Raw genomic sequence first — 135,937 nt, forward strand, 5'->3', positions numbered from 1 at the left:
AGCCACAACCTTGGCTGTAATCTTTTGGTCAATATTGCAACGCAGTAGGACATAGTCCAAATGCTATTTAAGTTCTGCTGTTGAAGTTAAATCTATCAGTGACGTAAAAAATATTGCTGAACATTGCTGAAAGCATATTGCTGCACACATCGGTGTTTTTCATCCACGTTACAGTACATTGTCTTTTTTTCGTTCGACATCAGGCAAATAAACACTTTGTTTTCTTCATATGCGGGAAACCACTTTCATATGGGCAAACAGTGACATCAGCAAAACCAAATGAGACAGCCTGCGTGACTAGAATGTGGCACATTATGCAGTAATATTGAAATTTTCTACACAGTAGCTCTCACTTCAGAATGAGAGAGTCTGTTTTCCCCTGCTATTCCAACTGAATATTGTATTTCTGTGTTTGTCTTTGGAAGCACTGATATTGTTGCCATGGGAAACTGCGCTATCCTGAGCAGCTCTCTGGTGCCTCTGTATAGAGAGGTTTTTGGTTAGTTAATCTCCTCTGGGTGGAAATAAAACTGCATCTGGGAAACAGCCCACCCGCTATGATCCTTCTGCTGTTTTACTGTTTACCTGTTAAACAGCAAAACATCAGGATTTTAAAAGAGCTACTTCTTGATCATCAGCTTGGAACACAGCGGTAAATCATATAGACAATACAGACCATGTGGTAACTACATATCCAGCAGTTCACAAAAAAAAACAAACCATCTGTGTCTTTATTATTATTTCATTGTTATTCTGTGTTTTCCCAAGGCCTGAACTGCTCCACAGTGCTCTATGTAAAACATGAACTTACCCTGTGGGCAACTATTCTTGGTTTCTCCCACATCTCATTGTGCTACTTGCTGCTTTCACGCTAAAAGCTCTGAAGGACAGAGCAAAGTAAATGGATGCCTGAGACCTCATCCACGAGCCAGCCATTCTAAACTGAATGACAGATCTTTCAGTCTTTGTGTACTCTGCTGAACATTTAGGCTAATCAATTTGTGTCCAGACCAGTGATTTCCTGTGCAAAAAGTTTGCAGACAAAACATGCCAAAGAAGGGGTCACATAATAGATTTTTGTAAAAAAAAAAACCAACAAAAAAACACGCAGCCAGGGGTGAAATCATGCAGTCCAACTAAATCTGCTTTAACTGTTTTACCATATTATTCGTGTTGTGGAAAAATCTCGCCAACACCAGAAAACCAAATCCACTCACCCATTTAATGACTGCATCTATCCGTTATATAAGGTGACTAAAAATAGTTGTATCTTCATACAACAACAAATAATCTGGGTGTTTCTTTAATGCATGCAATGCAAGTTTGCCCCGCAATCACCTACATACACAAATTTTAGAAACCCTATTGAGTCAGGCAATCACAGTGATTGAGTGATAATTGACACTTTCTATGTGACGTTCGTGTTCATTATCTCCACAGTGCTGCTGTCGTTGAACCATTTCAAACACCCACGTTGTGTATTAAAACTGTAACAGCACTAGATTATAAGTAAGTATTAAGGGGTGTATGATGTTTTACAAGGATAGATCAAAACAGCAGTTTAACTACTTTGGTCATGTGGCTCAGACTCGCTTTTTAAGACATAGAATGACACAGTGTGAGAGTTCCCCTTCAATAAAAGAACATCAAACTTGTGGAAATGTTTGCTACATTTAAACACAACTAAGAAAGAAGAAAAATAAAAGCAAGAGCATGCTTCTGTTCCTGACAGCAGACACATCTGGGGGCGTTGCGAAGCAGGAGGAAGAGACAATGAGGGGGAAACGTTCCCTTTCTTGTAGATCTCAAAATACATACAGTGGCTTTCTCTGTAAAATGTTCTATCAGCCTTAACAAAACAGCATCCTGCTGACTTAAATTCTTGCTGGCAGCTGAGCGGGAGACAACAAAACAGTAAGAAAAAAAAGCAGTGGTAACTCATAATCAGGGATAGCACTGTGTGGCATTATTAACAGTGACAGGATGCAGTGATGTCGCTGGTCCACTGGGAGCCGCATCACAAATGCTGCCAGGCTGAGGGATGCTAACTGGAAAACAACGGTCCTATCATCATGTGAAATCTCTGCTACCTGCCTGCTTTCCTGTAGGAATGTTAAAAAAAGAGAAAAGAAAAAGAAACTGTGATTTGCACACAGACAAAAGCAGATACTGGGCTGCAGTATTATACCTCAACACCACAGTAAATTGGTGTAATTTTTTCCTCTAACATAATTATTCTATCCACTAAAAAAAACGAATGGTGGAAAAAAAAAATGCCAGCGCAGTCTGTCGATGACTCATAGGAGACATGAAATGCGCTGAATAGTTATTCTTTATTATGATCATTCACATTTAGGATCAGCTGTTCCCACCACTAGTGGTCTGAAGTGTTTCCGATGGAGCCAAATCCCCTAGGAGGATTACCGTCCACTGGGGCAGATCAACTCAATCTAGTAGACCCATGGGTGTATAAAGTGAGGTGTCAGCCATGACATTGTATGAATTCTTCGTTACTGTTGCTACTCTTCACATATCACACACACGCCATCACTTCACGTAAAACAAGCAAACCCTGTTTTCTATTCTGTCCCAAAATGAAATCTAACAAATCAAAGAATTAAAAAATAGGAATATGAATTTTATTATAAAACAGCTGGGATTCAACTTCTCTACATCATCTAGAAGTGTTCATCCTCCTGTTCTGGAGATATGTGTGAACTTGACCACTCAAACGGTATTAAATGACCACTTATATTTAATTATTCTAAAGGCCAAAGACAGATGACAGTCATTTATTGATATATATTTTAAAAAAGACATGTTTATATTACACTGCCAAAAAAGGACTTACAACTCTGCTGTGAAATCGCATTTCTTATTTCTGGCCCTTTAACTGAAGTGATTTAAAATCTGAAACAAATGAGGCTGATTTTCCAGAACATGCATGTTTTCATGACATCACAAAACCCATAAAGCAACAAGCCACAAGCACAGTCTGCAGTATGAGAAATTCACCAACTTAGATATGGACACTTGAGCCGCATCAGCTTCTGCATCCACCCCCACTCCCATCTATCCTCACTTGCTCATTCATTTCACATCATACATGACTGCACAACTTGCTCTCCTGAGCAAACAATAACTCAGCGTTTTTAATCACACCGGTCTCGTGTCACTGACAGAATCGTGCCTATACGAACGTACTTAAAGCCACCGATTAGAGAACAAACAGGCACATACACATGCAGGCAGTATCCGCTGGACTCACCCTGACAGCTTTGGCATCTTCACAAAGCTGAACACATCCATGTGTGCTGCAGACTGCAGTCAAGGCTACAAATTTGCCACCTACTTCACTCCGGGTCCATTGCCCCACACTATTCTTTGGCAGCGAGGAATAAATAATTCAGGAAAAAAAAAAAAAAGTGGAGCTTCCACAAGTCAGGTAGAGAGATTAGTCCTGTTGTCTGGGCTTCTGCATGGCTGAGTGATTGCTGTGTCCTCGCCTCGGCAGCGCAAATCCACAGCCCATGGAAAAGGATCTGGCAGGGCAGCTTCCCTCGGTTACATCCTTCAAAGCATGCCTCTGTTAGCTGCGTTAAGCCACCTTCATTTAATTTCCATCGTGGTGGAATGATGTGCGGGAGCCGCACAGTAACAACAGCTTTGGAGAGAGGCAACGAGAGAGCCAGAGCCAGGGGCAGAGGGAGAGAGAGAGAGGGAGGGACAGAGTGGCGGCAGCAGTGGTGATGGGAGATGAGAGTGGAAGACAGAGGAAAGAGGAATGTGAGAGGGTGCTGTGTGTCTGTAAGGACCACAACAATCAGCTTCCAAGAATTCCCCAAAGGCTAGCCTCAGCAGACCCCGGCCATGTGGAGCATTTGCAGAAAGCATGGACAGGTTGAAAAGAATAAAAGAGATGAAATGACAGGGACACGCATGCCTTAAGTGCACAACATCATGCGAGTGCGAACGATGGAGGAGCAGCAAGAGCAGCTGGAGAGACAGGAGGACCTAATGTGTCACCCCCCCCAGCTGAGGTCTCTGCCTCACAGCTGCACATTAGGATGCCCATACTGTACACTGCATTTGTTCTGACCTTTCAAAACAGTTCAGCTGCTAAATGTTTAGTCTCAATGAGGCCATTCACAGGCCTCCAAACATTTTAGCAATTCGCCCAACACAAACAAACACAGAGCCGATGCAACTCAAAAGAAGATAAGGATTGTTAGATCACCACATGTATAACAGGAGTCCATTGTTGAGAATAAGAACTGGGATTGTGTGATTAATCAAAGCACAGAGTGGAGAAGTTGACGGCTATTGTGATTTTCAGTGCTTCAAACAGTTGGCTGCAGACTAACGGATGCTTCAAGTATCTAGCTTTCTCTGTGATACTTCTTTAGATCGAAATACATCTCCATAAGTTTTCATATCTCGTACCATCTAGTTCAAGACGCTGGGAAATTTCAGTGCCTTTGGGTCTCTCTAGTCTGTCTTTGTGTGTTGGCCCTGAGATTAACTGGCGACCAGTCCAGGGTGTACCCTGCCTCTCGCCCGTAGTCAGCTGGGATAGGCTCCAGTTCCCCCGCGACCCTGACGGATAAACGGTATAGAAAACGGATGGATGGATGGGTCTCTCTATTTCATATCGGGTCCATATGGTGCTGAGGCTTGACATTTTAAAACCAGATATAATTCAGCAAAGGATCATCATGTTTCAGTCCCGTCTCAAGATGAAGAATCACCAACCTGTCTATTTTCCCGACAGGAAGACTCGCCCTTCATGAATCAAACAGCACAGATGAAGCACTTCTGTGGAAGCATTCATGCCACAGTAATGTCAAAATTAACTTTAAGGGTAAAAAAGGAGACATTTTCCTGCCTAATTACATTTATTGAGAATCTCTGTTGGGAGCTTGAAGGAATAATAAACACTGTAATCCATAAAACATCAGGTAGTAATGGATAAATAAATACAAATACAATACACAATAGAAACTGAGGAATTTCAAGCTACGATTTGTAACTGCTTCCACGGTCAAGTAGGAGCCATCCTGTATTAAAATGCCACAACTTGTAAGGCTCTGCAGGGTGAGTCAGTGTGCCTTTGCTGAGAGTGATACATGCAATAAAGAATGTTGTCACTTCCACTCAGGCTCAGACTTGTTTGTCGCCATGTAAAAGATGCAACTGGATGGATAAAAATGGTGAACCTGCAGATTGTCTCAGACAGATCAGAATTTTTCCCTAAAACCTCTAAAAAGAGATGACGTGTTCCTTTTTTTTTAAAAAAAGGTCTATCATTTTTGTTAATCCCAACATTGTTGAAACACAAAAGTTTAGTTGATGATACATGTCTGAAAGAAAAACGGCAGATTATGTTGTGTTTGTTTTTATTCGTCGAGTACACAAGAGACATCAAGGATGCACTGATGGGCGGGGAGAACATATCTGACTCTTTGCTTCAAAGGCAACCACGGCGTCCTGTGGCGGGAGGATTAAGAGACTCAGCGTATTCTGGACAGTCATGTTTGTCCATGGGCTCGCTGCCCAGAGGACAACATGAGTGGCAGAGGATATTAGGGTCAGACAGAAGCGTGATCTAAGAAGACTATAGCTGAAGCTTTGACCGCTAAAACCCCACTGCCCTGCTGATCCCTCACTCTCCCGCTCTCCGAGTCCCTTTTAAAACAGCTGATTTCAGTCACTCTAGCTACGTTTGGCCATTTAAAACCCAGCAGTGCTAAAATTTTGCAAGTCCTGCCTTTGGATCAAGTTGCTTTGCCCTTAAAAAGCTAAAATAAGCAGAGCGTAACCACTTTGCATAAATTGTTAACCATGCGAGATAACAAACGCATAAACATATTCTCAATGACAAAAAAGCAAACTAACACTAGATTTGATGAGGAAATGCAGGACAAAATTGTGATTTCATATGAAGTGTCGTACTGCAGATTGAACAACATTATAGATTACAGTGTGCCGTACAGTGATGTGACTTTGTAGCTTTTACTGCCCTCTGATAATTTGATCCAAACTACGCATTAGTGGACCTTTGACCTCAACCAGATGTGTGTCCTCGACCACACCAGCAATCTGCCCTAACCCTAACCCCCCTTAACCACCTCACCTGCAAAGTTTTGTTTGTTAGTGTGTGCTTCTCAATATGCATCTGCATACGAGCCACCTCAGTGCCCCAACTTTTCTCAATCTGTTAGTGTGACGCAAATTATGCCTGTGCCACGGCTGATTTATTCAGCGAATTAAACAGCTTTTAGGAGGGAATTTAAAGATCTGAATGCTGTTTGGCCGTGAATATTCAGTGGTGTGACTAATTGGGATAAGAAGTGAAGTGTTACCTGGCTGAGTTATGCTATGCTTTGAAAAAGATTATGGATTTGCTTTGCCAGTTTCACTACACCTGCTGATAGAGTTCAAAGTAATACTGGGAGGCTTTTGCCTATTCTGTGCGGAGTTAATAAAACACCATAATGGGGATGCTACCAAGAAAAGTGACACCAAGTACATGTACTGTGTGTCTAGTTAATATGCAGGCTATAAAACATGTGAGTCATTGGCAGGCCAAATTTGGTACATCCATCCATACATTTATATTCCACATGTGCTTACCCTCAGGATCACTATGGGTTGAAACCTCTCCCAGCATGCACTGGGCGCATGGTCTATTACACTGTGGACAATCAAATGCACATCCGCAAACTGTTCTTATTTTGTTAAAATACTGATGAACAGTATTCATCTTACTATTAACTTGGAAAATGTTGAGATAATCTACATCACAAACTCTATTTTCCATTAAAGTACCCAAGTGAATCAAAGCCAGTGAGCGAGCACCAACAATAATTGGATCCTTGAATTAACACATCTAAATTGTATGCAGCCATCGACCGATTACAGTTATTAATTACAGATGTGTCCTACTGTGAAAATGTGGCTGTGAAAAAGGTCTATTAAACCAAGTGGAAACTCTAAAGTTATAGATGTCTCATCCTATTAGGCATCCTCAGTATAGCCTGATGTTTTAGTGGAAGACTCTTTATAACCACACATTGGTTTTAACACTGTCACTCAGGTGCAAATGTATAAAAGGAAAGAGTTCTTGAGAAAGCTGAAATACACCAATTATTTTCAAGGAGGGCTGTGGATCTCAAGGGAAAGCCTTGGCAATCGCACAGGAACATACAATACATCATTACTGCGATGCGGTGGAAAAGAATCAGTTGGGTAAGCCACAACCTTCAGGCAGCAATCTGCATCACAACAAGAGACAAAATCAAAAAGCATTGAGTCTATTGTTAGTTCTCGTCAAAATGACCCATAAGAGCTGAAGTCAAAAGCTAAATCTATTACCCTTCCGATGCATATATGGTCTTAACAGTTAAAACTCTTTGTACATGAACCACCACCAGTGCACTAATCCTTAGAGATATGACTGTTGTGAGTAATCAGATCTGACTGAATTATAAAGTCAGTGCCGAACACCATCCCACAGCACACTACTACTCACTGAATGACAGTAAAGATGCCGAGTTCATTGTCGTCTGTGTCCATTGCTGATGACAACTCTTTAATGCAGTACTTGTTTTGGTTTTTCCTGTCCGGGCCTTTCAAGCTTCCTTCACTGATGTGTGCTCCCGTCCTAGCTTCTGACTCCAAAGTTTCTCCCTGCTTTATTTGGACTTTCCATAGCCAACTGAGCCTGTCTGACTAAGCCATTCAGTTATGATTGCATACAGTGCCCCGGTCCAAGTGAGTGGCCGGTGCCCTGGGGGCGGAGACCGAGCTTGTCGCTTCTGCCTCAGTAATGAAATAACATCACATTCCGGGCCAGTGCGTCAGAAAACACAAAGGGATCAATGCTGAACAGCTGGACTCCAATGAGTCGCTGCGCTGGTTGAGGCTGCATCAGTGAACAAGGCTGGAAAACTTGTTCTGTTTTGGTGAAATTCACCTGCTGTGTGTTCTTACTTCAACTCGATTCTACTGGTCATAGCAGGAGAGCTAAAACATATTTGAGTGTTTCCATCAGCTGAGATAAACATCTTGGTGTTTTATCTCGATGGTATTATTTACAACATTTCAGCACACAACCAAACTGCAGTATCTGAAATATTAATCCGATCCCTGTATGAGGCATTTGGAAATGGCATGTGTTTTATCATCCATGAGAGCTTAAAAATTAAGCTTTAACCGTAATCCAAACTCTATCACTATCTGCCTGCCACCTGTCACCCTTAACAGAGCCAAACCTAAATCCTATATAAACCACAGAATTAGATCTTAACCTATATGTTATGCGGCAGCACCAGGTATTACTTTATTATTCATATTTTCAATGTCTTTTACACATCTATTGTCAAGCTTATCATATTGTATTTTTAATCCAATAAAAACAATATAATACAATATTTTTCTCAAGTCCATGTTTTTGGATTTTTAGGGCATTCTCCCATAAAGCCATGGCATTTTAACGTCATGACAATTCACGCTGGATTATGCCTTGCAGACTCTCTCATGCATGAATGGCATACACAGTCTTCCATTAGTTATGAACTGAGGCACGTGTCTTTGCCTCTGCAAGCAAATAGAACTGCTTGCATAAGACATCCCATGCCATGTACGCACAGCAGTCTGTGAAAACTGAAAGTTCAGCTTCCTGTATAACAACAAGACAATGTAACAGAAAGCCTGACCACACTTTTCATGAAAACATTTCTTGCCATATGTGTGCAGTTTAAGCAATTTGTGCACTTTGCAAATTGCACACAGTTTCACTTGATGTGTATAGAGAAGCTGTGCACGACCGTATGGGCACGATGTAGTGCTGTGTGAGGTTAAAGCAGACCTTTCTGTGAGGTAAATGCTGCACATGAATCCCTCCTATCATGCGGCCTGACACCCACCCCTGGGCCACAGCGTGCTGCATCAGTGGCCTGTTTTCTCTGTGACACACAGGCCGCACCACTTAGAGTGTGGACAGGGAATGTTCCATGCGCAATAACCCAGCACAGTACACACAACTGAGAATCACATTTAGCATGATGTCTTGGGGTCACAACAGTGATGAGTTCAGATGGTAATGACTGGCAGCCGTGTTCCGGGACTCATCTGGTTTAATTGTCTGTTCACTGTGCATGGGCTGATGGCTCATTTGTTTCTTCAGAACAATGTGAAGCTTCATGTTACTTTTCTAATTGCTCTGACAACACACAGCTCCTAATTTCTGATTAATATGTAAATTTCACTTAAGGGCATGTGAAACAAAAACATCCAAATGCTCTCAAATGTTTGATGCTAAAGCAAAAAGCAAATCTGCAGTGCAGTTGCAGAAGATGCAAGTTCATTTCCAGTCCATCAAAGCAGATTTCTGACTCACATAGTAAAAGCAAGGAAATGACTTTTTCATTAGTTTATGGAGCAGAACAAACAGAAGATGCTGTCATTTGCATAAAATGATGAGAGTCGCTTCATGCAGAACAGGAAAACTCATATTAATATAATAAGAGCTACTGCTTGGCCCTCACTAAAGGTTACAGATGTATTTATAAAAGCCGCAGACCCCATTCATTTCAATAATGTGATTTACACTATTTGGCTACAACTCTGAATTTGGATAATTATCTTTTTTGCCATCACGGAAGAATGCCAAATAGGTCATTAATCATAATTAATTAAACAAGTTGGAAACCCATTAACGGAGTTGAACAAAGCTGCGGCTCTCATTAAAGTCTGAACAGCGCGCTTGTTGTTTAAATCAAACATTAAAACGAAAGAGTACTATTTAATGAAAGTGTTTTCTCTGAGTATTGTTAACAATTTTATTTTCTTAAGCACAATTAACTGTCAGAAAAACAGAACCCCAGCAGTCATAAAAGCAGCCATCCAGATAAGCTGTTAAAGAAGCTCATACCATAGACAGGAAGTACACAGAAGTCAATCGCAGTCAATGAGATACCAGGATATCATATTCCTCACATCAGATAGCCACTCTCGTGTCAACACACTACTGAAGCTCCTCCCTGCTGGCCGGGGAGGATAGGATTCACAGCATGCAGCAATTATCTGTAATGTGGGAGAAAAATCAATGTGCCCATGGAAAGCTGCTAAGGTCACCACGGCGACGTTGTCACTTGAATCAGAAGCACTGCGACTCTGCAGGCTGGGCTCCAAGCCTATCAGCCAGCATCTGTGAGAGCACTCACATCATTTATTATCCCGTGGATCACAATAATTATTAGCCTGATGATATGGAAGATAATTGGTTTTTGCATGTGATCACGGCAGAATGGGAATCATTGCTCAGTCATCTGTTAGTACAAATGAAAACTTTTGAACAGAAATCACTTTACAGAACTTTTTATTACTTTTTATACATCAGTCCTGAAAATAATCTTTTAAACTGTATTATCTATAGTTATATAGTTAGGATTTGATTTTAGTTTATGTCTGAGTCTTAAACAAATATATATTCAGTTGCTTTTTAATAGCTGCAATGACACATAACATTTTTGAATTCACAGTACACAATCTATAATGATGCCGTTACACATTAGATCTGTTCCTGTACTCAACATGTTGTCAATCATTTTGAAATTTCTGGGGAGCAAAACAAAAAAAAAATAAAAGAAGTGAAACAGCCTCAGACTCACCTCCGCTGCTCTTGGTTTATCTCCAAATTGCTTTCAACACAAATTTCATTTAGGCCCGTTTTGTCAGTTTCCATGTCTTCTCTCTCAGGTAGAATCTCACAACTGGCGCTAATGGAGGGCAAGCTTCGACTGTGCCCTCTTCGAAGGGGGAGACGATCCCGGCAGTACTGTAAGGGGAGGGGAGGCCTCCTTGAAGCATTGACAGTCTGGTGTAAATTCTATTAACGGCAAGGAGATATTCAGAAGAATGAAAAATCAATACCTTGTGGCCAGTAATGTTTGAAGGATCAGGCTGAGTGGAAATGTGAGATGGCATGGCCTTGCCCTGATGCAGAGGCTGCCCCTGTAAGTGGTTAATCAAGTGTTTGTCTGACACCTAGATTGCGTTTTCCTCTCACCATTACTCCTATTTTTCCCCTTCACTGTGGAGAAGATGTGCTATCAAATGTAAGAGATGGTAATCGGAGTAATAATAGCAGTCACCATTCTGATGTAGCTGCGCTCTGCTAAAGGGTTTTGTCTTAACATCTCAGTTTTCAAAAGACAAATGAGGCGTTTTTCACTACTGCACCGAATGCATCTACACTTGGGTGGCACACACACGAGCCATACATATGTCTGATTCTCAGTCTGTGCAGTCTCTGGAAAATGATGTCTGTGATGACTCACTGAGTCAAAATGTTGCAACTCTGATGCCATTTTGCTGAGACCTTAAGTAAAGAATATGAGACATGAAGGGAAATAATGCAATCAAATGGTATCTCCCACCTACATAACAGCCATTTTTTTAAATGCCCCTATACACAACAACTACAACTTCAAACAGAACCAAGTTGTTTTTATTTTTTATTTTTTTATTTTTATTTTTTTGCTTACTGGGGTTGTTGTTTAATATCTGCACAGTAATGGATGAAACACAGATATCATCAACAGAATGGTAAGGGAAACATTTGCAGAGGTGCCATTTCACTCTCTTTTGGTGGCCTACTAGGACAAATTCTCTCTTTAATGTGTATAATTAAAGGTTCATAACAGTATGATGCCATGGGCTGCTTGCACTACATCTGTGCTTAACAGCACACCAGCACAGACAAGTGACAGAAATGATGCACTGCATTTGATCAGGGCTAAGTTAAGCCAGTATATGTTATGTCTGTTACATTTTCCCTGTAGCACATTATGTAGGGAGCTCGCCATACAAGAACTTTCAGCAAAACCTGTCAGTGACATGTTGTCTTGTAGCCATAACTGACTTAGAGCTCAAGAGACTATAGTGTACTAGTGTGTCTTCTGGTGGCATTTCAACATATTTCAAGTAGTATTTTAAATTTACAAACTCACAGTAAAATGTAATCAAATACAACATCTAAAACACCTTTGCATTGCTCATGCACTTGGGCTAGTTTTTGTGGCATTGTTGCATTAGACTTTATACTGTACAGGTACTTTTGCATTGTTTTTATCCTCAGAATAAAACAATGCTGCAAATTGGGATCTGAAATCCTCATCTGTCACAGAAAAATAACCTAAACACAAGATAATATAAACATCCCAAAGGTAGAATTTGCTGCTTTTGTATTGGATTGTAAAGCTATTGCTTTCATTGTGTCCAAATCCTGTAATGGAAAAGATCCACAGGACCCCAGACAGCAGGTTCACTCTGTGGCAATTGGTTTGCGGCATTATTATTAATTCTAATTTAGTTTGGGAATATGGGACTATCATGTGCACCACTAAAGCAGAAAATCCACTCACATGAGAAGAGCCTTAAGGTGAGTTATGTTATATTATCTGATTCTGAGGCCTTGTCTTCAAGGGGAGAGCTATGACAAATTATTATATATCATAATATATGTGCTTTCACAGGGCATTTTACTAATTTAATATGCATTTAATCAAATTACTGCACAGCAAACCTGGGAGGTGTAATATTCTTGCATAGAAATACTGCATATGGTGAGGAGGGTTGAACAGGAGGTTAACAGGAGCAGAGAAAACTGTTTTTGCTGCCAGGTCCCCAAGCAGCTTAAACTGGTCATGGCAACAACGCAGGTGAATTCTCCATATCAGTCATTAGCACAACACACACTGCCTTGACTCAGTTGATGCTGAAGAAGCAATAAGGATGTACTACTGCCATCTAGTGGCCTAATGTCTAGTTATCGGCTCTTCAAAGAGGAACCTTCAGCTCAAGCCTTGCTGACTCATACAATCACTGGCAGCCTGTCACCTACACACAAAATCAGTCACTCATTTCCATTGAATGTACTTCAGAAATCATTCATTTTTAATTGTACACAATTTTAAAAAATGATTTTAAATATGTTATCTTAAAATAATATTTTCACCTGATGCTGCTGTCAAACTGATCACAGGTCTTAGCCTCACATAAAGAAGTCTATAAAAGAGAATATGAATGCAACCGAGTCTGCTTTCATCTAATAATCAAATGGCGCTCGAGAACTGACCTAATAAATCACTAGGAAAAATGATCTCCCACGTAGATCCCCAGAAACCTGTATGGTTCCACTGAGGCAGCAATTTTAACAGCATCCCTGCCTGAAGCCTGCAAATTATACTCCTCATTATACATTATATAACTCTTCAATACATAGCAGAGTGCCTCTTGGAAAGCTGTTCAGCTGGTCAAGGGAGCAATCATGGTCTTTGATCCGAAATGTGAATTATATTTCACAAACAGTGTCTAAACCACATTTATGCGAACATCCTTTACAAGCTCAGTCAATGTAAGCTCCCAAAGCTGCACTTATCCCACTGAGAAATGACATAACGGGAAGTCTGATGAGAATCTGCTAAGAGTCTTACTCCAAACCTCGCCACCACCACCAAATAAGTGGATCAAACGCAAAGCCGCCCTCTTATCACCACTTCCCCTGTCTGTTTGGTGGACTCTGGTATCTGATGAATCCTTATCATGGCCATACAGTGCTGGTTCACATGTCATGTTATCACACAGGTCCCTTCCCCAGAGCTCCCACAGGAAGAGTTTGTCCCCAGGGCACTACATGCCAAGTATCTCAACAGCCTTATGGTGAGGTAAAAAATGCAGCGTGGTCAAGAGAGGACTGTGAATTTAGGTAAGGTCTGTCCAGTGTTTCAGTCACTATGAGGGTCTCATAAGACTCATCCAAGTCACATCCATATTCTGAAATTTGGGAGGGCAATTTTAATAGTTTTGTAGATTCTGGTCCTGAAAGGGCTCCACTAGAAATTCAGATGCTATAAATGTATTAAAACCCATAGTAGTTTCAAAAGTTTTGACATCAGTTTAACCTGCCCGGTAAACCTGAAACTGAAAGAGTCCTACTGTATAACAAATGACAAAATACAAACAAGATGCTTATGTTTGTGTATCATTTAATTACAGGGACAGGCATATATTTAGGATAAATCTAAAAATAATTGTTATTATTTAATTCAATTTAAATCATCATTATCTCGATCTAAAATCTAGTTTGTAATTTTTTTGTGTGTAAAAGGATGAGCGATTTGGGGTGGGTTGGGTTGCTATATTCAATACTTAAATAAATAAATAAATATTGTTGTAAACCAAACATGAACATTCTGTTTCTAGCGGGTAATTTCTTACAGTACGTACAGCATGTTTCTTTGCATATGAGTCATGATTGAAAAGCTTAATTAACTTTGTGTTTACACTGACTGCACAGCATACGAATTCACCAACATGACTAATGCCCCTATGCTTACTTTGCTTACTTGTTTTCTTTCTTTTTCTTTTCTTTTTCTTTTCTTTTTCTTTTTTCTTTTTCTTTCCTTTGATCGTTGTTTTTAATGGCTATTGAAACCATGAGAGGAGGAGGAGGAGGCACTGAGTCACAGTGTGAGGGAGTTGCAGGGGTTGACCGGGGATTTCACTCATTATGGTGACGCGCTGGGGACCCGCTGCAGCTCCTCCGCTCGGTTTGGACTTGTGGCAGCGATATGAATCCCTTTTTACACTTCTTTAGTCGCATGCTGACAAGAACCTGAATCGAAATATGTCCGCTCAAGGATTGTTAAGCACTGTTTTCTCCTGCTCGCTGAGCCCCAAAACTATTTCCAAGCGGAAACTGAGGCAGACCAGGAGCTTGGACACGGCGCTGATGGGACATTACGGCACCGAAGCTGAGGAGACATTATCTGAGGTCAGTGACCTGATATACCGGCCGGCTGTGGCTGCTGTCAGACAGCATCCAAAGAGCTGCCTGACCCTGCCTTCATATTAGTTATTATTAGTTATTGGTAGAGATATTGGCAGTGAAAATAAGAGTCAAGGACGTTATTAGTGCTGATGATGATGATGATGATGATGATGATGATGGTGATAGCTGTTATGGTGACAATACACTTTTTCATTTCTGAGGGGGTTTTAAGTGTCAAAAAAAAGGCTATATTATGTTTTATTTTGTCATTGCACTTTTAAGCTCAAGAGCGAGCAGAAGTTGTGTGCTCGCTTCAGCGCCGCACTAACAGCGCATCAAAACTCCGGAAGTAGCTGGAGTCCCCTCAAGGATGATCAAGCCAGCTACAGGACTGTTTGTCTGCTCCTTCGGTCTTAAACGAACACGTTTGGAAACTTTTCTGAAGCTGTTCATTTGGCACGTGCATTTACATTTGTTTTTCATCCTTTTCTGGGAAAGAAAACAACTGGAAATCGCTTTCTTCCACTATTGCAACATCGCCAAGCGTGTGAGAAACAGGACACAAATAAATCATCTGTGTGATGCACTTAAATTTTACATCTGCGTCACGGGGCACCAAAAATGATTCAGCTCATTCCCTTTGATGAACTGATGTCAGCAGAAGCGCTTGCTTGTGCTAACTTGCTTGAGAGAGGTGTGACTGGAAAACTTTGTTACACTTTGTATGTGTTCAGTTACACTCAGCTAATACAGACTTTAATAGGCTGCAGACTTGACGTCTCTGTGGAGTTCAGCTATGGAAGAGGCTGTGATGGGTGTCGATTTATTTATTTCCTGTGCAGTAAAGCCTCCTGCCTGATCATAGTTGACAAACATTGTAAAAAAAAAAAAATGAAGAAAGTATATATGAATTTGTGCATTGTGAGTCTGTGAATGGATCTTTGAATGGGAGTGTTGCTCTTAAATAACTCTTTGTTTTCCTCTTCAATTTAGTTATTCAATTTGATCCTTAGAAATGCAAAAAAGCCAAGAGATTCTGACTTAATGATGTATTTATAATATCCCCGGAGATGACCAACACACCACGTAAAGCAGCTGTAACAGTGCAGTAAATTCACAGTTAAAAGCACTGACATTTCTGTTATAGTAGCCATTCTACCAAGGGAAGCACATCACCCGAGTGCTTATTACGACACAGACACATGAAAACAGATTTCATATTCACAGGTGCTCTATTATGTCCTATAATTTACAGAAATGTCAGGGAAAATACATAAAGACATTTAAAATCAGTTACAGTGGTCCTTTGCATCTCTTCTTTTGTTACAAATAAATCTATTTTAGATATATAGTATTTAGCAGTGTCACATGTTCATCATTTGAGCCAATCTGTACTGCTGTGCTTAAGCTGGGGCTCATGGCAACACTGTTATTTAGGATAATGGAAATGTGTTGAAGAAATGACATTATAATAGGTTTGTAATGAATACCAGGTATCTGGTCTCTCTTACAGGCATCAGCAATAACTCAGATCCTACGGCCAGAGCTCTTAGAAATGTAATCACAGTAAATCTGAATGAAGCTGATTAATACTGGAGACAGCTCTATGTCAGAGAGGATATTTACCATGATTTATGACTTTGGGGAGTGCTTGCATGCTGCCAACACCATTATGCTCCAAGCTACGCTACATTCTAGTTTTTGCCAAGCATTGTAAAGTTGGAAAATGTTACCTCCACTGTGGATAGCAACCTCGGACACACTGTGAATATGTAGGTAGAAATACAGTTACAGATATTCTCATTAATCACTGATGATTGTTGCCGCTACCTTTTGGGGTATCTGTGGACAGTACCATTCTAGTACTGTATTTCTGAGAAGAACTCCAGTCAGTTGAGCTCAGGTCCGAGGTGTGAGATCCTTCCCAGACACACACATGACCATGCTGTCGGCTTAAACTGACAGTAAGTAAGTGCCTCGCTGAATGCAAACCTCACTCCAAGTCCATAATGAAAGTCACATTTTCTGGGTGTGCAAACCAGTGGTTCATCCAGGGACAATAGTATCTAAGATACCGTCGCAACAACATTAGTGAAGTCAGGCTGATGATGTTTCTCCCTTTGCACAAAACACTGCTGAACCTCCACCCAATAATAGTCCCAGCTATACAAAACTCTCCTTTTATGAGATGCACTACATGTCTTGTAAATCGGGCTGTCCAGGCCTTTTGTAAATATAAAGTTACTGTGTTTAGTTTCCTGAAAGCCAATCTGCATACACCCAATAAGAGTAATCACATAGCCAACTATAGGTTTGGCTATAATCAATGTAAAATCCATCATTGCAGTGTGTTTGGCCATAGTGTATCCTGTTGTCCAGCATAAGGTAGGCTCTGTTATATGTCAGTAATGCATATGATTCAAATGATCGCCAAGCATTGTAGCATGATCCTAGCATACACGCACATCCGTTCCTTGTTTGAAAAGGACTGTCAGAGTGGTATTTTTGATCTATGCTTTATATGACCTTGTATTTTCCATAGGTTGAACATCACCACGCTCTATTAGAGGTGTGCTCACTCAGGGTGTCAGTAGGCTGAGCTGTGATGGAAAGCAGAGACATCTGGTTTACATGAAGAAAGCCTCTCTAACTTTTATTTCTCACAGTACAGCAGCATGATCTGATCCTTGGCTACAGTCCCTCAGGCACATATTTCTTCCCACGGGAGACTGTCCGTTCACATGGCATGGAACTAAAGCTGCTGGCTTGAAAGTGCAGCACCGTAGCATCCAGTTTGTGCCTGACAAGAGAAAGATTAAGCAGCAGAGTTAGATAGTAAATCATGATTTCACATCAATTCAATCAAGTCTCACTTTCAAGAACCTTTGTATGGTTACATAAACACACACACACATTTGATGAGCTTCTTCTAAATGCGAGACACCTGCACTGAATAACCAAATTCAGTTCACAGCCTCTCTATAAGAATACATTACATGTCTCTAGTCAGTAATTGTTTGCATATCGTGGTGTTAAAAGTAGTTAGTCTGGCTCTAATTTTGAGTTTAATTATTTTATGGGCAAAGTGTCTGTCTTTAGTCTTCCCCAATTGTCCATGGTGTATCACAGTGAACTATGTAACTGAGGTATTTTCCTAGCAGCATGGAATACTTTTCTCTGCTTCCAAGTGTCCACCACATTGCACTAGTACTGATCTTTAAGGGTTTTGGATGCCCCACTGCTAGTTGATTACTGTTTCACTTGGCCATGGTGGATCCTTTCTCTGATCCTTGTAAGAGCTTAGCATTGGTTACAGTCATGTTTAGGATTCATTTAAACTTATTTTGCATTTCATTTTGGGCTGTTATTGGACTTGCTTCTGGATATGAAGCAAGATTCAGGATAAAAAGATATGGAAAATATTACCTTTTGGATAAATCCTTGTAAAAACCTAATTTATTAACTGTATTCAGTGTCTTTTTTTTCTGCTTCTGCGTTCTGATTTAATAATAACCGCATGAAATCTTGTCTGGGGAAGATGGTAATTTTGAAAGGACCCACAGGCACTGTGTGATGTAATCTTCATAATGCAAAAGCCTCTGGAGAAATACCTTTGTAAGACACTTTAAACAGATAGATCAGATATTCCACTAGGAAACACAGTATATCTCCATTCTCTCAAGTTTCTGTTAGAAAGCTAAGTGAATGGAGATATACTGTATTTCTCCAAAACTCAGATCTTCTGCATCAGAGTCAGGCCTAAACTCCTCACACTTAAGCCTATAGCTGCACACAGGATACACAGCTCCCACACTGAACATTTGATATTGCAACCATCCAATATGAATGTACAGCCCAGGATACTTCAGTAACCCTTCAGTACTACTGTAAACTGCAGAAACTTAGGAAGCCTTTAGAGGGAGCCATTCATCATTCGGTTGTAGTAATGGAGTGACCACATGAGGACATTGATCACTGGGACAAAGATTGAGGGTTGAGAATAGGTCGTATTCAAAGATCTGTGCGCTCATCTTGTCTCAGGTAAAATTCGGAAATTGAGAAAAGACATACATACACGCTGCTGTCATGACATTGCAGTTTTTTAACATTGTACGTCAGGTTTTGTTGTCTGCTAAGCAGGCTCTTGACCACATATTTCAAATGCCATTTTAATCTCATTCTCTCTTATTTCAGGTTGCAGCAGGCTGAAATTACAGTTGTGGGGCAGATGGACAGGTCATGGTGTATGTTTAACCTGCGGTATTACAGCTTTTCTCTGGGCATCAGAAACACTCCTAACCCCCCTGTGCACGGGTTAAAAGTGATTCCTTTGTTGTTTTTGAAAGTTTATTCCACACCATTAACAAAACATAGCTTTAAATTTCCATTCTAAATCCAAAATAAGAGCCAGCAAAGTTTAATTCTGACACATTTTCAGCTATTTCAAACTGAAAAACCATAATGTGTCATAACACACATCTGAGTGTCCCATGGCTCCTTCAACATGTTGGTGGAATTATTTGATGAAGCAGAGAAAGAAAAGTTTGAGAGTTGGAGTCTCTAGCTGTAATATCACCTGCATTCCCCTGAGCATCAGGAAGAAGAGATGGCCTAAAGGAGAGGAAGCTCAGGGGAAACGGAAAAATCTTCTTCGTAACAAAGAATCTTAAAAAAGGAATTCACTTTATTAAATGCAAGAAGAAATATATTTTAATTCAAACACAGTTTTTTTTTCCAGAAAATGTTACATTTGGAGGTTGACCAAATCTAGCAGTGCTCAGTGTTGTATCCTATCCTACTCTCAATAACAACAAAGCTGTAAAAGCTACAAAACTACAACAGTGGTGGACATAGGGCTCCAGTTAAAGTTTATGAAGTCAGATACTACAAATATTTTCTCTGAGGCACTGGAAACTATTTAGACCATTGTGAACAACTAAACCTTTGAATGAAACCCTCATCAAGTGAGCTTACTAAGAAAATTTAAGGTTCCTTCAGTTCCCCATAAATTGGACACATGGAATTTGATTGCTGTTTTGACTTCTTGTTTGAAGCAGTACATATTACGTGGGGCAGCCGTGGCCTAGAGGTTGGAGAAGCGCTGGTTCAATTCCCTGGCAGGGACTGGCAGGAAGAATTTGGGTGTGGTAGAGTGATTAATAAGAAAATGTGTGTGTGTGTGTTCACTGCATGTAATTTGCTGATCTTTTGTTGATTTACATTAGAAGAGTTTCACACTGTAGCTGAACAATAGCAGAATACTGATTTTAGGCCTGCTGATCTAATTAAGGATGGCAGAGAAGATAATCCCATCTGCAAGCTGATGCAGCTGTTATTCTGCTCACAATATGATACGATGCGATAATATGATATGAGGACCAAAGCTCAAAAAATACCTCTGAAAATTCAACAGCAATAATACACAGATCTTTTTTGCGAGCAGTTTCGAGTAGAAACAAGGAACAAAAGAAATGTCTGCAGACACATCTGCAGGAAGGGTGGAGATGAGCATGTATACAGTATTCTGTAAAGCACAAAAAATGGGTTGTTATGAATATTTATTCCACACAAGCATTTTGAAAATTACTGATAAAACATGACAAATAGTTGGTGTTCCTCTTAACTGGAGGAGTTGGTTATTTGTGGTCCACTGACTTGTGCTGAAAGGAAGACAACAGTACGGTAAAAAGGCCTTAACTGATTTGCTGAGGTACTTTATTATAATGTTACCTGTCTTTTGTTTTCCTGCAGCACAGTTTGCTTGACCGGGATTCACCTTCACGCTGTGCTCAGTCAGTCAGTCAGTCAGTCAACCTGTGTGCATCGGATTGCAGATATCACACTGCAGAAACAGACCACTATTCATTGATCTTCTCGGAAAGTTGCCATTATTACAAACAGAAGATGCAGATGCAACAAGGCTTGTTTGAATGGGAGAGGATAAGCCAGCGTTCACCTGTGAGCCCTGTAAATTTGCCTATACTGTTGGCAGTGTAGAAGTAGCTCTACTTTTTCTTGTGCGGTCATTTTCAACTTCACAAGGATTTGCATTGCCTCTTATAGGCTGCTCTCTTTCCCGCAAACAGGAAGCTTTTAGCAACACGTGCATTTCAGGCATCCCATCCTGCCCCTCTGTCTAGTAGTCTATGCAGGTATTTATGTTCTCATTTCAACATATATTTGAGCGATGTCTGCCACCTCGAAATAGGCGAGGATTAGCCTGTGTACAGAAGTCAGCAGATCGTTAGCTAGCTAAACGTTACGCAGCTCAGATCGACTGTGCCTCCTTGTGTGTTCACTTCTAATTTGTCGGCCAGTTGTGAGTGACTGTGGCGCAGTACTGCAGCGTGACGGTCCGGTACAAGTGACTGAGACTCATAAATATTATGTGTGGAGGGACTGACCGAAAAATGTGTAGTATTAATATGCGTTTAAACTACTTGACACTAAATAAACACTCATTCATATAACTGCACAACTACACTGTGCCAATTAGTGTCGACAAAAGATTTTTTTGCACGACTGGACTCTATTTACACAGATGTGACGCTGCCTAACTTAAGGCTTCTTTGTCTTTCCCTCATTTGTTGTGTTTCTCCTAATAACTTGTGACTTGACTTGACACTTGAGTATACTGACCCCTCCCAATCCATTCATCTGCGTCAAAGTTAGCTACTGCGCCTCTCAGCGTGATGTCAAACCACTCGCGTTAACTTGTTCCACTGATTGGTGTACGTTGTGCGAGACTTGGGACCAACCGTTGGCTCTGACCTTGTGCTGTATTCCTGTTTTGCGTCTCTCCTGGAGTTCAATGGCGTCGGTTTATTTGACACAAGGTGGTGGGCTTTACGTTTCAGCGCGGCGACCCCGGTCAGTCTTTGAAATGGGGCATCCCCTTGTAGAGGGAAGCATCACCCATCTTGTGAGTAGTTGCTGTTGCTGGTTTGACCTACTGCTTGACTCGGTGTCTAAGTTAAACACCTTGAACAATGAGTTTGTCGGCTTTCTGACGGTTCCTCTGTAGCGCTAATAGTTCATATATGTGGAGGAAATAACCAACGGCTGACATAAACGTAATGACGTAAATACGGGAAACGTAACTTTACGTTATGCTAGCCAGACTTGGGATGGAACTGAAACATCCTAAAAGATGTGGAATAATCAAAGGCTATGTCAGTTCATCCTGATAGTACTACTTTGTCTGAGCGATTCTGTGTTTCCAACTCATGCATCTCCACGTTTTCCCACTGCTCATGGTCAGCATTAGTAGCTATTGATCCAGCCCTCCAATGATCTTTTGATTAGAGATTTGCTGGATGTTGCATGACATTAACTTTACTTTTAAAGCATGGGGAAATATAGGTAGTAAGTATCTACTCTCACATTTCAAATGGTGTACCCTGTTGAGTACATTTATACATTAATTCATGAAAAACAGTGTGCGAGTAAATTAAATGGCTTATTGTGTTGGCACTGATCATTTTCATGCTTTAAAGAGCAAAGCAGTGTTCTTTTGGTTTGTCAGCAGTGTTAGGCTATACGTGTACTTTCACTGAGAATGAAACGTTTGACACTGAATGCAGTTTTCAAACAACTAAAAAAACAACATGGCCAGAGTGTAGGGATTCTTGTGGAAAACTCTTCCCACAATGGCCCATTTAATGGCTTCCTGAGCCCAGAGGAATATTCATCACCTCACTGTATCCACTCCAAGTGTGGTTGATTGTTGTAATCTGAGTTTCCAATCTGGCTATTTTGTATGAACTACCTTGAACATTTCCTCTCTTTGTATTTCCAGAGAGCGCTAACAAAAGCACTTGTGTTGCAGCAAGGCTTTGAATTCAAGTTGGGTGATGAACAGCAGAAAACTGCATCTTCACTGAAACAGAAGAGCGTTGAGACAGATCGAATCTGTGGATACTTGCTGTCCTAGTTGCATCAATATCGGACGAGATGAACAAAAATAGAGACATTTTTAGAGTCATTTGTAACAAAAAACCTTCTTTTTAGCATGTAGTTCAACAAGCATAACAAAAAGCTTTAAAGCAGCATTAGACTTCTTTCTCTCAAGTCAGATGGCACATGATGTTGTGGAGAGGCAGCCGGGACAAATCTGAAAGTTTCTCTTAAAGCAGAGGTTTCATCAGTGACCAGTATAATCATGAGGTCAGTGTTATGAGAAACAGTAACTTTATCCAACTTAAACAATGACTCCTTCTGTAACAACTTGGAAAAGCTGCTTGGGCCTGACTTTCTCCTCTTCCACTGTGATAAATTTGACAAATTATCAAGTGTTCAAAAGTGTTAGAAAAAAGGCAGCCAGGAGAGAGAAAAGATTGTTGTTAATCATTTCTACATAAAAGAGTTTATTCACACTCCCTTCTTCTTATAATTCAAATACGAAGAAATGGTCCATAAGTGAGTTTCAGTACTGCACCCAAGTAATTGCGCACTCAAACATCATGTCTTGACACGATATACTGAAACCTATGATTACAAAACGGCTAAAGGGGCATCGCATCAAGATGCTGTAGACAATACTTTGAATTCCAGAGTAATTAGCTTCGATCTGAGGACGTCACTCCACTGACCGAGAGAAACTGTGGGAACCTAGCTGACCCTCACATCAGATAGGGAGAATGTTCCCACTCCCATTACATAATCACGCAAGAGGAATATCTGAACAAAATCAGTAGTTAACAGAAATGGCTCTGCAGGACCGTATTTTACTGTTGCACATTTGTGTCTGATCATCTCATGCCATGCTTACAGGAAAGGGTAGCATAATACAAGACTGTACTGATATCTGTCACTATTCCACTTTATTATTCAGTAAGATAGTTGGCTTGCTTATTTGTTCGCCATTTGTCAAACTAGACTGTTTCCCAGTACCAGCTTTCCTCTCTGTTCATACTGTTGGTCTAACAAAATGAGCTGTTAGATGTCGTCATCTCGGGCCTCAGGAAAGTGTGTGTTTTCTGACATTTTGTGTGTGGAATGATTAATCTGTTCTTCAAGAAATTAGATTATTCTACGATTAACATAATTGTTAGTTGTTTTCTATACATATGTTCATTGTACTTTGTCATGTTTTATGTGTAATGGAGAACATGCTAGTATGCTACTGTAGCACCATCCTAATGCTCATTTAATGGGAGTGAGCCACTTTAGTGTAAGCCTTATCCTGATAATGAGTTACTAAGCCTCTTTGGAACATGGCTCATATGATTGGCTCGACCGTGCTGGATCAAAGCACTGTAATCTCCGGCATGGAGATGCTCAAAGGTTGAGGATTTCAGATCAGATTATTTTGCTCCATCATTAGTACAGTACTAAAAGTTCAGAAAGGTTAATCTCTAGCTGTGTTTGTATGAATTATTGTTTGGGAGTAAATGATTTTGATGATAGCTTATCGATGATAAGTTATGCATTATTGAGTGCAGAATGGTTAGAATTAAAATGAGTAATTTTACATTTATTAGAGATTATGGTGAAGTGTTTTTTCATTATTTAGTAGCACATTATGCCTCTTGTAAAATAAGTATTCTTGCTGTTTTATTCTTAAAAATAAACATCCTTTAAGTCACAGAAGTCCTGCCAGACAGTATTACTAATGCCACAAACTCACAATTCTCACTTCTGCTGTCAGAAAAAAACACATTTGTGTTAGATTATATGCATCTATATATATACATCTATTCCGCTTATCCGTGCAGGCTCACAGGGGGCTGGAGCGTATCCCAGCTGACACCCTGGACTGGTTGCCAGTCTGTTAGATTATATTAAAAGCACAAATGCTGCATGCTGGCATCAAGGAGTTAATAGATAATATTATTTCAATACCTCTGAAGACAAACGGTGCTCACAGTGTTAAATGTCATGGGAAACTGCACATGATTGATGTTAATGTTACAGTTGGCAAGTGAAGCAAAGATATCTGTCATGCGTGCTCATCAACTTATGATGGCAATGATAGATGAGTGTGTGTGTGTATGTGTGTGTCCGTCCATCTGTCCTCAGGGTGACTTCACCTGGAACAGCATGTCAGGACGTAGCGTTGGCCTGAAGCCCGTCCCCCTGCAAAGCCTATCAGAATTGGAAAGAGTTCGTCTCCAGGACGTGGCCTTTAGGCGACTGCTTCGAGATCATGACCTGGACTGCCAAATCACCATCCCTAAATGTATTAAAACGCACGCACGCACGCACATACACACAAACCAGTACTCACCTTCCCTATTCACAAAGCTTACTCTGTTCCCAGCAAAAGCCTGTCACAGCATGTCTTCTGAAACACATGCAGATGAACAATATGGCAAAAAAGTGTTTCTAGTGTTCAAGATTGATTACAATAAATTTGAACTGCTTAACTGATTTGCTTAAAAGCTCTGATGAACTGATTTGTCTTTTGCAACCTTGTGGTCTGCTCCCATTCTATATTTTGAGAATGGGTTGCAGATGTGAACAAAAGGAAAATAATGTGTGAAATATGTGTTGTCACATACCTCCACACCTTGACACGTTATGTGCAGTCTCTGAGTTTATTGAAGCTTGGTGGAGCAAGTGAAAGCAAATTAACTAGGGTTAATATTGAATCTATATCTATTTAACAGAGACCTCTGCCTCTTTTCAGATGGGCATAAGCACAAGAAGTCACTCAGACGGAAGTTGGATTCATTATCTAAAGAGAAGAGTAAAGACAAAGGTAATGTGGGTTTGGAATATGCTGGATATACTTCATGCTGTGTGTGTGTGTGTTTTTTTTTGGGGGGGGGGGGGGCACTTTAGGTAAATATGTTTAACACATTCAGTTACGTTGTTATTCTTTCCAAGCAAACAGTTGTTTTTTTATGTCTGTGGGAGAGCCACTAAGTCCTGTCAGTTTTTTATTCCCTCCTTGTTTCAAGCCAAGTAAGCCACTGACTGAAAAAAAAATAAGCTCTTTGATCCTTTTGACTGAAGCCCTATAGACTCACTGAGGCAGACATTTTTAGCTGTTTATATCCTTGGAGCACTGACTGATCAGAATCTGCAGTACAGTAAAGAAGTCTCAGAGGGAGCTGTGATCTTCGACTGCCGCGCCCGTTGCAACAATTTGGCAGGAAAGTGATGTTCTCTGTCAGACAGGCAGTCGAGGGAAATAACAAAAACAATCTTAAGTGGTGGCTCATTCATTACAGCCTACCCTCCGGCATGGCCAACCCCCCTCTTTCCTCTTTTACCCCCTTTTGTTTACAGAGGCACTTCAGAAAGTATGCGCTCCCTGACTGTGAATATTGAATGCGCACAGCAGAACACTGTTGGCATTTCTCTTGTCATATTTATTTAGAGCGGCATTTATTTAAAAGAACATAATAAATGAATGTAAAGCCTTAGACAGTTTGTGCAGGAGATACAGGATTCAGAGGGTAAGATGAATGATATGCAGACATGACTGACACATATTAACACTAATTGAACAGCTCCCCAATGACTTGGGGCCAAGAAGATGAACTTTAAGTCTCTCTCTCTCTCTCTCTCTCTCTCTCGCTTGCCCTTTTGCCTCACACAGAGAATACACCCCAGGCATTTGGCATACCGCTGTCGCAAGTCATATCCAATGACCGCACTCACAAGCAGCGACACGACCCCCCACGGGAGGGGCACAGTGACCCCACTGAATTGATGCTATCCTTCCTCCACCTCACTTCTAGCTTCAGAAGAGTCAACAAGGAACTCTCCAGCAGCAACTCCTCCCTTAGCTCCACCCCTGAGACCCCTAATGAATCACCTCTTCCCAGCACACCAGACACGGCCCGACGGGCACGCAGAAGGGTAGGCTTCTGTGACAGTAAACCTGACACGCTGTTGTAGACCAACAGGAAGTTTGTCTGATTACATATCCACGCTAGATTTTTCTGGGAATTTGTGAGCTTTTTTTTTTCTTTGAATGTTTGCTCAGTGGGTGGATGATGCAGCCACAGTTTATTACTTGCATCACTCAGTGTATAGTTGTCACCCATCTGCTTGACAGGGTGGAGTATCTGTGGATTGCATCACTGACCTTGATGACAACCAGTCTCGGCTCTTGGAGGCCCTCCAGCTGTCTCTGCCAGTAGAGGCAGCTGGCAACAGGAAGAAGCGCCATGACAAAAAGCTTAGCCTTAACCCCATTTACAGACAGGTGCCCAAGGTAGTGGATCTTTGCTGCCAGCACCTGGAAAGGCATGGTACGTATTGTCAGAGCTGAGAATTAACACTATGGTGCAAGAATGCAGTCTAAGAATGGTGCAAATAATGTATGGTAAATGTTCTAGAAATGTCAAGCATATCACTGTGGCTATTAACACCTGACATTAACATGCTTCTCTGCACGTGTCTCAAGTGACCACTTGTGATCAGATCTCACTTTCCAGCTTTTCTTGTAAATTTTCCAAATTTACAAGAAGGCTCAAATAATTAAAGGTTTGTTGTAGACAGCATTTCATTTTTACAAGAAAGAAACAACTTACTGTATTGCATCAGAATTTACAAGAAGTCACAACTGATTAATAATTCAAAGTTTCTCCTGTCTCAACATCTCTCAAAATTGATGAAAAGATTAAGTACTTATGTTCACAAGTGGCCAGATCACAAGATCACCTTGGTTGGATGTTAACAGGCTATATGATACAGCAGCAAATGCAACCTGGTCATGACCTTGTGAATCCTACAGGCTTAATGTGTTTGAGGCTGAATATTAGCCACAGTACTGGCACTGAGAGATTACCTTCTTTGCTTAGGCCTACAGACTGTTGGAATTTTCCGTGTTGGGAGTTCCAAGAAGAGAGTACGACAGGTACGTTTTTTTTGCCAGTTAGCTTTAACACATGTTAACGCTTAAATAAATTATATCAACTATGAATTGTCATTTCTTGCAGCTTCGCGAGGAGTTTGACCAGGGATGGGAAGTACATTTGGACGAGGAGTACAGTGTCCATGATGTAGCTGCTTTGCTGAAACAGTTCCTCAGAGACATGCCTGACCCGTTACTGACAAGAGAACTCTACACGGCTTTCATCAACACAATGTGTGAGGAGCACAAGCATACACACAAGCAAAACGTAACAAGCCAACATACTTGTGGTAACATTTTCAGCTGTGTGGTGTCTTTTTTTGATGTCAGTGTGCTGGCCTTTTTTTCTGCAGTGCTGGATTCTTCAGACCAAGAGAGCGCCCTTCAGCTCCTGATATTTTTGCTTCCTCCCTGTAACAGCGACACGCTGCAGCGCCTTCTCTCCTTGTTGTCCACAGTGGCTGCACATGCTGAAGACATCGTGGACAATGCGGGACAGGAGGTAAAGAAGCAGTTCATGCACTGTTGTCAGGGCAGCTTAAGAACAGGTGTAAGCATCTGCTATTTTGTGGCCTGTGACAAGATTTACACAAGCTGTCAGTATTTCAGTCAGAATTATCCGTGGAGCAGCTCTGATAGTGTGTCACACATTTTGACACTTGCTGATTACATGAGCAAGTACAAAATAATAATTACTGTAATAAGAAGAAGAAAATTAACAACCGTGACAGTATAATATTGCTTAAAACATGAGTAAACTGTTTACAAGTTCATTGTGGTTATGATGAATCCCAGCAACCATCAGAGAGCAGTAAGACAGATGTGTGTCACATCTGCAGGCTCTAATTCGAAGAAAGCGCTGTGCCAAAATGCAGTGAATTATGCATGACCATCCATTGTGGGTATCTTAATGGTATCTTAATTAAATCATGCGCAACCAACATGAATCACCCTCCAGCACAAAAACCACACAGACATCACGCTTCTACATACATCATTCAGTTTGGTCGTAGTACATTTCCCCAGTTTATTTGTTGTAAATAAGAAGAGGATGTTGTGACATCCTTACACCTCTGGGAAACAGTTTATTTCAACATTTGCATATTTACGCTGACAGATGATCAACTGACATTTTTTTCCCCCACTCCATTAAGCCATTAAGCCGGGGCCAATCAGCTGTGTCTGTGTGTCATTCCCCACTGTGACTGGAATACCGGGTGAAAAGATATGACATTGGTATAGAACTAGTTTAGCAGAAGCAGAATATTTTTAAGAGTTTCTTTAAGCACACATGAACTCATTCTCCTTGTGAACACATTATAGCACTTTGTGCTTTCTTGTATGATTTTCTGTTTGGCACAGGCCCAAAGTCCCTTTTGTAGCAATTTTTAACTTTTTACATTAATAATACTTGAATACTGCATACTTTGAATACTGCTAGGGACAATAGAGATTAATTGTTTCCCACAGATATAAAACCAGTTTCTTGTTGGCCTCAGTCTGAGGGCATACAAACCGTAACAGTGAACAAGAGTGAACAAAAGAAAGCAGAGCCAGCCTTATTGATGGTGGCAGGGCTGTTCACATTCCCAACATTTTCAGGGAGCCATGGAGGGTCAATCTACAACAAAAGACTCAGATTCTTAATACCATAATTACTTTATGCTCCTAAGAGTTTTCATTCTTGTGTGCAAGAACGGTGGGCAGATGAATAGAAAGTCAAGGGTTACTTACGACTCTACTGTAGCTGAAGGACCATAGTCCATCATAACTAAATATTCAGTTGAAGTGACTCAGTATATTTAGTAGATTTCCAGACAAATGAATTCTTTCTTCTGTTTTTTTTTTTTTTTATTTCAGATCACAGGAAACAAGATGACATCCCTCAATTTAGCTACCATCTTTGGACCAAACCTCTTACGAAAGCAAAAAAACACAGACAAAGAGTTTGCGGTCCAGAGTTTTGCCCGTGCAGAGGAGAGCACAACCATCATCAGCGTGGTCCAAAAGATGATCAATACATACGATGCATTATTTATGGTAAGCTATTCTTACTGCACACCTAAAGGCGTTTACAGTTCAAGACTGGGTTTAATCAAACAATCTTCACGTCTTAGTAATTCATCTTTGGCCGCAAAAAGTGTTTATGGGGACCTCTTACATTTAATAGAGTGGAGCCGCCTAATAAAATGTAAACGTTAGCTTTATAGGATTTGGCTGAGCTTTTATAGTCCCTTATAAAGCAAAGTAGTATCACAGTAAAACTCACAAATCCATGCAATTTGTTTTTGTGTCCTGAACCTTGTGAAATTCAGGTTAGTGAATACTTATTTTAGTTCATTACAAACGATAAGCCTCACTGGAGGGGTTAATAGGTGTCGACCGAGGCTTTGTTTTGTTTATGTACATTGATTAGAAGTTAGGTCAAGAGGCTCATCTGCATTATGTTTTCTGCTTTTCACTAGAAACTTAAGTGCAGATGTACTTAATTGCACTAAAAATGATCTGTTAATGAAGCCAGAGGGCAAAAAAAAAAAAACAAACTCATCAGACATTTGCTCTGCATCATTAATTCTGCTCTCTAAATGGCTGTTAATTATATTTGCCTTATAGCCTACAGACCACATGCTGTTTGTGTTGCATGTATTGTGTCGTAGACTGTATGTAAATAATATCAACATAAAATTGTTGGTATTCAAGATCAACTCACTGACTGTGATAAACGTTTCAACATTAGATATTTATATATCAAGCAGGCGCATATAATTCATGCCATTGTTTGGTTTAGTTCAAGTGTGGTTAATTATTAAGCCACAATGAAATGAAGGTAACACAGAATACAATTTTTACAAATATTGTTTTGATTCTCTCAGGTTCCTGCTGACCTGCAGAATGAGGTGCTGATGAGTTTAGTAGAAACTGATCCTGATATTGTGGATTACTTACTGCGGAGGAAGACTTCTCAGCACTCGTGAGTTTCCACCTTTCGTCATGTTGTGTGTGTGTGATCACAACAATGTATAGCATTTACAATATTTGTCATGTCTTTGTTTCTGCAGAGAACCAGACCTTCGTAGAGCAGAAGAGTCCTTTCCTCTGACTGAGAGATGCTTTTCAAGTGACTCCATCAAAGCATCTAGTGGAGACGTGTCTCCTTACGACAACAACTCCCCTGTCTTGTCAGATCGGCTGCTTTGCAAATACCCAGAGTGCAACAGTCCACTCTTTGACAGGATCCCCAGACTCTCCCCAGACTCTATGCAGCACAAACTCAGTTGTAAACATGGCTCTGGCAGCAGCTCACCTATACTTTCCACAGACAAAGGTGAACAAAGTGTATTGCATCATATACTTGGTATTATAAAGAATAGTTTGACATTTGGAGCGATTATGGTTATTTGCTTTCTTGCTGATGTTAAGTACCCCCCTTATGTCAGTAAGTATGATTGCAAGTGTGTAGCCAGCAGTCGGTGAGCTTAGCTTAGCATAAACACTGGAAACAATGGGAAGCACTTAGCCTCTAAGTCCAAGTGGAACAGAGATGTTTAGATTGCTTATGAATAACAGAGAAATTTCTTTTCTTCTAAACTGTTTCTTGAATCTCAGTGAGTAATTGTCTGAAGACAAAAACACATTTGGAAATGCAGTGCTTCTTGTACTCAGTATAATTGCATTTTAGGAATGATACGACTTATTATTTTGTTAGCTTTCAAAAACAGGAGCTCACTTTGCATTTGTATATATTAAAATGACAACATGTAACTGTTTTTCTCATCTTTCAGTAGTAGATTACAGTAGTAGTAGATAAATTGTCTTAGAATTGGCCTAAAAAATCCTCAGTATCATGGTTTAGCTAAGAAAGAGCTGAAAAAAAAATTATAGACCAAGGAAGTTAAAGAGATGTTTTGTTAAAAATTGAGAATAAATTATTTTATATTGATATAATGATCGATTAAACCAAAACAATTAATCCTCTTGACACTTTTCTTCCCTTTAGAGGCCTCAGTTGATCATTTCTGGGACACCTGGCATGAACTGCTCAGCAAGGATTTCACTGACCATCATATCACTGGTAATAAAATGCTCAAAACATGTACATGTTGCTGCAGGTGGTATTGAGATGGTTAATGAATCCAGGATGTTAATGAGCTTTTTCTCTCAGGCTCCCTTGGAGACATGTCGGAATGTGAGTCGTATGGATCATCAGAGGGGCTGAGCAGTCACCAAGGTAACAACAAGCAGCCTTTCAGACCAACACAAACCTCATTGGGCATGCAGGATATCAGGCCACACCTCCCAGTGACTCGTAGCAGCAGTGGTCCTGATGACCAGAGAGAACAGACAGAATCACAATCATCATTACAACAGAGACTGAGCGTCCAATCAGGAGCCCTCAGCTCGGACAATTTAGCAGGAATGACAGGACACGCTGCATGTCCGTTACTTAAGGTCAGGATGCATAGTCTGTCTCCCCTGAACTACGCTGGACGGCTGAGGGAGACTCATATTTCTCATTCCACACCTTCCCTCTTCATGTATCAGCCTGACTCCCAAACTGTTCAGCAGTCCCAGGAAAGCTCAGCCTCCCAGACTGTAGAGACTGCAGAAGCCTCAGGGCCTGGACAAGCAAAGGGCCCTGGTACACCCGACAGGCAGACAGAGAGGTGGCATATGTGGCGGATTTTGTCAAAAGAAAATGCAGAGGCCCTGCCTGAAACTCTGGTGTGATGTACCCTTTGACTTTGAACTATTCTGATAACTTTAAGAAAAAAAAAGGTCCTGCTTCACATCATCAGTTGTATTTGAAGTACTAGTTTTGTTTGTCATTGTGAACCACAAACTGTTTTGCGAATGTATAGATATATATAGCTATATATATATAAAATAATTGTAATTGTAATTGTAATTTGTACATATTTTTGTATTTTAAATGGTTGGGACCCCACAACCATGAAAAACTTTTATATTTAGACTTGAATGTCATAATTCCACTTGAATGATATTAATTAATTTTGAAATCATGAATGTGTTTTAATGCTGAATGTAAAAACATACTGCTTATGTATAATACCTAACATGTAATGTGCTGAAGGTGCTTTAATATTGGGTTCTGTTACAGGCTCAGATTACGATTGACTTTTGAAAATGGTTCAGACCATGTCCATATTATTACTTGTGTTTATTCATAGAAAACAAAACTGGAGGATATGTGGTAGAACACTATTCCACTGGTATTGCACTATAATAAGTATGGCTAGATTTTAATGAATTGTCTGTCACTCTTCAGTTATACACACTCCTGTTTTTGGGGGGTTTTTTTTGTTTGAAATGCAGGAATAATTGTTAATCAGTATTATTCACTGGGATATATTACTTGTAAATTTGCAGTTCTTTGTAATTTAATGAAACGCAATTACCCGTGCTTTTTTGAGTTGTCACTTAATAAACTGGTGTTAGTTTGATGGAGAGAAATGATAAAACAAATCTCAGCCTGTCCTGTGTGATGCATTAAAATTCAGCAGGCTGATTGTCATCAAGTGAGACGCAGCTGAAAATGTGAGAATTAGTAAACAGTAGGCAGATGGTAAGAGTAGGAAAACAGTGTTTGAATCAACACTGTGATGTGACACAGGACAAACATAAGAGAAGTATATTAAGTGTATAGTGACGTAAGTCGAACATTCAGTTATTAGTATCTAATGTTTAGTATCATAGATTTGCAGCTGTATTCTTTGAAGAAGCCAACCACATCTTAAAAATTAAGATATGTTACTTCTCAGTACATGTACATGTTGTCTGATGCCCGGTGACTCAATCCTTTCCCCAAGGCTCGCTAATCAGCTTGGAGTTAAGATCCACTGGTTACTTTATTCCGTTTGGAAGACAATGAAACAGTTACCTGAACTGGCCACAAGGGGGAAGCAAAAGACCAGGAAATGATTTTCTGGTTTCCTTCCTCCACTAAATCATTGAGCCCTTTGGATATAGAGTGGATTTAACAAGTCCTTACGTGTCAGCTGTTTCATTCTCATTGACACCATTATGGGGGGTGGTTGAGGGGGATTTCATATATTGGTCATAATGGCTCTTTTTTATATTGGTAAAGATCAAATTTTGCACTCTATCTTGTAGTGCTACCCTTGAATAGTACATTTTCTTTTATCTGCAGTAATCTTGCTTATTGTATATTTGTGTGTAAAAATAAGAGATCTGAGCTGAGACAATGACGCTTGTTACTCGATACAAAAAAGAAGTACTCACAATAAGTATCCAGTTCTGCAGGAAATGGAAAGCCTTGAACTCTGGTACAGATTAAACAGAGTTGATAAAAATCTGGGAATGCATATTTGAGGATAAAAATGATATCATTAGTTGCTTTAAAGTGATGGAAATTCTTGAGATTACTCAAATTGCATTATTTAATAGATTGCTTTATGAATGTGTGTCTTAAAGTAAATAATCTGGTTATGTTTTGACAATAAATGTCCTCGCCCTGATAATAAACTTCTCCCCTGTTAAACAAACCCAGGGGATTTCCTCAACACTAAGATTTGTGGTTAAACTCTCCAGGACATATCTGTCTCCACAGCTGTGTTAGCTGAGCTGTATTTGGCCAACACAGAGACCCACTCTGACAAGACCAGAGACAGAACAGGATGTCTGGATGTGTTTTACGCAGAATCACAACACTTTTGTATCTGCACCCCAAATGTAGCAGTCTGCCTTAAGACTACCCCATTTAATGTCTTAACCACTAACAGACCAAACTTTGGGAAAAGAAAAAATAAAAATAAATAAATAGCCTGGAAATGCTTTTCTCCACCTTCAATTGTGACCTGCCTCTCAAAAGCAAACAACCAAGATCCAATATTTAATTTCACATCTTATCTTTGCAGCACTGATGGATGTAAGTCGATCCTTTGGCAGAGAGCTGCAACTGTTCCCATCAGGGGGTCCATCCTGTCTGAGTTCGCTCACTGGCATCAGGAGCAGCTGCCGGGAGGACAGGGGAAGGTCACAACCGAAATGAGGCTGAATGTCCAGAAACAAGAGAGCCCTGGCCCTGGTGCTTCAAGGTCGAGACTGATATCCTCTACAGAGGAAAAAATAGAACTCAGTGGAACTCAATAATGTTGGTTATTGGACTAAGCATTTTGAAATCAAATGCTAAAATCCCTCAGTCCATTTTAGATACCAACAACTTTAATATTCTACTGTATACTCATTGCTTGTCAGTATATTTATGCTATGAGAAAATCATGAAGTACCTTAAAGTCAAATACAGCTCTTTTCCATCGATCTCCATTGCATCAGTGTCAAGTTAATATGCTACATTAGCATTTTTAAAAGTAGAGTCAAGAAGCTATGTTGTGTTGATTTATGATTTATCATCCATTTTAAGTGAAAATGTATTTCCGAAGGCTTGGATAGGGAAGGACAATAGCAAACACAATGTCCATCATTTCACTAATGGAAAAATGTGCAAAGTCATAGTCAGCAGACTGTTAATGAATGCAGCACAGGGCCCAAGTGTCAATATCAGTGACTTGTAGGAGTCATGGTCATGACTGAGTAATGAAGTTTATTTCAAGAAAAAAACAAATGTTCAAGATTAAAGGATTAGCAGTGATTGTATTAAGCCTCTCAGCTTGGTTCAGTTCAACAGTCTGTGGACAAAATGTGAAGTTTTAGATAGCAAGTGCTTCACTGATAAGACAAGCTGCAATTTGGTGCAATTTTCGACTGGATTTGGATTCTGAACATCTCTCTCGTCTTTTCTTTAGAGGGGTGAGGGTGGGGGGGTTGTTTCAAGTAGTGCTTTCTAGTTACATTTCTTTCAATTCTTAATATAATTTCAGGGCTTTCCAAATCAATTTATATATGTTTGGAGATTATCAGGCCAGTATACTGAGATACATTTTCTTCTCTCTCCCGTTTTCTTCTCAGTGAAGCAACACCAGGGTGGTGTTTATACAGCCCACAAAATCTAATTTCATTCACCCCATCTGCTCTGACTCATGCTCCAGTTGGGAGAAATTTGATAAATGTTTTTTTCATTTTGAAACCAAGTCCACGTTGGACCCATAAAAAAATAAAAGGCCTTGAATTTGTTCATTTTGATGTCTGCGTTCAAATGATCAGTGGACACGTCGGCTATGAAATACAGCATGTTAGCGGGCGCACATGTGCTCGTGCTGTCCCAGATATACACCGTGGATTTCAGCAAGCAGATTGCCAGCTATGTTTTCGTCCTCTCTCCACATGATACCCCACTGCAGTTCAGCTGGGATGCAGGCTGTGTATCGCGTGGGACAGGGGATCGAGTCAGGTCAGCCTCAATATGTCAGTTCTTTGGCAGACAGGCCAGTGAATGATTGGCTGTTTAAATTGTGTTAGCAGCACACTCCAGGACAGCCACCAAAAGGCAGTTTTCCACAGGCAGTTCTGTTCAGCCTTCAAACTTGCGCAACAAATAAAGAATCATGTGGTCTAAACAATGACTCCCATGCTGCACCGGGAATTAAAGCATCCAGATGTTTTCCCCCAGAGCTTGTTAATATCAAGCTAGTTTTACTGGATGTCTATGAGCACAGGGGGATTCTATCTGATTTCATATTATTATCATCTTTCTTATTTATTTTTTTATTGCTGACCATTTAGTTGAGCCTGTCAGCAAGTCTTTCAGCAGTCACTTAGCATAATTTCTGAGATGTCTTTGAATTGTGTGTTTTCTGGCACACAGGGATAAGGCTGTCAAGTTTAAATACATCCATCTGACGCACTGCACTATCATGTGGAAAGAGCTTCGCATTCAGGACACATCAGACAAAAGGTTGCAGGCTAATTGCATCAACATCAGCGCCTCTCTGTTGTATTCTATTGGTATATTTTGTAGCAAAGTACAAGTGATCATTAACAGGAAATATCAGGTTCTTGGAGAGGAGCTGACAGTTCTTAGCACGCTGGAGGCTGGGTTTGTTAAAATTCCACGTAATTCCCCTTTGTACACTGATTGCAACAGAAGCTGCTGCTCAGAGACTCCAGAAGACACGTAGCTTTAGATCAAGACTAAAACATATAATCATGCTTTTTATGCATGAAAAAAAAGTGCCAGCAGTTAATAATTAAGCAGAGGATCGACCTATGTAATTATCATAGAGTGACTTCAAAAATGAAACAGTGCTAAGAGTTACAATGCAAACACACAAACACCTTGGTAATATGGCAGTGTTCCCATGAATGCAGAAAGGCCTTAATCAGCACCCTTAAGATTTCGCACTGTTGTGCTGAAGACCACAGTGAGCCGCAGCATGTGAAATGACTGTGTCCTCCAATTTGCTGCTGGTTGATTTTTCCATCTAGCTGTTTTGATTTTGTCTTTATTCCCTTTGGTCCTAATATTCAGATATGTTTTCTTTATTCTCAGAAATTGATTGATTTGTCCTGTTGCCACACATTTTCCGCACTACTAAAGTGGAGAAATATGTTCATTATTCGGCAATGATCTGTTGTATAGTGTTTGTGAGAACACTGTAGCAACCAGCCTTAGCAGCAGCCAGTAATGTCCCAGCAACCACCGAGCAAAACTACCAACACTAGAAACCAGCTAGTCCAAACCATTTCAACTTTGTCACCACACTTACGTAAGTTTTAAGCCGGGTTTCTCAGAAGTTTGTGAGCTGCTCTCTAACCATCCATCTCCTTCACGTCAGCCCCGGAGAACGCACTGAAAATCAATAAAATGACATACGAACATACGTGCAGTAGTAACTAATATTGTCACTATATATGTGTCTTCAGTTGTAACATGAAAACTAATACCGAAACTACACTAAACTGAACGAAAAATATGCATTTTTAAACAAATCAGGTTAAACTGAAACAAGCAATACAAAATATAACTTGAGTTCTGATACAGAAGTCGACTGATTTCTCAGATGTGTGTAAGCCACTCTGTCCTCCCTTCTCCTTTATGTAAGACTCACAGTGAAAAAGACCAAACTAAGAGTGAGTAATGGTGTAATGTGTGTACAGTGTGTACTAATGCCTCTTAGTTTTTGAGACATTAGTAGCCTAAAGGTTAGAGAAGTCTGCTTTGATTCCACTTCCTGGCAGGATAAATCTGGGAATGGAAAGTGAAAAAGGTTTCTGGTGTGACAGAGAGGTGAGTTAAGACAACTTCTAAATAGAAACAGGTTTGGCCCGTTTTTACATAATAACAGAACACACCGTCAGGGGAATTGTATAATCAAACATCACTGACTGTTTTGATTTATTCATTTCATTATTATTTGAATTTTAATGAATATCATTATATGCTCTTCTGGCACCAAAAGCATGAAATTAGTTTATATCAGAACTCTAACCTTCAGATTGATAAGTGACTTGTGATTGGTGCTGTTGGCCCGCTGGGATCTTCTTGAAGTTGTCAAAGTGTCAACAGTCTCCAAAAGCTAATGATATGAACATCTTCCTCTGTTTTGTCAGTTCTGATAATATCTTGATAAAACAAAATGTCACACACCATTGTTATCATTGTTATCAATATCACTCCGATAATGTAAGGTAAAGTAGCGCGTCAAGTCTCTGCACACCCTAACATTCCAGTTAATCTGGCTCATCAGACTTCTGCTGAGGTTGATGTCGGGCCTTGGATTTGCTGTAAGTGTGCTGAAGTCATCAGACTCCATATACTCAAATGAATCATACTGCAAAGGTGTAATCATCTCAACTTTAAAAAGTCCCTCTAATCCCTACATTTTTTTCCCCTCCCAGGCTCCTCATATGTACACAGAGACACAAGAACATCCAAGATGCTGCGGTAAGACATGCGGTACCTCGGCCAACCCTGAGGTAATGCTGAATCCGACTATAGGACTGTTCACAGGTATGCTGTGTAGATGAACAGTGCTCAGCCTGGGATTCAGCCGTCCCGTGTGGTTACGTTGGCCAAAATTGCTACAGGCATGGTTGACTCTGCTCTGTCATCCATTTATCATTCACTTTATTTAAGCTCTGGTGTGATTTCTGCTTTCTCTGATCTAAACACAAACCTGTCCTACAGAATCCTAGATTTATGAGTGCTCCCTAAGGTGCTTTGTCATTTTCCAGGTCTTTCCAATCCGTTTTTCAATTTTGTTCTTGGTGGATGACCTGGCAATGGCTCGGTAGAACCCTGACCTCGGTAGCTTTAAATTTTGTGGCCCCAGCATGAATCTCCCTGTTTTAACCCTTGCAGTTTTTTTTTTGTGATGTGGTGACCATTACTGTTGTATCTGAGAAATTCCTCAAAGCAAGGCAGCTGGGTTTCACTGAAATCCTTTGTGACCTTGACTTTTTTCCTTCCCCACTTGAGGGATGCACACCCAATTCCTCAAATATGATCTCATTATTGCAAGCATGGAATTGTGTTTTTAGACTGATTCATCTATCTCGCTGGATGAATTCTCATTAGGGTGGAGAAAACCAATTCTCTCTTGCTTAATAGCACACCCCCTTTCTTCCTTTGCTGCTCTGTGCCTGGTGGCTGCTGTGGATCCTTAAGTCTGAGCCTGATTTTTCTCTGCTTGGAGCTGCCTGTGGTGATGAAGAAAAGCCCTTTATCCTTATTATCTGATGCTGAGTCACAGTATAGCAGAACATTGTCCAGCCTTCAGCACACATTTCACCCTTCTTTTTTTTCCCTCTTCACCTGCACAAAATGTGGAAAGCTACTCATTAAAGGTACCATTGCTCACACCAGTGATGCTGGCACAAGAAATGACTTTTATGGGAATGCGTGGATGTCTTCCTCAATTATTGCATTTATTGTAAGCTTGCGTAAGGGTTAAGTACTCCTCTCAGGATCTTTCCAAGCTCTTGTGTGAACCTGTAGAGCAGATGAGAGGCAGAGTGTGTGTCAGTGAGGTATGTGTGTGTGTGTGTGTATGTATGTGTGTACACACCCCAATGAAGGGGAGTGTACGTGCAGAAAGAAACACCTTCGACCTCCTGTCTCCTGTCTGTTTTACCTCAGGGGAAGTACCAGCTGCCTAACAGTCACACTCTGTATTAGCCGAGTGTTTATTCACCAGGAGAGAGACACAGACCAGCGCAGCCATGGGGAAGCAGGTAAGATCTGATAAAAAAAAAATCCAAAAACGTTCAGCATAAAGAGTTTAATTGGAACAGGGTTTTAAATTCTGTTTCAGAGCAACAATGCTAGTTAGCTCAGACTGAGCAGTGGGGGAGCAGCCGAGTGCACTGCTCGCACTTTTGTGTCGAGTCAGGAAAAAAAAGTGACTGTGAGGGCCTAAAAAAACTCATAAAACTTATAATAAACTTCCTACTTAAGTCTTCTTGAAATAGATTTTAATAATTTTATAGTATTGTACATTCTCACCCCTCTCATTTCTCCTACTACGATTACAGGCTGCACAGTCAGGAATATGTTAGAGACACACATGCATGGATGCCCAGGACTGAACAACCAGATTTATACAAGAAGCACTGCACTTTCTGTATAACACACACGTGTCTCAATAAGAATTTTTTATTTATTAGAGTGGAGCAGGATATGTTGTCTCAACAGGTTCAGCCTTGTTTGCACATGCATCTCACTTGCTGTTGAACACACTGATATCAGCTTCCTTATAAAACAACAGCTGGCAAATTTTATGAATTGGCAAAAATAAAACATTTCCTGTGTACAGAGAACAGCCTGTGTTGTCCAAGATTTTCAGTTTTGTGTTTTTGTGTCTTTAAGGTTTTTTTTGTTTTACAAGAAAACGATTTTCAACGAGTGATATTATTCTCCTCCCAACTTTTGTTTTGGTGAGAGCTAAAGCAATGCAGTGTTGTTCTAAGGGAGAACATAATGTGTTATTGTGCCAAATAACTGTGGATAGGGAACTTTCCCTCATGCAGGCATCTGGTTCTGTTAGTGCTCTGAAATGCTCTGCTTCCCTTTCCTGTTTGAAGAGATTAAAAGTGGAGAATTCTTGTTCATGTCAACCTTTTGTGCCTTTGGTATTGCACTGTATTTATTCAACCACCCTTTTTCATATTATAAAGTGGACAGGAAAGACAGTTAATTTGAGTGAATTTCCTTGGGAGATTTGAATGTGTGCTGATTTTTTCAATCTGTTTTTAAAATCTCACTCTTCCTTTCATTACATAGCTGTGTTTTCACCTATCTTCACTCCGGATGATAAACAAAACTGTCTCCATCGGCAGCTGCGAGTTCTTTGGGCCTGCTTGTTGTCACGGTGTGAGAGCAGATGCTGGTTCAGTCTCATTGTCATAGCCAATAACTGTGGATGGAAATGAGGGGCTTGTTTAAGTGTGTGTGTGTGTGTATGTGTGTGTGTGTGTGTGTGGATTCACCACACCAAAATGAGCAGCTGGAGGATACATATGTATGTATATACAGTATATATATATTTTTTTATCAGCGATACCTCGGCAGGAAAACTGAATGTTTAATCATTTTAAACTCTTGAGAATGCACTTCATGGGCCAAGATGGAGGAATGCGTCCGGCGCTTTCTTGAAGGAATGCTTTGTCGACATGTAAATGAAGTGAGGATATTTTTGTAGGGCCATGCTGAGCCAAAGTTCACAGCAAAGGCAGAAAACTGATCAGTTTGACTGCCTCCTAACCTTTAGAGCATTTGCAAAACAACTCGGCTCAGCATGCTTTCCACTCTGGAGGTTATCAGTGATAATGCTAACTGTAACAGTGACAACACTGTCAGAAGTGCCTCATCCTCAGCAGATAGTTTTGAAAACATCCCTCAGCCCGGATGCAGTCAACCCAGATCCCAACAGCTGGCCTTCTGCCTTTGGCTCTGATTTTGTCTCAATGGACACATGGAGACCCACACCACAACAGATGTTGAGACCTCCTCCAGCATTTCTTGGTGCAGGAGGTTCTGAGTGCAATGGGTGTTCACTCAGTTTCTCTGACTGCAGGATAGAATAACTGTATAGGTGTTGAACTAAAACTGTATTCGTCCTACAGCATAGGTAAGAGTTGTATTGTTGTAGTGTTGTAGAAAGCGTAAAATAAAATAAAAAACAGAGGCAAAAGATGTGGGAACACTTGAGAGCTTCACCAGCACCATCTCTGATAAGATAAGCTCAGTGTTGCTGAAAGATGTTGGAGATTCTTGATAAAGACGTGACATTAGTTTAGTAGATTTCTCAGAAGCTGGAAGCAATTACAGACTGCAGCAAAGAATGTAGCAGGCGTTCACCGCACCCTTTCTGAAAGATGCTTTTCTTTTTTTTTTTCTTTCAGGACAAAATAAAAGCCAAGATTTTCAGTCCACAGGGCTGTGGTGTGGACTGAACATAAAACATGACCTTACTTTCCCAAAAACTCACTGTTTCATTTCAATGAGAAAATGCCAGACAGTACAGTATTTCATTGCTTCCAACCACAAAGTATAACTGGTGAGGGATATTGAAGTATTTCTTTTGGCCTTCATTTCATTTTGATCTTTTGTCAAAGTTTTTATACTGAAACTTCATTTTAACCATCACATGAAAGCGGATAGCAAACTGCAGCTTTAGATGTACAGTATTTATCAGTCGACACACAAACCAAGCCTTGAAGCAGTTTCTTTCAACCATGTCATCCCCGAATCACCAATATCCTGTTTGTATGACTCTTTTATACAGAGTCACACCCCTTAAGATCACAACTTTTATTTGCTTTCTACACCATATTACACAGGCTAACTAGGTTGACAATTGATTCTGTTGTTGGTAAAACCATGAACACAGCACAAGTAAAGCTGCAGCCCACTCAGGGGAAAGGGATCAGTTCCAGGTCAGTGCTCACAGCAGTGCTATATGTTCTGCCAGCTAATCATAAAACACATTAAATGCATGTAGACACCGGCTAATGTGATGTGCACACAGCAAACATTTTACACACTTCAGTTTCTACCCAGCCTGCCTGATAACAAATGGCTTTAACTATTAAACAGGGGAGGTTTTCTCTGCGGGTCCACCTTCATTTGCACTGAATAACACGTGTGTTGAAAGTTAGAGATGAATTGAGTGTTAATTGGCTTGATGTTCATTTATTTGGTCCATGTTTGGGTTGGTTGTGTGTTGCTTAGTTATGGGCAGTACGCCTTGGGGATGAAAGCAATTAAAATCTTGAACCTCTGCCATTATGAGAGCAGACTAGGCTTTCATCTTATTGTTTATTGGCAAAAAGAAGAGTGGCTGTTTTGGACTGTCCTAGTTAGGAAAACAATCGTTGTTGCTTAGATCAGCGTTTGCACTCAAAAAGACAATCTTGGTTCCAAAGCATGTGCTAACTCCATCAGGCGTGTGCACACAAACTTTAATTACAGTAGTTTCTGTATGGAAAACATACAGTGACATTCTGCCTCATGTCGTCTTCTATTTGTGTTGTGTTGTCTATGATGTGATGAGTGCTATTTGCTGAGCAGCGCAATCACAACATTTATTGTGAGAATGTATAGAGCTGTGTATTAAATGCAACCATGCAGCACAGCCCTGGAGACTGATCCCATCTGTTCGGGGCCTGGTTGTGGAGTCAGAAACTCATCAAAATGTGGTCCCCGGGGTTCACGCAACCCCCCTTTTGTCTCTCCATTTGCTACATCTTTGTCTTATGGCTGAGAGGGTGGGGAGCCAGGGGCAAGAGCTCTACCCCACAGAGCAGGGGTGGGGGTTGATGGGCCACAGCATTAATGGAGACAGTATCCACGAAATGACCCAGTGGAAGTGACGCTTCCTGGGCATGTATTACGCTCGCATGAGCATACGGCTGGGGCTGTGGCAGGGTGGGGATCAAGGAGGGAGGGAGTGTGCACAGAGACTAGCCAGGATGCTACTGTATGTTTTGTTTAGTCTCTCATCCATGTGCTGCTGATGTGGAGTGGTGAGCCAGCAGTGGGAGTTGCATGTTCTTGTTGTGTTTCAGAGGATCGCACTGGACAATAGCATGTAAGTCAGGCTAACTGCCTTGTTTTGTTGGGTTTTTTTTTTTTGTGTGTGTGTGTGTGTGTGTGTGGGGGGGGGGGGGGGGGGGGGGGGGGGGATGTTATGTTTACTGGCTGCTGAAAAGTTGTGTTGATTTGCTTTAGTGACCAACTCCCAGAAGGACAATGTGACTCTAGTCCAGTATGAAAGTGGATTTGTATACCTTCTTGTCTGCATAATGCCGATTTGGACACCTTAGATTACATAGGGATTTCTTTGTTCAGTGCAACATTTGTTTGCATTTGTGCTGAGCACCAAGATGAATCACCTTGTAACATTGGCCACAAATGGCAACAAATGTCTGCTATCCAGCTCACCTGAGAGAAATCCTGTTTCTTTTTTACCCATCAAAGTTTGTTTAACATCAGGTTTCACAGCCTATTTAATTCCAACTTTTTATCTTCTCCTTCAGGAGAGCTTTACTGGCCCTTTTCAGTTCTTTTTCCAATTAATACAGCTTGATGTGCCAACCACCACCAAGAGAACTGCCTTAGGCGGCAAATGGCCTTATTTAGTGGGGATGAATATTCATTTGTTTTGAATAATTATTTCGACAGTGCTGTTACTTATTGATAAGAAAATATATGTACAGTATAATGAAGCATTTTTTCTGGAAGTAATTTTACAAGGATTACACCAAGAATGTCTTGATTGTCAATTACACAAATACTTGCAGTAAACAAAAAATATAATCATTATTGTCAGCATCCCAACCTCTGGACTAGATTAAATTGTGGCTGTCTATGATGAAACATTCAGTTTCTCTTTTGTTAAAGTCGATCCTTTATGACATAGTAGATGTCATATATTCTAATGTAAACAAACTTGCTCATTTAATTGCTATTAAGGCACAGGAATGCACAAAAATCAATGCTTTTCAGCCATTTTCAGGCTTGAAAGCCACAGAAACTTCAAGTGTTAGCCTGGATGAAGGACCAGGTTATGCGTTTCCAGTGGGTGAGGAGTGGGAACAGTTGCTAAAACCACAGCCCAGACAAGTTTTCTTTTTTGGAATGGTTAAAACAGACACAGACATTTTTTCCATTGATGGTTTATTACAGTTCAGAAAAGGGAGTGACTTTGGCTTGACCCTGGACTGACATTTTCACCTTTAAAAAGAACTGGCCTCAGATGTCAGAGTGGCTCTGCAGTCCATGTAAATGTCATGAGGTTTACAGCATTTCATCTCATGGAAATGAAATGAAGTAGCAATCTCATTATTTCACAGACAATTTATGTATGCGCAGCAATGTATGGCCGTGGGCAGAGGCAATAACACTGTCTTGTAGATTTTCATGTTGTTGTAAATTACTGGATAGATGGCATACATCTGAGAATAATTTACCACTCCTGTGTGTGTTTTACATAGGAAGTGGATGTGTGCTGTGCTGTTTACAAATCCATTAGAGGAGTCACAGTGGAAGTCACGCTTAATTTGTCTTTTGTCTCTCCTCACTTGTCAGCCTGAGAGTTTAGTAGTGGTCACTGGGAGCAAAGCGACCCATTTCAGGGTCTGTTTTATCCTGCTAACAGTGTCCTCACACATTTCTCTTCCTTACAAAATACAGCAGACTTCAGATTGGCATGAGATGTTGGAAGGAACTGGAGAATGACAGACAGCAGTAGGCTTGACTGAGAAACAAACAAGCTGTGAAGAGAGAGCTGTAGGTTTGCCAGTGAAAAGATTAGAGTGGCATTTGGCTCGAGAGCCAAGATGCATCATTGGTCCTGCCACACCGCCATGGCAACAGAAGCTTAATGCCTTCCTCCCATTCCCCTCTCTGGGTGACCAGTCTGCACCAAAGAGCCATTTAAAGATCTTGTGATTCTTCATGTTGACCCTAACTTTCAGCTCATCTGTCAGTTACCATGTAATTGACATTTTCATGAATTCAGCTGCGTTAAATAGACATTTGCTATGTCAACTCTGATTAGTCCCTCATTTCCACGGCTTTATCTTCTTCTGAATGACATGTAAATGAGTGAGCTGCATAAAAGTCTATTATAAGTGAGCACGTAACCTCAGCTGAGCATCTCCACAGGCCCATCCATCCCAGTGCTCCCATTTGTCATGCAGGACACCTCTGTTCCCCAGTGACCAATCAGGAGTGCCGCCTTGGTGGGTAAAAGCACCCCCCCTCACCACCTCATCATCAGTTGTGATTGACAGCCTCCCACAGGAAGGAGGGGGAGTATTTACCTCCTTATGTTCTCATGGGACTAAGTTAATGATCCCAGCCAAGAGAATAATACAAAGAGGGAAAAGCCTGAGAAGTCGGTGCCTGGTTGAACCATTTGGAGCAGTTTCGGCTTCCTTTAGAGAGGATTAGAGAAGAAGAGTCTGTGTGAGGAGAATTTTCAGAGATAGCGGTGAGACAGCCGAAGCAGCAGAGCCCAGACAGAGAGTAGGAGCTAAAGGGAGGCTTCTGAGGAAAGCCGGTGTTTTTAGAAACATCTCTTCTTGGGCTTTATTTCTGTATTCATCTGACACCCGGACTATGGACTGCCTGGTTGACTGACTAACAGACTCAGAGGTAAGAGATCATCTGTATTTCCAATGGATGACACTTTGAAAGTCCCCTTTAAGTCTCTTTCAGAATTTAAAGTTTGGCTTTGAGAAAGTTTTGCAGTACTAAAATAAATGCGCTTTGTAGTCTATGTGTCTGAAATTTCGCAAATTATTTTGGTATTTACAGAAAAATGAAGGTCACAACTAAAACAAAATATCAGTGATATTATTTCAGATATGGTCTGTTTTTTTGTTTTTTTTAATCAGTATTCATTTTCCATACAATTAATTTAGGCTTTCCACACTGCACGTTATGTACATAGTTGTAAACCACTGCATTTGCATGGGGTCTCATGCAATTACCAAGATGCTAATGTGTTTATGTTACTTCAAGTCATTATCTGCCCTCACGTACCCTCAAAAATGAGTTGTTTTCATTTTTCTCACATTTCTTTCCATACTTTATTGAACTCTGTGGGCTAAACTGAAACACGAGGAGTCCTGGCAGGAATTTCTGGATTGCTACTAATCCAAATCCACCCATGCTTTATGTGCTGTGGTTTTAGCGCATAACGTAAACATTTGCTTTAAACAGAGATAACACATGAAAAACACTGACTTGGTGTCTCTGATAAGGTCATCCGAGGTAATGGTCTCTAATCAAATACCTCAAACTCCGTAGTTAAACAGTGAACGTGGGTTGAAATCCAGAGCTGAGAAACTGATCAAACTTTATGTCATCAGCATCACTGTTTGGATGCCAACCGTGTTAGCCAGCACATGTTTGTGTTGGGATCATTTTCCACATAGCCAAAGAGTGGTGCCAACAATCTGAGACAACTCTCAGCACCCACTGTTGCAACCACAATGCATTCCTGTGTGTTTCCATTTCAGTTTGTTCACATGGAAAAACAAAGGGTTGTGATCACCCTGAAAATAAGGTTTCTGAATGTAAGTTCTCAATTAAATGTTGCCCATTTGATCGCCATCTGTGAGAGTATGGCAGCTGCCAGCTGAACGTGGTCGTCGTGTAGCACTAACAGACTGTTAATATATATCTTTGCTCCTGCGTTGAGGCGTTTGCACTGAGCACAAATGCATCAGTGTCCTCTGTGGAGAGTGTGCTCATCATTGATTACTGTGTTTGCTTATGCACTATTTCATTTAGATGTATTGAATTTCACCTTGAGCATGAAAAGTATTTCCAGCTGCAAACTGAGTTGACTGAGGATTTGTTTAGCAGCAAGTCAGATTTTGCCTGAATACAGTTAGTACTACTTATAATGTGCAAACCCCCCCCCCCCCCCCAAAAAAAAACAAAAACAAGAAAGACTGGGTTATGAATGTTGTTTATGTGATATGAGGCCCAGCTCCTTGGATGAAGTTTATTTTAGTATGACAAAACAAAGCTTTGTTGGGAGCTATGGCAACACTCCATGCTATGATAGCCCTGAGTGATAGACCAAACCAGCTGAAGTCCTGCCCCTTTTGTGCGATTGGCCAGTGTGACAATTTGCGGCCCACTGTCTGTGAACGGGATAGGTACAGTCCTCGGTGAGAGCAGAGAAAAGGGTGGAAAGTTTCGATCCTCCCACTAGTTTTCAGGAGGTTTAGAGAACAGGGTTAGAGGGTCAGAACTTCACAGGGAGCAGGAGAGACGACTCAAAAGTACAGAGCACTGCACTGGATCAGCTTGGCAGAGCCCAGATATCAACACCGATTTCCTCTAAAGGTGGCTTTTACCTCTCTTGCCTGTTTACGGATGTAATCATGTGGCAGGTAAGTCAGAAGGTCATTCTTGACTCAGTCTGTATTTTATGTTCCTGAGCCTGTGTGTTTTTCTCTACCAAAGCATTGAGTCATCATATGTTTCCAAGCCTCCAGGCAAGACTCTGTGCGAGTACCGAGGTTGTTTGGCCTTGTTGTGTTCTCAGATTCCTTCATGTTTTGAGCTGTAGGTAATACTTGAGAGATAAGATGACTAAGTGAGAAAGCTGAGGGGGGATTTTGTGATTAAAAAGCGTCAAAGAGAGTGGGAGCAGCCAAAGTAGGTTTCCAATGTCAAAGCAGCTATTCAGCGTGCATTTCATAGAATTTCCTAAAGTATATGCATCTAAATGGCTTTCCTATAAAACAATATGATACCATGTGTAAGAGCAACCACTGAAGTGTACCGCGCCACATTATTTCCGAGGGTTGGCTGTTCTTTTCTTCTTATCAGTGTCACCTTTTCTGAGTCATCCTAAAAGTTTTTTTTTTTTTTTATCACCTTCACTGAGGAAGATAAGCCCAGTCTTTCATCCACAATCTCTTGACCTACGAAATACCATTTACTCCACTGATAAGATAAAAGATATGGGCTCATCTCTCCTGGCAGTACTTCTAGACAAAGTTTGTGACAGGCCTACATGCATGTGTCATTTTACATGAATTTACGGTAATCAAGAGTCAGAGTGGGACATTGTAGTTGGGTCTGCGGTTTCCCTGATTAATTAGTAACTTAGCTCGTTCCTGGCTGTGAGGAGGAATGTTAGACATCTTCCCACCAGAGCTGTGTGTGATCACTGGTGTGACAAATAGATATCAAGCGATCACCATAGCAACACATGTGGAGGTCTTTATAAAGAAACGCAGCAACGGTTTTCAGTAAAGGATTATGGTGAGGTGGCAGATTTGCAAATGCTATTATTGTTGTTGCTGTTTTTTTCAATCAAGTTTGCTTGTAGAAGTCAGAGAAACACCTACAATTAGACCAGATTCATTTTTCAGTATTCTTTGAAATACAGTTAGTTTTTATTTTTTTAATTGTAAAATGTCTCCATTTAATTTTGGTGATATTTTTCTGGTAAGAAAGGTCTCCTCTTAATAAGGAAAGACAAGGATGCTTGCTGTATTTTACAAATCCACCAGACGGTGTCGCTCTTTCACTGTTTTTCCAACGTTTAGGGAACTTTTGTTTTTGTTATATGACATTTACAAATTGCTCTCAGACTCTCAAGTTAGAAGTGAAAAGCAGGACAAGAACTGGCTCGTGTACACGGTGATGCAGTTAACGAAAAACTTCACTTTTGGGTAGCAATCTGTTTACATCTATTTACACTGTAGTTGTTAGTCTCTAGTTTTAATACACACAGTCAACACAGTCTATCTATCTATCTATCTACTTCATCAAGATCATTTTGAGCAGTGAGACATGTCCTCTCTGAGCGGCAGCCGCATGATTGGAAAGTCACATTGCCTGAAGTTCCTGTGGTTGTGGAAAGGATGCAGCATGTGTGGGTTTTTTCCCGGTGTTGCCACCTGCCAAGCCGCTGAGAGGAAATGAGACCTTTGGTGCAAGTTCTGATGCTGGTCAGGACAGCACAGACAGTAAGCATACGGAGAAACGAAGCAACGACGTTTAAATCTTTTCCCCAGTTCCAAGTCTAGAAGAACCTTATTAGCTCCCAGCACTGTGTAGATTATTACATCCGGGCTTCTATTAAAAAGCATCCTGTTGACTCAAGAAGGAAGCTGGCGTCTGCTATTAAAGTCATCTTTGACTTTCATAACAATTTTTCTTGTCTGTGAACATCAGTTTGCCAGATGAGTCCAGCAGAAAGCAAGACAGATGAGTTCTTCATTCAGTAGCCTCACTGTTTAGATATGTAGTTAAATTGCCCTCCGCTATCTTTAAACAACACTAGTAATTCATGCTGGTCAGGGCCAGGGATCATGCAGCTAATCTCAGTAATGTGTGCAGCTGCAGATCAGGTAGATTTGTCAGCCTAATCAGCTGGCTTGCGCTGCTACAGCTGTAAATCACATTAGTCCTGAGTGGGCTGCTGCTGAGCTGGCTGCTTCAGGGAGCAGCAACAGGCCACACATTGGTCACAGCCACGCTGTAAAGACAGGATTACAGATAAATATGTTAGGTGTCTGCCCCAGGAAAGCGGACAAAGAGCAATCACAGTCTTTCAGTGGCTGAATACATGGTTAAGAGCAATCATTAAAGGTGATAAAAGACCATAACCAAAAGGATTAGAGAGTGCTTGAGCAGGTAATTGTCTTCCTATCTGAGACTTTGTAATTGTTTCATCTCTAAGTAATCCTAATTAAATAAAACCCCCATATGTTAAGTTGTTGCTCAAGTTCATCATCTGACAGTGTCACACGGATAAGCCTACATGTTCCACACCTGTCGTATCTGATGATATTCAGGAAACGCAATTCTGCTGCGCAACACATATGCTGAACTACAATTAAATGTAAATGCCACACAAAAATTTTCCCTATTTACCCCTCACAAACATGGCTGTTCATGGTAGTATAATAATAGTTTTGTGAGCTCCATTACAGATCTGAGATTATCTGCAGTCGAACTGAACTGTGAATCTCTCTTCATCCTGTTTAAATTTTCTGATTGTTTGATTTCGATTGATAATTCTGAACATTTTTTGTAGCCTTTAAATACTAAAATAGCCACACTGCAACATATCAACACAGTGTCGATCAGCGTTGAGTGTTGCTCCACTTTGGATTGATTTGGATATGTGATACGGCCCAGTATGCCGTGGTCCTAAAGTTAATAAAGCTTTACCTACACAAAGCGTTACATGTAGAATTAGTATCGCATAGATGTATCATAGTACACTGATATTTTTTCAGTACACTATACTTAAATGTGACAGAGCAAACAGAAGAATAAGTAGACATTTGATATCTTGACACTAACTTGCACCCAGTTGAGGAATGTCTTGGGAAAACCTGAGGAATGCCAGTCACATTCCCATGTGCATCTTCCAAGCAGTGTAGCTCACACCCACCACTTTGTCTGAACTTTAGCTCGTCTTTAATATTTACAGTGTGTGTCTGTCTCTCGGAGAGCATAGTCACTCTGGGGACTCCTTTGAATGACAGGAGAATTCAAAGCGAGCTCGGCGGGGGTGTGTCTGGAAATAGAGGCACATGGTAAGCAGATGGTACCTCGGTGGTTCCCACATGAGGGCCAACTGGGACAGACTTGTACTCCGCAGATGATGTTACATAGTGTCTGTCTTCATTTGCAGTCTGTCAGAGAGGATGCTTAGTGTCTTTTTATTTTTGCTGTCAGGAAGTTGAATGGGGAGTTTATAACAGGGGTACAGTTTTATGTAATTTCACCATTTATCAAACTATATGCTCATGAGAAACTTTACACATCACAAGCCTCTGAACACACAGACTGTGATGTAATTCATTTAGTTTTGCTTATTTTTTTTGTTGATGGAATTGCGGACCCCTTTCCTGTCCCACGTTAGAGATGAGCCTTGCTGCCTTTTGGGAGGCTTCTTAGCTGGTTTTGTGTCTTCAGCCTTTCTCTTTGAATCCCTTGTGGCATAGCCAAGAAAAGTTCCAATCCACAGCATTGTGCTGCTTGAAAGCAGAGGGATGGTCACACGAGGAAACCTGAAACTGATCCTGATGCTTTGAATTTCTGAATGGGCTGGGCGGAGGGGATACTAACCTGCCTGTGAGGACATGGGCTGGCTGTGCACAATCCCGTGCTGCTCTCTCTCTCTCTCTCTCTCTCTCTCTCTCTCTCTCTCTTTGCACACACACATGCACACACACACATTCTCTGGCTGTTGTCTGCTCTCTCTCTCTTCTTCCAGTACTGGCCAGCGCTCCAGCTGTAGGTGGAGCTGGCTTTCCTGGAATTGTCGGGCAACTTTTCCTGTTGTGCTTGCTGCCTCTTGCTCAATCCCTTGCTTAATGACAGCTCTGCTGCAGGATTACTGGGGCTTCGAAGACTTGAGCCATCTGGATGCCCATCTCCACAGCGTGCTGCGGTTTATGGCTGGTGCATTTGTTGTCATAAATATGATTTTATGAATTAGGTCAGAAGTTTTTCTTCAAAAGAAATGTCTCGACTGTGCAAAGTGGGGCGAAATCCATCGGTGGGTAAAGTAAAGTGTGTATGAATGGGACAGCTTTCAGAGAAATGTACTCGGCACTGTAATGCAGTTCGTAGTGGCTGTTTGCCACAGTGTTGTTTTACGAGCTTTCTGTAACTTTGGGGTATTTTGTACCATAGCTGATGACATCAGAGGAATAGCACTGTGTTTATCATACAAAGCTCTCTATTATTCATTTAGTATTTAAGACAGCCCAGTTGATATAAGGACTCAGCCTGAGATTTGTGCAAGTACAGTCGCCCCTGTGCTGTAGCTGATAGCTTCGCGAAAAACGTCATGATGTATTGTGTATTAAAGTAAAAACATGTTGAAGAAACGGATAAAACTTGTGACAAGTAATTTTGTAGTTACTCTGTAGAGCTGGTTTTAGGCTACATATACATTCATGAATTACCTGAGATGTACTACAGACATACAGTAGTTCAGACACATTAAAGTTGTATGAAATTTTGAAGAGAATATGCTTATTAATGAAAAATACCAACTTTTAAACACTGTCTCCCCAAAGAGCCTTGATGTTAGACATGTTTTTTTTAAGACTGAGTGCACACTGAAGGAGTTTGATCCTCTGTAATAACATCTAGACACCTGCATTCGCCACTTTGTCCGTAAAGAACAAAATAGCAGGCCCACAGATGCATCGCAGTTGTCACCAGAGACAAGTGCAACAATCGCCTCTTGTCTTGTACAGTACAGTGGGATGGCTGAATGTCTATAAAGATCTGAATAGAATGGAAAGAACAAACCCAGGTCTGTAGCTCAGAGGTAATTGCTGTATCCTCACCACTTCAAAAGGCTACTTGTGCCCGACTGTCCTGATAATGAGCTTTTGCCTTCTTCACACATAATGAGTGGAGGTAGGGGAGTTCACGTAGAGAGACGCTGTGAGCACAGTGTGCCCACTCACAGCTGGGGTGTCTGACTGTCTGGGAACAAAGGCTTAGTGTCTGTGATGGTGAGGAGCCTCAGCCATCAGCAAGCAGGCCAATAGACTTCTGCTTGGCTGAGCTGTCAGTCCTCGCTGGCCTCCTGGCCTATGGACTACAGTAAAGAGAGGAACACATGGGGACAGGCCAGACTATTCCTGTGCCAAATTAAAATGAGACAGCTGCATTCTCTGAGTTGTAAGGTTCAGCCAAACTCTATACACAAGGCTGATATGTGTTTAATACGCAGGCACATGTTTGCTTTGTTTCCATTATCGCGTAACTCCTCCAGTTTTCAATGGAAATCAAATGGAATCAAAATTCGAGATAGGAATGAATAACTTTGTTTATATTATCATTATCACTTGGACGTAGGGACAGAATGTGCATGGTATCTGCTTAATTCACTTTTTTCAAGTAAACTTTATGTCTAAACCTCAAACTAATTTTCATTATTATGTGAATCTGCAGATTGTCTTATGGATTCATTGATTAATCGTTTGCATCTTTGAATCTCAAAAAATAGCGAAAACATTTGTTTTTTTCTCTCTTCAGATAGCTTGTTTTTCCTGACCAAAAATCCAAATTCAGTAAACCTTCAATGTACAATCGTTTAAGACAAACTAAAACTGAAAGTCTTACCAACTGACAACTTGAAACAAAGGTATTTTTACTGGACGAGTAACTAAAGAGGTATTTGGTTATTGTGAGAGTTTCAGATGCAACTTCCTGTTGTTTAACTCTTATCGAAGCTCTGACCATTTTCTAATTCATTCCTGTGCCGTCTTTACAGATAGCTGATCAGCTTCCCTGGATTTCGCTGACCACCCCACTTTGTTTTGCCTGAAGATGGAAACACTGGAGTCGGAGCTGACCTGCCCAATCTGTCTGGAGCTCTTTGAGGACCCGCTGCTCTTGCCCTGTGCTCACAGCCTTTGTTTCAACTGTGCTCATCGTATCCTCGTCTCACACTGCACGCCCAGTGAGCCAATTCATTCCATCAGCGCCTTTCAGTGCCCAACCTGTCGCTATGTCATCACCCTCAACCAGAGGGGCCTAGAGGGACTCAAACGCAACGTGACACTACAGAACATCATCGATCGCTACCAAAAGGCTTCTCTAAGTGGACCTAACTCTCCTAACGAGACTCGCCGCGAGCGAGCTGCCCCCGACAGCAAAGCCATGACATCTCCCAGTGACAGCGTGCAGTGTCAGTTCTGTGAGCAGGACCCCCCACAGGACGCTGTGAAGACCTGCGTCACCTGTGAGGTGTCATACTGCGAAGAGTGTCTCAAGGCCACACACCCCAACAAGAAGCCTTTCACGGGCCACCGTCTTATTGAGCCCTTACTGGACTCCCATCTGCGAGGGCTTATGTGTCTGGAGCATGAGGATGAGAAGGTCAACATGTACTGTGTGACAGATGAGCAGTTGATCTGTGCATTGTGTAAGCTGGTTGGACGACACCGGGACCACCAAGTGGCAGCCCTCAGTGATCGATATGACAAACTCAAGGTAAGAAACGATGTGTAGTTAGAGGAATGCTTAGAGATTTATTATGCTCTGGAGAAAACTTCCCAACCCGACAGAATTTAAAGCAGATTTCTGCTTTTGTTTGAACCTCTTTTCAGCCCATATAGTCTCACATTCTCACAGTATGACAGTACACTAACTAGTAATAAGTTTGTTGAATTTCACATTAATAAAAAAGCACAAGTCAGCTTTTGACATGCTTGATGTTAGTGATGTTGACACTAAGATAAACCATACCAGTGGTTCCCAATACGTTTTCACTCCCTTTTTGTAAGACTTTGTCCCAAGGTCTATGAAATCTATTAAATCCATGACCACAATAGTCATAATGGTCTGTCATTGTGTTACTTATGGATGGAAATAAATAGAAAACATGTTATTCCCCTTTTTGGCTAGGGATCCCCTTTAACCCCCTCTTACACCCCTGGGGGGTCCCAGACCAAGATGCTTATGAGGCCAAATTCTTCATGGCAAGGCACAGACAAATAGCATAAATCATGTGAGGTGTAGGCTGTCTCTCTCTTGTCCAGTCTTAAATGGAATAACACCCGATGCAAGAGACTGCTTTCACAGTTTTAGGTTAAGTGGAATTGTTCACTCTCAGCAGATGGGCTGATATTAATAAGGCATGAGATGAGGCTGTTAGCTGGAGCATAGAAAAAGGTACCTCTGTATTTTCTCTTATGTAGACGTGGACCAGCTTCAGATTTTAGCTTAGTGTGCTCACAGTGTGGACCTCTGTTATGTCTCAAGAGCAACTGTGGAATCACTTTATCATCAAGGCACTCGTGCAGCGGAGCTTCATTGTCATTGACATGGAAATAGCAAGTTAGCTTCGACCTGCTGTATGTAATTTAAGCAAATCTCAAATCATCAAAATATGCGCTATTTTGGTTACAGAATATGTCCTTAGCTCCGAGTTTTTCACTTCTTCCTTAAGTGTATGTGTATCTGGAGACTAGCATGGCATTCACTACATGAAATAAAAATGAACAACACTTTATTTTTTCACAGACACTCATGGTGTCCATGCATGAGTCACAGAATGGTGTGTGTGTGGTTTTTTTGTTTTTTTTGGGGGGGGGGACTTAATGTATCACAGGTAACACTCGAAACCCTTTTGTGTTTCCTGATCCTCTCTTTCACACGGCTTAGTCACAGGTGGGACTGGGATTGCAGGCATTTTGCTAAGATAGCTGCGAGGACCAGTGTTAACCTGTCTCCTTTGTTTGATCATGCTGTCATTGTGCAGAAATCTGCTGGCCGCTTTCTCTGTGCGGGGCGTGATCGTTCACACCGGGAGGCAGACCAGGTGATCAGCATCATTTCTTTAATTCTACATTCAGGGACAGATTTATTTTATGGAAATATCTAAACCTTGGTGTGACTTTTCAAGGGCTTTATCCTTTGATAACCAACAGAATGACAGTGAAAAACATTCTGCCCTCGTTGCAACAGATCAGCCACATTGGAAAGAGACAGGGAATTGTACACTGAACAAAACACTTGCTTATATTTTCCTTGACTTTTAATAAAACATAAGACTTTATCTATGCGCACAAAAGGCTTGTTTCTCTTTAACGATGTTTACTAATTTATTAAAATCCACATTAGTGGACCTTTTCTCCTTTTCCGGGATAATCCATCCACCTGGCAGGTGTGGCGAATCAAGATGTTGGTTAAACTAGCATGATTATTGCAAAGCTGTACCTTGGGCTCATCACAGTAAAAGGCCACCCTCTGATGTACACTTTTATTACATTACATTGGCGGTACATCCAACTAACTGTTTCCCTAATCCATAATTCACTGCCTAATAAATGTCATTTTTAAACATAAAACTACACTTTTTAGGTGTTTTTTTTTTTTTGCTGTGACAGCCCAAGGCACACTGCAATGACCATGTTGTTTAATCAGCATCTTGATATGCTACACCTGCCAGGTGGATGGATTATCTAACATAATTTAAAATTTTAAAAATTTTAAAAATTGAAAAATCTGCTGCAGTAGTTAATGTGTTGTCCTCTTCAAATGTGACAGCAGAGCGTTGGGCTTGAGATTTATCCTTTATCCTCTTAAAGAGTCTTTTCTCTTACGTGTAATATCTTCAGACGCTTGATGTCACTTTACATTGGGATATATTCGACCAGTTCATGGGTTTATTTGTCAATGCTGGCCTCATATTACGTGTACTTAGCTGCATCATTAAAAGCCTCAAGTGACACAAGAAAGAGCAATTCACATTTAGAGAGAAACTGTTTATTTCTCCTGGCACACAGAACAGGACCCAGGTGGCACGCAGCTGAGCCTGATACTTGCCGATTTTTCCAAACACATGTTTACAGTCACAGCGTGTCTCATTTCTCAGAAATTCCCTCCCAAAGGGACATTGTGACATTGCAAAAATGTGTGTTGTATGTGTTTAAAACCATATAATGTCTTCACTCTGGCATTATGTATCTATATCTATCCATCATTTATGCCAATTTATTCTTATTTATGTTCTGAGGAGTGACTGGAGCATATCCCAGCATGCACTGTGGAAAGGGAGAAGAATATTTTTCCCCTTGCACGTTCAGGAAAAAAACCCAGGTTGCCAGGCTGTAGCAGGGCTTATATATAAACAGACAAAACACTCGCAGGCAATTTCAGGTTTGAACTGAATTTCAGCTGAATGGCTTTGAGCTGTGGGAAGAAACTCATGTAAACATGGAGCACATTAACAAGGAAAGCCCCAACAATGAAACACAGACCCAGGACTTGCCTGCAGTGAGGTGACAGTGCTAGTCACAAAAACACTGTATCAGTGCAAGTGAAAAAAAATACGTAATAGTCGTGGTCATGTTAAATGAAAATTATTTTACGGTACCGATGTAGTTTATCATGTGGAGGTAAAAGCCCAAACTTTTCAAAGGAGTGAAATTGATTTCACAAACTCTGTACTTTCATGTGACTTTGTGTCATGATCTCTCTCATGTTTTATCTCATGATTAATGTTTCTGAAACAAATCCTGCAGAAGAGGCTCCTGGCTTGCAGTACGTCATGTAAATGCAGTAATGGCCGTCTCCTTTTCATCTGCTATGAGTGCATTCTTAGGTGTCATATCATGAAAACTTAACAATCAGTGGTCCTGCTGAACCGTTTATGGCTAATCTCTTAAGAAAAGACTGTATGCATTGTTGCATTTAAAGTCAGCATTGTTTTCAGTATAAACACTAAATTTGAAAACAGGTTTGAAACCTGCAACTTTTAACAACAGCTCAAGTGTCCCAGCAGGTTGTGACAGTGTAACACTAACTTGCACAATAACAGGGCTTTGAAACCAAAGCTGCTAAAAGGAATCCCGTCATCATTAATTTAAGTATTTACTCCTGTGACATATCAAAATGTCTGACATAGCCTAACATGATACAGTATAAATTTAATCTTTTATGCGGCTGGTCAGTGCATATACCAATTGGGTCTTTAATGAAGTGTATGTAGAGTAAAACAGATTCTAAAATAGTGTATATTTGCACAGTAGAATACCACACTTATACAGCTTAAACAGCCACAACAAACTAGGAATCACAGGTTAGTAAGAGGGCCAGCCGTGTTCACAGGATGAAGTGACAAGCTCTGACAATGGATCTGATTTCTAATGTTGACACAGGATAAAACTCCAAGTCTTGACAGTGACCTGTCAGAACTGTGAGAGGAAGGAAAGCAGACTGGCCAAAGAAAAGGTGTGGGACCAGAAGCTTTTACACACAAAAGGAAGCTGCCATTCTCTCCTCTCATCAGCTTTAAATGATTTTAGGAAAAGGACCTCCATTAGCGAGAGCTGTCTAAACACATGAAGGATATTTATGTTGCAGGAGAAACCGAGAACTACAGCAACACCAAAATGTTAGCAGATATACCTTAGGCTATTTTCAACATGAGTTTGATGTATATGTTATGTTTCATGTGTTCATTTGAAAAGTTTTGTACTCACCTTGCCTGTATCTGCACCTCAGCATCTGAAATGGCTTTCATCACTTTCCCTTACATATGAATAAATCATCTTTGTGAGAGTGGTGAAATAAAGCCTGTGCTATTTTGGTGCACAGTGATGCACCCACCTTATGAAATCACAATGTGAAGCATCTAACCTGAAAGAGGTCTACCCACCATTTACTGGAAGCCTTGCACTTTTAGGAGCCTTTTGTTCTCTTCTTTTGACTATTTTCAGTATTTTGATTGTGATCCAGTTAAATCGGACACAGCGTTGTATTTGCAAAAGGTTTTTTTGAAGTGGGAAGTTTTAGAATGTTTGTCCTTTCAACACGTGCAGATGAACTGAATATTAAATTCACCTCAGATTATTTACTCTTCACATTAAGTGGACCTCTCAGACATCATTAACATGTGATCTTCTTAAACCAACTCTTATATTTCCCAGGAGAGCACTGTGTAAAGTCTTTGTCAGTAATGTTTTTGACCATAAAAATTCTAGACATTTTCACATATAATGTGAAAGCGTTTACTAATGGACCCAAACAAGCATTTTTCCATTTTTATCCAAAAACATGGGCTTCCTATGGCGTCACAAAAGGCTAATAGCTCAGAACTTGATAATGGGTGTTACTGCATGTATTAAAACGCCCCTCAATCAATTTTACAGCATTTTATATACTTCTGTTTTTTGTTTTGTCACTCACTACACATTCATCCACATTTGATTATTTATTTAGGAAGTGCAACACTTTATATCAGAAGATATTTTGTGCCGCAGTACAGAGTCATCATCCTACCCAATTAGAGTAAGAGATTAAGTTTGAAACATAAGCCTTTGATCTGAGTCAGTGATTAACACAGCCGGGGTGTAGTTGTCCAAATCACTGGCAGATGCTCTGCTAAGCTCCAAGGCCTCAGCAGGCAGTAAGATGGGATGTTTGGCACACAGGGAGGACTGGGAGCTCTGCACTGATCACAGCCCCAAATGTGGCCAGCCATATCCAGAGGCAGCCTTGTGTGTCCACTCCTGTGCCCATTACACTCGGGCCAGATCCTTATGTTCCCATTCTCATAACTCTCCTGCAAGATTTATTCAGCTGTTTACAGTCTGATGTTGGGGGCAGCGTGTAATGAAATACTCATTTTCAATTTTGCTTTGCAGCAAGCCTTGGATTCTAACCTCAGCAGTCTAATCAAGAGGACCAGTGATTTGGAAAGTCTGATGGGCAAACTTATCCAAACATGCCAACATGTGGAGGTGAGGCTGTTTATCTGTTCCCTTTCAGGTGCCGGCACCTCACCTATTTCATGGGCAACAACTCATTAAATTATTAACACAGTGATAAATTACTGAATCTGAGAGCTGCTTTTCATCACGTCAACAAGATTAAGAGCTCATTAGTCTATAGATCAATCACTTCTGTAATGTGTGTACAGTTTGCTGCAATATTAACATTTTCAGAGACCAAAAATGTATGCATGGACTTGGAAATAGTTGAGATAATAAAACATTGACATTAGTATATTGTTTTATTTTTAATATGTTGGTTCATTACTCAATGCATTTGTAAGTGGCACATGCTTAACACAGATCTAAAAAAGCTGTTTCGGCACATTCGAGTGTCACTGTAATAAAGATAACTCATCAGAAGTGGGTGCCACATGTTCATTGCAGTGGCTGTGATCATACATGTTTTTGGAATAAAAAGACAAGCTGTGGATAAGAAGAACAAGAAAAGACGTGCTCTGATGTTGTCAGTAACATATTTAAAAAATATATTTAATCAGTTGAGTCTGCGGTTGTGCAGCAAAACGTTTTCTCAGAGGAAATGAATCACAAAACGCTCGCCTTATTGACTGTCACTTATCTGTGCTTCTGTCCAGGTTAATGCCTCGCGACAAGAGAACAAGCTGCTCGAGGAGTGTGACCTGCTGATTAATATCATACAGCAGAGAAGACAAATCATAGCAACCAAGATAAAGGAGGGAAAGGTACTGTTTATCACCTTTTGTCACCTGTGTCTTGATAACCTTTGTTTGTTTGTTTATCACCTTGTGCGTGATAACCTTTCCTCCCCGAAACAGCCGACAAGCAAGCATACAGCTCAACACTCGAGCATGCTGCTCTTATTCCAGCAGTAACAGACCACGCTGTTGCGTAAAAAGCTCGGATCCCAAAGATGTTACCCTATAAGGCAAGGTTCTTTCATTTATGAAAGAATCAGTAACACATTACTCTTCTTACTAATAGAATAAATAAATGAATGCTTTTGCTGCTACAGCCTCACTCACCATGTACACTGCTATTACACTATGAAGTCTTTTCACTGACTTTACTGCTTTTCCCTACTTGTGCTACTGTTCCACAACATTTTAACATGTCTTTGATTAGTCCAGGTTGCGCCTCTCATGATTTTACATTATATTTGAGTCACAGAGCTAAGCAGCTTCCTAAAAACAAATGACTGGTGATTTTACTGCTGCTATGAGGGTGCTTCGAACTCTCTGGATGAAGAAATAAAGATAAGAAAATATATTTAACCCATTTCCCACAATTTTGCTTTTAGATGTTTCCCTACAGAACGTGTATAAAACCCCAAAATAGACAACCATTCTGTCATTGTGTTACTTATAGATGAAATTATAGTGAAAACAAATGATTACTTTTTATGCTGGTTTTCCCCCCTGAAACGCTGATCTATATCTAATAGTGATTGTAAGTGACTGATCATCACCAGACTGCAGTGTTTATTGCTGTGTTTTGTCTTCAGTTTTAGTTCTCAGCTGTGTAGCATACCTCTGGCACAGTGTCCATACATTTGATGTGCATATGCTGTCCCACTTGAATCATTTCCCTTCCTTTTCTCCTGTTAGATGCCATTAGAAAGGCAGTGGCATGCTGTGCCATGCTCAGTGTCAGAGTACGATCAGCCCTGCTTCCTGCGGTGGCCCTCTCTGGAGGACGACTCTTTCCTTCCTCGCCCTGTGCCTCCTGTCACATTCTGAGGTTGTTTTCAGCCGCTAAGTCAATGAGGCACAGATGTGGGATAGGAGGCTCTGGTTACTATGGCATTGTTAGGGGAGATGTTTCATAAACACACCTCTCATGCCAGAATAGCTTTTAGAACAGGTTGAAGCTTGCAGTCACGTAGGCATTACACAACTGAAAAATCCAATTGTCAAATGTGTAAATCAGATTTTCTTCTCAGCAGGATTTTCTAATTGGAGAAGTAAAATCAAATCGAGCATCTGGCATGTCGGTGCTTTGTACAGTAGAAAGTACATCAGCTGGTTATTTTCCAAGCTTTTCATCTATCAACATGTCCCTTTTTTCCCCCTCCTCAGTCCATGCGGCTGAGGAAGCTGGCCCAGCAGATAGCCAGCTGCAAGCAGTGCATCGAGAGGTCCTCCTCCCTCATCACTCAGGCCGACCAGGCTCTCAAGGAGACAGACCACACTCGCTTCCTTCAAACGGCGAAAAGCATCTGTGAGAGGTGAAGGAGCAAAGAACATTATGAACGAACAATATGTATGGTTTGTAAAACTGCCCCCATCTAATCTCGCACTTCTTCATTACAGAGTTTCTATGGCAACGGCGTCTTCTCAAATCCTTTTACCAGAAATTAACTTGAATGACACCTTTGATACTTTTGCTTTGGACTTCACGAGAGAGAAGAAAATGCTAGAAAACTTGGATTACCTCACAGGTGAGTGGTGTCTTGTAAGTTAAGCACGTCTAACTTTAAATAATGTGTTCATCAAAATGAAATTGGTATCCATATTTAAAGGATTTGGTATGAAAATGAAGTATGTCAACTATGTGCCTGTTAGCGTGTGACAGAAAACAAAAAAGCTCACAAATGTTAAGCTGCGGTTGAGCTTTATTTTCCACTGAGTGAAACAGGTTTGATTGTTTATGCTCAGGCACCCGTTGCGCAGTGTGAATTTAACTCTGCATGGGGGCTGTAGCTGTAATAGCTAGGAGGAATTACAACCTATCTTAATTACACTTGTCAGAATAAAAAAAACCCACCCAAATAACCACTGGTTCTACAGCATATTTAGATTTTTTTTGTTGCTGTTGTTGTGTTTGTGTGTGTAAAGAATCCACTCAGCTTTCGTTTCTGTCTGAGAACAACATTTGTCCTTTGTTTTCTGATTGCAGCACCAAATGCACCAGTAATCCGTGAGGAATTATGCACAGCTTCGTATGACACGATCACAGTTCACTGGACAACAGATGACGAATTCTCTGTTGTATCGTATGAACTTCAGTACGCCATCTTCACCAACCAATCTAATGTTGTCAGTAAGTCTACGTGCAGCTTCCTGGTGGGAGTACAGCATAATGTTAGTTGTGGAAAACACGACAGTGATGGAGGGATATGAAAGGAATTTCACTTAAGGAATAAAATTGCTTTGGGACTATGTAACAATAACAAAACATAATATTGTTTTGTGGCAGCAGAGGAGAGCTCTGTCCTGATTCTTATGGGTAATGAGATGTTACCAAAATACACTGGCAGTGTCTAGGAAGGGGAAAATAACATCTCAGTCAGAGTGGATTTACATCTAGATGCACATCATAAGCTCGATATTATGTCAGGGTTGAAATGAGCAGCAGTCTGTTTGAATTGATTGCTCTAACAAGGTCACAACATACTCGATCGAGCAATTTATTCTCATCTGCCTCAGCGCTGAAGCACACTTGGATGAGTGGTAATGCGACTATATTTGATGAGTCAAAAATAGCAGCTATAGATCGAAACACTGCATGCAATTACGCTGTATTGTCTCTCTTGTTGATTACAAATCCTGAATGAGGCCCTCACTCAACATGAGCTTTCGTGATGAATTGGATTGTTCTTTGTCTGGCCTGCAGGTTTGTGTAACTCTGCTGATAGCTGGATGATTGTCCCCAACATCAAGCAAAATCACTACACTGTGCACGGGCTCCAGTGTGGCACCAAGTACATTTTCATTGTGAAGGCCATAAACCAGGCTGGAAACCGCAGCAGTGAACCAGGGAAACTCAAGACTAACAGTATGTTGAGTTTAGCAGCCTCATAGAAATTATTCTATAATTAATCATTCATGAATATTGTAATGCATTTATGCATTTTAGAAACCAGAAAACTTTTTGGTTCCTTTTTTTTTTTCCAGGTCAACCATTCAAGTTGGACCCAAAGTCAGCTCATCGGAAACTGAGGGTGTCCCATGACAACCTGACAGTGGAGAGGGACGAGACATCATCCAAGAAGAGCCACAGTCAGGACCGCTTTTCCAGCCACAGCAGCTATGGTGTTACAGGAAATGTCTACATCGACAGTGGCCGCCATTACTGGGAAGCTCTGATTGGAGGAAGCACATGGTAAAAATATTCACTAGTTTTCAGGCAAGCTGGTTGCATGGCTCTTGGGGTGGGATTATATGTGGATTATTGTGCTATTATGGATAGATTGTTAAGGTCAGGATATTTTCTCCAGATATTTTTTTGTCCCTATATGATAAATTCTAATGACTTTGGTAACCTTGTGAGTTTTTCTGTACTACTACCAAGAGGTGTGGTTTTGAGTGAACTCTTTCAGCAGCTGTCAGATGTTTTCCCTTGTCCTCGTGGTTTATGAATAAATACGTACCAAGGTTATGACATTCCCATCAGCCTCAGCTGTGCTTTGTGTTTAGTGCTAATTAGCAAATGTTAGCACGCTGACACTAAACTAAGACAAGCATGATAAACATTATACCTGTTTAACATCAGTTTGTTAGCATTGCTGTTGTGAGCATGTTAACACAGAGCCATTAGCCATTTGTTTATTTCTTTTGTCCTCAATGTTTCAGTGTAACAATGCTAGAAATGTGTTGGTGTTTACAAGATCTAATTGTCATTTTAAATCAAATTCTGATTTTTCATCGGGCCTATAGGTTTGCAGTGGGCATTGCATACAAGTCTGCACCAAAACATGAGTGGGTCGGAAAAAACTCTGCCTCCTGGGTACTGTCACGATGCAACAACTCGTGGGTGGTGCGTCACAACAGTAAGGAGATGCCCATCGAGCCTTCACCCCACCTGCGGCGTCTTGGAATACTGTTGGACTATGACTCTGGATCTCTGTCCTTCTACGATGCTGTCGGCTCCCAGCACTTGTATACATTTGACATTGACTTTGCTCAGCCAGTCTGCCCTGTGTTTAACGTGTGGAACAGGTGTTTGACAGTCCTCACTGGACTGCCCATTCCAGATCACTTAGAGGGGACAGACTACAACAACTGACAGAGCCTGTCTTACTGGATTTTCATTGTATACCCAAAAAGAGACCAGACTGCTTGCACCTAACTGACTGATGTGATGCCAACATACTGTTGACAAAATGAAAACAGTAACTGATCGAGATCCAATTAAGATCCCAGGTGTGAATTGCCTAATCAAGCCTATGTTGAAATTAGTTAACTGGAATTATTTAAGAAATAGTCTACAAACATCTGTAAATGTATCCCCTTGCTTTGCACATATGTACATTACACTGCTGGGTGGTTTTAAGGGTTTGCTTACAGTTTAAAATTCAATGAGAAATTTCCCTGTAGGCTTAACTTTTTTTTTTTTTTTTGGATTCAAACTAAATTCTTTTCTGGTCATATTGTTAAGGGTGATGATTAATCTTTAAGCGCAAGTAACAGGTGGTCTTACTGAGTTTAATGTTTCTGGAAGGTTGTATTATAGGTTGTTTTAAATGTCAGGATTTTTTTAAAAATCATAGCACTTTGATAAAACAAAGATGTCACTAAAAATCCAAGTCACTTCTACCTGTACTTGTACTACAGATGCTTCCTTGTCATTGTTTTGTAAGGGAAGAGCACTTAAATAGATCTGATGATAATAGTAAACAACACTTTCACTTCAGTCAATTCAGCAACTACCAAATATTTATTATCTGTAAATGCAAAATTAAAAGCACAGCTCAGCGTTCGTCTCTTCAGTGTGGCAGTTTTTAAAGAGTTCTTCATGACAATTTTCACATTTAAGTTTCTCTCTGCAAAGACGTAATAAAAGTGACTTTGATGACCTGTGTGACCTGTCCTCTTCATTTTAAGGTGTACTGCATGCTATAAATGTGTCTCAGGTAATAATTTAATACACTGTACAGCTGTTGTTTACACTCATTTATATTTGATCTCTCATTAAAGCTTGAACAAGCTTCCCCAACACCACAGTGAGAAGAAAACACCATCACCACAAAGAGAAGTGTTGCTTTACAGGACTTACTCTGACCCACGCTGAACCAAAATGCAACTTCTGACAAGATTTGCTGTGACATCTCTTTTTGTTCTGGAGTAACGTGGCTTGAATTTTGCAGCATCTCCTTTCAACTGAAGTAGACAAGAGCAAAAAAAGAAAAAAAATCTGAACTCTGTGTGACCTTCCCATGAGACACCCTGCAGACAAAGCTGTAATATGTGAACATGACTTGACCTCCTCCATGTAAGACCTCCAGGACTTTGTTGGTTTATGAAATGTGTACATTTTATTTTTGTGTGTAAAGAAATCATGGATGATCATTTTCTTTTAATTATAACTAGTTGTTACATAGTTGCTTTATGACCAATTTTAGTTCAAACAAACAAGTAGAAAATACACAAAATATACTGCAAACATATTTGTCCCATTATGAAAACACATCTGACTAAAGACAATATTTTGTGCATTTCCATGCTTCATGTTCTGCATGCCTGATAAAAGACAGACAGACGGAGTAGAGTTGGCATTAAAGTTAAAGCTCTGTACATTGGGAGATTAAATACATCGTGTTATCATGTGTGACCGCAACACTTACAATAAGTCTGATCAACTGCTGTATTCACAGTGAGTACTTAGATAATAGTGACTCATTAGCAGATATAATGAAAAAGAACAGAAAATTTCCATTTGAAATATTAAAACTGTGCCCCAGGGCTCCACCTGCTGGATCTGTATTTTCTGTGATGAGTGATTATGCTGCCAGAGGCCATGTAGGCTGTGTCCCACCCAGAAATTCAGTCTGTCACGTTGGACTATTACTCTTGTGGCGTTAGCTTCATAATACTGATATTATGAGCTCCAGCTATCACCCAAGTGAAGATGTAAAGCAATGCGATTAGTTCAGTGGAAATATAGAATAAATAGCATTTGGTTAGGAACATAAAACCAATGTGAAACAACATCTCAAGGTATTGGGCTACGTGAAGATTAGAAAGCATTGTAACACAATTTCTTTGTGCTTATCTTTTATATATTTATTTATTCCAGTTCAAACCTACTAAATCTATATATGCAAGTTATAAAACGTTAATTATGACGTGACTGATTTGACTTGGATGTGTTATTATAACAAACAAACATGCACATAACACACTTGTCCAAATAATCACAGGACAGAAATGACACCAAGTCAATCCATCATGAGACTTAAAAACGAGAAGCATAAAATGAAACAAAAATAAAACTTCAAAGAGCAAACAAATAAGATATTATACGGAATAAAAACAGTAAACACACACTCAGTAATAGTTTCTATTTTTGTTTTAGCATGATTTAATAGAAATCTTGAACATTATAAAAAGTAGTCATATTAAAATATCCTCAAGTATTTTGAACTTTCTTTTACATGTGTCTGCAGCTGGGTATAGCTGGATAAGCTACTTCACCAAGCCCCGCCCATATTCCCGGAACAGGAAGTACCTGCGCTTTGCTGCTGACGTTGGTGCTATACGAACTAGCGATGGCGTTCACAGATCAGTCCGTCTTAGACCCAACTGATAAAGAAACTTGGGAGAAACTGTCGTTGTGGGATCGCCGCACGGATGCGATGGCTCCCCTTACGGAGAAGCAAATGGACTCTGTCCTGGAGCTCAGAGCCGCAACTGAAACAGTCTCTGTCCCGTCAGAGGTGAGATGTGACTCCATCATCAGCTAGCTTAGCTAACAGGATTGCTAACTTATTTTCCAAACGTCAGTGAGGTTCACCAAACCATGTAGCTGCCTTTGCATAACACCTGACCATTCTCTGGTGTATATAGAATAATTAAGTTAATGTTGCACGGTATGTTAGCTTGTAGGCTAACTCTAAAACCACGTCAAGCACTCCAGCTAGCTTCACATGAAGGCTTGTGGTCATGTTTAGAAACAGGGAGCCCTGCTTTGTGTTACAGTTGCCCATTGAGGACTTGGGCAGCCTTTCGTCGAGGTCCTTGCAGTCTCCCTTCACAGCGACTGTCCCCGCTTCGACAGAGGACGTCCTTCTCAAGGGTTTCCAGATGCTGGACATGGAGAATGACAGGATAGAAACAGCACAACAGGTGATTTGTCTTTGCCAGCGTTAAACGGTACTGTAGCCGCTCAGACATACTTTTCTATAGCAAGATGCGTGCTTTTAATGCAATGTCAATTTGTGTTGCAGTTTTTTGCCTGGTTTGCCAAGTTACAGACAAACATGGACCAGGATGAGAACGTGAAATACAGGTGCGGAAAAGCGCTTTATCCACACCAGGACTGTGCTTTCGTGCTGCATGTATTGGCAACAAGCTTGATTAGAGGAGGCTTCATGTAAAGGATATGACAAAATCAAACCCCTTCGATAAGGCAAAGCAATGTTATTTCAGTTGATCACAAGTAAGCTCATTGTTCTTTACATTAAAATGCATGTTCATCACACATCCCACAACTACCCACCTCCCCCAAAGACAGTAAAAAACCCACATCTACTACACACTGCATAAATAATTGATAGTGACAAAAAATAAAATCCTAATCCCAATTATTTTGGTCAGTATTGAACTCGCAAATATTTGATGTGATTACTCATTGAGTTTGGAATCATCATGCATTTATTGAAATTTAAAAAAATCTTGCCTCTGTTAACGTGGATTTCCTTGTAAATTAAGCATAATTCAACTGAGAACCAAATTTTTAAAAAAGCGCAACCCCGATTACAGTTTCGGACCTTTGAGTCGCTGCCCGTAAGTTGAATGAATCTGAAATTCAGTTTGATTATCAGGCTAGCTAGACATAAACCACCGACACAAACGTGCACATAGGCATACATTAAGTAGTCATAAGCCAACAGAAAAGATTTGTTTGGTTTGTTTTCAAAAAGTGGCTGCAGCTGTGACAGATCACTGGCCATCAGGATGTCAGAAAAAGCAAGGCAGAAATCTGCTGCTGTGCTTCTCTATGGGCAAGCTGCACTTCTAGCCAAGCCCCAATTAGTAATGTCACAGCTGCTGTTTTGCCTTCGACAGCTGGTGGAGCACATGTGCTGTGACATCCCTGTTTAAGATTTGGTCAGCCATGCAGCTTGCATGAACATTTCCCATCAAGAGCAATGCATAGATGTCCACTTAATGTTAGACATTATCAGATCGTAGTGCAAACCAGTAAATAGCTTTGCTGCATCATCTTATCTTTGGGTAAACAAAGAGATAATATGTCCCTTCAGGAAAACCAGAGATGATCTGAACTGCTACCAGGAGCAATGCGATGCTATTCTGAAAGATGTCAGTGCTGCTCTGGAGCACTTGGACTCCCTTCAGAAACAATATCTGTTTGTGTCCAATAAAACTGGCACCCTCCATGAGGCCTGTGAACAGCTCCTGAAAGAGCAGGTAAGCTGCACTCTGTTGTATCCATCACATGATAAGACGGTAGATCCAGGATAGGCTGACTATCATATTTGCCAACATGAACATCAGTCCCAAACCCAGAGACTGCAGAATGAACTGCACTGACTGTATGATGTAAACTTTGGAGCTGTTCTAAAATGGGAAATGGAGATGACTGGAAATAACACATGCACTGTCTGGTTGAGAACAGCATGACACAGACAAAAGCTTGTCTGAATGTAAAATTGCTAGAAAACATAATGCAGGTCAAAAAGAATCCTTTTTCTCTATTGTCTTTCTTTGGCATGTCTTTAATTTTCTTTGCAGATAGCTTCTTATGTTGCAAATGTGTGTATAGATTGGAGCATTCACAGAACTCTTAGCGGAACTGAAATTAGCTGTGCCGTGTTTTGTCATATTTGGTTTCTTGTTTTCTCCCTTTGCAGTCAGAGCTTGTTGACCTGGCGGAGAGCATACAGCAGAAACTGTCGTATTTTAATGAGCTAGAAAACATCAACACGGTAGGCTGGGTTTTACTGTTGTCTACATCCTCAAACAGTTTAACTAAATGTGTGCATTGTAAATTGCGCATAAGATCAGCAGTTGTGTTTATACCTTGGATCTCAGCTACATTTCCTGTATAATTATGTGTAAAAAGTTTCATAAAATGTACTCGTGAAATTTTGTTTCGCCTCCTAGTAAAATCTGTGAAACCGATTTAATAGATTTTATACTGGACTGGTTTCAAAGTTCAAAACAACACGTTTCTGGCAGCGAAGACTTTGCCAAATGAAAAAAATGTTTTAATTATAAAGACCAAGAGCTGGAAGATTATAATTGCTTATGTTTGGAATTACTTCAAACCTAGCTTTTTCTTTGCCTTTGCAGAAACTGAACTCGCCAACCTTGTCTGTAAATAGTGAAGGCTTTATACCAATGCTGTCGAAATTGGATGACTGCATTGAATATGTTTCTTCACATGTAAGTAGTTTGTGCTCTTGACAGAATTTCACTTCTGTCTGTGCAGATCTCGTTTCATTACCAGAGTAGTTAAACACCAATCATCCTTTTAAGCAGTAAAGGCGTTTGAAAGCCTTCTGTGTAATTGTGCATAATTATCCAAGTGGGAAATTTATACCAAGACCTTGATATACTATTGACTTGCAGAATAATGCAAGAACTTTGTCATATGATCTGTGGTATGTGATGACAATTATACGGTTTAATTTTTCTTCTTTTGATTAATTACAGCCCAATTTCAAGGACTATCCAGTTTATTTGGCTAAGTTTAAACAGTGTCTTTCTAAAGCTATGCACTTCATGAAGATCCACATTGTAAACACTATGCAGAATCTCACAAGCCAGTTAACGAAAAGGGTAAGGACTTATCATATTCCCTCCTCCTACACAGTCAACAATGTTTTATAGAGGCAGTCTAAGATCACTAATCCATTTATTTATTTTTTGTTTCCCGACAGGATCCTATGAACCTAACCAACGCTGACAACGCCTTTACACTTTATTATGTTAAGTTTAGAGCAGTCGCACCTAAAGTTAGAGTGAGTACAGTGTTTTTATTACCCACTGAAATTATGCATAGATAATTTTCTGTCATAAAATGACATTTTCATTTTGTTTTCCTTCAGTCACTAATTGAGCAAATAGAGCAGCGAGCAGAGAAGATTCCAGAGTGAGTATTGGTATTTCTCCAGAATAAAGTAGCAGCTGTAGCATTCCTGTTATATATATTATATTTCCCACAGTTCTTGTGTTTAAATTAACTCATCCCTTCTTTACATTGACATGAGCAGATACCATCAGCTCCTAGATGAAATCCATCAGTGCTACCTTGACCAGAGGGAGCAGCTCCTCAGTCCCAGCATTACATCCACCATTACTGACCTGACCAACCAAAACAGCAAAGACCACTGTGCTCTGGTAAGGCATGACTGGTTCAAAGCACACCTGCCCTTTAGATTTAGTAGAGTGACATTTGAGCTTGCAGAATGCACAGCGTGGTTCCCTCTGGGACATTTTCTGTAGAGTTTGGTACAGATCCAAAGCTGTGCGCATGATAAATGAGTATAATCTAAGATTGTGTACAGCAGGCATCCAAATCTTCCTCCTGTTGTGTTCACAGGTGAATTGCTGAGTTTTGTTTGTATACTTTGTCATGCCTCATTTATAAAGCAATGACTGCTGTGCTGGGTTTCTCTAGCGCTTAAAAAATGTAACTAATCTCAGGGTTGGCATCGTAATTCATGGTGCAGTATTTTTATTCTAATTTGATACTTCAGGAATAACTGATCCCGTTTTGGCACCTGGACAGTTTTATGTATTTTGATGCTGCGTTGGCATTTAAAAACACTTCACTAATTGGCTTGATGGGGATCCTATAATTAAAGGTCAGAATTGCATGCAACAAACGTCAAAACAGCCGCACCACCTAACCGAGATTTTTCTCTTAATGAAACTGCGTCTCATTAATGATTGCTGTAATGGGCTCTTTCTTTCATGCGGGAGGATGTGTGTGTTTGTTTGAAGTGTGGCCAAAGCAAAGTGTTGGTAGGGACTTCAGTGGGTAATCATTGTGTGTACATGCACAGGTTCGCAGCGGCTGTGCCTTCATGGTTCACGTGTGCCAGGATGAACACCAACTGTACAATGAGTTCTTTTCCAAACCTACACCTAAACTAGAGTGAGTATCGCCTGCTTCCCAGAGAGCCATCGTCTTCGCACGCAAACAGACAGCATGTGTTTGTTGAAGGCGTGACGCTTCGGAATGCATGATAAGCGTTTTAAGCTTTGCTCAATATGTTTAGTGCTTGAAATACCAATTTACACAGCAGGGCAGACGATTCATAACACTGTTTCAAAGCAAAAAGTTTTTTGTTTTTTTTTTAACAGCTCATAATTATTTTTAGGCATTACTTTATTCCTTAATTTGAAGGAAAACTTGAAGCTTGAAATCAACACAAAGTGTAATTTTAGACTTCTGTCAGTTGTACAAAGCAATTAAATGGTGTTTAATTCCTGACAGCGAGCTGCTAGAGAAGTTGTGTTTGTCCCTCTATGATGTCCTCCGGCCTCTTATCATTCACATCATCCACCTGGAAACCCTGTCTGAGCTCTGCAGTATACTCAAGAATGAGATGCTGGAAGATCATGTTCATAACAATGGTAAGTTTCTGTTCTTTTTGCTCATCTCGTGGTATAGTAAATGTTGAGTTTATAGGAATGAGCTGCACTGCAGTTCATAGATTGTACTTTTATCCAGGAATGAGTATAAGACGGAAAACAGCCGTAACTGTTAAAATGTCAGATCTGTATTTTACGGTGGTTATGTGCTGGACTACTTCTTGGTCGGACAATTTAGGGAGCTACTACCAGCTACCAAGAAAATGGTTGCATGCATTACCTCAACTGAAATGGGATTAGTAATTTTTTACTTGTAGGTTTTTGTATGGATTAAACAAATTGGATACCAAGAGAAGTTTTAGACATGCCGGTAGGCTAGTTTTGTTACCATATACAGTCAGGCTAGCTGTTTCTCATTCTCATCTTTGCTTTGGTAGGTGTTGTTAGTTTATCTATCAAAAATTTCACCAAAACTTTGTATACACTATTTCATGGTATAGTATTTTGCTTTTTGGTTCTTATTCATTTCTCATCCACATGTTCAGATTTCTCATCAATATACACCAGCTTGATACTGAAGACCCTATGGGACTTGCATCCAATGTATTTTGTGTTGGACTCGAGGGGAAAGGTTGCTGTGATTTTGATATTCGATGTACGAATGTAAACTGACCTTCTGTGCATTTTATGTAGCTGCTCAGTTGGGGGCCTTTGATGCAGTGGTGAAGCAGATGCTGGAGGATGTTCAGGAGAGGCTGGTCTACAGGACTCACATTTACATCCACACTGATATCACAGGCTACAAACCCGCTCCAGGGGATCTGGCCTATCCTGAGAAACTGGAGATGATGGAGGTAGTTTTTCCCCTTCAGCTTCTGTAGAATGTAGGATGGAGGATTCTGTAGGATGTAATTATTGCAGCACCTAATAAATATCTTCTTTTTTTCATGCAGCTAATAAATATTTTCATTAGAAGTCAATTCAATGATTATTTCATGAATAAAATGTCTTTATAAAATGTACTTTATAAAATGTCAGATAATTTGTGTTTATCATAACAAGGATCTGTAAGTTGGGTTTTAAGATGGATTATATGTATTTAAGCTTTGCAAGGTCGTCTGGCTTTTGCATGTCTGCGTAAACAGTCAGATATCACTTTGAGACTTAACTGTGTTGCATGTACCCTCTTGTTGCATGTATCCTCTCAAGTTAGTGAAGGCATGTGTTCTGGTTTTTATTTATTATTTTTTATTTTATGTAATCTTTTAAGAACCTGTAGACTTTCTATTGAAGCAAAAGAAAAATAGTGAATTTCCATATTTTCATCTACAGGTTCTTGAAAATAATGAGATTTAAGTTAAATTATGCAAATTTAAGGCTTTTCTTGTAAGTCTGTGGTCTTGTAAAGATCTGTAACATTGTTACATATGCCTTTGAGTATTAACTCATATTTAATAACTTATAAATGTTTTGTGTCTGATGCCTGAAGTACCTCCTTGAGATTTCTTAATGTATTTAATTTAGCCTTTAAAAACCTGTTGTTAAATTAAACACAAAAAAACATGACTTCCCAGAGTCTAAAACTTTTTATCTGCTTATTCGTGCCTTTGTTTTTTTTGTCTCCAATAGAGAATTGCTCAGAGTTTGAAGGAAGAGCAGATGAAGCAGACGTCACAGGAATCCATGTTTTCTGACGTTCAACTAGAGGATCCTGATCGCAGACGAAACAGTAACGTCGGTCTGTGTTTCCAGATTGTGATACTTTTTTATTTATTTATTTTTTTTTAACTTTACTTTTGGTGTTACAGTCATTTGCCTCCTGGCTCTTCCTCCTTTTGCACAATGAATACAGGGAATGTAGAAGCATCAAGCCTACAGACGTCGATCTCTCCTGCTGATCTGCACGGCATGTGGTACCCCACTGTCAGACGAACGCTTGTCTGTCTGTCCAAGCTCTACAGATGTATAGATGTGAGTCTTCCAAGTTTTGCTTGTCTCTAATATATTGTCTCCTGTATTAAAATATGGTAGGATTTGTGGCATATACTTTTCCACTTTTGTGTTTGGTATTTTTTTGTGTGTCTTACTGTGACTTGGTCTTTTTCCAGAGAGCAGTCTTCCAGGGTTTATCTCAAGAAGCCTTATCTGCCTGCATCCAGTCTCTGCTTAAAGCTTCAGATATCATCCTTAAAAACAAGGTTGGCACCCATGGTTAGGAATAGAATATGGTTTTTAAGAGGATTTTAGTTTATTTGTACTCAACCTTTCAGATTTTTATTGTTATCGAAGCATCTGGAAATATGCCTTTATTTTGACAGTAAATAAGTAAATAAGATCAGTTTAGTAAATAAGATCAGCTCCCTCTTATATAAAATGTGCTCTGTCATTCAGATAGATTCTTTTTGACTATAGGGTTAACCACAGCAGCTAGGGTGTCATTTAAAGTTTATTTTAATGGGTGTGTTATTATGCTCTACAGAGTGTTCAGCAGTCCATCCTTTATTTATTTGCCTTTCTCACCTTCAAATTAGCTGTCTGCCTGTGCTAACTGGCCTGTTTCAACCTAACACTTTAAATTAAAGCAACAGCATCAATCTCTGAAGATGTGTTTCCACCTGGTGTTGATGATGTCTCTTTTCCAGTGTTTTACTTACTAGCTGAGCAATAGTCAGTAATATGTCCCTTTCCAGCTATGGTTCATCAGCAGTTATTAATTAGACATATTCCCTTATCTCTCTGAGCCTGTGCTTTTTATGTTCTCTGTAGCTTGGCTAGTCAGCAGATGCCCTTTTGTGTTGGCAACCTGCAGTGTGGATTTAACAGTGTGCTATCACTTTCTGTAGACGCAAATAGATGGGCAACTTTTCCTGATCAAACACCTGCTGATATTGCGTGAACAGATTGCCCCATTTCACACCGACTTTGCCATCAAGGAAATCTCACTGGACCTGAAGAAAACACGAGGTAAGATAATTAAAGGTAGAGGGAACATTGATGTTCAGCTCCATAAAGCCAGTCATTACATTCTCATGCTCATTAAGCAACTTGTGCCTATCGCATGCACCAGTGGCATCAATTAATGTGGAAATTACAGTGTAATCCAACACCATAATGTACATTAGCCGATGGCTCACAGGACAGATTGGCCCCTCCTATCACCCCCGTCTCAGTCAAGGTCATATTACGTTTGTAGCACTAGAGGGCACTCTAATTCTACACCAGTCCATGTTTAATCTCTGCTTTTTTGTGTTAAGATGCTGCCTTCAAAATCCTGAACCCGAAGGCTGTTCCAAAATTCTTCCGACTTAACAGTCACAACGCCATACTTGAATTCCTGTTGGAGGTAGAGTTTTTTTTTTAATGCCTATTAGACATACCATACATTTTATATACTTTGATAGATCCCTGCCTGAAGGGAAACGCCACTTGATAGCACTAAAGCCTTTGTCTCCATGGCCCCCAGGGAACACCGGAGATAAAGGAGCACTACATTGACTCTAAGAAAGATGTGGACCGACACCTGAAGTTCAGCTGTGAGCAGTTCATCCAGCAGCAGACTCAGATCTTTGTGGGGAACCTTGAGGAGTTTCTCACCAAGGTAACTGTTAGAGCCAAGACAGACTTAGCCTCAGGCAGCAACAGCTCATCCTGACCTTCATTTTTCCCCCAGCTTTTACCTTTTTTAAAAGACCTTTTTTGAAAAATTATTTGCTTATTCACTGATCACTGAAAGTCTCTGTACTTTACTTACAACTAAAGATAAAATGTCTGTTTTTCATCTAGTACCAGCGTTTTTATATGCATGTGTATCCGTATTTTATTATGTTCTGAAATCTTCAAATCAGTACATTAATTGTGCTGCAGTAATTAATCCACATCACTTATTTTTCTCTTATCATTCAAGTCAATACTGCTCTTTCTCTAATTAAAGACTGAGTTGAATTGGCCCAACTGGCAGCATGTTGTTTTGACTGTTTCTACTCTGCACTCAGGTCGCAGCTCTTAAAACTATGGCTATCCAAGGTGGTCCCACGTACAGTCTGTCTCAGCAACCTTGGGCACAACCAGGTAAGATTTGTCTCAGGAAACGCCACCGGCATCGTACTGTAATTCATCAAAACTTGTATAAAGAATGCTAGAGGGCATGTCAATGTTTTTTCCCCCCACAGTCTTTTTTTTTTTCTCTTTTCAGCAAAGATCAACGATATAGTGATGGCTACCTACCGGGTGATGAAGAGCAAGCTGCCAAGCACTTTACAGAGCATGTCCTTGTACTTAGCCAATAGAGACACAGAGTTCATCCTTTTCAAGCCTGTCCGGGTGGGTGGCAGAAATTTCAGTTTGTACTACGCGAGTCCATTTCCTCTCATTGTTAAAACTCAAAGAATCGTTCATACAGTATTCGCAAAGCACAAATACCATGTGCATGCACTCGGAGGTCCAATTAGTAATTATGATGGAGGATATAATGGAGTCACTGGAGTTAAAGACCTGTCAGTCGGTTTTGGAGAAATATAGATTATAATCCTGTGATTTAATTCTAGTCTCTGGCTGACTATTTGGCTTGGAGATTGTGCCTTTAGCTTTAAATTGTATGTGTGATTGAATCCTAATAGAGAAATCTTTGTGCTGCCTGTGTACTGTTCATCAAGGTGCTAGGTGAAGCTGAATGAGAGGGAAACAAAATTCTAGTGGTTGACATGGAAACAAGATAGTGAGGGGACGTAGGCCAGATGGAAATGTAGTATTAATTTCCCTCCAGCACTCGGTAATAGGATGGCTTTTTCCACAGAATAACATCCAGCAGGTATTCCAAAGACTGCACGCCTTACTTCAGGAGGAATACAGCGGAGAAGACCTTCAAATCATCGCATGCCCATCTACAGAGCAGGTACAGCACTGTGGGATTAGCACAGCCCAGAGGCACCTGACATAGTTTTAATAATGCAGCTGCAACATCCAAAACTGCTGAGAGCCACTTCAGTGGAGAAACGTTTGATAAGGAATGCCGGCTAAGTCACGGTGAGCACTCATCATTTTTTATGGCTCTCTTTCAGATTAACCTACTGCTGTCTGTGAATAAGTAATGTCCAAGTTAGACGTGATGATGCAGGTGAGCACTCCTTCGGATGGCAATATGATTCCTCAACTCTGACCAGAGAACATCTACTTGAGGTGCAAGCTGGACTGGGAGTACTGAACTTAAAGCAAAAAAAACAAAAACAAAAACAAAAAAAAAAAAAACCCAACAAATCCTGCACAAGGCCAAAGATTCTCTAACAGAAGCGTACGTAATTACAAGTATGTTGAGGTTCAGGTATTCAAGTCCATAATAAAATGGGAAGTGGAAGTTTCTGGGGGGTACTGACTCGATCAATTTGTTCAACTCAAATTGAAGGTTCTGTTGGGGGTGGTGAGGGTTGTTTACTTGTAGCAGAAATCCATTTTGACAAGAGTGGATTTGTGATCATGGTTGCATCCCCCTTAACATCAGATTGTTTTGAATCAAAATAATTTGCACAATATGTGAGGGTGGGAGTGAAAAACATTTAGAGTGTTCAGTCAAGGACACTTGGGTTGTTCGTATAGAGGCACTAAAGGGTTGTTCATCAGACAGGTAGCTAATGGCCAGTAAGGGGGCTCGTATTCATATGCAAGGATTCCCCTGACGGTTTTGGGAGGATAACGGGAGAAAAATGCTGCAAAATATTTTATTCTTCTATTTTAAAATGTAACATTCAATAAAAATGTATGGTGGTCTGGTGTGTTATAGGACCCTCAGGTCCAACAGCTTTCCCATCCCTGATATAATGGCAAAATCCACACAGCTGTTCTTTATTTGTCAGATGTTTTCTTTAAGAAGAAATACGTTTTTGTTATTATCTTGAAAATCTGTTAAAAAAATACATTGAAATCTGATGTTTTATACTTTTTTCTTTTTATAAACACATTGATCAAAACTAATATACTTTTACTTTTGGACTATTGACCTTGGCAGTTTTGCACTGTAGACTGTATGATTTATGGGTGTGTTTCCTAGCGGTCCTCACAGAGTAACAAAAAGTGACAGGACACTGTCAATGTAATATTTGCTTTGGTGTGTGTCCCCTGTAAAATGATGTGTACAGTTATACTATTTATGAACATTCTGATTAAAAAAAAAGAAAAGAAGGTTAAATATGTACTTTGGTTTTATTCCTTGAAAACACTCTGTCATCAAATTTAAATTCTCAGAACGCTACAGTACGAATCATTTCACACAAATGAAAGTCTGCCATTCAAGGACGTCGTCTGCTTTAGGGGGTCTTCTTGGCAGACTGTTGCTGCTTCATTGGCAGCTGCCGTCTTTCCGTGTGTGAGATGAGGCTTTGCTGGGGCTTGACCTTCTGTGGCCTGACAGTCTTTTGATAGGTGATGAGGGACTGGATGTTCTGGAGCAGGACATTGATCTCTGCACTCTTCTGCTGCAGTTGCCTCTGAAGCATGTCAGGTCCCGGCAGCGTTAGACCTTTGCCTTGATTTGGTTGTGACAGCAAGAATAGCAGAATCAATGATTTTGCCTTAAATTTGGTCTTTACTTCTATCTCTGCTGGTACTACAAATGATTATTAATATCACAAACCACAGCAACCCGCCTTCAGTTTTGCTCCTACATGAAGCTGTACACTGTGTTTGCCAGAGGTGAATGTGATGCAGATGTTGAGGTGTGGGCTCAATGTCAGACAGAGAGGCTGGTAAGGCGGGGCATGAACATGATGCTCATTGTCCAGCCATCTCCACTGTTTCTACAGATCTCCCCTGTCACTGCAGTAGGTGCCTCCCTATGGAGTCAGATTCACCCTTTATAAAAAGAAACAGCTTGTGAACAATAAGCCTCTTGGGGCTTTTACTGCCTCACCCAGACAGGTTATTATTTCTGTCTGCTGTCAATTGTAGCAATAATTAAAATAAACTAGACTTGAAATGCTTCTACAGAGATCTGCCAATAATGAAATAGCTTTTAATTTACACAATATCGCTGATTTTAATATCAGTTATATTTACACCATGAAATAAGATTTTAGGAATGATTAAACAGCTGTATCATACCAAAGGCAGCCATTACTGTGATAACAGGTACCCCGTCTTCTGCTTGTGAATGTGAGGCTGCAGATGTTTGTTCTCCAGGACCACCATGCAAGACCAGTCAGCTGGTTGTGCAGAATAGCAAGCCTTCCTGATGGATAGCTTTTTAAATGTGATTAAGATGAACAATCAGATGTGAAGTATTTATGATTACATGTCAGATTCACTTGAAAGGATAGCGCACCTGCCCAGTTCCATCTGGAAAAAATCATAATAAATGTTTGACCATTGCCGTAGTGTTTGACAAGCAGTGTTGCCCTCTATTCAGCCAAACACTTAAAATAATTTATCTAAGCTTCTATACACTCAGCCATAGTCATGATAGGGCCTCACCTGAACTGGGAAAAACATTAAATTCAACATGACAATACCTTCTGTCCATAACATTTTCCATTTAGAGAGAAATTGTTTTCTATATCAGGAATTAAAGGATCCTTAGCAGTCCAAGCATCATTGTGTTGGGTGGCAGGTACTTGTTGTTTGTGTCCTGTAATGTAGTTAAAGGTGTCACAGTGTAATGCATGAGCACAAAGGCAAAGATAAGTAAATTTAATCTGCCTGAGATATCTTTCTGTGGCAGATTTTGTGTGGGTTACCTGCTTTGGGGGTCTGACAATGTGAGCTACTTTCAAATTCCAAACCTTTCAACCTGCAGTGTGTCATGGAAAATGTGGGATCAGAGATTCAGTGGCATGGAAATTTAATTTGAAAACCATTTAGTGGTGGCAGCCAGTAATGGACAAGAGTGATCCTGACCTTTGATCTTTCTGTACCGCTGCGTCCCCATCATTCACGGTGTCTTCAGTGATAACCACTGCACCCTTCAGCAAAATCTCTGATAACTTTAGAGCCTTTACACAGCAGAACAACAGAAGAGAGAGAGGGAGGAAAAAAACTGTCTAAATGTAGAAATGCGGCAAAATTCTAAATTCTTATTTTTAGGAAACATGTAACTATTTATTCATATTTACTATTATTTCTCACTTCCTTTGGAAGCAAATAATAGTCTACTTGTATGAATCTAACCATTACTGAAAGCATAATAAAATAGCACATCATTTATTGAATTGAAAAACTGTATATCAAAATTAATTTATCTAACTATTCAGTTTCAGATGATACCTGAAAAACTCAGATTTTACAAAGAAAAACAGACAATTTCAGAGTGCCCAATTTTCAAAAATATTCAGTTCGCTAAAAAGGCAGACAATTACGCTGCACAATTGAATTCGGACACCAAATTCCAAGACAAAACCCAACAAACCAACATTTTGGCTGTAAGGATGGGTCGTGAGTTTTCAACTTTTGGAGATATCAGCTATACAGAGCTACATGCTAACATCAGCAATTAAGATGTAACATAAGCCTATGTTTAGTGGGTATAGTTTTTAACACATTCTCCATTATAATTTGCCAATTAGTACAAAGCACAACAATCAGCTGAGGCTGATGGGAATGTGATCACTCATTTATGTTATGTCCAATTTATTTGAAGCATTTCAATCAAGTGACAAACCAACACTCTACACTCCCCCCCCCCCAAAAAAAAAAAAAAAAAAAAAATAAAATAAACAAAAAACACACCACTTGACATTACTGTGTAGAAATTTCACACCTAAATTTAGATGCTGTTCATTGTAAATATGCTATAAATTCCGTGTAGTTTCCTAGTAGTTGTGTAAGGTTGCTTCCAAGATTCAAATTATCATGGCTATAATTTGCTTCCATAATCATCTCTGTGCCAAGCTGCACACATTGACACTGAATATAACTTCTCATTCTGAAAATGGCAAAGTGAGCAAAATAACACTTTTTTCAGTTCCAACAGCTTTTATTTAACATGAGCATGTCGCCATGTCAACAGTAATAGATGCACATTCACTTTCTCACCTCTTCTGCATCTCTTGGGTTCTCTTGGGTCACACTCTTGGCTATCCAATCACTGGTCACCGGGGGTTTCTTCAGATGCTCGCTGCAAATGTTCAACACAGTCTGCTGCGACTGCTCTGATGAGTCTGATCCACTTGAGCCTGGGACACTGCTGGACAGATACATGTCTTTTTTCTTTCAACACTCCTATTTCTCAAAGATACACCATCACAAATATATTATCCAAATATTACAGTTAGCTTAATGGGGTATTCTATAAGCATGTTACATGTGTTTTAAAACAAACAGGAACAGAGACAGGCTGCATTTTGATAGGAGACAGGTGCACACTAATTGCATGTCCCATAAATTAATTCATATTTATAAGAGAAGAGGAAAAGGAGCATTTTAAAAGTGACATTTTCCTCCACACCTTGTCCATATTAGTTAAAGACTCTTCATTTTCTCCTTGGCAGAATGCAGGAGTGTGGAGAGTTTCTTTGCTGAGAGAATCCAACACTTCATTATCTGGGGATATCTCCAAGTCAGACTTCATGTTTTTAGGAACGCTCAGAGGAGAAAAAAACAAAGACGCTTCATAATTTATTAAATTCTTTGAGGTCTTTAACTTGTGCTTCATGAATAAATCAAAACTATGTCTCTGGATACCATGTCATATCATCTTTCACAAGATAAAACTTACAGTGTGACAAGGACAGACAACGCTATGAAAACTCACATTCAGTATTTCTAAGATTATCTTTGAAACACACAGACAGACCTCATACATGCTAATTGCATCTCATGCCGCTTGTCTAAGGTTTCTCTACAAAGTGCATTTCAAATGTTTAATGACATACAAATTCTCAGTCAAGTTCAGAGCTAACTACTCTGAGTGTCCTGGCAAAGATTTTACTTTGTCAAGGACGTCATCCATGCAGTTAAGAGAGGGGAGTAATATTAAGTTAATAATACCTCATTGTGGGTTTGGATCCCACCTTAACACACACTCAACTGCTCATATGTCAACTCCAGGCTCTTGTGAGGAGCTGATGATGTTTTTTGGTTTAGGTATTTAAAGTTTGTGAATGAAAATGCCAAAACGAAAAAAGAAGAAAAAAGTCAAACATTCAGAGCCATTTATGGTCAAGATAATCCTTTATTAGTCCCATTACTGGGAAATTGCAATGTTACAGCAGCAAACAGGATATAGAGGGTGCAAAGCATGCAAGAATAAGGGAAGGATGAGCATTCAAAAAGAATAAATACACAGGAAACAAGTACCTGCAGCTGTACACAGTACAGAAAAGACAAGACTATTCACACTAGAATCCCTCAAGTTATGATTAGTGGATGGATTGATTATTGTACCGATTTGTTTCAGGAAAAGACTAAGTATATATGTACTGATCCTAGTAGTAGTGTTACATGAAATGTGAAGAAACCTTACTTTGACTGCACTCTTCCTCATGTCTCCAGTCAGTCGGTCTACCAACACCGATTCTGGTGGCAACTTTTGGGTCAAGTACTTGGATCCTCACAGGAACCAGTTCTTCATTACTCAGATTAATACGCCCAAACATTATACAATAACTTAAGCACTTGCAGCTGGTCACCAAAAAGGACCACCTGTTATGGAAAGCATAACACTTTTTTTTTTTTTTTTCTATAAACAATTCAACTGCATATTTGAAGTTATAGAAACATATAGTGTAGTAATAGGTACATAAACACATTTTGCCTTTAAAGATGTGACAATGTTGCATGCAGGCAAGATTTTTTGTTTTCTGTCTTGAATTTTCATTATGCCTAAAGTCACTCTGAATGTGTGGCATTTCCTCCCAAATCTCTGTTTATTCTGAAGTCCAGGATTTGTTGTTGAATCCATCTCGGCTGATCTGCCTGATGAATCAAGTGTTTGCATCTCCATCTTTTGTGCTACCCTCAACTCATTGTGGAACAGATGTGAGCGGAGAAAACCATAAATGACTGCAGAAAAAAAAAAAAAATTCGAATCAGACCCAGAGTGGTCAATTGAAAACAGCATGTTTTTCTCCTACCATAGCAACTGCAGAACAATAAGCAACTGTTTCTATGTTAGACATGTTAAAACAAAATGGGGAAAAAAAGAGAGAAAAAACTGTGCTGAGGTTCAATCAAATCCACCCCTTCTTTTATTTGATGTTTTTTCTTCTGTAGTTTCTCTCCATTGCCATTACATTTGGTTGTTCAAGTCATAACAGTGATAAACTGCATCTCAGCATACAGTACCTTTTCCAGTGATATTTATGGTTTGTTTTACTTCCATAATACTGCAGGTAGTAATGTGCCTACAGTTTGTTGTCTTTTTCTTTGAAAAATCTGAATGCCTTTTTCTGACAATGAAAACCTTGTGCTTGTGCTATAGTACTGCCATGGTAGTTATCCTCATGCCAATAAAGCAGTTGTAAATGAAACGTAATGCAAGGGTGAAGGAGGGAAAGAGAACATAATATGAATGCCTGTGTAGCATGTTTCCACCATCTGCAATGTCTGTAAAAATCTTAAGTTTAACCATATACCCGTATTCAATAACTGTATGAGCTCAATAATTCAGAGGTCTGGGAATAACACTAATTAACTGTCCTCCAGTGGGCCATATATAGCAACTAGATAATGGAAATGAATCATTACAGTCATCTGCAATTGAATAAAAGCATAGGCTAGTTATAATAGATTAAAATAATGTTGCCATCAGCTACAAGTAAATTGAAAATGTATTGAAACGAAGATCAGACATGGCTCCCTACACCTAGCTGTGCTTCTTTTGGTACCTTTTGACATAGCATGAATACAGTGATTAAAAAGCCTATGTGATGTACACTATGATGCGTCTGTTTTATCCTAAGGGACACCTCTGTTGTGGTTTATTTATATCAAGAATCCGGTGGTTTCATTTGATGTGGTGTGTACCACAAAAATGTCTTCATCAGCATCACAGCTTTTGTCATAACTTATCTCTCTGTCTCTCAGCCTTTACTTCTTCTGGACTAAATAACAGACTCCACCAGATGAAAAAAAAGGTGTTCGAAATTGACTGAAAAATAATTAATTTTAGTGAACGTCGTGCGTGCCGGTAATGTTAAAAGAAGAAGTTGCAATCAGTGCAGAGTAGTAGCTTCAGACCACCATGCCTGTATATTGGTAAGCTTCACATAACAAAGCATTGTTCCAGAATGCATGCAATTTGACATTAGCAAATAAAATAAAACATCCAGTAGAAATTATTATGGCTTCAGTGCAGTAAAATAACTCGCATAGGGGCAGAAGAACAGTTGATATCATTAGATGTCAGGTGTTCATATATGAAAAAGCCAGTAGATGTGATGATTCTGGAGAGATACAATTAGATGCACTATTGAGAGATAGATGAGGGGGGCTGTGCTTATAATTTAGTGTTTATTTGCTACTGGCCTGTTGGTGCTTTTAAGTTCTTATGCCAATGGAAAAAAAATAGGAAATGTTGCTTTGGTCTCCTGAAAAGTTGAAGCTGTTGGTAACACTGTTAAGAGAGTATTTAACTGGATTATTTGAGGTTTTCAGGCACTGAATCACTCACAACATATCTTATGATATCTGGAGGAATCCCTGTGCTCTTTTTTAAATACTGTATATATAGTCCAAACACTAACATTTCTCCTCCAAGACTTCCTCTTCTTTGAGATTTAACAAGTCCTTCTTAATGTTTATTGAAATGTCAGTATTGCCACACCAATTGTCCCAATCTTCCATCAATATTTTATTCTATAAAGCTAAAACACTATACATTCCAAATTTAATTTTGAATGACTGTAAGCACCATACTGAAGAGGTTTAAAATGAGGCTGTAAACTGTAACAGCCATGAGTTAAATCAGCTTTTGCCAATTCTGTATTTCTTTCTTAATTTACATGGGTTTTCATCTTTTATTCAGGGATGACTTCTCTTTTTCCATTTTCTATGCTAAGCCGCTGCATTTGAGTAATGAAACTGTAGGGTGGGACATGCAGGTCTGCACCTGGCCAAGCAAAGAGTAAATCTCCAAGCTCTTCATTTGGATATATCTTTGCAGAACATCCTCAGACGTCCTTGTCATGGCTCTTTGGACAGAGGAGCTACATTAAAGAAAAAATAACCTATTCTCTAGTCTTCTTTTTCCATACAAATCATTACTGACTGCTGTAATTTGCTGCAAACAGTTTAACAAGGAGGCTCCTATATTTTAATGTATAATACACAGGGAAACACATGCATTTATAGTGTATCTATTATTACCTACCTTAAGCTTTGACCTCATACTGAAGCACACACTGTTTTTCTGATGTGCAAAGGTGACATATATGTGTTGTTGTGAGTGAATGCGCACACAGACGTGTGGGCCCAGGGCAAAGGTTACAGGCTTGAAGGGAAGGTTACGAACATGACGGTCAGAATACAACCGGTTCCAGCGCCTCCTCAAAGCTCCTGACTCACTGAGGCAGAGACCTCCAACAGGGGTCAGATTCAGCCTTCAGACACAGTGCAGAGATTAGCAACACACACATCCTGACCTGATCCATAAGAGCAGCAGATTAATTTAAAAGCTATCTCTGGTCAATAAGAGGTTAAGAGGTCTTAACCATTTGATATCCAAGATACAAAACATACGGTTAAGTTTGGGTTTCACATCAGATAACATTTATATTCAATGCCTAATTGACTAACTGAATTGAAGAAATAGACACAGACTCAAGACATTTTGAGAAATATTCTTATTGACTCTTTCGTGGAGAGTCATGTGAATGTGTGCAATATATACAATACAGGCAGCAGCTGGTTAAGCTTAGCTTAGCATAAAGACTTAAAACAAAGCGAAACAGCTAACCTGTGTGTGAGGGTTACAAAATATACCTACCAGGACTGCTAAACCTCACTAATTAACATGTCATATCTCCTTTAATTTAATCCATATGAAAACTAATAATTAAAACTGGCATTTTGCTGTTTTGCAGGAGGTTATGTGCCAGATAGTTTTTTATATGGGACAAGTAACTTCATGAATTCTCCACTGGTTACCCGGCAACTACTCCCATTGAAGAAACAGTCTGGCATGTAACCCTTTAGAAAGCAGCAAAATGGCATTTTTATACTTTGTGCAAATTAAATAAGCAAGAAATAACTTTTGAAGTTTTAGTAGGTGTATTTGAATGTCTTAAAACACAGCTTGGGTAGCTGATTGCCTGATTGCCTAAGCCAATCACGTACTGTCTGTATCTCATATGTACTAGTATGATATGTAAAAGTGGTATTGATCAACTTGATCAAACTCTCCAACAGAAAGAAATAGAACTATTATCTTAAAGTCTGCTGTTAGTACAAAATTTGGTTACATTAATGTAATGGCATTTATTATAGAGTAACAATTACCATATCATTACACTGGGGTGGTAGCATGTGCAGTAGCCGTAACTTGTGAAAATGCCTTTGATGTTGAGCGCTATGTCCTTGTCCTCATAGATTATGTAGGTGAAGTCAGCAGCTTCTGCAGAGGATTTTATAATGGCCGCTTTCCCAGAAGGATAACTTTGTCTATTAAGGATCATTAACACTGTGCAAACCTTTTATCAAAGGCAACAAATGTGTACCAGCTCATTAAGTACTTTGACCTTGTCCTTGATCTACCAGTTTGTGTGTTGCTTAAACGGATACAAAACTCAAAATTACCAGTTCCATCTGGACGTAAGGTGAAAAAACACTTTGGTAGAACTTAACGTAAAATACATAAAATAATCAAGTTATTACATTAACTTTTGGTAAATGCACTGATGATAAAATATGGATCTTGTTTTAGGGGAGGCCACAGCAACAGCAATGCCATTATGAAAAAAACATCTTATAGCTTTGGCTCACCATCTGTCTTTTCTTGTGGTGTAAACACGCCAGTAGTCTTTTTAATATCTATCTTAAGGATGTGAGGCTCATCATTGATGTGGCGAATCTCTTCTGACAGCCCGGAGGTTTTATGTTTCATCTCAATAGGGCCTGAGCAGACAAAGGAGAAAAGGAGAATATCCTTTTATTGATATTTTGTTAAAGAGAAGCATGAAGGACCGCATACCTCGTCTATTCATCATATATACTAGTTTGTCTAAACTAGACAAGTATGCCCAAGGTTGCATACTTACTTCAGCCTTTATTCAAGCTGTTTTGTTTAGGTTTTCTGTAAAGTTGCAAACGTCCCAGCTCACATTAGAAATTGAAGGTATTTTCTGCAGAGGTGGTAAAAATGTGCAATATATTGCTAAAACATGAAGGACAAATTTACATGCTGTCTCATATTTCTTGCTACAGTCAACACCAAGAGAAATTGAGTTCTTTTATGGCATGCAATATAGTAAATATCAATTTATATGCAATGGAGAACAGCTGCATGCATGTCCTTCAGCAGCCAGCCACACGATCCCACCAAACATATAAAATGAATGCAGAAAAGGACAGGCCATGCATGTTACTCACTTTTCCCTTTCCTGCCTTAAAGCAGCTTTTCTCTCATGATGGGTGCATGAAGGTTCATGTCACTCTTTCTATCTGACTCCTTCTGTGTCAATTTTTCTCTCTTTTTTAGGATAAACTCTCTGAGTTGTTTAGCTTGCTCACAACAAAAGAGCTGAACAAAAAGAAATTTCAGTACTCCACATTTTTCCTTTCTTACTTAATGCTGCCCGCCCATGAACCTTTTTTCCCCACCACAATCTGAACAGCCTTTATTTCTAATGAATTTATTTTCAATTTCTTGTTGAGGGTACACAAGCTGTACTCACCTTCTCAAAGTCTGTTTCACTTTCCAGCAGTTCACCGTGTATGAAGGGCTGACAGAGCTTCTGGCAATAGTCACACTGAGCAAGATGCACATCCTGTTTAGATTCAACCTCTGGAACCTACAGTGCAGTGAAAAACACATTCACGATCACCTCTTCACCTCTGATATTAAAGCCTCCACATGCTGTTATTTCTGTTGGGAAAATGAAAAAAAACTATCACAGTCCTTTCCAGGCACTATGGGCAATATGGGGACACAGGACTAAGTTGACAGTATCTTTTCGACATGAGGAGTTTGCATTAGCTCTGGCCTGTATGCCATGAGATGAGACAGTCCCACACCAAGTATACCATGTTCCTTCTTTGGCATCTTTTCATCCTTCTATCTCCTGATGTGAATAAGACCTGTATGAAGCAAGACTTGCATGGATCTACATGTATAAACCATAAAATTACCTTTGTAAATTTGCCTTATAGAGGGCTCTACAATCTGTCTCTTCAAGTGAAAAGCCTTTGTAGGGGCAAATGAGATTTTATCAGTCCTGGCAGTACTCCAATCTTTGTGCTCTAAAGTAAATGTACAATACCATAGAGAAGACATCCTCTCTTAGGTAAAAGTCATGCATTAAAAACACAGAAGTATTGCCATTAAAACATACTGAAAGTACCAAAACAAAAAGTATGCATTATGCAAACTGGTCCACTTCAGAATATGTTTTACCCTGGTCAAGTAAAAAGTAGCCTACAGTATTTGTCTCTGTAATAAAATTAAATTACTGAGTTACTTTCTACCACCAGATCTTATTTTGTGTAAACAAATTTTATTTCCCCTCGATTATACATAAAACACACTTTTCGCCCTGAACAGACGATCTGTGAGGCATCACGGTCTGTGTCCAACGTTCGCCACCTCTGCCTGTGGATCTTCAGTTTCCTTTTGAACTGCACAAGAGAGAAATAATTGGGAATTTGACAGATGTCTAAGGCATGAAAGGAAAGATGGGGCAGGAACAGGTGACCCTTTCGCACCCAAACTGATGACATAGCTTACCTTGACAGCTGAAAGAGAGGTTCTGCTCCACCCACTCCCAATCTGTCTGGGTCTGAGTGCTTACTAAAGTAATGAATCTTCCATCCAGCGCACGTACTTACATGAACTCTTGAGAGACCAGACTGCTCAGGAGAAGAGAGACATGAGTCAGAGAATAACAGCAATGCCTTACCAAAACAGCTCTGTTTATTTTAGAGATGTATTAATTGCTTTTTAGACTCTTAGGGACAGAGTAATCCCTCAGCAAGCCAAAAAAAGATGTGACTTATTGACATAACATAAAGTTGTTTTGGCTAACATGTTAGCATACAGTGACATTTAGACATGAAGCAACATCAGCAATAATTTGGTGTTTTTGTTTTAATTTTGGAGTTTAGCTTGTATTTTTTTGACTTTTTTCACCAGCTTTTTAGTTGCTTACTTTATCAGTCTGCCATTTGGTGCTGGATAGGTTGGTGCAGCGGTTTTATTAGGTTTTTGGTGTAAGGGGTTTCCTGTTAAGATAAAAGTAGCTAACAGCTCAGGAGGCTAAAGTTTAGCATAAGTTATTGTTTTGGCCCTGAAATAAACTGATGGTGTGTTCTGGGAGCATACCACTCACCCACATGCATGCATGCAATTCTGGATTGCAAGTTTACTGAATGATAAGCAAACCAAATAAGAAGAGGAATCAGCTTTATTGACAGTATATATATTTTTACATACACACACTGAATTCGTCTTTTGCATTTATCCCATCCTTAGTTAAACACACACATGCAACACCCGGCAAATTACATGCAGTGGAACACACACAGGAGCAGTGGACAGCATCAAGCGCCCAGGGAGCATATTGAGGGGTTAAGTGCCTTGCTCAAGGGCACATCAGCCGGCTAATAGAGAGGGGGAGCATTTTTTGCATTAATCACTCCACCACACCTAAATTTTTCCTGTCTGTCAGGTGGGGGAATCGAACCGGTGACCCTCCGATCACAAGCCGCTTCTCCAACCTCTAGGCCACGGCTGCCCCCCAGTAATAATAATAAGAGCAAAAAAGAAATTTCAGTTATTGCTAGCTAGTTAGTCTACAAATTTTGACATCTGGTTAAGGTTAAACTAGTTGTTACAGTTGTTTTTTTCAGACTAGCTTTTTTGAGACTGAATGATATTCACATCTTAGAACGCCTTAATCCATTGACTGCCAACTGTAATAAACTCAGCCATCCATGTTTACCATGGAGCCTACATTCACTCCAACTATGCTACTGCAGTACTGATGGCATTAGTGGGCACAACACATAAATCAGACAGCAGTGACAGATTAAAAAGCTTTTTATCCTGCAAAAGAATGAAATCTTTTGCAGGTTAGAAAGGTAAAAGAAAAAAATAACAGACACAGAGAATTCTTAAGGGAGTTTTTTTATATATTATTGTCAGGTTTATAGGTCTTTCAGTCATTCTATTGGAAATTAAAAATCTTCAGCTTCTTCTTTTATAGGTGATGAACTAAAGCATCTTGATTCTCCCCAATGACCTGTACGGGGAGAAAAGTCAATAATGATGAGTATACAGACGTCCTGACTGTACACAGTTATGCTTTTTCTTATCCGACTGAACTAACTCATTTTTCTTAAGCGGTTTTTCTTGTAGAAGCATGCCAGCACACAGTTTCCCAAGGTCATTTGTCACAAAGATTTGACTGTTCAAAAAAGAGCTGGAGTAGTTGTCTGGTATGATATTAACAAAAGGATCTTTCTGGTCTTCACATGTCTTGTGCTCCTCCAGGCTCTTCGAGTTGTCACAAAGCTGTCGAGGAGAAAAGTCACCTTCTTCAGGACTCTCAGGAGATGCAGTGTCTCTCTGGTAGGATGGAGACTGACTCATGTTTTAAAAAATGTGATATGTCAACTGAAGCAAAATCTCAAGAGGACACTCACTGCATATTTCACGGTTCCATTTGTATCATTTTTGTTATTGTGCAAGTGCAGTTGCCCAGCAGTAGTTTCACATCAGGTACATGTACGTCCAAATTGTCATATAGTTGCAGCTAGAAGACAGTTTTCCTGTTCCCAGTACCTTCACTAATGATGACTTCTAAGTTTATTGGTAGAGGCTGTGTGGCTTTAAGCCAAAAAAGACATCTTGTCTTCATTAAAATAGATATTTTGCTATATTTAGATTCTGGGTGGAAATTTTATAACAAAAAAGTTTTTAGAGTAAGAGGGGAAAACAAGTGTAACATAATATCCCTACTGAATCCTATAAAATGATCTCACTCTGTGATAACAGACAATACAATTCAATGCTGTCCTTTCATTGAGGATGATGCATCAAGGGTAGTAATTATAGTCACTACTGACAGATCTATGACTAACGCTGACAACAATACCTTAGTCTATAAAGCCCTGATTTCCCTCCGCTGGGTTCTAACATTTATCTCGGGCAGAGCCACAAAGTAGCAGTAGAGTAGTCCTTTGTGTGAAACGTACAGCCTTTTTCTGTATTGCAGAGACTCATTTCATGCAGATTTTGTACACATAAAGGTAAGCCGGCATAATTCAGTGTATCACAATGAATCAGTGTTTATTGTTGCCTTTTGGTCAGCAAATTAAATTAATCCTTCTCCTCACCTAAATCCTTTGCTGTAAATCTCAAGGCTAAGATGTGGTGCTAATTATTTTCATTCTCATTTTCAGTCCAGTGCTGGCAAAAACATTTCAGAGCCTTTTGAGGAAATCATCAACAATGTGGACCGTGGCTCTTGTTCTTTGTTTGGGAAATATTCTCATCACAGGCGAGGCCAGTGATCAGCATTCAGAAGCGTTTGCTGTAATCGAGCTCTCTGAAACGGCCTCCCCTGGTCTTATAATACTGGAAAAACAGAAATCCAACAGCTCAATTCATCCACCCCTGGTAGCAGGGCCAAAGACACCACACCCTCCTATGTGCTTGGAGCCAGCTGGAATCAGAGATGCCTTCAAATATGTCAATACCGTGGTCTCTCTTGTTGTTTTTGCTGTTGGCATAGTGGGGAATTCAGCCTTGCTGAAAATCATATATGTCAACAAATGCATGAGAAGTGGACCAAACATTCTCATTGCGAGTCTTGCTTTGGGGGATCTAATTCACATCGTGATAGACATTCCAATCAACACATATAGGGTGAGTTATTTACCTCACGCTGTGCAATTACAATGAGAAAACAATGTTCCACCATATCCTGTTCTCTTTTTGTCCACTTTAAAATTTCAATCTCACCTTGAATTGATTCCCTCTTTTTTTCCTTACTGAAATTGTCCTTTGTTTTTGCTCCAGCTCATGGCAGAAGATTGGCCATTCGGCGTGGTACTGTGCAAGCTTGTCCCCTTCATACAGAAAACCTCTGTTGGAATTACTGTGTTGAGCTTATGCGCTTTGAGTGTTGACAGGTACGGAGATAAGCAGCACTGTCCTGTGCCCTGAAAGAAAATAGTGTTTGCCTGCTGCTATCTGTATTTCATCAAGCAGACGGATTTGTTTAGCATTAGCCCTTGAAATGTATTTTAACTGGAAAAATGCATCATTGTCACAGACAAAAAGTCCCCCAAGCCATAACATTTTCCCATTGATTTCAGCAGATACCGAGCTGTAGTATCCTGGAATCGAATCAAAGGCATTGGGGTATCAGCGTGGACAGCAATCGAAATAACTCTGATATGGGTTGTTTCCATCCTGCTGGCCGTGCCTGAAGTTGTCGGCTTTGATATGATAACAATGGACTATAAAGACAAACATCTGAGAATATGTCTGCTTCATCCCATGCAAACCACGCAATTCATGCAGGTACTGCAAAAGGATAACACAAACAGATCAACATGTGTTTTGATTTGATTGTTTTTTTACATTCAACTTATTATGTTGATAAGAAATGAAATGAATGGCTCTGTTGTTGTTTCTCACAATTCATCCAACATATTCTTGTAGATGTCTTCGTCGTACTATTTCTGTGTGTTTGAACTATTGTTTTATGCATGCTGTAATGTAGTAACCACTGATCATCAAGTCATCTGCAGCACACACTGACTGTGGGCCTCTGTCATGTTTAATCAACAGTTTTATAAATCAGTAAAGGACTGGTGGCTCTTTGGCTTCTATTTTTGCATGCCACTGGCTTGGACTGCCGTCTTTTACACACTAATGACCAGGAAAATGCTGAGGAACACAAAGAATACGTTAAGCGACCACACCAAGCAGGTTATTAGTTACAATTTTAAGAACATTTTGCAACTTTATATTTTGGTGTAACATTAACATTAATATTGGTTCTACCTTTCCTTTTCAAGAGACGGGAAGTTGCAAAGGCTGTCTTCTGCCTGGTGATTGTGTTTGCGCTTTGTTGGTTGCCTCTGTACCTTAGCAGGATCTTGAAATCAACCATTTATGATGAGAAAGATCCTAATAGGTGTCAGTTACTGAGGTAAGCATGAACAATTCAGTACCTTTATTCATTGTTCAGTACCTGGTTCTTGCTTTTTTTTGTCTCATTAATAGCTAATGTTTGTCCTCCTTTGTCAGCATCTTTCTTGTCCTCGACTATTTTGGCATTAATATGGCATCGCTCAACTCGTGCATCAACCCTATTGCGTTGTTCGTTGTCAGCAAAAGATTTAAAAGATGTTTCAAGGTAAGATATGCTGTCACACACTTTTTGTTTTTCCAGTTGTTCCTATGTAGGGCACTATTCAGTTTTAGACATATCTGGCAGGGGTGAAAACAGTGTGATCCACATTGGATGAGCTATTATCTGTGTCATCAGGGACACATGGAGTCATGTCTGTAAAATGGCCAGACAGGAGCAAGCAATGACCCGAGGGGGAAATAAGTGAAAATGGTCTGGAAAAAATTTGTCAGAGTGGGGGAAAAAAAAAAACAACAGACACTTGGCAATCTACCAGACAGTTTTTCAGTGAATTAGAGTGATGTGTTATGAGGTGAAAGAAAACATAGCTTCAAGGCAGTATTCAAAGGAAAATATTTTAAAAGCCTTTATGGTGTTACTAGCATAGCAGGTCATGTTAAAACACACTTTGATTTGTTTTGGCTGTCATGGGGTCTTTGCACACCACAGTATACAAAGAGCCACTTCCCTCTGCAATAATACTGCAAACCACACAGTACAGAAAAATAAAAACAGAGACGCTTTCTAAAACTGCATTGCGTATATATAAATAAACCACTGTGAAGCTGATGGTAAAACGCATGTTGTCCTCTGACCAAATGTCTTTGTGCGTGTGGTCCTTCAGGCATGTCTGTGCAGTTGGTGTCTACCTCTTCAAGCTGTCACCCGTGACGAGGTGCAGTCTGTTTTGAAGTCCAGAATGCAGGATCAAGCCTCAGAGCAGAGCTGCAACATCAAAGCTCACAAGCAGACTCCCACACCTGTACCTGAGCAGGAGAACACCTCACTTTGTTAGCACAACTCATGTGGAACTGTGAAAAGCCTATGTGAGAGATCTATAATATGTCCTTATTAAATATATATAAGTATATAACTATCAAAGCAGCTCTATTAGTTGCAGCATGGACACGCCATCCCAATGATGCCTTGTGAAAAACATGCAGCACTGTCTTTTGTACTGCTGTCGTCAGTTGAACATCTGCTTGGGCATGAGCAACCCGCACTCAGACTGTTGAGACTATTTGCCCCCAGGGCTTGACTCACTCCCAACCATTACATCAGATTTTACCTAGTACCTATCCTGTATCATGCATCACAGTTCTCAAATCACTGTTTTGGGCACGATGTTAACCTGGCACCTATCAACAGAAATCTTGTCACAGCTTACCACCTGCATATATTTTATTCTGAGTCTGTTTCCGGATTCTTGAAAGACACTGTGCCGGAAAAATCAAGCAAATGGGAATTCAGAATTATTACAGTGGGTTTTATGGGGTACCGTGTATTATTAGCACATAAATATGCGTTTTCGTGCCTGTTAAGTTTCCCATACACAGAAGCCTGATAGTTTATAGCGTTCTTTTCGTTCTCGAGCTTTGACAAACATCAAGCTGGTGCCACAAGTAGATTCTGTCTTTGCCACTAAATGACTGATTGATGGTGGCCTATTTTTAATGCATTGTTAAATGTGTAATGCATGGAGACACTTTATAAAAGACCTGAGAGTCGGGAAGAAGGAAAATGAAGATGACAGAATGAGGTCAGGAGGAGAGAGGATGGAGGTGGGGGTGGGGGGGTGTACAGGCACCTGATAGGTCTTCCTGTCACAGGACAAGGCAAGCACAAATAGAGCACTGTTCTTCCAGATAATGCTGCATCACTCTGCAAAACTGTCTTCATGCTGTGTGCTGGAATGCCTATTAAAAGTTTATCTTGTCTAAGTAAAGAGCACCTCCCTCATCTGCAACGCTTCAGTTTGAGAAAAAAAAAATCATGTGAATACTTCTGATGTTTGTGATGCTTATATAGAAGAGACGTGTAATAAAGATACAACTTCACTGGGTTTATTGAATTAAACTATGCAGTAAAGTACTGTATTTTACTCACATTAAATATTGATCTTATAGTGCTTTCAATTATTTTCAAGCACATATGGTGTGATCATGTGTGCATGGAACATGCCTCATTTAATCTTAGGTAATTGAAGTCTTAAGCTGTTGATGCACTCTTCTTTATTTTTCAATTGACGTATCTGATAAAAACAAAATACAGCTACTTTGTAATTTGAAATGAAGCCATGTAAAATTGCCACAAAGTGTTTGTTGCTCTAATAGCTCTTGGCACATCAAATAGAGAGCACAAGGAAATGCTGGTTTCACATCACATCACATCAAACCAGCAGGCTGCTGTCTTTATGTACCTAATCGATTATTCTCGCTTTCCTCGACATACATGGGCAGGATTGCACAGTTAGAATCAGGTTTAGGTTTGTTAATATGACGGATTAGCCAGAATCAGTGTAATCCTTTCAAATGTTAGTGTGTACATACGTGGTAGTCCTCGGAATTGTATAAATCATGTGACATTTTAATATGGTCTTATTTTGAAGTTGCACTGTAAAGACAAATTTGAGCCATCTGACTCAAAATGTGTTTGTTTGTGATTAGAGATGCCAAAAATATGTTTCAAGAGAACAGAGAAAGCACATGCCTACTTTCTAGCCCACACAGTCATATTGCCTGCTGTGCTATACACTCATGCACCTCTCTCTGTTCTGACATAAGAGAGACAGTGTCTCTGTGTCTCTGTGTCTCTGGGGCTTTGACTGTTGAATACAACAGTGCTGGACAGGGAATGAGAATTCAACATACTCATTTACACTGAAGCCAGTCTGTTCTGTTTTTGATTTAGCGCAACATAGTCCATGTATTTTATATGTTTATGTATATGTATATACACTATATATACAAGAGTCTCCAGACACACCTCTTTATGGGGCTGTTCTTGTGGGGTTGGGCTCAACCCCAGAAGAGACTTCCCTTCACTGGAAGTCTCTGCTTCACCGTACTAAGACATTTTGGACAATGCTATGCCTCCAACTTTGTGGAAACAGTTTGAGGAAGGTCTTTTTCTATTCCAGACTTTCTATTCCATGACTGTGTCCCAGTGCTCAAAGCCTAAACCCCACCGAGCACCTTTGGGATGAACTGGAATGGAAATTGGGAACCTTTTTGTCCAACATCAGTGCCCGACCTTGCAAATGCTCGGAACGAATAGGCAAAAATTCCCACAGAAACACTCCAAAGTGCCTGTGTATTTAGAATGTGATGTCAGTAAAGTCACAGTTGGTGTAATGGTCACGTGTCCTAATACTCTTGTCTACACAGTGTATTTCAGTATCCATCATAACTACAAATTGCATTATTAATGGCACTTAAACAACATTAATTTTTATTCATGTAGTTAACCGACTTCATGGACGTACAATGTTCACATACTGCAGCAGCACACTTCATCGGAAGCTTCTGTCAAATGCTAATTTGTGTCAAATGCTGTCAAATGCTCTAGTCTCCGTCGTTAATGTAAATGCCAGCAGATAATCAACAAATGGTACAGCGCTATCATGTCCCCAGCAGTAAAAGCTCACAAATGCCAGATGACAGTGACACAATCATGCACTCATATCCAGAGAAGGGTGACGTCAGTGTCAACACCAGTGAGAAAGCGTGTGTGCGAGACCTTCTTTAGTAATCTCTGTACACACATAGCTCGGATAGGGCTCCCCACGGTGCTGCCCAGACTCCCCAGACTGTGGATTTAATTAAACAGTGTGAAATTAATTAATCAGTGGGGTGGCAGGTAAAAGGACTCCTCACTGGAACTGCTCACACAACCAAGACAAGCATTTCATGTGCGCTGACAGTTATTAATTTGCTGTATGTTTCATTATAGTGTTTCTATATAGAGATGCTGAAATTCTGAGAGATTAAAAAAAGCTTGGCATGGGAAAAAAGCCATGCAAATTATCAAAATAACAGTTCCCGAAAATCAAAGTGTAAACCTGTGTTTGATCTGTTCTATCAATTAATTAAAAATTTCAGTTCTGTATAATAATATGGTGCAAATTAGATGGAAATGAGATAAAATATTCATTTAGTTATCTGGGGAATCTGCCTGGAGGGCTTTTTAGTCTTCAGTCTGGCTCAAAATGCTGTCCATATGGCAATTATGTACAGTAGTGTTGCAGGAGGATTGGTCTGATGCCTACTGGCAGAGAGGAGCCTGCCTGTGACAAACTGCTGCTAGGATCTGATGTGAGTTGAGGAAGATAATGAGGCTGTTGTAAGCCTTAAGTATAGAGCCCGCCCCCGGGGTGGCATATCTTAGGGCTCAGGCTCCCTCATTGTTGCACGTGCTGCTGAGGATTAAAAACACATTTACTTTTTTCTCATAAACTTTGTCAGTACTTCCTACAACTCTTTGGACAACTTCTGCTTTCATGTGGCAAGCCTCTTGACATTGCTTTGTGGAGGAGCTGTTTTTTGTTTTTTTTTTACTTTTTTTTTAACAGTTTGTAGATGTGAAGTCTTGATTTGATTCTGCTTTGAGCTATCTATAGCTCTTTTTAAGCACTCCACCAGAGGATGTGTACGTTCTGTGGTACATCCTGGGGTGACTGAAGTTTCAACAAATGCCATATTCTTATGAAGAATCTTTTCATATTGATCCCATTAGCTTGACTTTTCAAATTCAATTTCACTTACAGGTTTAAACAAATGGTGATATGGGTGAGGCAGTATAATGTGTTCGGTTGGTTATACAGTGTCCTCTGAGAGAGCCCACACCTGCTGTGTTATAAAGGTAACTGCCCACGGTATCTGCAGGTTGGGTGCCTCCACCACACAAGCTGCCTCATATACAGTGTGTCCCCAAGAAAACAATGGTGTAAATTCCAGCAGTGTGTCCAATTTAGACCTACACCGCACTACAGGTTTTCTATTTGTGTGCTACAAGGACACCATGCAACCAAGTGCAATACACAGGAAAAAAAAAATCCCTGCAGCGTGTGCAGAGTAATTGAGTCACCAAGGCTATAATGTTTCATGACCGAGAAAGTGTAACTAATGTATTGCAGGTAGCTCTACAGACATATTTACAGTTTTAACTTGGTGAAGTAAACAAAAGAGGCTGCCTTATACAAAACAAGCAGTCTATTTAATTAATGGCCATTTGGGGCTTGCATACTAAATAGTGGGGTGTGCGTGTGTGAGAGGGAGAGAAAGAGTGTGAAAGAGAGAGACATACAGAAAGAGGGAGAGAGAGAGAGAGAGAGAGAGAGAGAGAGAGAGTGAAAACCCAGCCAATGGCAAGGAAACTTCAGAGAGAAATGCAAATAGCAGGCAGACTCAGACTACTGGGCAGAGCTGCAAGTGGTCACTCAACCATGGGATTAAAAAGCATTTACCAGCCCCCCCGCCTTTTCATCCAGCTATGTTATTTCTGACCATTCAGGAGAATGGACAAGACAAACGTTCAGTGCCTGGGTTGTTACTGCCGGTGCAAAACTGTGGGCTACAGGTTTTTCACAACGCCAGCATCTATGAGTGTACTGCAATGCTTTCTTGCAGAAAGACATAATGAGCTGGCTTAAAAGGGTTTCTGTGTTCTGGGTAAGGTGCAAAATGGACTGTCACTACTGTTTATTTCATTCATGTCTGGATGTAATGGAAAACATGCAATCAAATGTAGGACACGTTTACCAGAGTGGTTCACTTCACACTCCTATTCACACTTCTAATGCCTCTTGGGCAACAACAGGCAAATTTATGACAGACTATTGACACATTTACAGGGCGCTCTAGTCAGTGCATGGGTTTGATTAGCACAAATCCAGGCCACAAAATAAATCACCAGCTAAGGTATCCCAAACGTACTGAGTGTTGGCGCCAAGAGGATGTTGGTAGAAAAGCTTTTGATTCAGTGGTCACCAGAGTACTACAGCACCCTGCCTGACTGCGCTTGTTTTGATGGGCAATGATGAAAGAGGAGGTGGATGCGAGAAAAGCTCCCCCTCGTCGGCTGATGCGGACTCCTCTTCTGTGGTTCGCTATTAGCACAGGAGTGGAGGATTGCAGTCTGGCTGCTGGGCACAGTGGGTCAGTGCTCACAAAGCTCTGTTTGTTCCCTGGCCTGCAGGGCTCCCAGGGTAAGCTTGGCTCCAGAGGGGAGACAAACAAAAAGGCACCACTGTCTCACACTCTGAAGCTGCTCTCCAACACATTCGTCTTTTCTACTCAATGGGGTTACATTTCTCTTCTTAGGAGCGGAATGGCAAAAAGGAAACAAGTTTTATAGAAACAGGGCCTCGGGATAACAAAACTGCTGTTGTTCTAAGCTATGTATTTTTTCTCAGTTTAAATGCCATTTTGAGTTGTTGCTTGTGGTGATGTGTTTTTTTTTTCTTTTCTTTTTTTTTGCTTTGTGTTTTTCATCTTCTTTTGTCTAGCTTAGACTCAGAGCTCTCTGTCTTTTGCTGCTGTATCAACATGTTCTGAGTGAAACCCGAGGAAACCACCACCGGCAACAGGCACATAACACATCATATTTACATTTAAGCTGCCATTGCTAACTTTAGAGTTTATATATAGCCTTGCTGAATCCCAGCTGGTGCAACTAAAATACAAAAAGTCACTCAATTAATAAATAATTTCAAGGTATCGCTTACATCCATATGCGCTGTCTGCCTGTGATTTCTAAAGATGAAACATTGTGAGGGATCCTCTTGCAGCTGCTGTCAGGTCAGACATTCACTGTTGTGCTGCAATCTGCAGTCCAAGTATAACTCCATTATTGAGGGGACTTTAAAATGGGAGCTGTGTGACACACAGCGGGATGATTTAGTTTAATGACCATGGCAGTGACAGTGCTGTGATGGAAATTGGACTCCCCCTGCAAATTTACATCACTTGAGGGTACTTGGGGCTCTTTTAGCGGCTGCACTCCAGAGCACGAGCCATCAGGAGGTCCTGGATATGTCATGCTTGTCACCTTCCTTTAAGTGCATCTGCAGACGTGGGAGAGGGATTAATATTATATAGCCTACGGAAGCACAGAGGCCGTCTTATCAGCACTGCAGATGTGATAAGCACCTCTACCCCCACGAAAACCAGGAAAGATCTCCAAGCAAAGAGACAAGCATCTCTTTGTGTTGTTTCCTCACACTGCTTCAGAGTTTCAAATGCGGCTTTAGCAGCAGATATGGTGCAGTTTCACATCTGTTGTAATTTGATGTGCCTGGATCACCCTCTGTGAAATCGTCTTGATCGCAACATGGTTCCTTTCAATTATTTAGAAAGTTGGCATATGGCTTTAGAGATAGTAATCTGATTTCTTTTGATTTTGAGGTATTCAGAATAGCCTACACCATAAGCCTCAATAACAGCTGTGCAAAAGGAAAAGCCTGTCTCTGCGATCGTGTTATTTGGTAGCTTAGCATCCACACGCTTTTCACAGAGGAAAATATTGACTTATTTATTTAATAAAAATGTCACTTCTATGGAAATATTTTCCATCATTGCCATGACACCCATCTCACATTAGTTCACATCAATGCAGATGTCAGTGTGCACAAATTGCATTGCCCTCAAACTGATTCTGAGCTGTGAATGGAAGTTATGGCAACCATTGCTGTCACTTCAGTTTTATCAGAAAAGCACCCAGTGGAACCATGGAAACAAGATGTGACATAAAAAAACATCTACATCAAAGCCAGCATATACCGTAATTAGAATTTATTGAAGCCTACTCATTCAGAAAAGGTACATGATCTACTGAGCCTTTGGATTCAATCCCATACCTTCCATTAAACACAGTACAGTGCATTAAGCCTTGGTATTACATGATGCTAAAAGAAATGTGCTCGTTTGTGAATCTGTTGCTGCAAACAGGAATATGACATTTATGCTATTTCCATTTTACTACATGTAAAGAAGTAATGTATGCATACAGATAGGAAGCAGACATTTACATGTAGAATATATTGTCTGGATGAACATTTTTCATAGTTTGTACAGGTCATATAATCATACATCATGATCTGCATTTCATGCTAACAGGCGTAGCTTTCTGGTGGTAACTACACTCAGAAAATAAATATCTGCATGCATAATAAAGTTTAAAGACCTTGGGGGTCTTTTGAAAAAAAAAAGAATAAAAAGAGAAATATATTCTCTGACAAGTGTTTGCTTAAACAACACCTAAAATGCGTGCCACCCACCAGCGACACGGCATAATGACTCGGCAAGCTACCTGGCATCCTCTGTAGTTGTAAGGCCAGGGCCAGTAGCCATGCAGAGGCTCGCATATTCTCTGACAGTGAGTGTAGCTGCGTTGGCATTCTGAGCAGCAGATCCCCTGGTGGTCTAACATGGTGTCAAAGGTCATGGCTCCGTCCTCTCTGGCCCCCCCGCTGCGCTGCAGTTTTAAAGCAATGTTAATTTTGAAGTGCAATCCATTTCTAAATTTACACTCATTTGCAATTCAAATGTTTTCAAAAAAAAAAAAAAAAATCTCATCCTCTCAAACATGTGACTACAGTTCTCTCAGGCAGCATGAATTTTTATAACCAGTGGGAATTTTCATTTCAGTTCGTAAGTTCATCAACTTGGAATGGCAGCTGTTACCCTTGTGACCTGTAATTATAACAGCTAATATGACACCCACTCAACAGCAGCAGCACAAAAATTAAGTCCAGGTTAATACATTTTTGCACTATGAGCTTGTATTTCTGTGAGAATAGATTTTTTAATGAAGCTGGCATCTTAAGGATGTCGTGATGAAGTTATCTGTGAAAGTGTTGACAAAACAGAGAAACTTCAATTCATAATGTCACTTGGAGGGTTGCTTCGGGGCTCTGTGTATGCCTCTTGCTAGTTAACCAAAGATTCACTGACTCTGGAGCGAGCCTCATTTATCATAAACAGTGAAGGTGATGAAGTTGGTACTCACATGATAGGGGTTTTCGGGGTTGTATGCTGACCCCTCGGTCGACTGTGCCCCCTCCTCTTCCTCTGCGACTCTGGAGGTGTCATCCTCTGCGTGACTCACCGGGCCGCTCTCCCCTGCAGCTGTCTCAAACTCCTCCATGTTAAACTGCCGTTTGGCTCGCTGTGTATCTCTCTTTCTCCTCTCCCCATCTGTTAGAGCAGCCACGAGAGGCGAGAGTATTGGGTCAACATCCACAAGACGCCTTACATGTCCTCAGAGCTCAATCCTACATAGCTGGGGCTGTCTCAGATGTCCTGAATAATTAAATTAGCAGCAGTGATTTCAAGCAGTCTTGCATATTTCAAGATCATTCTTTTTTGATACAAGACCGGAGACATTTTTGGTGTACCACTCTAAATGGAGGGTATGTTCAAGCTGTTTAAGTGTTTCAAGGACTTCTCGGAATCAGAATTTTACAAGTGTGTCAGCAGATAAGCAGGGCAATCGTAACCGAGATCTGAATCAACTATGAAAGAATGCACAATAATTCAAAGGATTATTGAATAGACCATGCTCTGTGATAGCAGGGCAGTTATAGACACTGTGGAATTGAATGAATCAGTACATCATAGCCGGAAAGAAGATAAGAAGGCAACCTTTAGGATAGATAGGTTGGAGCCAGTAAATGGGAAGTTCCCTGCAAAGACCCAGAATTTTGTTGCTCAGAAAACTGGTGTCCTTCAGTGGCTGCTCTGTAGCAACCCAGATGAGGAACTCCTCATCAAACCTCACTGGCATGACTTCATCTGTCTGGCAAGAAGAAAAAGATGATGTCCTTGAATTATAAAGATGGTATAATGAATGATAGTGTTAAAGCAAGAATAAGATCCTCTGTAGTTTCGTTTTTTTTTTGCCCCAGTTCTCAATGTTTTGTATTAAGCAGTGTGCATTTACCAGGTCAAACATCAGCTCTTTGTTATCACCCCCCATGTGTGGAAGATTGGCTTTGATTTGGGATTTTATATAGCACTTCTCTCCTCCGAAGACGCGGATTCCGGTTATTCCCTGCACCAAATCACAGAAATGCCATGTTTACACTCACAGCTTTGCTACTTTGCTAAGCACACAGAAAGTCTCCGCTGAACTACGCCAGGAAGAGAGAACAAGGACGAACTCACTCACAATCTGAAAGTCATGAATCTCCACTGCTTCCTCAGCTCCACTCCCAGTTTTAAATCGCTCCAGGTTGTTGTCAGAATCAATTTCCATGGAACCCTGCCTCACCTCCCCGTTGATGTTCATACTGTAACGAACATTATAAACCTGGCAGCAAAGTGGAATGTTAGAATGACTGATTAATCAAGTTATGTAAATCACACAGTAGCGAACACAATAGAAGTGAAATAGAGATAAACAAGCTTCCCATGAACTGTAATTGCTGGTGTTGCTTTGCTCACAGAAATCCTATACTTTAAAGCACGACAGTTGATGCTTTTGCAAACCTTGAGAATGTTTGTCTATCAGGTGAGCTCAATGAGACACAGATGAATATCACAATGCGAAGCAGTTTATGTAGCTTGTATTTACTGTAGACAGAATTAAAAATGTAATGTGATGATGGATGATTACCGATGGGGCATCTCAGTTGTTAGCATAAATATCTCTAGTGATGTTCTCAAGGAGTTATAGCTGTAATAAAAAGCTTTTGCAATCTACTTCAGTTCAATTTCCCACCAAAAGCATCCTAAAGCCTCCTTGCAGTCACTTGAGATGTCTGTTATTGAATAGGCGCTGCAATAACTAGAGCATAATCCTCAGCTGACACTTACATTTTTATCGCTGTCTTTCCATAGGTAGAGAGCAGCCATGGATGCACACAACATTAACACGGCACCAACAGTAAGCGTCACAGTTCCAAATCTCAAGAGGCGGCCGACTGCAGCAGAGGTTGGCATGCTTTGTTCCTTCACAAAGTTCAGAAGACGCAAAGTAAGACATGACACACACTCAGCAATAACCAGGACAACTGGAAACATTCCCTGGAAACCTGAAGAGTTTGCAAACGCTATAGTTTTGTTTACGTGTCATGGATGTCAATTATATTTCTAATCAAAAACTTATTAAGCCCGTCTTACCAGAGGCATGCAGTGTTCAAAGCAGCCAGATCCATGAGTGGTATTTTGGACTTTTTCCATAGTCTCTTTCATGATGTCCTCTGTACTTCCTCCACTAACACTGCCTGGTCTCTGTTGAGAATCAGGTTATGCAGCAGGAGGCTTTTTTGATGCTTGAGTGTGAATGACGCACAGTTGATATAAATTCTTTGAGCTAAATTCTTCGCCTGAATGTTACCTGTAGGTCCAGGTTACCTAAGACAAGGTGGCCATCCAGCGTTACCAAACTAAAACAAGACTTCTGAAACAGTCCTGAGCTCATCAGAGGTGGGCTGGTGTTACAGGAAATGATGTAACAGTTGGTAGAAAGTTAAGTGACCTTTCAGCCAGTTTGAGGAATGAAATATATAAGTAGTTGTAAGTCAGCTATGCTTTCAGAGAATACTTTCATCCCTTTCATTTAATCACCAACCTGTTTCAGGTGGATGTTGATTATGATATAAATATGCTCTTTGCTTGTTACAGTTGTCATTGGGAACAGTGAACAGTGAACAGATTCCACTCCCTGTAATCTGTAAAGTCTTCTTAGGTCTTTACATTCCTGAAATATTGTAAGACATGGCTGACTTGCTGTACTACACTGACAATCACAGACACGCTCAGACATAACATTTGCTTAATTATGAATTGTCGAATTTGATAATGGCAGAAAGGTAGTTTTGTGACCACGAATACTCCTTATTGTAACTTAAAAGCAAGAACATAATAAGAAAAGGAGATTCAAATGTGCAGTGCTGCTGTTGCTTGGAAACAGATTGAACCACATTTTTTGGATAATTGGTAAGCTGGGAAGGCAATCAGAAAAGGTGAGGAGATTCTCTGACCTTCGAGAAAATATGTAATTGTAAGAGCATTTGATCAGTGGTGCATTATTTGCATGCAAATTGAAGCAGCACAGTAACTACATTGTGTACCATGAAAAGAATCTGACACTGGCTTATACTTGCTATCAATTTAGCTGTGATCTTTGGAGGACCACATTTTATTTATTGCAGCTCATAAGCCTTTAAGGCAAATGAAATGTATTCAGTCGGTTAATTGAGGTTATTCGGTGTGCTTTCTGAATATTTCCTCAGGACAATAGGTTGTACTCTTCCTGTGAGATTACATTTGAGTCCTGAGAGAGAGAGAGAGCTTGATTTTTGTTCGTCGAACAGCAAAACAATTTCGCCTTTTAACCATTTATTTGTGCAACAATGTGACAAAAATCACCACAAACATGGTAATCTTTCATACTGATTGTTTTCCACAGCAGAAAGGCCCCTTTCAGCCTCAGTGTCCATAGGTCATGCCCCTTAAATAGTAACACATGCTCCTGAAAATGTATAATAAAATTCTTCTTTACACTGAATCGTTATGAAAAATATATTATTAATGTACAAAATCTTGCATATTACACATGATACAATGAACAGTCTTATATGAGCCAAAAGACACGACATATTACAAAACACAGCAACAAGCCGACATATAGTCAAATAATCAGTACTATACAGTATAAGGAAAAAAATCCCTTTTGATGACTTTCTGATCTCTAAGAGTTTGCGTACTCTGGAATGGATATCTCATCCGTTTCCTGTATTCGGGCTGGTGTTGGTGGACCAACAAGAATATAATCAAACTCCTGGTGTTGAACCTTTTCATAGACACTTTGCAGACCGTTGGTTTTTGGTATGTGAGCTGGATAGTAGTTTTCCCTTCTGGTGTCGCGGGGAAGTGAAGCTGTCTTGGAGAAAGTTGACAGATGCGGTCCACAGGCCATGCTCGTGTTGGGCCTTGTAGCCGAAGGGCTCCAGCATCGGTCCGAGTGTCCCAACACTTTGCACTCACTTGTACATGCCCAGAGACCTGTGGAAAACAGCAGTGCTGTCAGCATGTGAAATGAATACATTCACTGGCCCACCTGGTTGGAGGTCCTGAAAGTGAACCCAGGCAACCACACACAAGTGTCCAGTGTATTAGAAAATGCAAAGGCTTCAATCTCTATTTAACCTGACTCATTTATCCTCTAAATTTCATTTTCATTATTTTTTTTTTCTATATATTCGTTTTTGTGGCACTCACTGTTTGTTGGAGGCGACTCTTTTTTGTGCACATCTCCACTTATGTCAGAATCGCTGTCATTGAAGTCACTGTCCCCTTTTCCACTGTCCTTGCCACTGATGTGGGGATCTCTTGCTGAGATCGTCGTGAATGAATTACCCTTCCATATTGTTATTGGTCTGACGGTTTCTTTCCCGTATCCCGGCAGTGTGGAATAACCCTGCGAAGACACAAACAACACAGATTTTGAGCCAAGATGCAAAAGACAACAAAGTCAGCGTGAAACAAACTTTAAATATCTGTGACAAAATAATGACTTGCCTTTAATTTACCCTCCATCACTCTGCTGTTTGACTCAAACATGCCTGCTGTCTGCCTGCCATCCTCACAGCCTGTCTCTGTTGTGTTGTTGCTGGCCAGTGGAGTTTTCTCTGGAAGTGGATGTGCATCAAACACTTTGCCTTTGTGGCTGGCAATCAATGAATCAATGTGACCACTTTCCACTTTCTCCACATTTGGTGCGTCTTCTTTTTCATCATATGCCCCCTCCCTTGTCTCTTTTTTCCTGCGGTTGCAAATGGTTGTGATGAGAATGATAGCCAGCAGGAGGAGAGAACAGCTCCCTGCCAGGACAATGATGATGGCTATGGACATGTCCCATTCAAAGAGCTCCTCGCTGCCATTTTGAGTCAAGGAAGGCATACTGGGGAGATTTCCTTCTATGAAGCTGAAGTGTATAATGGCTGTGGAGGTAAGTGCGGGGGATCCATTGTCGCTGACCGACACTGTGACTTTGACATTGTCTGTGAGATCATACGTCAGCTGTCGGCTCACGTGCACCTTCCCTGTGTCTTTGCTGATGGAGAAACCCAGGTGCCCCCCCTCTGTGATTTTATAGGACAGCTGTGCGTTTATGCCCTCATCAGCATCTGTGGCCTTTATCTGGGTTACTAAATAACCTGCAGGTGCATCTTTGGGCAGGAAAACCTCAGCAGATCCTTTGTAAAGCGGTGGCTCTATGATAGACGGTTGGTTGTCATTCTGATCAACTATTTTTAGTCTGATGACAGCTGTGCTCTGCAGCTGTGGTGACCCCCCATCACTTGCTTGGATGTGGATGTCTAGCTGTTTCATCACTTCATAATTAAAACTTCTCAGTGCATATATAGAGCCAGACACTGAATTGAGAGACACAAAGGTGTTCACTGGAGACCCCATGATAATGCTGTCCACCAGTCTGTAGGTGATTTTGCCATTATTGCCCAGATCGGCGTCGCTTGCCTCAACTGTGGTGATATAAGCCCCCGGGGGGTTGTTTTCCACCACAGAAACTTCAGTGACAGCTTTAGTAAAGTGGGGGGCGTTGTCATTCTCGTCGCTCAGTCTAATGGTGTACTGAGTGATCTTTCTCAGCGGGGGTGACCCAAAATCCTCAGCCATGACCGTCAAGTTATACTCACTAATCCTCTCCCTGTCTAGGGCTGCTGCTGTAACTATCATGTAGCTGTCCTCGTAAGCCTGCCGTAGTTTAAAATGGTCGTGGCCGTATAATGTGCAGTGGACCTGGCTGTTAACACCCGAGTCTCTGTCCAGGGTGCTGATCAGCGCCACCAGACTGTCCTTGTCTGCCGCCTCGCTGATGTATGCAATGCCTGTCGTAATGGAGGTCATCGGGGTGATGCTGATTTCTGGGGCATTGTCATTAACGTCTGAGACGTGAATTATGATTTTGCACACGGAGGGGGTCGGGTTGGGTCCCAGATCTGTCGCCTGCACGTCTAGCTCGTAGGTGCTTTTGTCCTCAAAATCCACCGGGCTCCTGAGCGTCAGGCGGCCCGATTTATTATCCACTTGGAAAAGTTCTCGGATCTCGTGAGAAACCTGTTTTCCGAACCCGTAGACGACCTCTCCGTTTAAACCCTCATCAGCATCAACTGCGTTTAAGTCCAGTATAACAGTGCCAACCGGCGCGTCCTCCGGCAAAGTGACTGAGAAACTATTCTGGTCAAAAACGGGGCTGTTGTCATTAAAGTCAGTCACTCTGATAGTTATCTTTGTTGACCCCGATCTATACGGATTTCCTCCGTCTGTGGCGACCAGATCCACGGTGTATGATGACTGAATCTCCCTGTCTAGCTCTTTCATTAGCACCAATTCCGCATATTTAACCCCATCCGCTCTCAGGAGCACATCAATAGTAAAATGACTGTTGACAGAAATTTGATAGCTTTGGATGTAGTTTGACCCGACATCAGCGTCCACAGCTGGGTCTAAAGGGATCCTGGACCCTACTGCTGCATTCTCGGAGATCTCCACAATAGATTCCTTGTTTGGAAACTCCGGAGAGTTGTCATTGATGTCCTTTATTTCCACCTCAACGTGAATCAATTTGTAGCGATCTTTGGAGAAATTTACCACGTCAAAAGTAATGAGACACTGTGGAGTGTGTCTGCAGATTCTTTCCCTGTCAATTCGTTCCCCGACAGTGAGTTCCCCGTCGCTTTCTCTTACCCTGATGAATGAATCATTGAATTGTTTCATCATCCTGAAATTGGTCTTGGAGGAGTGAGACAGACTCAAGGACATGTCCTTGGCAAGGTTTCCGATGACTGTACCTGGTGCGCCCTCCTCATTGGTCTGGTATCGAATAGTATTTCCCTCTGACTGACCCAGCGAGGCAAATAAAAACTGATGGATTGAGAATATAAAAATCCACCGGTGCCAATAAGTTATAGATTTGCCCCGTATCATCTTCGTAGTAATTTTTCCCTCGGTAAGCAGCCTCATTGTGTGCCGAGCAGATGAGACGAGTTCACCTCTGGAGCGGGTTCTCCATGCAGCTCCCGCTTTTATGAACTGAACTGTGCTGGAAGTGAAAGTTACTTGCTTCTTGCGCGCAGCCAGTCAGATACGCTTGTTGCCTCGCCTTCAACACAGCTCAAAATTCTGCAGTGGCGGGGTTTATACAGCTCCTCATGCTAATGAGACGAAGTGTGACCAATCCCTCGCTTTAGAATTAAAAATACCCCCTTATGAAAAAAAAAGCCTGTAAGCCTGTTTTGTGAGTGCACACTGAAGCAAGTTGCAAAACAGAGAAAAAAAAGGGGCAGAAAAATATGTCACTGCTTGAAGATAGTTTCTGCACTGTTTATCGTCTTATTGCAGCCATTTTATTTAGCAGGAGTCTATTCCTTCTTCTTTTGACGTTGAGTTTATTGTCTATTGAACGCGCCTGAGAAGCGGGTAGGTGTGTGTGTGTGTGTATGTGCGCGCACTCACAAGGCCAGCTCAATTGTTTTTTGGAGAGCTGAGTGAGGTGTCGTTCAGGGCGCATCTCATTTCAGAACGGCTTCATTATCTGGAGACACATGCAGCATAGAAACTGAGAGAGGAGTGATGCTCGATCGATCACCTCATAAGCTACAGCTGATTTTTGTTCTGATTATCTAGTATATAAAAAAAACAAAATCCATATTATATTATCTCACCTTAACCTGTGCGTAAAAATAGCAGATGAATAAATGGACGCTTTTTAAGAGAAAATCGTTTCATATCTGACATCGAGAGAGTCTTCTTTATCTTTTCAAATCACACTTCAGGCCGAACATGTTGCTTCTCTCCTGGTGCACGTTTACTCCCCCCCGCACACACACACACACACACGCTCTGAAAACATGACTTCCAACTCTCTTACTATGATAAGGACAAGCCATTTCCTTTTGCACCTCTGCGTGTGCAATTTAACCAGTACGCTATATGGCCATACACACTGTACCTTTGCGTGCTTTCGGAGCTAAACTCGTTCCAGCTGAGGGAAATCGTAATGCCACATAAAATGGTATGTAAGACAACATGACAATACTAAAGTTTGGCACGTGACTAGCTTGACTAGTCTGCACTGATCCAATGCAATTGGACTGGCTCTGTGAACTCTTGAACTGGGTGATGACTGGATGTAAACTTGGGCTGTCCACATACTTTCGGCCATGTGCAGTACTAAACTCTATACCTACATATTTCTAAGAGCTAAAATTTGTCACAATATAACACCACCACCACCACAATCTGTAGCCTCAGAATCCACCCACAGAATTGAGCCTTCACTTCTCTGGCATATTTGACTGCTTTATTGGATTGCTCCTGTTTTGTTGTGTTTGTGTGGTGTTGACATAAAGATATTTAAAAAAAAACTCAGAAAAAGTTAAGCAAGGATCTGATTTAGTTTGGATCTAGCTTCTAGTAAATTTGTGCTCTTTCTTTCTTTTTTTAAATGTTTTGTCCAACCTCTAGTGGAACTTATTAGATTTGATGGAGTGAATTTTTTTCTTCAGTACAATTATGTTGCACTTTTTTGTTCTGCTGCTGTGAAGACTACATGGGGTTGCTGAGAAACCAAGAGTATAACTGTTCTACTACCCAGAATTTGGATAGAAATGACTTTTTTGGTGCCTCTGCTTACAGTTTATCTCTGACTTTTTACTTCCAACCTCTCTGTCTAGTGTGTATCCAAATGCGATGTGGAAGAGAGTTGCTGAAGATGACAGCTTGTGTGTATTTTGTTCAGAACGATTCATTAGTCAGCCATAGAGTCCACAGCATGCTGCAATTGAAGCACAAACAATAATCTGAGACAATAACACTAACAATAGCAATAATAATCTGAGGCATTGTGAGAAGTCCACAGAGACACACTGAAAGAAAAAAAAGGCTGCAGTAAACAACAAAGAAGGGCAATTTTACAATATAGGCTTTTCAACTAATGGAGAGCACAACTGTGACAGATTGCATTTATTTCTTACAGCAGAGGTTATCACTTGTGGGAATAAACTATGTTTAGATAATGTTTTGGAGTAATATATTAAAATTGCTCTAGACACAGACAATAATGAATGCTTTTCCTAATCATCTAATTGAATTCACACTAATATTTCTTGAAGCACAACATTAACATGTAGTTTTCTGAAATGCAAACAAGTTTCCTGACTAACAAGTACATGTTATTCACATGTACTTGGTGCTTCAGTGTAATTAGTGTGCAGAGGTTTAGATATGTTGTCAAGGAATATTCATAGAAGCTGGAGTCCAGCAAAGGTAAAAAAACTGGGAAATGTACAACACATTTATCCAGGCATACTGAAATGCATGAAACTCATTATCACCCACTGCAGTCTCATCCCCAAATTCATGTCTTCCAATGCTGAATAACAGTACACTGTGTTTATTTTTAAGAGTCCAGTGTATAATACAATCTGTTGAGAGTAAAAATATTCATTTTATTCTGTCACTGGGTTTCTCTGTGAAGGTCCCAATTCACATCTGGGTCCATGTGGATGTTTGATGTTTTCTTTAACTTGTGCTGTCACTAAGAGGCTAAATTTGGAGGTGCTCCACTGGGGATGATATTGAGAAAAATAGTAAAGCTAACTGCACACTCTGGGGATTTCTGTGAGAACACTACAATAAGAGCTGCATTAATCAGCATTTTCATAGCAACAATAGATTAAATGACCATGTGCAATGTAAAAAGTCTTGTTAGCAGTGACAAACCCATAGAGAATCACCACCTGATTTTCCAGTCACATATATATATTTTTTTAACGCACTGGTTTGGCTTTATGGTCTTCAGTTGTATTGATTCACTTTCACTGCTCTCATCAGTGTTTCCAATAGCAGCAGGCAGCTGTGCAGAGCTGACAGACACAGTTAACAACTAGCTGGTGTAACATTTAGCAGATACAGAGCCAGATATTTTTGAGGAGTTGGTGAAGACCAAAACAGAGCTAAAAGGAGAGCTCCTTAGATAACTTGGGCAATGCGGTCTGTAGGGAGTTGAATCCATGATTGACCGCTACGGGGTTAAGTGTGACTGTGTCGAATGAAGCTCCATACTCTCCTCTAAAGTGGCTTGGATTATGAGCAAGTAGGTGGGCAGTGATGGCTAGCCATGCGGTGGTCAGGTCTGATGTGGTGGACTGATGTTTGGATGCAGCAGCCATTCATCAGACTCCACCCACTGTACCCATTGAGTCTGGTAGAGGGTGTAGCCCGTGCGAGGCATAATAAAAGGTTACAATATTGTAACCCTAGTTCTTTAAGTACAGGCATTTGGCTTTCTATCCTGGTTAAAGATGAAGCAGGACAGTTGCTGGTGGTTTAATGGCCTTTATAAACCATGGGGTTCCAATGTACTCTGATAGACTGTTGTTACTGCCTGACTACGTTTTTCTTTTCAACTTCTGTAGGTGAATACATGATTGTGATTGGAAGGGATTTGACCCTAGAGTCCTGTAAAGCGCAGTGCTTACAGAACTAAGATTACAATTTCAAATGGTTAGCTAAAAAAGCTAGCTCACCATTACCTTCATCAAAACAATAGAAATTTATGTGATAAAAAGCTTAATATACAATGTCACATTTGTCCAACTGATGGTGTCATTGTTTCGCTGCTGATGTGCAATGTATTTCAGAGGAATGGCCATTCAATAAATAGTTTGATCAGCAGTTTTTTGGGTTATTTTTTTTCAGCTGATTTTAGAGTCATATATCATGTAGGCTGATTTGTACTTTAATGAGAACTGAGGTGATCATGGAAAGGTTCAGTGTGGGCGAGTCTCTTTGGATTACATTAAACCGGGTCAAATGACTGTGGTGATAGATGGATTATTATACTACAATGCAGCATTAGTTTGAACTGGGACGCGGAGCAGTTTATGTGAATTTATGATGAGTAAATGGCTGAGAATGGTTATTTAGCAGATGGTGTTTTCATTGTAGTGTTCAGATTCCACTGTCTGAGACTGCTTCATTTACATTTTACATTTAATTGTGTGGTGACTGAAGACATAAAATGTATCGAATGTTTTTTCAGTGATGGGTTTCTATTCATTATGACCTGACAGAGATTCAAGCTGTATGGGTGTCTGAGTTTCAAATAAGCAGTGCTCTACAGTCAAGAATCATAATAATTCAGAGAGCAGAAGTTAATACTTTAAAAAATAAAGCTCAAGGTCACTTCTAAAGAAAGACTTTGTACCACATCCCAGACTATGAATTCAAGCGACATTTTATATTAATATTTGATTTTATATCTTTGTATCAATTTATACAACTGTTTTTTATTCACAGCGACAGCAACCAACTGTCAGAATCATTAGCAATAAAGCATGCCCGTGTGACACTGATGGAAAATCATGATAGCATTTTCATGATTAATGTTATATAATTGTATTGAGTGTAGCTATTTCCATGAAAGTTACTTGCAGATTATTCACAGCCTCAAACAGATTCAGTAAGAGAGTGAAGGAGGCAAGCGGCAAACGGAAAATGTATGAGAAAAAAAACTGTTGCAGGGAGAGATATTTCAAATTTACTGTTGGCCCACAGACACAATTCCATATTTAATGGGATTGTAAATGCATTCAGTTTCAAGGGATGCCTTCACATTTTTAGTTCTCTAATCACTCTGGTCCATAATGTGCCTTAAGAAATGCCGTGATAGCCTGCATTTGTGGAAGGCACTTAGCTTCGCATTCTTTTACAAAGATTAGAAATCAGAAGCAAATTATACTGTGGTGGAGCTCAGCTCAGCTGAATATTGCTCTAGTGGGAGATAGTTTGCCTTAAAGAACTCAGTATTCAATGTCTTTGAGAAGCAAAACTCCCTAACTACTAAATGCTTCATGTCAGTTATTCTGCCCATGCTCAACTCGACATTAAAATATGACATTTGAGTTACATTTCCGTGTAAGTGGTCCTTGTGACACACCAGCAGAGGCTATTAATGCATGGCTACGAGAAATGTGAGCTTAACTGTTCAGTTCAATCAAATGTAAGCTACTTTCTGCTCTGGAGAAATTGCTGGTCACAATTTAGTTTGCACTGATGGTGCACCAGTACACAATGTGCTAGCAGGCTACACATTTTGAACAGAAGCAAGCTAGCTGTTTCCACTTGTGCTAAGCTAAGCTAACTGGCTGCTGACTGTAGCTTCACATCTACCATGTGAGAGTGGTATCAATCTTTTCATCTAACTCTCAGCAAGAAAGTGACCAACAAAATGCAGCAATCGAAACATTTCACAGTTTAAGTTAAGTAGCTATTTCTGCTGATAATGTGAACAAAGCCAGAGTACTGTTGCCTTCTGTCTTTGTTAAACTGTTATTTATCGAGTTGGGGCTGAAAGGATTTCTTTTATCTCCGAGATAACATGGTAATGGGGTCACAGTCCCCTCCTATTTAGCTGTGTCCTTTGTCTTCCACTGGTATCTACGCATGTTGACCTGGAACACATACTTGCCCCATTGTATTGCAATAAATGACACAATTCACAAGGGTTGAAGCTTCACATGAAAGTTGTGTTTAAATATGTTATGCATGGAGGTTATTTGAGTCAACACTTATTTTCAACACAAGTCTTTGAAGTCAATTTTACTCACCAAAGGGAGAAATCAGGACATTAAAAATATGTGGTGTATGAGGAAAAAAAGATGATTTTTGTAGACCACATTTGAGAGGCATTATGACTCTTCTTAGCTTATTATGGGCTGTTGAAAAGCATTCTTCAAAACATGCTTTTAAATACAGGCTGTGAAATCTCAGATGGCCACATATCCCACAGGCAACATCAGATCTTTTTGTTCTGAAGATGCTCTCAGCTGATTAATTCAAACATCAAAATAAAACTCTGGTGTTTTCATATGCGAGAGTAAAGCTTCCGACGTCACAAGGGGGTTTCAAACCCCATCGGAAGTCTTAAACTCAGAAAGAAGCCAATGTTATGTTTTATTGATTCTTCTTCTGGAGTTTGGAGACAATCGGGCGGGTGAATATTTCATTTCTCTCTTTATGTTTGGACTGAGAGCTGTATCCCAGTGTTCAAGGTGTCTCTCCAGACATGTCCCATAGCAGACATAAACAAAGTTATTAGATGAGCAAGACAAGATTCAGAGGGAAATTCAATGCTGGGAGCTTTGGAGGAGTCCTCTGACAGTAGGATCTGGCAGTTCAGACTGTCATGCTTCATTGTTCTTTGGGGAAGATGGGTGTTGTTTGACTTTGAATGTTACCATAGAGCTTATAGACGCAGCGGTGGTGAGTCTTGGTTTGCAATATTGCACATGTAAATGAGAATTTATGTTTTCCAATGAGATGGTGCTCTATGGGTTTTGCATATTGAAGGCAGATCAACTTAAATATGTACAGTAAGTACAAAGCATCATAGAAATTTAGGTCATCTTTCACAGGCAGTGAGATTTTCTCTCTTTGTGTGTATGTGTTCGTGTGTGTGTGTGTGTGTGTGCGTGTGAGCACACATGGGGGTAGGGGGTCATATCAGTAAATGCAGCGAGACCATCATGTCTCATACAATGCAGATGGAGGAGGCAGCTCCAACATTTAGTGTCTTCTTGCCACAAGCGTTAATATGGCTGTTTCCACTCGTGCTGTTTTGCTGCGAGCAACATGGTGTTTGAGGCATGTGCTTCACAGGACAGGGGGAGGTATAATTATGTAAATTGTATTCAAAAGAATCAGCGATAGCTCATGTGGAATGGATGTGTCAACAAGGTGCCCACATTCTCTGCGAGACTTTGCTAATTAAACATGACACCGTTTCTCTCTGAACACATGGGCACAGTGGGATTTTAAAAAATAATAATAATACTGTGTGTATATTGTATTTGGGGGGGGGGTAATCGTCTTGGAAAAATAGGCTTTCATTTTGCGTGGAAATGCAAAAAATTTGCCCCTGAGTTCAGTACAGGACCATTAAACTTTGAACATGCTGTTGACATGAGTGTAATGAAAGTGCCCAAACCTCAAACAGCCTGTCCGCACAGCAGCCTCTCTGATATCCTGCTACACAAAAAGAGATGATTTATTACACTGGTTATTTGTCTGGCCCACTAAATGCTTGAATTCCATTTGACAACAAGACTAGATAAACTACTGTGCCTGAATGTCTGAAGAGCACTGTACCTGAAAAGGAAAGATTAATTCAGTCCATCAGGAAACGTAAACACGTTTCCCTCTTTTTGGGTGATGATTACCCCCCACGCACTGAGAACAAGACGGAGGGGAATAGCCGAGTTATGGTCTTTTTCGGCTTTGGTTGTAGTCAAGGCACATGATGTGGGTGAAGCACTGAGAAAATTAATGTAAGAGAGACAAAGTGCTTAGAGAGCTTGTGAATGACACTTCAGCGTTGGCAAGGAGTGAAAAAAACAAGTTTTGAAGTTTTTCTTTTACTCCCTCCCCCTCTTGCATTTGCCCAAGATGAATTGGCTTTTCAGATTTAAGAAAGTGCATGGCTGAAATACAAAGAGAGGCTCATCTATCAGCCGTGAATAGTGAGAGAAAATCCTATGGCTGTGTGGAGGGACGGGGGTGTGCTGGGAAGGGGTGGGTTGTTGGTCTCTGATTAGACCCTGGGCCAGTTCTACTCAGGGACTTGCAGCGCAAACATCAGTCCTTTCTTCTCCTACTTCAAATCCCTTGAACCACTTAAGACAATTTCTTCACTGTAAGCCCCCTTTTAAAGATTTTCTTTATCAAATGAGCCAGCATATGTGTCAATGAACACTTATTGCTGCTTGGTTGTTTATTATGTAAAATTCTAACTTGACAAAAGCGAGCTCTGGACATCAGTAATGGGAGTTTAAAAAAAAAACCAAAACAAACAAACCAAACAATATGCAGCCTTACATCATTCAAACTGTCCTTGGACCAGTGTGTGTGTGTGTGTGTGTGAAGCTGCAGATGAGGAAGTTGGAAGAATAAGTGGAGCATTAGAAATGGCTCTATAATATGTAGGGCTGTGTCAGTCTAAACACAGAAAATAGCGATAAAACTTAAAGCGCCTGCCATCCTCTTAACACACACACACACAAAAAGGGCATAACCAATTACACACAGAGCGGCATTATAGAAAGCTTTTATAATGTTTCCAGGGTGTCAAGATCTTAATTTTTGATGCCGCTATGTGCATCCAGAGTGTAAATTGGCCTCCCCAGTTTTTTGAAGTGATAAGAGGTAAACACCAAAAACCAATAACTGTCAGCAGAACGTTAAATCAAACTGACATGTCTCTTAAAAGGTATGGCCATGAAAAATTAAGTGGGGTTTTTTTTTGAGGAGACTTAAAATGTGGAGGTTTTTTTTTCATCCATCTTAGCTGTGATCTACATTTTTTCACACTGTGACTGAATTTAGTCTGAGCTTCAGCACAAACAGCTTGGATGACAAGCTTGGTTCAGTAACAAAGTGAACTTAAAACCTCTTTATTTCTGGCAAGATCATAATGTCCTTTAGTTTTTATTTATTATGTGATAGTTGAATATTACCTCATGATTATTATTCTCATATTTCACTGAGGCATATAAGGTTAACTTGACACGGGCACGGTCCTGACCCAGGCCGAAATGGTGACCTTGACTTCCTGTTATACAGCCTTTGAACATCCTGTCTCTGCAAGGCTGACCCTGTGACCTGTAAGTGGAGACTGAAACGATTTTATGTGCTCAGTCAGTTTCAGCTGTGTCTTGGGTTCAGGAAAACTGAGAGAGAATCGAGTCAAATGCCGACAGAGTACGAGTGACATTAAATCCTTAATAGTTATTGGTAAGATATTAAGGGATTACAGCACCGTGGGATACTGAGACCGAAGGGAAAACTATCTGTCAAATATCCTCTCCCAGATTACCATGTTACATGCTGATGTGTCTAACTGCTCCTCCGTATGTGCCATAAATCTCATCAAAATGTGCGTATATGGCAGTTCTGGAAAGGCAGACTAAAATTAGAGAAGGGAGAACTTCATTGCCCTGACACATGTAGGTCTTGAGTCACTTGGCTTTGCATGGTTTTTCAGAGAGCAATCACATAAAGATTGAGCAAAGGTACTACAAACTTAAACATGTCAGCCAATTTCAGAAGTGTGAAGCAACAGAGTGCTTCAGCAGCGCTAGCGGCTCATGGCCTTGGGCCTCGGGCTGTCTGAATCTGAAATTCACAGTTCAGAGCACACCCGGAGATGGAGCCGTAGAAATCCTTGATGCCCTGCACAATGAGGCCATTTCATAGTAGATCACGGTAGACTCGTGCTGGTGTTGAAAGGAGAGGAAAAGCATTTTGACAGGCCAATGAAGAATTTATTTGAAATGTCTTGTGGTGTTGAGAAGATTTGTGTGCTCTTCAAAAAGCTACAAGGGAAACCATTGGAGGGGAGACAGATATGAGTTTACAGAACCGTTCCTCCAGCCTGGTTCGAGTGCTTTATCAACATGCACACCAACTAGCGCTGAAGACGATCAGTCCTTTATCCACAAAATCTTGGGGAATTTTTTTTTTTTCCACGTCTGAATTGTCAGTTTGATTGAATACATCACATATGACAGTGTGTCCACATAGCCTGAGCGAACCACACAGACTCCATGGTATCTAGCGGTGTGCAGCAGTTTGTATGGAAACATGCAACCGAAAGAGAGAGAGAGTGAGACGCTGTACATGAGGGACCATCAGAGAAAGTGATTTAGGCTGACAAGAGAGTTCTCTCTGCTTGATTTTTGCAGTGACAGGTTGTGACAGTGTACAGAGTGTACAGACAGAGAACAACAGAGAAGAAATTTGCTTTGAGTATTTGTACAAAGTATACTTGTCACCAAGCATAACCTGAAAGGATTGTGTGGCTCTCAGCCCCAAACCTGTCCATTCCTACTGAAGACAAAAACAGGTCAGCATAATCATAAGGCCATAATAGGCCAGATAATTTCCCCCAAAAAGATGCGCACCTAATGAAACTTTGCTCACACCAGAAGTAATAAGTGGATTTGTTGGGGACCATTTTCATCTATGGCTTTGGTGCACTGGAAAGTTGGCACCAGAACAATAAGCGTTCATGTTCATTGTACACTGGAGCTGCTCACAGATGTGATTTCAGTGGTTTTTGGACTTAATTGAAGAATATGGCACAAAGAAATAAACTATATCAGGGTTTTGGTCACAGAGGTTTTTAAAAGGAATTTATTCACAATAAGAAATATATATATATATATATATATAAATATATTATGACCAATTTTATTCTTTAATCACCAGTGCAGACAGTTTTTTGAATCATTTGCCAAGGTTTTCACCCATCCATTACTGAAATTTCTCTCTGCACACAATATTGAGATCAGTGGATTTTCATTTGTGGTGCTTAGAATACAGAAAAAATCAATATAAACAGGTATTTCCAAAGACAGTGCCTATGTCACCGTAGATGATCTGTCTGAGAAAAAAAATTCAAAATTGAATGACTGAATACTTTGACTGGCACTTGAGAGGAAATGTTCCTTTAATTTGGGTATCAATCCAAGAACTACAGGGTCAAGTGGCTCAGCAGGTATGGAAATCGTAAAAGGAGAGGTTAGATTGAAGCAGACCTCTTTTCATGCAATTCAAACAATCTCTGAAGGACACTCACCACATGAAGTGAAATGCTGTGTGGGATGTTGCACAAAGCTGAGATGTCTGATAAGCAGACTCAAATCTTTGTACATCCCTTAAGAAAGATGGTTTTACACAATGCACCAAGTACATTGTGAAGGTTTAATTCAGTCACCGTGATAGTGACTATTTGTCGGCAAGCTTTAAATTCAACACTTTAAAATCAGTGACAAAGCTAAACAGGTCTGTATCTCAGTCAGTGCGCTTTGTGGAGGTATGATCATGAAACGTTAGCTAATATGTTGCTAATGTAAAGCATTTGTTGGCTGATTGTTTTGTTTCTTGCGCAGTGATAGGTCGTGACTGCGTCGAGGACACGCGGGCTTGTAGCTGTCTGGTTCAGGGTGAATATCTGTGAAACAGGCAGTATGTACAAGCCACAGGGCATGTGGAATAATTTACTTTTATGATGTACTCCTGTCTAACTGTCACTGTCTTTTATTTCCAGTCAGGCCCAGGTTATTATCTGGTTGTTGTTTTTTTTGTTTTTTTTTAGCATCATGGGTTAATAATTGAATACTGGTTCTGCTGTTGGGTTTCCATGGTGGCAGACTGTGGGTGCACTGGGGACAGTTTCCATTTCGCTGTGGCACATGGCATTTACTGAGCAGAAGTGTGTGGCTGCAAATTTGGGTCACATAGGACTCTTTTCATCGTCAGCAAACCTCCTGTCAGTTTCTGCCCCTTTTCTTGCAGAACCTGCAGCTTTATCCTTTTCATCTAATCAATAAATCATGACGGCACTTCGGTTGATCACTTGATTATTTTATTCATTTATAAATTAATGTATTAGATTAGTTGATATAAAGCCCAGTCTACTAATATGTAAATCAAAACTCCTCTACCTTGCTTGACTCAATTATTTTTAAGTAAATGCTCCTATTGTTGGGTTAACATTTTATACAAGCAGCCATTTACTGGTGCATGTGCCTGGTTTGGTCCTCAGCCTTCTTAATAGTCCAACTCAAACGCACACACACAAATACGCGGGCACACAAAGGTTAATTAGGCACAGGTGTGCTTCACTGACCTGCTGGATTGCTCATGACTGTATCCTTAGCTCAGTGTGTGCCCTGCTGGCAATAAAGCTCTAAACAGAGACACCAACTCCGAGCAAAGGTTGGAGCAGCAAATGAAATCACTCACTGCAAACATCAGCTTTTTTTCTAGAAATACAAAGTGTGTCTGTCAGCACAGAACCAGAGATAACAGTGCTCTGAAACACATAGTACTTTTCCTCTTCTTATGCATGCTGCTGTAGACCCATCTCCTGAGTTACAGCCAGAGTCACTGGAGTACTAGTCTCTACGCTGTATCTGTTGCAGTGAAACTACATTGTAGTTTACAATGGAAGAAGGAAGCGCCGCATGGCTCTCAAAGGTGCTATTTGGTCAGGCAAGTGAAAGTCCAAAAAAAAAAAAAAAAGATCTTGTCCTGAAGTCTTGTTGAATATTAAGGTTACATCCACTCTGATAAGAGGCACTCCTTCACGTGAAATAATATAAATTTATTCTATAAACATAATGTCTGTAAAATAGACCTACAAGTCTTCATCAGGGTCAAATTCTATAAATTCTGTCACAACAAAATCTGTAGTTTGAAACACTGAGTAATTGAAACTGAATGTGAATGCGTGATATTTTGACGTCGACATCCTTTCTCATCTAAATATCTGTGCAGCTGTTTGTCATGTCATGGCCATTCGACCTACCAGGCACCATTGCTCTGTTAACATGAGAGTACAAAAAGCAATCGAAATAGTCACACTGAGTAGCACACTGGAAACTCCAGACGGTAGGAAAGGCAGTTTAAATATTAAACTAGAATTCTGCCTGTACTCAAAACATAAAACAGATCTCCCTCTGTTCACTGTCTCTGTGTGTTGTTGAATATATTCATATGGGCTGACTGACTGACTGTGCTGCTAGCAGGTGCATTAAAAATCTAAAATTATAAATGATAAATTGAAGAGCAGCATTGCTGTTCAGTTTTCCCTTTTTAAAAGGTGAACAGAACTGGCTCGTGCTCTGATTATTGTTCTCTCCCTTGAACTAATATCTTCAGGGCTCATCTTATGCTCAAGGATAACATATTCTGAGGTAGTCTATTCTTTGACTTGAATTAAATATTTATTCTGTTTTGAGGAGGGTCAGTTCAATTGTGCTCCTGCAGGCTCCTCAAGTCCTTCTATTACATAACTCAGACTGGAAATGCTAACAATAGTTCATTTCCTGCTCCTGAAGCACCAAAATGAACTGTTACTTGGGTTTCAACATGAAAGTTTGATCTCATTCTTGCAGACTGACTGACCGCTGCTCTTTGTCCAGACTCTCTGCTTCATTCCATGCTGTGGTAACTCCTATAACTCATACCCCAAAGGAGCAACACGAGTCTTGAATTACAAATTCTTTGGTATGGCAAAGAAATTGATTGTGCAGAGGAAAAGAAAAATGTGACGCCGCCAAAATTCATTGCACATTTCTGTGGCTCTCGTGCAGAGCAAAGTAAACATGTCCAACATTTAAAATAGATTCAGAAGACAATTCATGAATATACCTACATTTCCAGATTTGTCAAACAGTGTGTTTTTGGCTGAAGATTCAACATACTAATTAGCCCCTAGGAGATCCATCTAACAGTTTGTGATTTTTTCCTGATTTTTAATCAGTCTAATTTCTCTCTCCAACACACAGGCACGTTCAGTGCCATACACACAAAGCCTCTGTTTGCATAATGTGCTCACTGCCTGCTCCTCTGAGACTAAGCACTATTTGTTGTGCATCCCTGCATCTATGTGTATCCACTGCTCTGTGTGTGTGTGTGTGTGTGTGTGTGTGTGCAAGCATGAGATAGTTCAAGTTCATTTGTATGTGTTTTTGGGAAAGAGGGCTCACACACCCCCACCCCGTTACCCCAACCCCCTCTCGTGTGCTGCCCTGACTGTGGCTCGACCATGATTGCTCTGACAATTCAACAGAGGGAAAAAAAAAAACACCTTCTGCTAGACTGTTTTTCCTGTTCTGTTATGGAAATGAGATTTTCCATCTCACTTCATCTTCAGCACTTAAATACCTCTTTGTTGAGAACAGGACTGTCTAGCCTGTTAACACATTTCCTCCCATATAAGTGCTCTGTTGTTCAGCAAAGCTTAGTTGAATTTCAGCTTCTGTGCCTTCACAAAGAAATTAGATTTTCTACAAATTGTGTGAAATGTGAACTGTCCTATTAGGTAGACGTTTATTGCTCTCTAAATCACAGTTAGTGTATGTTGTTGTGATGGCAGACTGCTAAATCTCCTTTTTGCATTATTCCCAGAAGTCATGTCTTATTGTTGTCTTCATTCATTTTTCTACTCAGACATGAAGCGTTCTAAGTTTGATTGTGATTCATGGTAAATATTTTCAATCCCAAAAGCACATGATGTAATTTAGCCTTCATAATGCCTTTTCAGCTGTAGGGCACCCTTCAAACTGTATAAAGGAAGACAAAAAGACATGAGTGAACATGCAAAATGTCAAAAACAAAGTAATAAAGGGGTAAAAGCAGAAAAAGGATTCTGATGTATCTTTTTATTTGTGCCACTATTGAGGATGATCATCAATGTAACGACACCTCAGATGGTTAGAGTATAGGACATCAGGTGCACTCTCATAAATCTGCAGGACCATCAGAAAAGCACCATTCACCAACTCCCTAATCTAAAAGATTTACAGCTAACGTTTGAGGCATGTCAGTGGTATTGTCAAGTAGGTGCCTCCCTTTTTACTGATGTTTTGTTGAGTCACAACAACCTGAGAAAAGCAAACAGGGCATTGCAGCACAGCTATGTCCAATCACACTGACAAACCTCTGCCTGCAGCATGTGTGTGTTGATGTGTGAAGGGTTAAAAGCAGAGACAAGAATCCCCGTTAGTGAACCCTAGCAGGGATTCTAAGGTTCTAAGCTACCAGCTGAGGTTATCCACAAAACTATTAATTGAGACGTAAAAAGGACAATTGCAAAGGATAAATATGCTCATTAACTTAAACAAAAGCAAGCCTAAAAAATATGTTTAGCAAAGTGTCCTGGTTTAATGAGGAGAGACTGATAAGTAGCCAATTGTGCAAGCAGATGTCATTAACTCACAATATGAAATTAATTTAATACTTAAGAAAATCAATTAAGATAATCTGTCCTCAACAGAAAACAAAGCAGACATGGGAAACATCGCTGCGGAGCTGGAGAGAGAATTTCTTAATCTCAGATAATTAATAACTAGGCCCCCATAAAACACTCATTTGGTTTTGCTCTGGAGAATATGAAATCTCTTCAAATGTACACCAACACTATTCTTTATCAGGCCTTTCTCTGTAAAAGCGCAGGCCCTAGATTCATTTTTACGAGAGCTTACAGTATTCTATTCATAGAGCCCTTTAGAAATAGCAAGCATTCATAATGGAGCTGGGATCTGATTAACCTCCTCGCTTGCCAGCACAATGGCAGGCTACCCTGAGACTCAGCCCCGTAATGGAGTCCGCTATCACCAAGCGCACTCCAAACATTCTTCGCACCGCAGGACTCGACGACCAGATTGGAATCCCTTAACTCCCCTCTGCACTCGGCACACAGTAGGGAAACAAAACATCCTCTAAGCTGATGCCCCTCAACATTAATCTATCTCTCTGTTCCACTCGTGCATTTGTGCACACAGACGCACAAACACTACGCACCACAGGCGTCTTCTCCAGCGCCTTTCTTGCAATTATGCTTTCCTAATTGTAAACTCTTACAAGTAAAGGCAGAAAATAAGAAAGTGTTGTCTCTGTTCTGCATCTTTCTCTACTCTATGAAGCTTTTGCCAGTGAATTAATATCCATCATACGCAGTGTGTGTCCACTCACTGTTAAATATAATGCAATTAAGTCTAATAGCCCTGCAAGAGTCTTTAAAATATATTTGTGAAGCCTATTGTTATGTGTGTTTGTGTCATATTTTGTGGTGTGATTGCATCAGATTTTAGATTATATTGGATTCCTGTTATTTTGTTACCTGTGTGAGTAAAGTAACATATAATGCAACATCACAGAGGACCATCAAGTGGAATATTTTTCCTAAATTATCATGACTGTTTAATCCTTACTTGCTTTCTTCAGCCTCTTATATGATATGAACAATCACAGGGTTGAAGTGTTTCAGACGTGTATCACCCACCTCAATGTTGCCATCTTCTGGCCTAACAGGATTAAGCAAGACGTTCGTATGGGCCTTTTTGTTGTGGAGCAAATGGATAGCTTGTGCCAAATATGTCAGAGGGAGTGATTACACCCCTCAGTGGCCAGTTGGCCCAACAGTCCGCCCCCAGTGGCCAGCCCTGTGGGGGCTGTCAGGACCAGGCAGACTGGAGTTTGGTAAGGAGCCAGTCCCACGTTTAACAGCCAGCTTCTGCCCAGCCCAAGTGTCATCTGCACCTGCCAATGGGAAGCAGTTCTCACCCATCAGATAATGGCTGAGAGGAAATTGCTTCAAGGAGGCGACATTCTAGGATGGCAATATGGAGATGTGAAATATATTCGAGGCGGAGGAGGGGGAAGAGGAGAGGGACCTGGTCCTTGAAAAGGCACGAATTAGCATTGACATTCACATCCACATTCGCACATACACACAGAGGCACATAAAAATATACTCATGCACAGACATTTTTACATGTGCACACAAGCGAGGAAGCTACACTTAATCTTCCCTGCTTTGAATAATATGACCGTTCAAGAGAGAATTAAATTTATTTACCTCACCTGATATAGTAACAGCCAGCGAGCCATGGGAATAGGGATTGCAAGTGTGTACGTCCTCGCACTGAAACAAGGAGATTTTTCAGCACTGTAGTATCTACAATGACCAGTTCAGCGGTGATGTGGAAAATGAAAATCAAAGTGAAAGTTGGATATGGTTATGTCAAGTCAAATATGTGCCTGCAATCATCACCCACAGAATATCACTGGAGGTTAATGTGCAGGCCTGCTGATCTTTCGGGGGCCCTCATCCACATAGCTTAAGGCGGTGAAATTCAATATGAGGCATGAAATGTGAAGTAGTCATCATAATCGGACTGAAGTCCATAGTGGGGCCTTTACAAACACAAAGTGTAAAGCACATACCGAGGCCACACTTGAGAAGACGGGCTGATTTCAGGTACAATCCATTTGGTTTGTACACTATTTTGAGATTGCCTCTGCACTAATTAGCCTGTCGGGACAACATGTTTCCTCAAACAGGTGGTTCAAATACTAATTTATCATGGGTTAGTAAGAGATCTGTGATAGTGATGTGTTTCTGTGAGAAAAGTACTTTGTGAACATGCACGCATGATTTCAGTATTTGTTGCTGCTTGTAAGTCATTTCATATTATATGGCAAAGCTTCAACCTGTAGATGGCACTCTCATCCCTGGTTTTAATCCAAACCTTTAGGGTTGACTCCCCATTTTGAAATGACTGGCCTCAATTCCAAAACCTGTTTCGCTTTGTTTGTCATTATGATTCTCAAGCAGGTATTTTGTTAACAGCGGAGAGACAGGGTTTTCTCTTTTTTTCCACTTGGTGCTTAAATTATGATGACAAATATTCTTGTGTGCAGCAGTTGCATACCTGTTTGTGCATATGGTCAATGCGTATTCAAAAATGCTTATGCATAATGAAGTGCAGCTAGCAACTGTTGTTCCAATCGTTCACAGGCAGCCAGCATTAGTTACACAGTGGGGAATGGTTGGAGTTGAGTGGGGGTAGAGGAACCTCTGCCAAACACGGTTTGTCTCTGAATACTAATGCCTCTTTTGATCTGCCTCGGCTTTTAGGAGATTTAAACAACAAAATCTGTCTTTCCAAATTTCTTAATAGACTCAGCCTTTTGTGGCCAAATGGAAAAATCCTAGAAACATGTTTACACGACATCCATATTAATGTTCTGAATTTGTTTAAAACATGTAGAGTCCACTGAGATCTTATTACAGGCAAACCTTGTTTTATTCATGCATGCCCCTAATAGACTAATTAATTTATCATAAAATAGTAAGGTATTTTTTATGATTTTCTTATGTTATGCATGTATTTCCATAATTGATCTTTGTTTTACAAATACATCTTTTTAAGTTGCACTTCGTCTGTCCTGAATTCAGTAGCTGTGCAAAAGAGATTTCATTCCTCCTGATCTGAACGCCTTAGTTACAAAGCAACAGAGGCAACAAAAGAAGCTAACAGGAAGGGAAATAAACAATTAAACCTAATAACATCAAGGCTACAAGTACCTATGTGATTTATATACCCCTAAAAAAGCTATTTAGGAGCATATTGTGACAGAATGTGAAGTGTGATTAGGGACAGTATGCTAAACATTTGGCCAGTTGTAATCAGTTGGAGAGCTGTGAGGAAGCTGTGGTGGGGGGGAAAACGGGGGGTGTCTGTGCCTGTAGCGCCGCAGGAGGTGCCAAAAGCAACAGAGACCACTAGCCAGTCTGAGTCTTTGGCACCTCCACAGCTGCTGCTAACATGCTTCCACCCTCTCCTCACACCAAGGGCCAATACCAAGCACAGGATAATCTTGTTTTATCTGCCTTTCAGACAGCCCAAATGGCTGAGATTAAACCTTCCACGTGACCCTCACGGCCAGAGCTGTGACATGTATACCCCCAGTTTATTAGAGCACCTAAGGTTAAAGTGAGATGAAGAAACTGATAAGGGGTTGGCCTGAAATGGCTCGATGACTTTCCAGCCATAGCAGAAAGTCTGTGCTAAATTTAACGAATGCTGTGTCACAAAAAACAATCTATCTCTCTTTGAGACTGTATTGTTATCAGAAGAACTTATTTAGGTATTAAGTATCAGGACTTGTGTATAACTTGGTAAATAGCCAGGCACAAGGTGAATTAAAGGTGTTTAAACATATTTCATCATCCACAGGTACACAGGTATGGTGGTGTGGTCACATTTCAATCAAAATTTGTCTACATGTCAAATTTTTTGAAATGTAAGTTTTTTTGGTTTTATGAGTAAGTAAGTTTTGAAAAAAATTGTTAGGATGATGTTACCAACCACAGTGTAAAAACCTGTTATTACTGCAAATGGAACAACCTGCAATGAGTGAATGTGTTTTATATTTAATTCAATAGTACATGCAGTATGATTACGACATTTGCATGTCACAACTTTGATTTAAGTGGACGGCATAACATGCAGCACAGTACTCGCTTTTGCTGTCATGAACTCAAATCAGGACAATTGTTAGGAAATTGGTGATTTTGTTCTGTGTTACATTTTACTTTTCTGCATAGCAGCTCGTTTGTGCTTCATGCTCATGTTCTGCTATGTGTCTGTAAACCCTGCATCTGACTGTGCCACTTTGTCTTGTTGTGTATATATGTGCACAGATATCATTTAGATAGCTTCATAAAATAAACTTGTACAAATCAAAACTCATACATCCTGCACATAAAATTCCAATCTTCCCACTTCACCTGTTGATCACTTAAACTGCATATTTTACAATCCCCCACAAAGTAATCTCAGTGAGACCTTTAAATTCCACACATACAAAAAAAGAAATCAACAGTCATATAAAAATATATATTTTTTTCAAGTTCCTTCAATATTTGACTGAATCTCAAAGTGTTTGGCTGAAAACTGGGGACTTCGAGACTACATAAATGAAGAAAAAAACAAAAAATTGGCTAACAGTTTTCTAGCAGTGGGTGACATGGTGGCTGTTATCCAAAAGGTGGGCCTTTGAGACATTTGTTCCCAGTGGCATATGTCAGGATTGCTGCTCCCAGTGTCACCAAATGCTTTTCCTGCCTTCCTACCTGGTGGCGTGTGAGGAGGAGTAAACACAATCTTCAAATGGTTGTCAAGCAATGGCTGACATCAGACTGATTTCTGACCATCACTGCGATTACTCTTATGTTGACTGCAAAAGCAAGATTAACAATATTCTTACCATTAATTAAAATCACCTCAATGAGAGAACAGATGGTCAAACACATTAATCTGCTGTAATGCTCTTACTGTCACCACACACGTCTTAATCAAGTCGTGATCTGCATTAATCACCTGACTTAAGTGACAAACAAGTATCAGTCCCGTGTTAGCCAGGCTTTGTTTGTAGTCAGACCTCTCGTGACCTTGCAGTAATGTATTCATCACAAAAATACTTCATACAGGTGTAGGTGATGCTTTGTATCGAAGCAGTTAGTTCTAACACAACATTAAAAAAACATCTGAATTGAACAAGTCATCGTTACCTGTGCAACTGCTGTTTTAATAATTATGTCTGTGCTTTAATGTCAGACTGAAATATGTTCATCCACAGCTGCTCAGTCGTTACCTTAAAACCGTTGCATCACAAAGTGGTAAGTGCGTGAGACATCTGATAAGATTAAAGTGTAATCCTCTTAGTGGCAAACAACTAATTTGGCTAATAATTCTGCCTTACCTTCTGACTCCTCTTGCCATAAAATCCTGGATTTCAACACCCAGCCAGCATGGGACTATTGTGCTGAAGGCTTTGTGTGTCTGGTAATGGCAAAAAGTATCTTATGTTTGATCCCCCCCTCTGGCTGTTCAGCTTGATCTTGTTTTTAATAAAGGATGAAAATAGAGATAGAGAGCGAAGAAACATAACCAAGAAAGGAGTAGATTATGAATGAGAGAGTCACCCTTTCATGTTTACAGTCAACTCAACATCACAATATTTCTCACTCAGTGTTGAAGTACAACAAGTGATGATGCAATGCTGCTGCACTTAGAAGATTAATGATTTGTGTTGAGTTTTGTACTGGCCAGCCTCAGCATATAGAACAAAATAACACTCAGCCAAATGATTTGTGGCATAATATTCATTCATCTTTTGGGAAAACCACTTGTTGGTTTGGTGTCTTATGGATTTAAGAACAAACTGTTAACGTCCACTTCTGCTCTCGTGCGATCTGACTGAAAGACGTTGCAAGTTCCATGTGTAAATACTGCAGCTTTCAATAGAATACATTATGAATTGGCCTACTCTGCTGGAAAATGTTTTAACTATTTGTTATTTGTTTTGTTCATGCTGCTTGGTATTCTTGCCAAGAATAACAGGCAGCATTATCTGTAAAAGAAAATCAATTTTCACATTTATTAAATCTGACCTGCTCAATCTGAACCTGACTGGTGCTTCGTCATTGGACTTCCGTGCTAGTCATGCACTGGTCATATCAAACATGTTAGAGCAAAAGCTGATTGAGTGGTGAACTTGGGCTGGCTTTATAACAATGAAAAGGGCACCAGCTGTATGCACTGGGACACTAGTGGACAGAAAGTTGTGACTCATTTGGTATAACAGTTACAAATCCTGGTTAAGATCAAAATCTATTTATTATGTGACTCAGATATTATAATGATTACACCTGTTTAATAAAGACACACAGGGAACAATTAACTGTTCAGCCCTTAAAGGGCACATGGAGGCCAGCTAATTTTCTAGCATGTAGTGCAGCCTATATGGCATCACTTCACAGTTTTTCACAAGACACTTTATCACATTGTCTTGCATACTGAACCACCCTAGAGGGCACTTTATCATGTGCTTCCTTTCATAGCAGCGAAGAGGAGAGAAGAGAAGTTGTTATTAAGGTGGACTGTGAACATCTGGCTGGAGCCAATGTCTGCAAGGTCTTTAACTCCCATATCTGGAAGATTCCTCTGGCATCCTGGGGGAGGCTGGAGATATGGAATCCAAGTGGGCCATGTTCAAAGCCTCCACTGCGGAGGCAGAAGCTCGGAGCTGTCAAGAATCGATGCCTGTGGTGGATGTCTTCTTTTGGATGTTTTTGCACATGTCCAACTGGTAGGAGACCCAGCGGTATACCCAGAACACACTGGAGTGATTATATATCTTATCCCACTTTGGAACATTTTGGAATTCCCCAGGAGCAACTAGAAAACTACTTTGCTTAGCATGCTGCAATCATGACCCAGCCCTGGATAAATGGCTGAAAATGGATGGAAGGCTGGACATTTAGTAAATAAGCAAAACTGAGCTTGTATAATCAGTCACAAAATGGCAACACAGAGCTCCTTATCGTCTCTTACTGATCACAAGTGTCTCTGGTCTCTGTGGCTGTTCAGTGTGTGATTTTTAACACCTTCCAGTATGTGCCCTCTTGGGTGCTCAGACAGATCTTACCCAAACTTTTGTGAGGTGTCAAGAGCCTTTTGAAGCACCTTAGACGCCTTTTAATCAGTAGAAGCTAATCAGCCATATGGCTGACAAAGGTCTGGTTGACTCATGCTCTTTTGTTATCACAGTGGGAGCTGTATGGAAGCTGGTGTGAGTGTGTGCGTCTGTGTGTGTGTGTGTGTGTGTGTGTGTGGGTGGGTGGTGGGTGTGTGTTTGAGGTGGGAGGGGTAATCATTTACTGTAGCTTATTGCTGACTTCAGAGTCTCTTGGTTTAGAACTACAGTTGAAAAGGTTAAATTAAGTGCTTATTACAATACAGATGGCCTTGATTATGCAGGCACAATGATATTATAAGTGTAATTATCATTGTGGGTGTCCAAAACACAAAACTATTCAAATGACTCTTGTTTGGCTTTTTGTGTGTTTTCTTTACTGCATTACATTGAAATTCCTCCTCTGCTATTTGAGCAGATGAGACAGATGAGCCACCGTCTATGGCTGCACAACAGAGAGATTTCTGCTTTCCTTTATTAGGCAATTATTTAGAGGCTATGTTTACATGAATAGGTATGATTAAGAGAAAAAGATCATGAAAATAAGTATTTATGGACTCATATTTTGGCTTTTTATTAAGTTTAAATGTCAGGGTAAAGTGTTTAATAAGTCTGTGTGATTATAATACATATGAATAACAATAAAAATCCATCCAATTCTTCAACGCCTTATTATTAGATGCTTTCTGCAGTTTCCAATTTTGCAGTTCCCACTGCTTATCCCTCACGGAGGAAAGTAACTAAGCACATTAACTTAGGAGCTGACTGAGTATATTTTTTAGATGCTTTCCTTGAGTATTTCCATGTTAGGGAAATTTTGTACTTTTTACTGACACTACATTTGTACATTTGACAGTACACTTATTAATCATTTACCATTAACTTGTTAGACAACTTGAAATGATATATTTTCTAAACAACCCAGAAAGATATTAAATAGCTCCACCTTAACCAACTGCAATACGGAAACACTGCTTACATGTTAATCCATCGCTAAAAATAATCCAATAATGTATACAATAAAACACTCTGCTTTTACTTTGATACTTCAAATACATTTTGCTGATAATTATTTGGTTGCTTAAGTACATCACTCAATTCAGGACTTGTAACTGAGTATTGTTTTTAATGTTGATGCTTCAGCTCAGAATCTCAGAACTTCTTCTAGTGCTCCTACTACATTCTGATGCAGCAACATTACATTCAAGGTACCAATGGTGCTCAGAACAGTTTCTCACAAGGTGAACCCTTGTCTTCTTTGCAGCAGTTATCAGCACTTCCAATTTCACTGACATGTGGATTTTTCCTTATTCCATCTCCTTCCACACCACATTCTGCATATGTAACTGACTGACTAACACACACAATCAGTCCTGCAGGCCCCCCACAGCTCCAGACTTCAGCTTCTTCTGATGGTACTTAGTCCTATCAAATAGCTACAGTCCTTTAAGTGATTTAGTTAGTTAATTAATTGCTATGTGCAGATTTATTTATGCAACGCTGTTATCTGTCTGATTAGAGCTCCACAATCAGTTTATCTAATAAACCATTTGCACACACAAAAGTGAACAGCAATTTGCTGCAGAGCCAAACGTTTCCCTGTTGGTGGTCTGCTGGAAGGCCATTGGTCGGTGGGGCAGGCTATTTGCATAGGCCGAGGCTTATAGTCCCAGAGCAAAGTCAGAGTTTAAAACCGTTGTGATTCGACTTGACACAGCACAAGTGGTGGACTGCTCGCATCATTAATGACTTTTCTGAGCAGCATTCTGTAACCTCTCAACATGGGATTTTGCAGCGTTGCAGGACTTGGACTGTGCATGGTGCTTGCATTATTTTACACTGTTCAGTGTACAACTACAAGGTATTTCACCTATGAAGAGGATGCACCCGGGACGGAGATAGGGAATTTGTCCCGAGATTTAAAGATTGATCCAACTGATGATCCGGACACCTCGTTCCGCTTCATGCAGGAAAACAACTCTTCTGTGATTCAAATGAGGGAGAATGACGGACTTCTGAGTGTTGCAGAGATAATTGACCGAGAGCAGCTCTGCCCCAGGTCTCCGCGTTGCTTCATCACCTTCGACATCGTGGCCCTCTCTAAAGAAAAGTTTCAGCTCATCCATGTGGAGATCGAGGTAAAAGACATCAACGACCACTCTCCTCACTTCCCGCGCAACGAGACGAGCCTGGAGATAGTGGAAAATGTTCCCTTGGACTCAAGATTCCCACTGCAGATTGCTCTCGACCAGGATGTGGGCGAAAATTACATTCAGAGCTACAACATTTCCGCCTCCAGTCATTTTGCCATTGAAGTGCGCGATCGGGAGGATGGAGTGAAGTTTGCTGAGCTGGTGCTGGTGAGGGAGCTCGACAGGGAGGTGGAGGACTCCTACACGATCGAAGTCACTGCAACTGACGGCGGTGTGCATGCAAAGTCCGGGTCGATGATTGTAAACATCAAAGTGCTGGATTTTAACGACAACAGTCCGACGTTTGAACACAGCTCGCTGAAAGTTGAGCTGAATGAAGACTCCCCGGTTGGTCACCGAGTTCTCAAAGTGCACGCCTTTGACCCGGACGACGGAGTTAACGGCGAAGTAACGTACGCGTTTGCTGAGGGGTTATCGCCAGATGTTGGCCGCCTTTTCCACATCGATCCTTACTCTGGGGACGTTTCCTTGAAAGCGCCGGTTGATTTTGAGAAAAGGAGGTCATACGAGCTGAACATCAAAGCCTTCGATATGGGTGCCAACTCTGTTCCGTCTAGTTGCAAAGTTGTGATCGACGTCGTGGACGTGAATGACAATGCACCTGAAATCAGCATCAAACCGATGACTTCCAGCAGCGATGGGGTCGCGTACATCACAGAAGCTGCAGCTGCAGAAAGTTTTGTGGCTCTGATCAGCACCACGGACAGAGACTCGGGCTCCAACGGGTACGTGCGCACCAGCCTGCTCGGGCACGAGCATTTCACTCTCCAGCAGGCCTATGGGGACTCTTTCATGATTGTAACCAGCACTACTTTAGACAGAGAGAAGATCCCAGAGTATAACCTGACCGTGGTTGCGGAGGACCTCGGAAACCCACCCTTCAAAACAGTCAGACAGTATACCATCCGTGTCACAGATGAGAATGACAACCCTCCTCTCTTCAGCAAGTCACTTTATGAAGTTTCAGTCCTTGAGAATAATATTCCAGGTTCATATATAACCACTGTTGTTGCTCGAGATCCTGATGTGGGGAAGAATGCCAAAGTCTCTTACAAAGTCATAGATTCAGAGGTGCCAGGAGGATCTCCGGTGTCCACTTATGTTTCTGTGGACTCACACTCAGGGTCTTTGTACACTCTGAGGTCTTTTGATCACGAGACCCTTCAGGAGATTGAGTTGGTCATCCAAGCTGAAGACAGAGGTTCCCCCTCTCTTTCAAGCAGTTCAACAATCAGGATTAGGATTGTGGATCAGAACGACAATTATCCATACTTCACCTTCCCTGTCCTTCTGAATGACTCCGCTGATATCCCTCTGCCTTTCAATGCACCTGCTGGCTATCTTGCCCTTCGCGTCTCAGCTGAAGACGAGGACGAGGGAGTGAACGGCGAGCTCTTCTACCAAATTGTACAAGGTGACACAAAGCTATTCACAATGAACAAAGACACGGGAGAGATTGCTTTAAAACAATGGCTGACAGCTGAAATTGGCGATGTGCTGGAAATGAAAATCGCCGTGAGTGACAATGGCAGGTCCCCTCTCTCTAGCACTGCCACTATTAGGTTTGTCATCTCTGATACAGAGCCCTCTGAAGACCAAGTCGTCATTGTGTTGCGGTCAAGTGATGAAGACGCCCTCAGCTTGGATGGCTCACTAATTGTCATTATTATGCTCGGCGGGGGTTGTGGGTTGTTGTTGATTGCAATAGTGGTGGTTGTTGTCACATGCAAACTCAGTCGTGGTGGCAGAAACCGTGGCTCCAAGAGAGAAGTGTGTCACAGCCTGTTTGATGGCAGGCCCATGCCCATCCTCGGCTCAGCAGAGCCAAACATATACACCGGCCAGCAAAGCTTCTTCCACGAGAGAACCTCTTCCTCTCTGGATGATTCCTGCCTGTATGAAGAGAGAAGTGGGGACTCGGAGGCAAAGGTGAGTCAACTACAAGAGGTTTTTTTTTTCGTTTTTTATTTTCATATGCATATGATGTTCCCGAGTGCTGCCTTGATCTTTGTGCCAGAAATGGAAACTAAGCTCTCTGCTGTCATTTTGTTTGTTCTCTTAGATGTTCCTGCCCTCCAAGCATTTCCAAGCAACATCTGTGTGGCAAGGTGACAAATACTGCTTGCAAGTGAGGTAAGACAACTAAATGTAATTTCTTTTCTCAGACAAGATATGCTTTATTCACAGTCAAATCTCACTGAACACAAAGGGAAATTA

The 135,937-nt window shown here is 40.5% G+C and overlaps 7 protein-coding genes, 1 long non-coding RNA gene and 1 pseudogene across 17 annotated transcripts in view; 5 read left to right on the forward strand and 4 right to left on the reverse strand.

Moving 5' to 3' along the window:
- Positions 1 to 10,584: 10,584 nt before the first annotated feature.
- Positions 10,585 to 21,743, reverse strand: LOC124067623. 2 transcript variants are annotated; one of them, XR_006844779.1, is made up of 4 exons: positions 21,608 to 21,743; positions 17,416 to 17,636; positions 10,936 to 11,383; positions 10,585 to 10,840 (listed from the first exon to the last, which is right to left on the reverse strand). It is a non-coding gene; the product is annotated as an uncharacterized LOC124067623 (long non-coding RNA). The 2 variants fall into 2 exon arrangements; XR_006844778.1 differs by having other exon boundaries at positions 10,585 to 11,383.
- Positions 14,469 to 35,706, forward strand: LOC124067622 (rho GTPase-activating protein 6-like). 5 transcript variants are annotated; one of them, XM_046405151.1, is made up of 14 exons: positions 14,469 to 14,839; positions 24,857 to 25,016; positions 25,467 to 25,538; positions 26,385 to 26,647; positions 26,847 to 27,042; positions 27,595 to 27,650; positions 27,733 to 27,883; positions 28,001 to 28,149; positions 29,508 to 29,687; positions 30,521 to 30,618; positions 30,707 to 30,972; positions 31,645 to 31,719; positions 31,810 to 31,875; positions 34,544 to 35,706. In XM_046405151.1, exons 1-14 carry the CDS (start codon positions 14,693 to 14,695, stop codon positions 34,675 to 34,677), a joined length of 2,013 nt encoding a protein of 670 aa, XP_046261107.1. In that variant the 5' UTR covers positions 14,469 to 14,692; the 3' UTR covers positions 34,678 to 35,706. The 5 variants fall into 5 exon arrangements, with proteins under 5 accessions (XP_046261107.1, XP_046261105.1, XP_046261103.1 ...); XM_046405149.1 differs by lacking the exon at positions 34,544 to 35,706 and having other exon boundaries at positions 14,482 to 14,839; positions 27,733 to 27,881; positions 28,068 to 28,149; positions 31,810 to 33,131; XM_046405147.1 differs by lacking the exon at positions 34,544 to 35,706 and having other exon boundaries at positions 14,484 to 14,839; positions 31,810 to 33,131.
- Positions 35,707 to 39,651: 3,945 nt separating this feature from the next.
- mid1 (midline 1) lies at positions 39,652 to 65,597 on the forward strand. Of its 5 annotated transcripts, none has more exons than XM_046404264.1 (11): positions 39,652 to 39,758; positions 53,816 to 54,537; positions 55,808 to 55,867; positions 59,697 to 59,792; positions 60,419 to 60,526; positions 61,880 to 62,028; positions 62,114 to 62,241; positions 62,700 to 62,843; positions 63,417 to 63,578; positions 63,698 to 63,905; positions 64,460 to 65,597. In XM_046404264.1, the coding sequence occupies exons 2-11, from the start codon at positions 53,872 to 53,874 to the stop codon at positions 64,806 to 64,808; spliced, it is 2,070 nt and encodes a 689-aa protein (XP_046260220.1). In that variant the 5' UTR covers positions 39,652 to 39,758; positions 53,816 to 53,871; the 3' UTR covers positions 64,809 to 65,597. The 5 variants fall into 5 exon arrangements, with proteins under 5 accessions (XP_046260220.1, XP_046260222.1, XP_046260219.1 ...); XM_046404266.1 differs by lacking the exon at positions 39,652 to 39,758 and adding an exon at positions 46,019 to 46,185; XM_046404263.1 differs by lacking the exon at positions 39,652 to 39,758 and adding an exon at positions 47,749 to 47,939.
- A 1,633-nt stretch (positions 65,598 to 67,230) lies between these two features.
- On the forward strand, positions 67,231 to 78,485 carry cog3 (component of oligomeric golgi complex 3). Its single transcript, XM_046404609.1, has 23 exons — positions 67,231 to 67,458; positions 67,721 to 67,867; positions 67,969 to 68,030; positions 69,007 to 69,172; positions 69,616 to 69,690; positions 70,058 to 70,150; positions 70,421 to 70,546; positions 70,648 to 70,728; positions 70,816 to 70,859; positions 70,981 to 71,107; positions 71,776 to 71,867; positions 72,210 to 72,349; positions 73,001 to 73,161; positions 73,937 to 74,045; positions 74,160 to 74,278; positions 74,416 to 74,505; positions 75,151 to 75,271; positions 75,562 to 75,650; positions 75,771 to 75,905; positions 76,300 to 76,375; positions 76,500 to 76,627; positions 77,100 to 77,198; positions 77,365 to 78,485. The coding sequence occupies exons 1-23, from the start codon at positions 67,291 to 67,293 to the stop codon at positions 77,392 to 77,394; spliced, it is 2,478 nt and encodes an 825-aa protein (XP_046260565.1). The 5' UTR covers positions 67,231 to 67,290; the 3' UTR covers positions 77,395 to 78,485.
- Positions 78,486 to 85,221: 6,736 nt separating this feature from the next.
- Positions 85,222 to 91,031, reverse strand: LOC124066775 (annotated as a pseudogene).
- An 831-nt stretch (positions 91,032 to 91,862) lies between these two features.
- On the forward strand, positions 91,863 to 94,600 carry LOC124066777 (endothelin receptor type B-like). The gene is made up of 7 exons (XM_046403539.1): positions 91,863 to 92,309; positions 92,463 to 92,575; positions 92,765 to 92,969; positions 93,240 to 93,380; positions 93,470 to 93,603; positions 93,702 to 93,810; positions 94,430 to 94,600. Exons 1-7 carry the CDS (start codon positions 91,893 to 91,895, stop codon positions 94,598 to 94,600), a joined length of 1,290 nt encoding a protein of 429 aa, XP_046259495.1. The 5' UTR covers positions 91,863 to 91,892.
- A 7,229-nt stretch (positions 94,601 to 101,829) lies between these two features.
- On the reverse strand, positions 101,830 to 104,777 carry LOC124067499 (leukocyte cell-derived chemotaxin 1-like). The gene is made up of 7 exons (XM_046404892.1): positions 104,706 to 104,777; positions 104,400 to 104,534; positions 103,753 to 103,893; positions 103,525 to 103,635; positions 103,227 to 103,380; positions 102,592 to 102,779; positions 101,830 to 102,057 (listed from the first exon to the last, which is right to left on the reverse strand). Exons 1-7 carry the CDS (start codon positions 104,775 to 104,777, stop codon positions 101,830 to 101,832), a joined length of 1,029 nt encoding a protein of 342 aa, XP_046260848.1.
- A 1,141-nt stretch (positions 104,778 to 105,918) lies between these two features.
- Positions 105,919 to 109,777, reverse strand: si:ch211-199f5.1 (protocadherin-8). Its single transcript, XM_046405198.1, has 3 exons — positions 107,110 to 109,777; positions 106,809 to 107,011; positions 105,919 to 106,592 (listed from the first exon to the last, which is right to left on the reverse strand). Exons 1-3 carry the CDS (start codon positions 109,572 to 109,574, stop codon positions 106,279 to 106,281), a joined length of 2,982 nt encoding a protein of 993 aa, XP_046261154.1. The 5' UTR covers positions 109,575 to 109,777; the 3' UTR covers positions 105,919 to 106,278.
- Positions 109,778 to 133,219: 23,442 nt separating this feature from the next.
- Positions 133,220 to 135,937, forward strand: part of pcdh8 (protocadherin 8) — a 3,650-nt gene continuing 932 nt past the window's right edge. The window contains exons 1-2 of the mRNA XM_046404301.1: positions 133,220 to 135,649; positions 135,783 to 135,853. Of these exons, the coding sequence (XP_046260257.1) occupies positions 133,289 to 135,649; positions 135,783 to 135,853 (2,432 nt within the window). The 5' untranslated portion in view covers positions 133,220 to 133,288. The remainder of the gene's footprint in view (positions 135,650 to 135,782; positions 135,854 to 135,937) is intronic.

Source organism: Scatophagus argus, chromosome 11, assembly GCF_020382885.2.
Source record: "Scatophagus argus isolate fScaArg1 chromosome 11, fScaArg1.pri, whole genome shotgun sequence".
Classification (NCBI taxonomy): Eukaryota; Metazoa; Chordata; class Actinopteri; family Scatophagidae; genus Scatophagus; species Scatophagus argus.

Coding starts and splice junctions, on each gene's coding strand:
- LOC124067622 (XM_046405147.1), top strand. CDS start 14,693: ATGTCCGCTCAAGGATTGTTAAGCACTGTTTTCTCCTGCTCGCTGAGC. Junction 29,688..30,520: donor CATACGATGCATTATTTATG/GTAAGCTATTCT, acceptor TGATTCTCTCAG/GTTCCTGCTGACCTGCAGAA. Junction 30,619..30,706: donor AGGAAGACTTCTCAGCACTC/GTGAGTTTCCAC, acceptor TTGTTTCTGCAG/AGAACCAGACCTTCGTAGAG.
- si:ch211-199f5.1 (XM_046405198.1), bottom strand. CDS start 109,574: ATGAGGCTGCTTACCGAGGGAAAAATTACTACGAAGATGATACGGGGC. Junction 107,012..107,109: donor GTGATGGAGGGTAAATTAAA/GGCAAGTCATTA, acceptor GTTTGTGTCTTC/GCAGGGTTATTCCACACTGC. Junction 106,593..106,808: donor AGAGTCGCCTCCAACAAACA/GTGAGTGCCACA, acceptor TGTTTTCCACAG/GTCTCTGGGCATGTACAAGT.
- LOC124066777 (XM_046403539.1), top strand. CDS start 91,893: ATGTGGACCGTGGCTCTTGTTCTTTGTTTGGGAAATATTCTCATCACA. Junction 92,576..92,764: donor TGCGCTTTGAGTGTTGACAG/GTACGGAGATAA, acceptor TGATTTCAGCAG/ATACCGAGCTGTAGTATCCT. Junction 93,604..93,701: donor AATAGGTGTCAGTTACTGAG/GTAAGCATGAAC, acceptor CTCCTTTGTCAG/CATCTTTCTTGTCCTCGACT.
- LOC124067499 (XM_046404892.1), bottom strand. CDS start 104,777: ATGAAAGAGACTATGGAAAAAGTCCAAAATACCACTCATGGATCTGGC. Junction 103,636..103,752: donor AGATTCATGACTTTCAGATT/GTGAGTGAGTTC, acceptor GATTTGGTGCAG/GGAATAACCGGAATCCGCGT. Junction 102,058..102,591: donor ACCCCGAAAACCCCTATCAT/GTGAGTACCAAC, acceptor TTAAAACTGCAG/CGCAGCGGGGGGGCCAGAGA.
- cog3 (XM_046404609.1), top strand. CDS start 67,291: ATGGCGTTCACAGATCAGTCCGTCTTAGACCCAACTGATAAAGAAACT. Junction 71,868..72,209: donor AAACCTACACCTAAACTAGA/GTGAGTATCGCC, acceptor AATTCCTGACAG/CGAGCTGCTAGAGAAGTTGT. Junction 75,651..75,770: donor TACTTGAATTCCTGTTGGAG/GTAGAGTTTTTT, acceptor CATGGCCCCCAG/GGAACACCGGAGATAAAGGA.
- mid1 (XM_046404264.1), top strand. CDS start 53,872: ATGGAAACACTGGAGTCGGAGCTGACCTGCCCAATCTGTCTGGAGCTC. Junction 60,527..61,879: donor CCAAGATAAAGGAGGGAAAG/GTACTGTTTATC, acceptor CCCCCTCCTCAG/TCCATGCGGCTGAGGAAGCT. Junction 62,844..63,416: donor CAACCAATCTAATGTTGTCA/GTAAGTCTACGT, acceptor TCTGGCCTGCAG/GTTTGTGTAACTCTGCTGAT.